Here is a 104,789-nt window from a genome sequence, read left to right as displayed (position 1 = left end):
TAATTGTGAAAATGATGGTGTCCCAAATTCCTGGTGAATTGGATTTTTTAATAATTCTCCCAGGGAAAACAACCCCCAACTTGCCAGGGAGACCAGACCTGCTGTGATAACAGAATTACCAGCCTGGTGGCCTTGTCTTTCCTGAGTTCACATCATCTCCCTCATCCCAAATGACCAAGAAGAATTCTAGGCAGATTTAGGAATTCCTGTGCTTGCTGTCCCCAGCTGCTTCCCACACAGCTTTTTACAGTCCTAATACAGAATTTGAAGTAATTCTAGGGGGAAAAAAAAGAAAAAAACCAACAATTTGCTTTTGCTGTATACTCCAGTGGTCTTTCCACTGAGATTTTTCTGTCTCTCCCTGTTTTTTGAAGAAAGTCAAACCCATCTGCAGGCAGAATGTGAGAGGCTGGCACTGAGCAGTTCTAATGTCTCCTGTTCTCTCATACTGGAAACACAGGAGAGCAAGGAGCACGGCTGGTCTTGTGGAATGGAGGGATTGGCTCAGGTTTTAGCTGATGTTGGAAGCCTCACGCTGCATTTTTAATTACTAGAGCCATGAAGTCACTGTTTACCAGCTTATTATGGACTCCTTTATTCACCCCAGAAATGGAACCAAGGCATTACTCATGGGAAGAGCTCCGGAAAAACTGGTGTTTGTAAGGAATCCCAACTGTGGGATTACTTTACACTTACAAATTCTTGAGAATGGCTTTTTTTGTCTGCCTATCAACAGAACTTTCCTACAGTAAGCAGATTGATCAACAGGGGATGGAATTCCTGCCTCCTAAATCCCAGGTTCCTGCCTGTATGTGAGGCTGGGGCATGGTCCTGCACACATCCAGAGGTTTGCTCTTCTTAGATCCAGCTTTGCTCACATTTTGTCCATATTTTTGTTGTAAAAAAAATGTTTCCTTACAAAGTCTAATATATAAATCATTCATCAGTGGCCTTCAGCACATGTGTGTCCTTTGTCCTCAGATGTCAAAGTGCTGTTCCATGGACATCAGTCCACGTAGGATAACCTTGGCAGGGAGACTCAGTGAATTAATTTTTAATCACAGAACTCCAGAATGGGTCAGGCTGAAGGGCTCCTCTGCAGTCACCTCCCTGCTCCAGCAGGGACATCCCAGAGCACAGGTTTGTGTCCCAATTGTTCTGGAATATCCCCAGAGAGGAGAGTCCACAGCCTCTGTGCTCAATCTGCTCAGGGCTGGAGTAGAAGCTCTGCCTCCTGTGCCGGGGGAATTGCTGGGCTCAGTCCCTGCCCGTGGCTCTGGGGCCATTGCTGGGTCTGGAGCGGAGCCCTCTGACCTCTGTACACAGGGACACCCAGGGACACCCAGGGATAGACAGGGCCACCCAGGGCTGAGGCCCCTCTCCCTGGGGCTCCTCTCCAGGCTGAGCAGCCCCAGCTCCCTCAGCCTTTCCTGGGCACCGAGATGCTCCAGGCCCTTGCTCAGCTCCAGGAGCTCCTGGCCCTGCTGTGCTGAGGAGCCAGAGCTGGGCACAGCACCCAGAGGTGTCCCCAGGGCTGGGCACAGCACCCAGAGGTGTCCCCAGGGCTGGGCACAGGGGCAGGATCCCCCCTGACCTGCTGGGATTGATTGTGGTACCCCAGGATCCCTGGCACCGCTGCGGGCCCACCGTTGTCCTCAGGATCCACGGGCCCGCTGGCGGACAGATCATGTCTCAGATCCACTGGCACTGTGGCGGGAAACGTGTCCTCAGGATCCCATGGCACCTGCCGGGCCACTCGTTGTCCCTCAGAATCCAGATCTTCCCACAGCTCCAGCCGGTCCCCCGACCCGTGCCGCGCTGGAGCTATTCCCGGTGCTGAGGTACTGCAGGCAGCGCTGCCGGGCAGTCAGCACGCTGCTGCCCTGTGGATCATTCCCGTGCTGTCAGATTATTCCCGGTTCCTCCCGGGAAAGGCGCCCCTGGATCCCGACAAGGCTCCCGGGAAAGGCGCCCCTGGATCCCGGCAAGGCTCCCGGGAGCGGCCCCTCAGCGCGCAGCGCGTGGCGCCCCCCAGCGGGCGGGCGCTGCCCGTGCAGGGCGGGCCCCGCCCCACCGGCAGCCAATGGGAGGGCGCGAGGGCCCCTCCCCGCCTGCTCCGCAGCCAATGAGGAGCCCCCACCCCGCCGAGCCCCCGGAGCGCTGAGGGCCGGTCCCACACAGACGCGGCCATGGCAGGCAAGGGGACGGAGGGGTTCTTGCCGCCCTTCAAGCACTTCGCCACCCAGGCCATCCATGCCGGCCAGGAGCCCGAGCAATGGCGCTCCGGGGCCATGGTGCCGCCCATCTCGCTCTCCACCACCTTCAAGCAGCGGGCTCCCGGCGACCACGCGGTGAGTGTGGCCGCCACCGGGGCGCTGAGTCATCCACAGGGACACCGAGCCCCCTTCCGGGCTTGGGCACACGCGGGAGGCCGCGAGCATCCGGCGTGTCCCGGCCGGGAGAACGGGAGGCGGCAGGGCCTGGGCAGGGCAGGGAGCTCCCGGTGCCGATGTTTCCCCCGTGGCAGCTCCTGGGCAGACGCGAGCATCTCGCTGGGCCGGGAGCGGGGCTGCTCACGGGGCCCTTGCAGAGCCGCCCGGCCGCGATGCCGTTCCTGTGCTCCGGGACGGCCCCGCTGAGCGGCGGTGGCACCGGAGGAGCCGCTGTGGTCCCTTGCAGCCGGAGCCAGCCCGGGGCTCGCTGTTCCCGCTGCGGGCGGCGATCCGGAGCGGTTGGGATGAGACTGGGATGAGGTTGGGATGATTCCCGTGGGAAAGGCGGGGGAAGGGGAGCAGGGAGCACGCGGTGCCCCCGGGCTCGCAGGGACGCTGCTCCGGGGGCTGCCCGGAGCCGGAAACACGGGCGGCTCTCCCGGCCCTGCCCCCGCTCCAGGGCCCGGGCAGAATCCCTGTTCCACTACACACGCTTTGTGTAAGAGCCTCCTTCGGTCTTCCTTCCAAACCGAGGGAATATTTCTTAAGGAGTTGGTGGATGCCCTGTAGAAAGTGCTAGAAAGGTTTGACGGGACGTGGCACAAAGCTGCCACTCCTCAATCAGCACCTGCTCCAAACTCGCCTTGTGCTGGTGGCGCAGGAGGAATTTGCCTTGTGATTCCTCATTCCACACAGAATCCCAGCTGTGCTGAGGAGGCCCTCAGGAGGAGTCACGCTGCTGTATCCACATCCTGATGACAGGATCCATGCTCTTGCCGGGAGCTCTGCCAGAGCGATCTGCAGAATTCCTGACTATGAGGAAGTTGACATTAAAGAGAAATCCTAAAAGCAGGCAAATCCCAGGGTGCTCAGCAGGTTCTCTTGGTAACAACTGCATCTGTGCGTGCATGAGTCTTATTTTCCTCATTGAATTTGCCCAGAATTTGCATAAAAGCTGTGACAATTGGAAACGTGTGGGTTGTCGAGCTGATGAGGGGAGTTGTCCGGTGCCTGTGGGTGTGATGGAGGTGGACACATGTTTTTCCTGAGAATTCCCTTCAGAGAGGCTGAGGAGTCTCCCTCACTGGAGATACCCACAGCTGTCTAGACATGATCCTGTGCCCTGTGCTCTGCTGGGCAGGGAGTGGGACCAGAGCACCTGCATGGTCCCAGCCAGAGCCAGCCTGGCATTCTCAGGGTGGTTGGACTGTGCAGCCCAAGCCCTTTCTCCCACAGTGGCCACAGATGGATGTCTGAGGAGAAGCAGGAGAATGTGGCTCCTTGTCCCAGTGCACCCCAGGCCCTTTCTCTGGCAGGGATGCCCCACTGCATGTTGTGCCAGGACAGAATCCTGCTGCTCTGCGAGGACCTGCATGCCCTCAGCCAGCGCTCTTTAAGGAACCTAGAACTGCTTTTTTCCCAGGCTTTCCCAGTGCTCTCTCTGATGTTTGTTTCTTATTTCCACCCCAGGGTTATGACTACATCCGGTCTGGGAACCCCACTCGGGATTGCCTGGAAAAGGCTGTGGCCGCCCTCGATGGAGCCAAATACAGTGAGCACCTCATGGGTTGGACAGGGCTTGGAGCAGCCTGGGACAGGGGGTGGCACTGGGTGGGCTTTGGGGTCCCTCCATCCCAAACCATTCCATGATTCCCTCACCACGGCTCTGGCTGTTGGCTGTGGGCAGGAGCAGCTCCAAGGTGGGGAAGAGCCCAACACTTCTGGTTCAGCAAAGTCCAGCTCCATGCCTGGGTTTGTCTGCTGCTCCCTCACTGTGGCTGAGGCCTGGGCTGAGCTGGATCCATCCTTGTGCAGCAGCACTGGAGGCAGTGGGAGCAGGCAGCCCCTGGCCCCAGTCCATTCCCAGTGTGTCCCAGTCCATTCCCAGTGTGTCCCAGTCCATTCCCAGTGTGTCCCAGTCCATTCCCAGTGTATCCCAGTGTCCATCCTGGTTCCATGCTGTCCACATCCATCCCCTGCTGTCACTGGCTCCACGTTCCCAGTGAGGCAGTGACAGAACAGGTTCTTTGCAGAGGCCAAGGCAAGTCTGACTTGTTGTGTCACATCAAACACTGATGATCCTTTCTCCTCAGGCTTGGCTTATTCCTCTGGCTTAGCAGCTCTTTTGAACATCTGTCACCTGCTGAAGTCAGGGGACTCAGTTATCTGCATGGATGATGTCTATGGAGGTGGGTACAGCACCCTGTGTCTTCAGCCTTCTTTGTGCAGGGGCTCAAACCTGTCTGTGGCTCTCAGGAACTCTGAATTTCCCCTGCGGGACCCCACTGTTCTTTGAAGCCTGTTTTTATCAATCCCTCTCCCTCACAGCTCCCCAGTGCACCCAGCTCTGCCAGAGTCCCTCTCTGAGCAGGGTGAGCTCACTCCAGTTCCTGGGAGCTTTCCCCTCTCCTTGGAGCCTCAGCCTGGTTTCTGCAGGGCTGAATTTCATTGCTCCTCCTCTGGCTTGGTTTGTTCCAAAGAAAGGGTTTCTCACAACAGAACCTCCCAAACATCACTCAGATGTTCCCTTCAGCTCCCAGAATCCGCCTCCATGTCCCATCCCTTCCTGCTCAGATGGAAAACTGAGTCCCTGGGGATCACCTTGGCAAAAGGACCCAAGCAATGAATTTTTAATGCAGGCAGTGTTTCTGGTAGTGAGTGCTGCACATCCATTGATCACCTGCTGGATTCTTTTAATCTTCCCAGGGAAAGGCTTCAAAGACAGGAAGGAATCATTTTTATTGGAGTGATGGGAAACAGTAGCTGGAGTGTTCCCCTTGGTTGTTCTTCTCTGTTTAATTTCCTGATCATAAACCCCACATTGATTTCAAGTACTTCCCAAATCACTCTGATCCCATATTTATTTATTACTATTTCATGATCACTCAATCTGCAACAATCTTTAAACGTGGTTAAGTTTTAACAGTGATGCCCTTCACTCTTTTGAATGTGCTGATACCAGGTGCAAAGTGCCTCCCTGGACTGCTGCCTTTAGCACCTGTTCTATAAAGAAAATATAAATGTGCCATGGATGGTGTGCAGCATCAATCTGTGCCCTCCTGACTGTCCCTGCATGATGCAGGAGGCTGCAGAGCAGGCAATGAAAGTTAAGGAAGTTTTTCATTTTGTGATTTTTGGGTTTTTTAAGGCACAAACAGATACTTCCAGGAAGTAGCCTCAGAAAATAATTTGAAAGTAACTTTTGTTGACTGCACAAAGCCAAAATGCCTGGAAGCTGCAATTACACCAGAGACCAAGGTAGGGGAGAGGGAAGTGGCTTTTAAAGGGACGTTAAATTGTTTTATCCTCGCTCCTGTTGGGGTTGGGGCTGTGTTGAGCTGAGGGGGCAGCCTGGGGCACAGCTGCATCCACCCTATCCCCCTGTGCCCCTCATGGGCACATCCTGAGAAGGGCAGAGCCCTGCAGAGAGGAGGGAACAGGACAGAGGTGAGGAGGAGCAGGGGGGGCTCCGTGGCGCTGCTGGCTGATCCCTGCCCCAGGGGAAGGGAGCTGTGCTGGGCAAGGCTCTGGGAAAGGCTCTGTCCTGCTGCTGGGCCCTTCTCCAGCTGGGATGGCACAAGCCCGGCTGCAGGGAAAGCTCCCTGGGCTCGGAGGAGCCGCTGGAGCCTCCCCTGGCTCTGGCAGGGCCACTGCCCGTCCCCAGGGCCCAAAGCCACGGGGAGCTGCCAGCACTGGGCACCCAGAGCCCCTGGGACTCAGCCCAGCGCTGGGAGCTCTCTGACCTGGAGTTGTTTTGGGTTTGTGCAGCTGGTTTGGCTGGAGAGCCCCACGAACCCCACGCTGAAGGTGATCGACATCAAAGCCTGCGCAGAGGTGGCGCACAGGCACCCGGGGGTGCTGGTGGCCGTGGACAACAGCTTCATGTCTCCATATTTCCAGGTGTGTCACCTGCCCCAGGTCAGGGGGATTGGGATGGGGTGGGAAAGGGATTGTGTCAGATCTGTTTCCCAGGAGACCAAGCTGAGCCCTGGTGTTGTAGGTTTGAAGTCACCGTTTTTGCAGAGTGCAAAGTGCCTGCTGGGTATGGTGATCTTGCTGAATTAAGAGAACTTGGCAGAAAATGTTGCAGCTCTGCAGTTGGCCTGGGACATGCCAGAGGCTTGGGGATTTGCCCTGCAATGTCTTGTTCACTTCAGAATTCCCAATTTCCTCCAGAAAGGGCTGTGTGGAAGAGCACAGGGTGCTGGTTAATGTGTCTGGAGCAGCCCAGTGTGGAGGGAAAGCCAGCGCTAATGATTAATTGGTGGGAGCAGTAGGTGAGGTACCACACTGGGCTAAGAGAAGGAGAATTTCACAGTCATCTGTCCATCAATGTTGAGTGTAAAAGTCCTTTTCCATTATGGTTCTGGCTGGGCATCTCCACATTCCCTGGGTGAGAGTCTGCATTTAGTGTGGCAGCAGCAGTTTTGGCAACTGCCTGCTTTGTTAAGTTTTAACAGTGATGCCCTTCACTCTTTAGAATGTTCTGATACCAGGTGCAAAGTGCCTTAATTAGTGACTGATTAAAAATCTGGCACTGCTCAGCCCCTCTTGCCCATCCAGCTCCTGGTTTGTCTCCCCTCAGGAGGCTCCTGGGCAGAGCACTGGCACTGAGGGGAGAGAGAGCTGCCAGAGGAAGCTCCTTTGCTCTTGCTCTCAGCTCCTCCAGGGCAGGATCTGCAACAGCTGGAAAGCAAAGCAATTCTTTTGCTGTGCAGCTGGAGCCCCTCATTTCCCATGGAAATGCCCTTTGTGGGCTCCATGCCATGGTGTGTCCCTGCCCCAGCTCAGCTGCAGAACTGTTTTCCCAGCTCTGCACTGTGTGTTGGATGTGCTCAATCTCTTCTCTCCCTGGAGCCTGTGGCAGTGGGAGCAGTGCTCTTGAATCACATTTTCTTGTGCTTCCCTTGAGTTCAGAGTGCCTCCCTGTACTGCTGCCTTTAGCACATGTTCTGTTGTCATGCTCAGGTTTTTGTGTTTGTTTCTCCCCTTGTTTATCCTGTGTGAGCTCAGAGCCCTTGGAATGGCTGGGGATGAACCCAAACTGGAATGATGATGTTATTTTCCTTTCCTTTCAGCGTCCTTTGGCCCTGGGGGCTGATATTTGTATGTCTTCTGCAACCAAATACATGAATGGTGAGTGTGAGAGTTCAGCTCATCCTTAGGGCAGGGATGGAGGGAGGCTGGGAGGGTGGGGAGGCCCCTGGATCCCTGGCAGTGCCCAAGGCCAGGTTGGACCCTGGGGCTGGAGCAGCCTGGGGTGGTGGGAGGTGTCCCAGGGGTTTTATTTACACCTGGGGCTGATCCCATTCTTGTCCCCTGTCATTTGCAGGGCACAGCGATGTCCTCATGGGCCTGGTCTCTGTAAACAGGGAAGATCTCTACAAGAGGCTGAAAGTCCTGCAGTACTGTAAGTCCAGACAGGGAATTCCTGACAGGAATCCTGTTCACATCCACAGCTCTGCTGGGGAGGGTGGGCATGCACACAAGTGGGAAATCAGCCTGGAATGTAAATTAACAGAGCTGGGCAAGCTCAATAAAACAGTCCCATAAACTGAGAGACTTTATCTCCCCTTCCTGAGCACTCCAGGAGAGCACTGGGGCCCATCCTGAAAGCACTGAGGTGCCACCTGCAGCCTGGGGGGTTTGCAACTCCCTCAGCCATCAGGGTGTGCCCAATGCAGAATTTTCCTGCCCTGGATGATTCCAGCAATTTTCCGGCCTCTTCTTTGTCAGGAATAAATTCCTGTGCAGATTTTGCCCTCTGCACTGAGGGTGCACTGTGCCCAATAAATAATGTAATCCTTGAGGCCTGAGCCTGTTAATTGGCCTCATTAATTGGCTGCCCAATGTGGGAGATGAGGAACAGAGATTGCCTTGGCTGTCTTCCCACTTGTGCCAAGGTCAGCAATGCTGGAGGTGAGGATGTGTTTGGCTGTGCTGAATGCAGAACACCAGTGTTACTTTGTGATTCTGTGGGATTCTCTGGAACTCTGTGTGATTCTGTGGGATTCTGTTCCCATTCCCACAGCCCTGGGAGCTGTCCCCTCTCCCTTTGACTGCTTCCTCTGCAACCGTGGGCTCAAGACTCTGCACATCAGGATGAAGCTGCACTTCCACAACGGCCTGGCTGTGGCCAAATTCCTGGAATCCCATCCCAGTGTGGAGAAAGTCATTTACCCAGGTGGGTGAGCAGGGACTGGGGAGCTGTGGTGCCCCGTGATGGGCTGGGTGAGGCTGAGCTGCCCCAGCTCTGCACTGGAATTCACTGGGAATTCTCCCAACTCTCTCCATTCCAGGGCTGCCTTCCCACCCTCAGTATGAGGTGATGAAGAAGCAGTGTGCAGGCTGTCCTGGGATGGTCACCATGTACATCAAAGGGAAAAAAGAAAATGCCTGTGCCTTTCTCAGGAACTTGAAGGTAAAATAAAGACAATAAAATCACCCTCAGAGGGAGCTGAATCTGCCCTGCTGACAGCAGGGTGGGGTGGCTTTTCTTGCCAATCCTTTGGGTGTGTCCCATAAATCCCACTATAAAACAGGGATAATTTGTCCTTGGGGTGAATGAGAGGGAACAAAGGAACCCCTCACTCATCCCCCTGGGAGTGTTTGTTTGTTTGCTCCCGGGGTGAGGGTGTCCAGCTCAGCTGCTGCTGGCAAAGGCCTTTCTGCAGGGCTGGGCAGCTGGGGCTGGTGCAGCTCTGCTGGAACATTGCAGAGTGCCCTCAGGGGGAAAGGCACTGAGGGAGCCCCTGGCTCTGGGAATGCTTGGCTGGGTCCTTGGCCCAGCCTGTGCTGGTGTTTGGCCAGGTGTGCACTCTGCCTGTGCCCATGTTTGTGTGCTGAGCCCACTCCTGTAACGACTCCTCTCCCTTTCTGCCGTAGGTGTTTAGCTTGGCTGAGAGTCTGGGCGGCTTCGAGAGCCTGGCCGAGCATCCGTGAGTCCATCCTCCCATCCTCAGAGCCCCAAAAAGCTGCAGAGCACCACGAAGTTCCCACAATTTCCCAGCCCTGTTTTTGCTGTTCTCCCTTTAGCTAAACTCAGGAACTGCTGTGCAGCACAGAGCCAGGGGAGACTCCAGAGGGAGGGAATCCTGTGGGAAGGCAGAGATTGAGGAATTTCACCTGGAGGGCTGAGGCACAGTTGGTGTCCATGAAGACAATCCCAGCAGCTGCAGAGTGCTGGGATGAGGAGCAGCTGGGATGGAGCAATGCCCTGCTCCCTGCTCACACGAGGGGCACGGTCACTGTGTGCCCCCAGCTGCCTCTGGGCCCTGGCAGGGCCTCCTGGGCCTTTTAAACTGCTCAAAACAGCATCTTCGTGGAATTGCATCATTTCACTCCAAGCCAGCTTGCTTTTGGAAAAGGTCCATGGAAATGAATGACTGTATTTAAATGTTAAATCGTTTCACTTACTGATTTCACAGCAAACCTTGAACCCCTCCAGCAGCTGAAAGGAGCTGGTGCCAGTGACAGCACCAGGGAAATCCCTTCTTGCCTGTGTCCTGTGTAGCTGGAGAGAATAAACCCTCCAGAGCCCTTTGGGGCACTTTGAGAAGGGATCTGAGAAACCAGGAATGAAACCAGGAGATTTTATTCTGGAGGTTGCACATTCCCCATGTGCAGAGCCTACAGAGCTTCTGTAGAATGAAAGAGCAGCTCTGGAAGGAAGAGCAGTTGGAGTTTCTCCTTTGTCAGGTCCAGATTTTTAAATATCCACTTCTTGTCAATCATTTGTATCCTGCAAATACGAGCTGGAGATGCAATTCCCTGGCTTGTCAGCATTCCCAGCATTTCCAGGAGCTGCTGCCAGGGGCTCTCTGCATCTGTGGGGTCACACAGGTGGCACAGAGGGGGTGTCAGATCCTGCTGCATTTCAGGGCTGCTGGCAGGGAACCAGCTGGGCTGGTTTTACCAATCCAAGTCCCAAATTCTTGGGATAAAGATATTTTTGTCCTTTCAGGGCCATCATGACCCACGCCTCAGTGCCTGAGGCGGAAAGGAAAACTCTGGGAATCAGTGACACCTTGATCCGCCTGTCGGTGGGGCTGGAGGATGAGGAGGATCTGCTGGCAGACCTGGACCAGGCCCTGAAGGCTGCGGTGAGTGGAGAGTTCCTCTCCAAAAATCATCCCCAGGCAGCCTTTCCCAGGGGCTGAGCCCTCAGCTCCTCCCTGATGGGCCCTGGGCTGGGGAGGGAAAGTTTCCCTGTGTGCAGCCCTGCTCAGCACAGCTCCCCATGCATTCAGGAGAATCAAATGCTAAATGTGACTTTAATTTATGAAAAGGAGATAAAAATGTGTGGTTGATAGAGGGGCAGAGCACACTGACCCCTCCCTTTCCTTCCTGCAGTTTGCATAAACCTTGAGGGTCAAAAAGGACCTTGGAACTGGACATGGCTGTGGACGAGGACACGGAAAACCAAACCCCTCTTGCTTTGCCTCTGGGAATTCCAGCCTGGGTTCCTGGGTCTCTCCCTGGCTGTGCAGGGTGTGCTGGGCACAGCCTGGGCTCTGCCTGGAGCCAGGAGCTGTGTGGGAGCAGCCGTGGGCACCCCGGCAATGTGATCCCAGTTCTCCCAGCAGAGCTCAGTGCTCCTCCTGCTCCTGCAGGGCTGGGGGCACAGGGGCTGCTGCCTCTTGCTGCTCTCGGGTCATTCTCTGCTCACCCACCAGCTCAGCTCAAAAACTTGATGGCGCTCAGATTTATTTTAATTAAGTTAGAAATCTGCCTAAGAGCTTTTTCTTCTCTTGATGTTTTATTGAAAATGAAGTGAAATCAAATACCTGGTAAATAATAACTTTCTAAAGAATAGTCTTAGTCTCTTTTAAGAAAAAACCATGTGCTGTGGAAATGATTGGAATAATTTTAATTAAAACACACTTTTCCTTTCCTTGCTTATATTCCCGTGTGCACGTGCTCTTTGTGTTCAAAATCAGGGGATGGAGTGACCCTGGAGCTGTTGGGATTTTCCTGTGGGAAGGCAGGAGGGGAATGGAGCTGAGGGGAGAGAGGGGATGGAGCTGAGGGGAGAGAGGGAATGGAGCTGAGGAGGGGCTGGAGCTGAGGGGAGAGAGGGAATGGAGCTGAGGGGAGGCTGGAGCTGAGGGGAGAGGGATGGAGCTGAGGGGAGAGAGGGAATGGAGCTGAGGGGAGAGAGGGAATGGAGCTGAGGAGGGGCTGGAGCTGAGGGGAGAGAGGGGAATGGAGCTGAGGAGGGGCTGGAGCTGAGGCTGGACCATTCTGTACTGGCCACAGCCAGAATAACCTTCATTGCACAGAGGGATTAAATCCTGATTAACCCAAGTGAAGGTGTTCCCACCCAGCCCTCCTCATCCCACAGCATCCCAGACTGGGCTGGGTTGGAATGGACCTCAGAGCCCCTGCAGTGCCACCCCTACACCTCAGGAGCAGCTGTGACATGCGGCGGGGCCAGCTGTCCCAGCACGTTAATGACTGTTAGGTAACGAAATGAGGTCCATGAATTTCTGTAATCACTGTTAATCACAGCAGGGTAATTAACGCCGGTGAAAGTGCTCGGGCCGGGATCCGAACCCGCGGCCTCAGCGTCCCCTCAGCCCGGCCCGCCCAGTGACGTCACGTGCCGCGTGCGCCCGTCTCGGCCAATCAGCGGCCGCCGGCGGATTCGAACGGCGGGGTGGCGGCGGCGGCCGTTGCGCGCGCGGCGGGGCCGGCGGGGGGCGCTGCGCTCCCCGCCTGAGGGGCCGCCATGGCCGTGCCGGGGCCGGGACCCGGACCGGGGCCGTACCGCGCCACGAGGCTGGTGAGCACCGAGCGGGGCTGGGCGGAACCGGGCCGGGCGGGAGCCGGGGGCGCGGCTGCTGCGGGTGGAGCGGGGTGCCCGTGGCACCCGTGCGAGAGCCGCGGGGCGGGAGGTGGCTCTGCCCCTCGGGCCTGCTGTCACGACAGAGGGGCTTGGGGATGCGCCGTGCCCGCTGCCGCGACACCTGGGTGCCCTGGAACCCCCTTCCTGCTGTCGTGACGGTGCTCAGGGACACCCTCTGCTCGCTGTCGCGACACGTGGCTGCCTGGCGCCTTCTGCCCCGGGTCCGTTTTCTCGGTGTGCGGGTGCGCGGGGCCGCCACACGGGGGCGCCCTGGGACATCCCATAGGACGGTGTGAGGGTGCCCTGGGCGCCCCTCGCGCTCTGTGGCGACATTGGGTGCGCAGGGACACCCTGTAGGACGATATGTGGGTGCCCTGGCACCCCCCTGCGGTTTGTCGCGACATTGGCTGCGCAGGGACACCCTGTAGGACGATATGTGGGTGCTGTGGCGCCCCTCTGCGGTTTGTCGCGACATTGGGTGCGCAGGGACACCCTGTAGGACGATATGTGGGTGCCCTGGCACCCCCCGCGCTCTGTGGCGACATTGGGTGCGCAGGGACACCCTGTAGGACGATATGTGGGTGCCCTGGCACCCCCCGCGCTCTGTGGCGACATTGGGTGCGCAGGGACACCCTGTAGGACGATATGTGGGTGCCCTGGCACCCCCCTGCGGTTTGTCGCGACATTGGGTGCGCAGGGACACCCTGTAGGACGATATGTGGGTGCCCTGGCACCCCCCTGCGGTTTGTCGCGACATTGGGTGCGCAGGGACACCCTGTAGGACGATATGTGGGTGCCCTGGCACCCCCCCTGCGGTTTGTCGCGACATTGGGTGCGCAGGGACACCCTGTAGGACGATATGTGGGTGCCCTGGCACCCCCCGCGGTTTGTCGCGACATTGGGTGCGCAGGGACAGGCCGTGCCACGATATGTGGGTGCTGTGGCGCCCCTCTGCTCTCTGTCGCGCTGTGGGTGCCCTGGCATCCCCCTGCCCTCTGTCGCGATATTGGGTGCGCACGGACATCCCTACCCTCGCCACATGGGGGTGCCTGGAGACCTCCCCCGCCCAGCCCTCTGTCACATAAAGCTGACGCCCCGCTGTCGCGACATGCCGTGGTCGGCGGGGGCTGCAAGTGGCGGTGCCGCTCGGTGTCCCCGCAGTGGAACGAGGTGACGCGCTGCTTCCGGGCCGGCATGCCCGTGCGGCGGCACCGGCAGCGGCTCCGCTCGCACGGCAGCTGCTTCACGGCGGCCGAGGCCGCGGACTGGCTGCACCAGGTGCTCCGCAGCAACAGCAGCTTCGGGCCCGACGTCACCCGGCAGCAGACGGTGCAGCTCCTGCGGAAATTCCTCAAAAACCACGTCATCGAGGACATCAAGGGCCGCTGGGGCGCTGAGAACCTGGAGGATAACGGGGCCCTGTACAGGTACTGAGTCAGAGTTATCCCCCGCTGCCGCAGGTTGGGAGTTTTAGTTTTGTGACAAACGCCAGTCACTTGTTTTTTTAAAGTTTTAACAATTTAATAGTAATAAAATGGTTATAAAAGTAGTAATACAGAGTCATGATAATTTGGATTAGGACAATATGAGACAATAGAGACGAAGAGTTACAGACAGTCCAGGTACCTTTTCTGAGCAGCACGAGCCCCAAAAATGGACCCACGTTAGCAGAGGATTAACCCTTAAAAGCAACAGCCTGTTGCATATTCATACCCCTCATCCATGATGCATAAATTCCATTCAAACACAGGATTCTGTCTGGTCATCATCAGCTTCTTCCTCTGAATCCTCACAGCGCCTTTGAGGCAGAAAAAGTTCATTTCTTCTGATAATGGGGCAATAAATTGTCTTTCTCTGAAAGACTGAAGTGTCCTGTGGCTGCTATCTCACTGCAAGTCCTTTCTTTTAAAAAGTATCCTATGTAGCATAGTTTCTATTTTAACATTGTTATAACCTAAAACTCTATGTAACACACATTACTTTCTAACACAACACATATAACATTCATTTTAATATTTGCAAAAAGCCAATCATAAAATACATGCATTTTTCACAATTTAAAATGCTTAGATTTGCAAAAAGAGCTTTGTTTGGGTTAAACACCCTAGGTAACAAGTTAATTAGCAGCACAGTTTTTCTCCTCTGAGTGTTTTGCTTCCCTCCTGTGTGTGTCCCTGCTTTTGTCCATCCCAGGTTTTTGCTGGAATTCAAACTGCACTCCAGTGCTTTGGAGTGAAGCCAGGGTGCTTTGTAGGAGCTGCCTGCTGGGTTTGCTTCTCTTGGGCCTTTTACACAAAGCCTGAGTGGGAAGCAGAGCCAAGCACTCTGAAACCAAAGGTATTCATGGCCCCTCTCACGTTCTGGGCTCAGGCTGTGCCAACACCTTCAGCTGGACTTTGGCATCAGGAAAAACAGCCTAAAGCTAATTTATCATATGATAAATTATAATAATCATTTAAATTATTTAAATTATATAATTTAAATAATATAATAATTTAAATTATATAATCATTTTTATCATATGATAAATTTAAAAAAATATTTCCTAACAGAGTCACACTGCTATGGACTCAGAGGTTTTGTTTTGTCAAGTCATTTATTTGATTGCAGATCAATTCTGGATGTATTTAACATCTCTCCCGTTCATTACAGATTCCCTCCAACCTCTCCAGTCAAACCTCTACCAAGCCCACCAAGGGAGAACTTGGAAAACTTCTCTGGAGACAAAGGAAAACTTTTTAAACTGCCCAGCTCATCCAAAAGGGGTTTGAAGAAACAGGAGTTGCTGCAGTCTGTGGTAATAACTTCTGTTCCTCACAGCAGTGTGGTTGGCTTGCATTGTCTTTAGTCTTTAAAATTTAGTGACACTGCTCTGTTGTGGCATCTTCCCTTAAGAAAGAATAATTTAGACTTAAGGAATTTGGAAATAGTAAGAAATAAATTTTTATGAGAGGGATTTTTACTTTGTTTTGGGTTTTCTTTGTTTTGTCCCAGTGCAGAATTATCCCTGCTAAGGGATTTTAAAGTACTGGGAGGGTTGAAAGGTGAAGTCCTAGAAATGATCTGCACAGTGTGGCCTTGTTGAAATTTAATTTATTGCTGGGGGACAACTAAAAGGCACAAATAATTTAATTGGTCATCTTTCAGGAGAAGATGGAATGTGTGTCTGGCCCGTGATTCAGCTGAGATTGGCATGCATAAATTCTGAATTTAGGTTCCAGTCCTAAAGGAGAATAATTCACATATTAATACATTGGAATTTGAGGTGTTTTTAGCTTTTAAATTGCTGGGTTTGGATTGATCAGGAGTTTTTCCCCATTTCTTTTTAGTTTTGTGCTCCATTTCAGTGCTGAGGCTGCAGGTTACCCCCTGGCTCATGTGGTATTTAATGTTCCACAGAGTGCCCTGTTCTTCTAATTCCAATTTTCTGTAATTTTTAATTGCCTTCAGAAGCTCGTTTGTCTTACAGTATAAACCACTGATTTTCAGGAAAACTTAGCAAGACCAAAAGCTGATGTAGCAGAAGAAAAGAAGGAAGGCACACAGCAAAGGAGGGAAATAACACAGGAATATGTGCAAGAAACATGGAGAAATATCATCCAGATACAGTGAGTGAGGAATTACACACAGCACCTTCTCCACCATTTGTTTTTAATTGTTAAAACTATGTTTAAAATTTAATTTGAATTTTTGAAGGGTTTAATTTTTTTCCTGTTGTTTACACAGGTTTTCCAATCTGTTTATTAACTTTGGGTTGCTGCATTTAAGGAATTTGTGATCAGGTGCTGAAATCTATTTTAAACACCTCAGGTGCTCTTCCTTGCTGAGTGTTGCTGTTTGTCCCAGGCAAAAGTGTCCCCAGTTGTCCTGGAAGGGAGAAGTTACCACACAGCACCTTAGCTCACCAGAGTTTGGAATAGTGTGGAAAGAACTTGTTTTCCTTCATCCCTTGCAAATCTTTGCTCTCTCCCTGCCCAGTCTGCAGAGCATTTTGGGACTGCCCTCGCTGGAGGAGGTTCTGCAGCCAGCCCAGATCGTCCCTGAGTTTGTCATGTACAACATGAGCAACACCAGCAAACACGGCGTGGTCGTCCTGCAGGACAAAGCAGGTGACATTTATTTCCCTAGATTTGCTTAACAATTATTTGTTTATAAATAATAATTCATCTGTTTCACAGTCTGTTGTTTCCACTTTTTCCCCAGCCACAGCACAGCTCAGGGACCTTCAATCCCATCCCATTCCATGGCAGGGCCACCTTCCCCTGGCCCTGGGCACTGCCAGGGGCAGCCAAAATTCCATCCCAGCCAAAAATTCCTTCCCAATATCCCACCTAACCCTGCCCACCTTCACTTGAAATTACTCCCCTTTATTCTCTCAAAATTGCATGTGGAGCAGGATTTAAAATCAGTTTTAAATTTAATCTTTTGTGCTGTGGGTGTTATTTAATAGGTGTGAGCCATTATTAGTTGTTAATTATTTGGGCTCATGTCTAAATGATGCTTTTCTGTTTGGATTTCAGAAGACCTCCCTCACTGGGTGCTGTCAGCCATGAAGTGCTTGGCCTACTGTAAGTCACTGAAGAGCTTTCGAGTTCCAGAAACCTCTTTTGAGGGTTGAAAGGGAAATATTTGTGTGTGTGAAATCAGCTGTGATGTTTCAGTTCAGAAACCTGGGGGTGGTTTCCTCTGGTGCAATTTTTCAGGAGTGAAAGGGACTTTGCTTTTCCAGTCCTTGGCTTTTAGCTGGACCAAAACATTTCCTACACTTCATATTAAACTGGGGAGATCCATTTTCTTTGCTTTGTAAACAATCAACTCTCAATTAATTAGATGAGTGCCTCTCAAATGAGACCAGAGATAATGAGCTTTTTTATCCATGTGCTGAGCTTCCTTTTGCTCAGGGAGCTTGAACTCCCTGTGGGAGAAGTGGGATCACTGTGCTTTGGAAATGAAGGCACACACTAAGAGTGGGTTAGAATTTTGCTGGGGAACCTATGAAGAGCACAGATGAATTTTGCTTTATTTATTTTCTTGGTGTGGAACAGAACTGAGCACAGCTCTCTAGTGGCTGCCTGGAATCTCTTACACTGCTTTTGCTTACACATTGTGCCAAATACAATATTTGTGGATTGCTGATAGCATTCTTTGCTTGTGGAAGAAGAATAAATTTAGGCTGATCTTCAGAAATTTCTTTTCTAGTGGGACTGCGGATTTTTGGTGTGAATTTCCTTTCTTCCCCTCTTTTCAGGGCCCAGGAACAAGGACATGAGCCAGGACACCTACAGTGGCTTTGAGCGGGACGTGTTCAGAACAGTTGCTGATTATTTTCTCAGTCTTCCTGAGCCATTGCTTACTTTTGAATACTATGAGCTCTTTGTTAATATCTTAGGTATGTATGAGTTTAGAAACCATCAGGGGAGCTCTGAGCTCAGATCAGCTGGGGACAAATGTGATTCAAAGCAGAGCTCGGCCTCCTGGTGTGTGTGGGAGCTCCAGTCTGAGGAGGATCATCACTGCTCCATTCTGAATTAGTGTTAATTAAAGTGGACTTCTGCCTCATGATTTCCCATTTAAATTGCTGTTTCAGCTCACATTCTAAATATTCAATAACAAGAACTTCAGAAGGTGTGCTTGTTCTGCCTGCTCCTCACTGTTGCAGTGTTACCTGTCTTTGTTCTTGCATGTTGGATGCAACTGCCTTGTTAAATTGCTTTGGGACTGAACTAAAGTCTTCTTAATTAATATCTTAATTAATATCTTGACTTTGTTGTCTGTCTGCCCAGTTAGCAGCTCTCTGAACTGGTTCATTTTCACACCACTTGCACCTTTAACATCTCTTTCATTCCCTGATAGTTTTGTGTGGCTACATCCAAATTCCTGATCTGGGCAGTGGAAATCGTTCTGTCCAAGAGGAGAAATGTGACCCTCAGCCTTCAAAACCTCCTCCCTTGAACTCTTTCAAGTCCACTGAGTGTCTTCTCCTAAGCCTGCTCCTCAAAGAGTCTGACAAGAAGGAGGAAGGAGAAGCTTCCAGGAGGTTTTCCTCAGAGGAGCTGAGAGCCCAAAAGCAGCACGGGAAGAAATGGCAGCAGCACAAACTGCAAGGGAGTGCTGGGAGCCTGATAGGAGGGAGCTGCCAGAATCTTGCAGGACCCAGGAATGCCCAGGAGCCACCTGGAGCGTTTAGGACAAGGTGTTACTCCTTGGAGAGAATTGGATGTGATAAAGGAGGACGTGCCCCCCTCAGGGCAGGGGTGAGCGCCAGCTCGAGCAGTGCAGAGCTGCTGCAGGAGCACGGAGGGAGCTCGGTGCTGCAGCCGGGCTGGGGCAGCTCAGGGACAGAGCCTGGCCCGTGTCCCTGGGCCGGGGACAGCCAGGGGCCGGCGCTGAGCCTGCTGGGCAGGAGGAGCTGCCGGAGCTGCAGCGCCATCAACAGGCCCAGCGCCGAGATCACGGTGCGGCCCCGGGGCACCGGCGGCTCCCCCGCGGCCATCAGCGTCCCGAGGAGGCTCTGCCGGAGCAGCACCGAGCTGGCAGCACGCTCGGGGCCCCCCTCCCCTCGGCTGCTGCCTGCTGCAAGTAAGGGCTCTGTGCAGCGTGCTGTGCTGCCTTGTGTGGCCTCACTAACCCTGCTTCCTCACCTCTGCCACTCTGCTAGCACAGGCACTGAGCATGCATCTGCGGGTTCTAAAGGAAATCTGCTGGCATTACTGTTTAGGCTGCTGTAGCTCTGCTAACTGTGTGTAGTATCTTTGGAGTATGAGCTCAGTCTGTCAGGGATTGGCCTTTCTGCTCAGGTGAGTGATGGGGACAGGGAACCTGCACACACCTGCCTGTTGGAAATGTCTTCTTCTGTTCTGTAAATCTGTATTTTCTGGCAATAATTAGTGTCAGTCCTTAGTTGTATTGTGGTCCTAATTGCACCACAATGGAGGAAGTTGAAGATGACCACACAAACAAAGGCCTGTACATTCTCCTCTGTGTTACAGCTGATTTCTCTGGAACATAAATAATCACACAGAAAAATAAGAAATCTGTGATACTGAGGCAGAAACATGCCGGAAGCTGGTTCAGATCTTAATGCCAGCTGTGTTTGTGGTTGGCTTGCAGACCTGCTGCAGCCTCACCTGGAGAGGGTTGCAGTGGAGGCCCTGCAGATCTGCTGCCTGCTGCTGCCCCCGCCGAGGCGCAGGAAGCTGCAGCTGCTGCTCAGGATGATGCACAGGATCAGCGGCAACGTCGACATGCCACGGCTGCACGATGCCATGGGCACCAGGTCCCTGGTAAGGGCAGGAAAACTCTTCCTAGAGGAATGCAGGGATTCCTCAGCCTGATTTCCCACCCTGCTGCTCTTTGGAATCCTCAGCCTGATTTCCCACCCTGCTGCTCTTTGGAATCCCAGACTGGTTTGGGTTGGGAGGGACCTTAAAGCCCATCTCATTCCAGTTTAATCCTGGTGTGCATTAGGTTGGCCCTGCAGGATAATCACCTCACTCGTCTCCTCCAATTGAGAATTTAGGTTTGGGTTAGAAGTAGGAGGAAATTCTTTATTCAGAGGGTGGGCAGGCCCTGGCACAGGTGCCCAGATTTGCTGTGGCTGCCCCTGGATCCCTGGCAGTGCCCAGGGCCAGGCTGGACACTGGGACTGGAGCACCTGGGACAGTGGGAGGTGTCCCTGCTCCAACCCAAACCATTCCAGGGATTCATTCTACAGTCCTGTGAAAATGTTCAGTTTTCTATAGGTTAAGCCTTTCTCTGCTACCACCTTTTACAATATGTATTTTTAATTGAAAGTGCTGTTCAATTCCAAAGAAATGACTTTAATTCAGCTGAGGGAACAATGATGACTTTTCCTCCTTGTGTGACCGTACTTGGAGGTTGTTCTGGGGGGATTTGAGCCAGTGTACAGTGCAGAGGAGGGAAGTCAATCCCGCAGCTTTCTGCACTGCAGCTGTGCTGAACTCTTGCAGCTGATCCAGACGTTCTCGCGCTGTGTCCTGCGCTGTGCCCAGGAGGAGGACCTGGACGAGCTGCTCTCCACACGCCTGCTGGCCTTCCTGATGGACCACCAGCAGGAAATCCTGCAGGTGCCAGCTTACCTGCAGGCTGCTGTGCAGGATCACCTCGAGTGCGTGAGGAAGGCTCAGGTTGGTGCCGTGAGAGCAGTGCAGATTCATTTGTTAATTGCTTCTTCTGAAGTTGGGAAAATGCAAATAACCCCATTGATTATTTGCATTTTGAATGTGTAGGTATTAATTACAACGTCTTGCAGCTTGTGAGTGGCTGTGGGTGTTTATTAGGTACTTAATCCAACAGTACAGAATCAGTTGAGTGCATGCAGAGCCCTTTTTTCTTCCAGTGCAAACAGGAAAAAGAAGAAATTTGTGCCATCTTGCCAACGTATTCCTACTGCAAACAAATCACTCCTCAGGAGTTTGAAGAACAAAAGGTCTCCACCTCCCAGGCTGCAGTGGCAGAGCTCCTGGAGAACATCATCAAGGATAAAAACCTCTCTGTGAAGGAGAAAAAGAAAAAGTTGAAACAGGTGAGGTTATTTCATCTGCTTGTGCAGTGCCTTTGTGGGGCTCAGGCACCAGAGCCTGGGGCAGGAGAGGAGCAGGATGTGCTGAGAAATGTTTGTGCTCCAGAGCTGTGAGTGCTTCGTGTGCTCTGCTTGGGATTTTAAAGATGGTTTTTAATGCTGCATCCTCTGGAGCCAGGCTGGGAGAGCTGGGAATGCCCAGCCTGGAGAGGAGAAGGATCCAGGGAGAGCTCAGAGCCCTGGCAGGGCCTGCAGGGGCTCCAGGAGAGCTGAGAGGGGCTGGGGACAGGGATGGAGGGACAGACACAGGGAATGGCTCCCAGGGATGGATGGGACATTGGGAATTGTTCCTGGCAGGGTGGGCAGGCCCTGGCACGGGGTGCCCACCCTGGATCCCTGGCACTGCCCAAGGCCAGGCTGGACACTGGGGCTGGAGCACCTGGGACAGTGGGAGCTGTCCCTGCCCGTGGCCCTGGATGGGATTTCAGGTCCCTTCCAATCCAAACCACTCCACAATAATGCAGCCTTTGACTGGCAGCAGCGTTCAAACCATGATGGAAAACCAGGACAAATGTTCTGCTGGAGCTCCTGCTCTCCATTCAGTGATTCCTGATGGAATTGCAGCCTGGATTCCTGTGCTGCACTGGCCATCCAAGTCACCATTAACATGCCAGAGGTGGGGTTAAATTCAATAGGGATTAAAAGCAATGACTTTTGGCTTTAAGAGACCAAACTCTCTCTGTTGAGAGTCCTGAAACATTCTTTTGGTGGCCTTGGCTGTGTGTTTTGTAACATTTACAGTGCTCAAGATTATCTTGCACTTCTCTGGCCTACCAACAACTTGCCTAATAGTAAGGCTAAAGCACAGCAGTTCTGGCAGGATTTAATCCTGGAGGGTTTTTCTTTCTTTTGGCAAGTCTTCCTGCCCAATGGAATAGTTTTGTACTTGTCCTGGAATCTCCTAAGCGAGTCTTGTGACTCCCCTTTGAACAAGCAGCTTTTCAGGACAGCCACACTTGGCTTTGGTGCCCCTCCTGCAGCTCTGACTTCATGTGTGTTGTGGAGACTTTGTGGGCCTCTAAAAGTGAGTCTGGTTTGGTTCATCAAAACTTGTGAATCTAAAGCAGAATGGTGAATTCTAGTTGATAAATGGTGCCAGTGCTGGAGGTGCCTCAGCAGTGCCAGCACAGGGATGGGCACTGCCCTGGGCCTGCTGGACACGTTCTGCCTGATGGGAAGTGTTGGGAATTCTTGGGAAGAGCCAAATCCGTGGCACTTTCTAGAGAGGCAGTTCCCGATTGCCTCAACAGCAGAAGTTACAAAAGTGGTTTGGATCCATCCCTGGGAAGGTTTGGCTCATGTCCAGATGTATTTACAGTTTTTCATCCCTCCCTGAGGCCTAGCAAGGGAAACAGGCGCAGTGTCCAAACCACTGCTCTGATTCCAGGTGCTTTCATTTCCATGGGATCAGTGCTAAGCTTTCCTGGGAGAAGCCTTGGCTCCCTGTTGGCTAAGGGAGTTTATCCAGGGCGTTCCTGGAAGGCAGCTCTGCAGGCCCAGAGTGTGCTGTGGCACAGCTGGAGCTGTTGTGGGATTTCCTCTGGGGTTGCTGATCGTGGCTGCTGTGTGTGTGTGCTGCAGTTCCAGAAGGAATATCCCCACATCTACGGGAGCAGGTTCCCGAGGACGGAGTCGGAAGCGCAGCTCCTGGAGAACAAACCCACCCTCAAGCAGCCCATGCTGAGCCTCAGGAAACCCAAATTCCGCAGCCTCAGGTACTGATTTCCCCCTCCTGAGCCTCCTCTCCCTGCCTGAAGCCTGAGGGAGTCACCAAAGGAGTTGCTGCAGGAGTTTGGTGCTGCCTGTGCTGTGGAAGGAGGAAATGTTTACATGGACACTGTGCTGGAAGGTGCCAAAATACCTTTTTTGGTGCAAATCCTTTGGGATAACTTCTAAAAGAAAAATATTTATCTGTTTACAAATTATTACAATATATCGGAGTAGGAAAATGTAAAAATACACATAAAGCTGTTGTTAACCAAAAATTTATATATTTTTTAATGGGAAACTAATGACGTGCCTCTTGTTATAACCTTTAAATGTCTGTCAGGAATTTGTGCCATTTATTGTAGTTTTTACATGTGTGTGTTGTGACTAAGTGCCTTTTCTATTCTCAAAATGTTTGTCTTTAAACAAAGGAGCTTCTATGAGTTCAGAGCCAGGAGAGCCAGTTCACCATAAATAAATGATTATCTCACTCCATAAATGCTTCTGTTCATATCATCTGTAAAACCCTCATCAGCTTTTTGATATTTATTTATATTAAAAGACTTGGAATGTATTTCTGCATTTTCATGGAAAAGTCATTTTGGATCTGTTAGTGTGATTCTCAGAATAGGAGTGATGGATGATCCATGAAGTAAGAGCAGAATATACTAATTTTCCCTATTTTTCCCAGAGGTAGGGATTTACTTAATAATTATGATAAGATAAAGGTTCCCCTGCAGGAGTTGAAATCTGCAGGAATATTTTTGGGAAAGTATAATTAATAATAATTAATCTACTGCCTGGCTCTGAGATCCCAGACTGGTTTGGGTTGGGAGGGACCTTAAATCCCACCAGTGCCAGCCCTGCCATGGCAGGGACACTCCCACTGTGCCAGTGTCCAGCCTGGCCTTGGGCACTGCCAGGGATGCAGGGGCAGCCACAGCAAATCTGGGCACCTGTGCCAGGGCTGCCCACCCTCACAGCCAGAATTCCTTGGTACATCTGTGATCCTGAGCCTGTCACTTCTCTCCCCAAAAATACCATTTTTCTCTTTTTTTTGGGAAGATTTTGTAAAAGAGAAACCCGAACGAGTCTCATTTTACCCTGTATTAATGATGCCTCATGTCCTGAGGGTAACTTTGTGCTTTCAGGGCAGGGGCAGCTTGTTGGAGGTTTTTTCAGGGATGGCCTAGAAGGCAGCTGTAAGGAGCAGATTCTCACAGCCTGCTTCTGTGAACAGCAGAGGTTCTCAGGTTATTTTTAATTACAGGTAAAGGTGACAAACATGAAGGCCTTGAGAGCCTTTCACATCAGAGTTCTCAGGCAGCTTTCTCATAACAAGTGGATGTTCTATCTTTGGCTGTTTTGGGAAAGCAAGAATAATTTTGAGAACCCAAATCTTGGTATTGGAAACATAAGGAGGAGTTGGTGTGTAATCTCTGACCTGTTGTGAGCTCAGATTTTGCAATATGCATGAAGTGAATGAACACTGTTATAAAAGGTGCCTGATTGTGAATAAAGTGGAGTTGATGCTGATCAATGCAAGGTGGGTCTCTCCCTCTGACTTCAATAGCAGCTGTTCCTCCCCTGGAACATCTGTACCCAACTCCAGCACTCAGCACTGCCCCAACTTGCTTCCAGGGCTTCCCACCCCATGCCATGTTGCATAAATGCTTTGTTTATGTCGTGTTCCAGTTAAGTAACTTATTGGGTGAGAAGCTCACATTTCCAGGATTTGGCTTTCAAAGGCCTGCCCTCATTACTCCCAGTTCTTGATCCAGGTTATTTAATGTTCCCTTCTAAGGTTTTGACGGAACTTAGCCAAAATGGGAATAAAAAGAGAAATTATAATTATGGTTCTTGAATGGAAAGGGTTAATGGGAGGCCTTAATCACGATCTCAGTGCAGTATCCTGGTTTTTCTGTGAGAAGCCTTAAATGAGCCCTTGTCCAAGTGGAAACGCTGCCTTGAGAGAGGGAACAAGCAAAACCCCAGGGAAAGAGCCAATTGTGGCAATGTTTAATGTCTCCTTCTGTCCCTTCACCCCAGTTTGGGTCCCTGGAGCTGTTTCTATATGGAAGCAGCACCTGAATGTATGTGGTGATAAAACACCTTCATCCTCTGCCTGTGGGGGGACAGCAGGAAACTGGGGCCTTGTTAATCTTTGAAATTGCTCTTTACAGCGCTGTTGTTTTCATAAATGTTGTTTTCATAAATATTTTAATAAATGAATTTAAAAATAAACCATTCTTACAAGAGGTGGTTCCTAATGATGAGTCTGGAGGAGCCTGAGGGAGAGCTCCAGGGGCTGAGGGACAGCTCCAATCTCTGCTCCCTGTGACAGGACCCAGGGAACGGCTGGAGCTGGGCCAGGGGAGGTTTAGGTTGGATTTTGGGAATGTTCCTCATCCAGAGGGTGCTGGCGCTGCCCAGGCTCCCCAGGGAATGGGCACGGCCCGAGGCTGCCAGAGCAGCTCCAGGAGGGCTCAGACAGCGCTCAGATGGGATTGTTGGGGTGTCTGTGCAGGGTCACTGATTTGCCCCTGGCGCTCTCTCCTGCCCGCTGTCTGTGGTGTCCCACACTCACACACTCCGGGCAGGCTCTGCGGCAGCGGGATGGTCCCTGCAGGGCCAGGGTCACCGATCCCTGCGGGTCCCTCCAGCTCAGGGGATCCCTCGATGTTTGCCCCTGGCGCTCTCTCCTGCCCCGGTGTCTGTGGTGTCCCCCGCTCCGGGCAGGCTCTGCAGCAGCGGGATGGTCCCTGCAGGGCCGGGCATCGCTGCCAGCGCCCGGCACGGCTCCAGCGCCCCGGCCCACTCCTCCCTGGGCTTTTCTTCTTTGTAATCACTTCTGCTTGGGAAGAATTTAGGTCTCAGGAAAACACTGAAAGCCCCTTTTTGTGTGAACAGCAGGACAAAAGCTCCCAAAGCCCGGGGAGGATTTTGGAGCTGAAAGCCGGCTCTGTTCCCGGGGTGCTCTCATTGGTGGGGGCTGTTTTGGGATGGGGCTGCCCTGGGCAGGGCTCAGCACCCCATAAATACCCAGCACAGCTCTGGCTCCCTGCTTGGCTCCGGAGGCTCGGGCCCTGCACCAGGGAGGATGTACAGCCAGTGAGTATCCCTGAGGCTCCTCTCTGTGGGAGCACATCCCATGTGGAGCTTGGCTGGGGCTGGGGCAGCGGGGTTTGGAGGGGAGGAGAGGTGGGGAGGCCTCCATGTCTCCATCTCACATCCCATGCCAAGGTGTGGTCCTGGTCTGAGGGAACAGGCTCACCTCCAGGTTCCAGAAGAGTTACCAGAATTTGGAGTAGGATAATGGAATCCTAGAATGGTTTGGGTTGGAAGGACCTTAAAGGCCACCCAGTGCCACTCCAAGCATGGGCAGAGCCACCTTCCACTGTTCCAGGTGCTCCAAGCCTTGTCCAGCCTGGCCTTGGCACTGCCAGGGATCCAGGGCAGCCACAGCTGCTCTGGGCAGAGTTCACCAGCCTGTGCCTGGTGTGTCTTCATGGGCTTTGCAGCAGATAAAATTGGAACCCAACAAATAATTCTTTGCTTCAAAAAAAAAAAAGGCAAAAAAAGAAAAAGGAAAAAATTTTAAAAAGGCTTTTCCAAGAGCTGAGAGATACAAACTGGATTTTGCTTTCTGGTGATTTGGGTGTCCTGGTTTGTTGGGCTGCAGTGTGGGCTGTCCCCTCGGTGTCCCTGTCCCTCCTCACGCTCAGGACAGTTCCCAGCAGCTGTTTGGAGCCTCAGAGCCTTTCCCCATGGAAAGGTGCTTCTCCTTCCTTCCTCCCCCAAGTTCTTGGCAAGCCCTGGATCATCCAGTGCAGAAAGATCCATCCCTCCCTGGGGGGGCTCCCAGCTGTGCCCCTGCTCCGGGCTCACCCAGCTGTGCCCTTCCAGGGTGGAGCATCCTGCTGGAGGCTACAAGAAGCTCTTTGAGACAGTGGAGGAGCTGTCCTCTCCAGTGACTGCCCACGTCACAGGTTGGTCTGGGGCCTCCTCTCCTGCTCCCCTTTGCTCCCACAGCTCTGGGGCTGCCAGGGCTTTACAAGGCTGGATGTGAGGGAGCTCACAGGGCTGGTGATTCGGGGTAGAGAAAGGTCAGATTGGGTGGGGAGCTCTTTAGACAATACTGAATGTCTTGGTCCACAGCAGGTGTGAAGAAATCAGAGCTTGCAGAGCTCATGTGTGTTTAAACCCTAGGTTTAACTAGAAAATGAAGTTTTGATTGTCTCACTGTCACAATAAAAATTCCTTGGTCTGATTTGCCGTGCCCATCCCAACGCTGGGTCTCCCACAGGCAGGATTCCCACCTGGCTGCGAGGAAGCCTCCTGAGATGTGGTCCTGGCTTGTTTGAGGTGGGCTCAGAGCCCTTCTACCACCTCTTTGATGGCCAGGCACTGCTGCACAAGTTCGACTTCAAGGAGGGGCACGTCACCTACCACCGAAGGTACGAGCCAGTTTTCCAAGCAAAAGGAATAAATAAGGAAGCATTTGCTTGGCTGAAGTTCTGGGAACAGGCTGTGCCTGTGGGAGATCCTGGTTATTTCGAGTCCATGTGGTCACTGGAAGAGCTCTAGCAGTGATATCATTAACCCAGCTCCAGCTGCAATGAGAGGTTGTGGAGAGCTCCAGGTGCAATGAGAGGTTGTGGAGAGCTCCAGGTGCAATGAGAGGTTGTGGAGAGCTCAGCTGCAATGTGAGGATGTGGAGAGCTCCAGGTGCAATGAGAAGTTGTGGAGAGCTCCAGGTGCAGTGAGAGGTTGTGGAGAGCTCCAGGTGCACTGAGAGGTTGTGGAGAGCTCCAGGAGCACTAAGAGGTTGTGGAGAGCTCCAGGTGCAATGAGAGGTTGTGGAGAGCTCCAGCTGCAATGAGAGGTCATGGAGAGCTCCAGCTGCAATGAGAGGTTGTGGAGAGCTCCAGGTGCAGTGAGAGGTTGTGGAGAGCTCCAGGTGCAATGAGAGGTTGTGGAGAGCTCCAGGTGCAATGAGAGGTTGTGGAGAGCTCCAGGTGCAATGAGAGGTTGTGGGGAGCTCCAGGTGCAATGAGAGGTCGTGGAGAGCTCCAGGTGCAATGAGAGGTTGTGGAGAGCTCCAGCTGCAATGAGAAGTTGTGGGGAGCTCCAGGTGCAATGAGAGGTTGTGGAGAGCTCCAGGTGCAATGAGAGGTTGTGGAGAGCTCAGCTGCAGTGAGCAGCTCCAGGTGCAATGAGAGGCTGTGCCAGAGCTCTCCCGGGGTTCACCAAAGGAATGTTTGCATTAATTGCACAGCCTGGTGTCCCGTGTAACAGAGTTTCCCTCCTGGCCCAGGTTCGTCCGGACCGACGCCTACGTGCGAGCCATGACGGAGAAGAGGATCGTGATAACGGAGTTTGGCACCTACGCCTACCCAGACCCCTGCAAGAACATCTTCTCCAGGTCCCTCGGGTGGTGCACACACTGCTGGCATGTGCTATGGAGTTTCTGCTTCCCAGGAGCCCCTGACTGCCTGTTGGTTTTCTCTGCTCAGGTTTTTCTCCTACTTCAAAGGTGTGGAGGTGACGGATAACGCCCTGGTGAATGTCTACCCTGTGGGGGAGGATTACTATGCCTGCACTGAGACCAACTTCATCACCAGGATTAACCCAGACACCCTGGAGACCATCAAGCAGGTGGGTCTTTGTCCTGGCAGGACAGAGGTGTGGAGAGGGAAAACTAAAATGAAAATGATGGAGTCACAGAATGGGTTGGGTTGGCAGGGATCTTAAAGCCCATCCAGTGCCACCAGGAACATCTTCCACTGTCCCCAAGTGTCCAGCCTGGCCTGGGCACTGCCAGGGATCCAGGGGCAGCCACAGCTGCTCTGGGCACCTGTGCCAGGGCCTGCCCACCCTCACAGATATTCTTCCCAATATCCACCTAACTCTGCCCTCCTGTCCCTCCATCCTTGTCCCCAGTCCCTCCCCAGCTCTCCTGGAGCCCCTTCAGGCACTGGAAGGGTCCCCCCTGAACCTTCTCCTCTCCAGGCTGAACACCCCCAGCTCTCCCATGGCAGAGGGGCTCCAGTCCCTGCAGCATCTTCAAGTTGTGGCTGGAGTTTGCAAATCAGAGCTCAGTTGCAGACTTTGAGAGGAATTCCCCACATGCAGAGCAAGGATGCATTGACTCCCAACACCTTGCAGAGCTTGTGCCTTCCCACCTCACTCCTGACTCTGTCCCTGCTGTTCTCCAGGTGGATCTCTGTAAATATGTGTCTGTCAATGGGGCAACAGCTCATCCCCACATTGAGAATGATGGCACTGTTTACAACATTGGCAATTGCTTTGGGAAAAACTTTGCCCTGGCCTACAACATCATCCGGATTCCTCCTCTGCAGGCAGGTCAGTCAAGGCCTCCTCGGAGCCAGCTGGGAAACTTTTCCCTTATGAATCATTTCTTTGTCCTTTAAATGAACTTTGTTATCCAGTTAAGCTTTTTCTAAGCTCCTTTAACTTTTATTTTTTTAATGCTGTATTTAAGTCACTTCCAGGTGGCATTTAAATGATGAATTTTGTGTTAAAGGCAGGAATTTGCTGGGTAGAGGCTGTAAGTGCAGCCTCCATAACCTCTCACCTGTCCCATTCCAGACAAGGAAGACCCCATGAACAAGTCGGAGGTGGTGGTGCAGTTCCCCTGCAGTGACAGGTTCAAGCCCTCCTATGTCCACAGGTAACATTCCATGGGGTCAGCTGGAAGCAGGGACTAGTTTTCACATGTAATCAGCAATGAAAATTAGGCGACTGACCAAAATCAGGGTCATTTTGAGTGATGATCCATGTGTTTAAGATAAGCAGCTCCATGGTTTTTGTCCAAACTGACCCCAGTGAGCCTCATGTGCTCCCCTGCCTTTCCCAACAGCTTTGGGCTGACCCCAAACTACATTGTGTTTGTGGAGACACCAGTGAAAATCAACCTGCTCAAGTTCCTCTCCTCCTGGAGCCTCTGGGGAGCCAACTACATGGACTGCTTCGAGTCCAACGAGACCATGGGGGTAAGCACGGGCTCAGCCCAAACTGGGCTGCACTGGGCAGCCAGACCTGGCTCGGGGGGTCCCTTGGCTTCACCTCCATTTCCCTGAGCCTCAGCCCAGCTGCTGTGTGCTTGGCAGGTGTGGCTTCACGTGGCAGAGAAGAAGAAAGGCAGGCTCCTCAACCTCAAGTACCGCACCTCGGCCTTCAACCTCTTCCACCACATCAACACCTACGAGGACAACGGGTTCCTGATCGTGGACCTGTGCACCTGGAAGGGGTGAGGCCGAGGCTCCCTGGGCACCAGCACTGCCCCTTGCACCACACCCCCCTCCCTGCCCTGGCACAGCCCTGGCACTTCCACCAACCCACTGAACATCTAACACGTGCTGACATGTAGACTATACAGCACTGAGCTCTCCAGAGGTGCAGGGAGCCTGCTTGACACTCATTTTCCAGGAAAAAAAATACTTTTATCTGTTATTTACTTTTATCTTTAAGAAATGTTAGTGACTGGTGAAGGGTTGATGCTATTCTGGCTCCTGGGGCTGCAATGAGCAGGGTGTGTGTGAGGCTTGAATGCTGCTCTTCATGTAAACACAGAAATGTGGCACTGAAATGATGAAGCTCAGCCCTGTGTTGGCTGCATACCCAGGACACCCTGAGCTGAGCTGATGCTGGCACAGAATCATAGAATTCCAGACTGCTTTGGGTTGGAAGGGACCATAAACTCATCTTGTTCCACCCCCTGGCATGAGCAAGGTTGCTCCAAGCCCCTTCCCGTGCCTGTGCTGAACAGCAGCAGTTGCTGGGTTTTCCTGACAGGGGCTGTGGTGCACACACAGCTCAGCTCTGCTGAGGAGCTGGACTGTCACTCTGTTTTGCCCCATCCCTGGCAGTGTCCAAGGCCAGGCTGGACAGGGCTTGGAGCACCCTGGGACAGTGGAAGGTGTCCCTGTCCATGGCAGGGGATGGGACGAGATAAACATTAAGAACCCTCCAACCCAAACCATTCTAGGCTTCTATGAATTTTTGGCAAAACACACCTACACTTCCCCTGCAGCTGCAAAGGCCAGCTGTGTTTGTCTCTGTGGTGCTGTTTGGTGCAGGTTTGAGTTTGTCTACAACTACCTGTACCTGGCCAACCTCCGGGCCAACTGGGACGAGGTGAAGCGGCAGGCGGAGAAGGCGCCGCAGCCCGAGGCCCGCAGATACGTCCTGCCCCTGAGCATCGACAAGGTACTGCAGCTGCTCCTCTCCCTGCCAGGCTCCTGCCCCACTTGCTTCAAATTCAACCTTTTCATCAAGAGAGAAAACCTGAAGTATGGGCCTTCAGACAAACTTTGTATTTCCTTTAGCTGATTGATGTTTTTCTGGTTTATTTATATGGCTGCCAAGAGAGGTTGTTGCTGCTCCATCCCCTGGAAGTGTCCAAGGTTGGGCTGGGTGGAGCTCTGAGTAACTGGTCTAGTGGAAGGTGTCCCTGCCCATAGCAAGGAAAATGAGCTGAGCTTTAAGGTCCCTTCCAACCCCAACTCTTTGATGACTCCATGTGTTACTGTTCATGGCAGCAGTTAATAGTGGATCTGCTCAAAGCACAGAAGGGAGCAGCCACAGCCCAAGCACGTGTGGTTAAATCCTCCAGCCCTTGGTGTGAGGTCCCTGGAGCTGCCAGCCTGGCACAGACAGAGCTCTCTGGCTGGCAGCTGCTGGGTTCCTTTCCATGACCCTGCTGGTGGTGGCTGCTGGGTGGGCCAAGGGCTGCAGGGGACCGGTCAGCAGAGCCTCTCACGGAGCTCACTGGGCTGTGGATCAAGTGAGAAGTTCCAGCCCACGTGGCAGTGCTTAATGAAACCCCTGAATGCCTCCAGCAGGGAGGGGAGCTGTGTTTGGGCTGAGGATCAGGACAGTTCTTGCAGCACTGCCAAGCACACGGCAGCAGTCGCCTCCTGCCACACGTCACTGCCCTCCCTGCTCAGTGCTGTTTGCTACAGCTCTGTGCAAATAATCCAAAGCTTTTCTGCAATCTCTTGGGTATTTATTTCTCTTTGTCACAGGCTGACACAGGGAAGAACCTGGTCACCCTGCCCTACACGACGGCCACAGCGACGCTGCGCAGTGACGAGACCATCTGGCTGGAGCCAGAGGTGATTTTCTCAGGGCCACGGCACGGTACGATGCCAGCCCGGCTCCCCCAGGCCACAGCAGCCAGTGCTGCCTGCACACCGTGTCCCCCTAACCCTCAGCATTCATGCACATTTACTCCTCCTTGTAGCCTTTGAGTTCCCCCAGATCAACTACAGGAAGTACGGAGGGAAGCCGTACACGTACACCTACGGGCTGGGGCTCAACCACTTTGTCCCAGACAGGGTAAATATCAGCCAACAGGGGATGGCTTCAATCTGGGGACAACAAGGACTATTTCTGAGCTCTGTGGTTGTGTGCTGTCCCCACCTTTAGCTGTGCAAGCTGAACGTGAAAACCAAGGAGACCTGGGTGTGGCAGGAGCCGGATGCGTACCCGTCGGAGCCAATCTTCGTTTCCCACCCGGATGCGCTGGAGGAAGATGATGGTAATGCTGGGGGTGGTGGCACTGGGATTGGGACTGGGATTGGGACTGGGATTGGGATTGGGAATGGGACTGGGATTGGGACTGGGACTGGGATTGGGACTGGGATAAGGATTGGGACTGGGATTGGGACTGGGATTGGGATCGGGAATGGGATTGGGACTGGGACTGGGATTGGGACTGGAACTGGGATTGGGACTGGGATTGGGATCGGATGGGATTGGGACGGATGCCTGGACTGGACGATGGACTGGACGGAGGATGAATGGATGGATCGGAAGGATGGACTGATGATTGGATGGATGGGATGGACTGGGATGGAGCGTGCCAGCTGGCTGCAGGGTAGCAGGACAGGTGCGAACACTGGTGGGAAGTTTCTGAGGAAACACGAGAAAACTAAAACTAAAATAATAAAATTTTGGGGTTGGGAGGGACGTTAAAAACTCATCCTGTGCCACCTCCTGCCATGGGCATGGACACATTCCACTGTCCCAGGTTGCTCCAGGCCTTGAACCTGGCCTTGGGCACTTGCAGGGGCAGCCACAGCTTCCCTGGGCAGCCTGTGCTGTGTCGCTGTCCCTCAGCACGGATGACTCTCCCGGGATTTCTGGTGCCCCGAGTGCCAGGGCTGCTCTCGCCTTGCCCAGCCGGGGTCAGACACAGCCCACACCTGCCTGGGCCGCACCCAGCGCGTTCTCACCTTGCAGGGGTGGTGCTGAGCATCGTCATCAGCCCGGGGGCGGGGCCCAAGCCCGCCTTCCTCCTCATCCTCAACGCCAAAGACATGAGCGAGGTGGCCAGGGCCGAGGTGGAGGTGAACATTCCTGTGACATTCCATGGGCTCTTCAAGAGAGCGTGAGCACAAACAGCGACACCTGGCCCGGGCTTCTTCCAGCTCCCAAAGGTGCAGCCTCCGTTTACAGGTGACCCAAACTCCTTCCACAGCCCTTTGCATTTGTGGGGCTGCTTAACTCAGATCAAGCAGTTCAGTCTTGTCAATGATTCTTCCAAATGGTTAATCAGGTATTTTTTAAATGCACCCTTTGCTACCATTTCCAGTTAAACCACATGTTGGGGGTGGTGGAGAGGTTCTGTTTATGCAAAATTAAACTTTGTAGCTGCCGCAGAGTGAAAGAAGCGGAAAGAGCAGAGAGTAACCTCAACACTTTTACCTGTGGTAACACTGTGTACAACTGGCTGTGCTCTGTTACATGGCTGAGAATTTTTAGCCTAAACTGAACGATTCTGGATGAAACACCATCCTGGTCATTGCTGTGGGACCCTCAGAGCAATCCCAGCGCAGTTTTCCACAGCTGCTTTGGGAATCCCAAGAGGGTGGCAGGCAGAGTTTTGTTCTTCACCCAGGCTGCAAACTGCACACCTTCCCTTGTGTGTTTGCTCCTTTCCCTTTCTTTTGTCCAAGTGTCCTCGATTTCTGGATTTCATGTAAAAACATGGACATGAAAAAATCAAGCAATTGTTACCCCTTGGGCTGACTTTGCTTCCTTAGAGTGCTACAGATGTTCAGCTTAATCCTTCCTTCTCCCAAAAGAAACTTTCTGCTGATGTTAAAGAGGCTATTGTTGAGAATAAAAACTTCCTGCCAGCAGATTTAAAATCGGGGATTCTTGTTTGTCTTCAATTGTTCAACACTTTTATTAATGGTATCAAAGCATTAGAAAACCTTTATACTCAGAGTTCTGGTTTGAGGGGGCTGCAGTTACATCCTGATGATGGGATGGGGATGGGGAGACACAGCCTGGTACTTCTTCTGTTCCATGATCTCCAAGCACTGGGCAATCACCTAATTAAAAACAAAAAGCAATATAAACAATGAGCCTCAAACAAAACAAAACCCAACCAGTACAACTCATTAGTTCTGCACTTATTTATTTGTTCCTTTAGTTTGTGAAACACTGAACAAGGTAAAATTAACAGTTCAACTCTTATTTTCATGTGAGGCTCATAAAGTGGGAATTTCAGGGCTACAGGACTAAAGAAACTTCTTGCTGCTCTCTGTTATCAAAGTTCCCAAAAACTCCATGAAAATATTTACCATCCACATAGTTCCATAAATAGGCACCATATTTAGAAGGGTTGTGTTGTGATTTAACCCCAGCTGAAACCAGGACAGATTGAGATCTTCAAGTAAACAAACTTCAGAAGTGCATAGAAGATTTTTATTCCTAATAAAGAATCTTACAATAAAAAATAAAAGAACAAAGGCAGCAGCTTTCAGAAAGAACCTAATGGAGGGAGGGATGTCTGCCAATTTCCAATCAATAAAAAGGCAGGGGAGCATCCCAAATGTACACAGCAAATTTAAAGCAGGAAGAGAAAATTGCAAAAAACAACATCCCAGGATAAAAGAATGTTCTGGAAACAAAAAGAATTCTGAGGAGCCTGAACTCCAAAGAGTGAAGATATAGGTAATTATATGGAAAAAAGGGATTCAGATGCAGATTCAAATTATGGTAATTCAAAGGAGAAGGCTCAGTGAGGAAATGCTGTGGTCAAGTAACCAGAATTGAAGATTTTTGATAAACTAATGAGGAAGAGAGAGAATGAGAGTTACAGAGAGAAATTCCATGGAGTGAGAAGTGGGAGCCCCAGGTCTGGATTCAGCACATTGCCAACCCTGAGTGAGTCATGCTCACCCACTGTGAGACTGGAGAATAAAATGGCCTGAAAGGAAAACCCACCTTCCTGGTGTCTTGAGGTAGGATGATCCCATCATCCCAGAGCCTGGCCGAGGAGTAAAAGGCACTGCTTTCTTCCTCTAGCCTGGAGAGGGCAGAGAACAGGCTCAAAAGCACAGCAAAAACACCAGAGCAGTGAAAAATTACAGGTGAAACAGGCAAATCCATCCATCTGAAAACGGGCAGCACTGCTGTTAAAATGAGTCAGAAAGCAGCAAATACCAGAGCTGACCATTCTGCAGTCATGGGAAGTCCCTAACAGAAAGACATTAAACTGTGTGGAAATTGAAATATTTTTGCAGTAGATCCATGTTTGTTTCATTTGTCGGGATGTGTTGCTCTGTAAGATGAACAAAAGTAGATAATTGAACAATGAAATCCCTGTCAGGTTGATATTGAATGTCTTACTTTGCCTTCAGCTGTTTTAGCTCCAGTTCCTCTCCTGTCCAGTCCCCAGCTGGTGGAACTGTGGGGAAATTCTGAGAATCCACAAGAGCAACCCTTGCATTGGGCCACAGGAACAGAAAGTTTGGGCTGAACGATCTCCCACACTGCAAGGGAAAACCAAAGAACAGAACAAACCCACTGAGATGAATCATAAAAATTGTCTGTGGGATGAAACCACCAAGGGCAAGGCAGGATGGAGCACAGGTGGATTTGTATGAGGACAGACACCCTGTGCTAGGAACCACCACCTCCCCACTGCCTTCAATATTTCTATTTTAATATTTCATTTTGAATTCCAAGCACTTCCATGCTTGATTCTTCCATGGTTGCTTCTCAGCAATCGCATGCATTGTTGCATTTCTTACTTAAATGTGAGCTCAGAGCTCAGTTCCCCTGCTGTGTTTTAGAAATGCAGTGACACTTGAGCAGTGTGGCAGCTGTGTCCCCAAGCCCTGGGCTGTGCCACCCGTACCATGGCGTAGCTGTCACTCCCAAAACAGCCTCCAAAGACAATGGTGATTTTGGGAACAGCAGCACAGGCAACTGCAGCCATCATGGAGGCCTGGGCCTTCAGCCTGTTGGAATGAGCCTCTGCCTGGAATAAAAATAGATATTTTAAATCCTTTAAGAGTTTATTCCAGATTCCCTCCACTCCCAACAAACTTGTATTTCTAAATTGTTTATTTATTTATTTACAATTCTGCAGAAACAGATCTGGGATCTGATGGAGATTTTACTTTCCTTGGCCCAGGACAAATCCTACTGGGTTTTAATGCCTTCACTTTCAAAAGAGAAACAGCCAATTTTCTGGAGTGCAGAGTTAGCAGAGGAATCAATAACCTGTATTTCAATGTCAAAAAGCACTGCAAATCCCAAACTTTCCAGCTTGCCTTGCTAACTGAACAGTATCATTTTATACCAGCATCCAGGCCTGCTTAAAATTCAAGTGAGAATGTTCTTAAATCTTTCTGTTAGCAAAGTCATTACAAAGCTTCATCAAGAGTGGTTAAAGAAACAGTTTTCCTAACAGTTAATAATTCTGAAAATGTAACTTTAGGCCCAAGAAGAACTCAGAGTTGTTGGAAATGCATTGAAGCAAACAGGCCTTACCTGTGAGATGCTTGCAGGCCCTGCTGGCTGTGGAGCAGTGTTTTGGAGGAAGAGGATGGGAATTCTCCTCTGGCCACAGAGCTGGACAAAGTGGCTGCCCTTGAGAGCAGCATCGTGAGCCAGCTCCCCATTGCTGGCCACTATCCCCACCAAGTGCCTACAGAACAAACATGGACAGTTGGACTCCATGGTCTGAGAGGTCCTTTCCAACCTCAGCAATTCCATGATTCTCCCTCTTGAGCCCCAGGAATGGCTGGAGTGCTGTGGGACCTGCTGAGGCCACAAAAGCTGTTGAGAAATGCACGTGCAGCCATTGGGATGGGGAATGTTCCCAGCCATACCCTTGCACGTGGCCAAATCCTGTCACCAATGTTGTCCCATAGGCAGCCTTGAATTCCTGGAATCTGCTTCCATCCAGCAGCCGGCTCAGGATCTGCAAACAAATACACAGACTTGACTTTACTACAGAATTTGAGGTGAAAATAGGAGAGTTCTGCTAAAAGAAATGCTCTGTTCAAACAGCAGCAGACCTGAGTTCAGCAAGATGAGCACAGAGGGTCTTTGGGTGACTTGCTAAATGCTCAATATGCACAAACCATCCAATTTGTGTTTAGTTTAATTACCAACTGTGTATTTTAAGACAAAGGCCAACTCCAAAATTATTTTAGTTTTACAAAGCACAGCTGTTCCTGTGCATAAAAATGTAAAAAAGCAAAAACCAACCCCCAGTGTGTGCAGTTTCAGATTTTGTGCGTAAGAAATGTTTGGCTGATATTGCTCATGCTTTTCTCCAACACAGTTAAAAGCTGCCTTCAAAGCCTTTTACAGTCAATTCCCTCAAGTGCAGGGATTTACCACTGGAAAAGGCACTGCATTCACATCCTTGGAGACAAAATCTCATGTAGAACACAATGGAAACAGCGTGGGCAGCTCTGCATGTCTCTGCTTCAGCTTTAGTTCCATCCCAACCTCAAACAAGGGTGACTTGAGCTGTGTTGTTTTTTCAGTCAGTAATTTCACCATTTCTTTTACATTATTTGAATGCTTGGGGGGAAGAAACAAAAAGGTAGGGGAAGGGAAACACAGACATGAAAGGGGTGTATGTTCTCAAGGCAGCCAACACAGTGCAAGACATAAAGCAAGCATCCCAACAGTGCATGGAATCAGCTGGGCAACACTGGCACAATCTGGATTATTTTATCTCCAACAGGATTTCAGGTATTTAAATGTTTTTATCATAAATATTTAAATATTTTCTATAATAAATAAAATTATTTATTATAAATATTTTATTAATAAATTTAATTTTTTTTCTAGAATCCCACAGAGCCGTTGCCATCCTGCTTTATTTCAGGCTTAAGACAGGCTGGCAACAGATGAGGTAATAATTCAGAATAACACCTGGAGCTGTGGGGCAGAGCAGAGTGAAGGATGCAGGGATGAAATGCCCGCTCCCTTACCAGTTTGACAGGAAGGGTGCAGCTGTAAGCCCGTGGTGCCAGGCCCAGGAGCTCCTCAGGGCTGTACAAGGGACTGTCAGGCTCCCTGTGCTGCTCTGGCACTGGCTCACAGTTTAAGGTAGAGACAATATTACGAATGCACTCATAGGCCTCCTTTTCTGAGGGTGCAAAATGGTCACTGCAGCCACTGACTCTAGGAGAGAGAGACGTTAATTAGCATTGAATTAATGAGTTCTATATCCTGAGAGAAACCCCAAACTCTAGGAAAAAAGCTGAGACTCTCCAAATGCCCTGTGGAAATACTGTGTGATTTGCTTCTGTATGAATGAGCTGAAAGCAGTCACCCAGTGGAATTTCTGTGCAGTCCAATCCCAAATTAAATTCACAGTAAGGAGCTGATCTTCCCTATGACTTTTGTGTTTATCTGGATTAAGGAAAGACCTTGGGATTTATTCTTTGTGATGCTGTTGTTGCAGACAATATCAAAAAGGGAAAAGAGGAAAGCAAACTTCAGGAATTATTTCAAACTAAGTGGTTGCAGCCAAGATATAAGGACAGGAATGTATTCCATGTAGCATAATTGGGTTAAATATGTGTATTCTGGAAAACACTTGGAAAAGAGGAGATAGCATCCCTCTTCTATAGCTGCTCCCTGTGAGGCACAGAGGAAATTACTTGCCTGAAGTTGTCCAAGAAGTATGTGGAACAACAGAGATCCAAATCCAACCTGTCCAGTCCCTGCCTCACCCCATCAATAACCTCATTTTACTTCCATTTGGCTGATTTAACCCAAACCCCTGAACCTGAGAAGGCAAGCCAGTGTAAGCACAGGTTCCACTCTGATCCTTTCTCTGAAATGCCAATTCACATTCTGTTGGAGATTTTTTCAGAGATGGCTTAGAAGGCAGCTGTGAGGAGCAGATTCTCACAGCCTGTTTCTGTGAACAGCAGAGGTTCTCAGGTTATTTTTAATTACAGGTAAAAGTGGCAAACATGAAGGCCTTGAGAGCCTTGCACATCAGAGTTCTCAGGCAGCTTTCTCATAACAAGTGGATGTTCTATCTTTGGCTGTTTTGGGAAAGCAAAAATAATTTTGAGAACCCAAATCTTGGTATTGGAAACATAAGGAGGAGTTGGTGTGTTATCTCTGACCTATGGTGAGCTCAGATTTTGCTATATGGATGAAATGAATGAACACTGTTATAAAAAAGTGATTGATGGATCAATAAAGGGAGTCGATGGCTGACCAACGCAGGGTGGGTCGTCTCCCCTCCAACTTCAATAACATTCCTTTCAGGCTGAGCGTGCTGGATTCCCTGCTTTTGGGGAATCTCCACCTACTGTGAGTGCAGCCTGGCTCCTCCAAGCTCCTCAGGAGAGACATCTTCTCCCGTGGCAGCTTTCACCAGGGGCGGCCCAGCGAGGAACAGCATCCCAATCTTATCAATGATCACGGATTCCTCGGCCATGGTGGGCACGTAGGCACCTCCAGCCACGCAGGAGCCACACACCACGGCCACCTGAGGGGACAGGGACACAGCAGGGCTGGACAGGGGACAGCAAAGGCAAAGCCCAGCCCAAAGTTGTCTCAGGAATGCACAAAGTGCTAAATCACAAACAAACCAGAAATTTTACTACCCATTTACACGTTCCCTACACCCCCTTGCACTCCCCATGCCACTGTACCTGAGGGATCCCCATGGCAGACATGATTGCCTCGTTGTAGAAAACCCTGCCACCGTGCAGCTTGTCAGGAAACAGCTCTGACTGAGGGGCAGGGAAAAGAAAAAGGGATTTTTAATGGTAACTACAAAACTTGATGCTTCCTCTTCACTCCATTCATTCCCAAACACGCCAAAACTGACACTGGGAAGGTCCCCATTAATAATCACTCCTGATTAATATTTCATATATTTCATATACAGCATTCATTATGGTATTTATTCCTTTATACGTTGTCAAATACCCCAAAAATACCTATCTGCTTTGAAAGCACAGGTTAAGTTTTGTGATTTTTTTCTGAAATCAATATATTCTACACAAACTGACTGTAAATGTGGAGAAGGGAAGGGTGGTAGTTCTACTTCATCTGTGAAATCCCTTTGGCAGTTTCCTTTTTTTGCTTAGTTTTGGATACAATTCCAGGTTAACTTCCAGGTAACTTTTAAAATTTAATAACTTTAATTAACTTTAAAATTCCAGGTAACTTCTCCTGTGTGCTTGCCCTCCGCTGGAGAGAGAACAACTACAGTCTCTAGGACAGGATGATCTCTGCATTTCACAGAAGAACCCGTTCACATTGTTATTTTGCAGTCAGAATTGCAAAAACTCCACGCTGAAAGGCCACAGAGCTTAGTGCACCACTGGCACAAACAGGACAATAAAATACAGAACACTTGAGAGACTCTGGAGTGAAAACAGACACCTCCCAGTTTATCAGCCACAAAAGCAGCTCAGCACGCTCACTGGAGTTTCTAAGCTCTGTCAGGTGGGAGGGCAGGGCTAGCCTGTCGGATCTCAGATCTCAGTCCTGAGGTGCGGCCACCGAGACCACCTTGGGGGTCTCGGGAGTCCTGGAATGTTCCAGAAGTGTCTGGTAGCTGGACTTTAACCCTACACAGGAGACGACAAGGATGAGGGCTTCACAGGGTGAATGGCGAAGGGATTGGTTAATTAGAGAGTGAAACACAGGGTTTAGGATTTCTGTACAGGGGGGTTTAGAGAAGTAAGATGGAGGAATTGGGGCGTGTCCTGTCCTTCTTCTTCCTCTTCTCCTCCATCTTCTTTGGCCACGGTGGCATTTTTGGATTAGTTATTACTGAGAGTGCACCGAGTTATAAGAATAAATGGTATTGGGGAAAAATGATAAATATTGTACACGTAACCATAGAGTATAAAGATACGTAGCTGCCCGAGAAGGCAGACAGTGTGCTCATGGCTGACTGCTGAGCAGAGCTCTGTTCGGCCTGAAAGAACATCTTTTAGATAAACAATTAAAAAAAATAAATACCGAAAGAAGAACTGAAGCCTCTTCTCGTCCTTCGATACGCGGCCTGCCCCAAGGCCACCCCGGGCCTTTCCAGGCCCCTCAAACAGCCGAGATAACCAGACACTAGCCCAGGGGCTGAAATAAACGCTGATATTTTGTGCTCTGCAGAGTGGCAGCAGTACCTGCAGGGGCAGGAAGGCTCCCCCACTGTCCACCAGGTGCACAGACAGCAGCCTGTTCTCCATGGCAATTTCCTGGGCCCTCAGCTGCTTTTTCACTCCAATTGGGTAAATGGTTCCTCCTTTCACAGTGGCATCAGCCGCAAAGAAGACACACCAGATCCCACAGATCCTGCCAATTCCTGCAAGCAGTACCACAGATTTTTATCAGGGCTCTCTAAAGCAACAGGCAAAGCAAGGGGGGAAACCTTTTAACTTTATCAGGCGTTTTTCTCAGTAATGCTACATCAAGGAGCTCCAAATTAATATGAAAATACCACACAGAGAAGAAATCTACACTATTCTCTGGAATGACAGTATTTAAAAAATAATCCAAATGACAGAAAAACCTCAAATAAATTTACTTACTTCTGGTGACAATGTAACAGAAAGAAATACACTGTAACTATCCCTTGAGATAAAAGGGAAGGCAATTAAAAATTACCCCTATAAAACTGAAAAGTGTAACAATCTGGGATGAAAAAAAGGGTTTTCATACTGTACTTCTAGCTACTTTTTGAACTGGAACCACTCTTCAAAAGGCAATTTCGCTGATATTGAATGAAATTGAATTTCACTGAATTTCAATGAAATTTCATTTTGAGAGCTGTTCCAGTTTAAAGAGACAATGTCTGCATAGAAAAGCAATTGTCTGTGATTTGAAAAACACTTCCAAACGTATGTTACAGCTCCTGTCTCTCACATAACTCTGTCCTCTCTTTAAGAGGAGCTGATTTGACACATCACCCTACATCTTTTGAGACAAAAATTAGCGAGTGGTAAGTGGAATTACTAAATCTAGAAGGAATTAAAAACTGTTCTTTCAAAAGTTTCTCCCATTACTATAAAACAGCAGTGGCTGAACTCCTCCCTGCTGGGAATAAGAACTGGACAAAACCAGTGTTCACTTTTCCTAGGAAAGCACTTCAGATGCCAAAACACCCCATAACCTTCATTGCATGCATCCTTTCCCGCCCGTTTCCCTCTCCCAGTGTCGGATCTCAGGATTTGAGTCCTGGGATGCCGGGCCCCCGAGACCACCCTTGGGGGGCCCGGGAGTCCTGGAATGTTCCAGAAGTGTCTGGTGGCTGGACTTTGACCCTACACGGGAGACGACACCTTTATGAAGATAAGAGGGCCTCACCGGGGTGAAGGGTGGAAAGATTAGCTAATTAGAGGGTGAGAACAGGGTTTAGGATTTATGTACAGGGGGGTTTAGAGGAGTAAGATGGAGGAATTGGGGTGTGTCCTACCCTCCTTCTTCTTCCTCCTCTCCTCCATCTTCTTTGGCCACGGTGGCACCTTTGGATTGGTTATTACTAAGAGTACACCGAGTTATAACAATAGATGGTATTGGGGAAAAATGATAAATATTGTATACGTAGCAAGGGGTATAAAGATACGTGGCGGTCAGGGGGACGGCACAGTGTGCCCATGGCTGACTGCTGAGCAGATCTTTGTTCGGCTGAAAGAACATCTTTTAGATAAACAATTAATAAACATAAAACCAGAAAGAAGAACTGAAGCCTCTTCTCGTCTTTCGATATGCGGGCTGCCCCAAGGCCACTCTGGGCCCTTCCAGGCCCCTCAAACAGCCGAGATAAACCGGACATCCCAGAGCCGCAGCACGCCGTTACCCGTGAGGCAGCCGGCAGCAGGGACATTCCCGTAGGGCAGGTGCAGCCCTGCCAGCGGGGACAGCTCCAGGAAATCCGCATCGTCCAGCAGCAGCCGCAGGCGCTCCCGCACGAACAGCTTCTTGTTGCGCTGCGTGTGCCGCAGCACGGCGTCCGCTCCCCCTCCTGCCTTCACCCGCTCCAGCAGCTCCGAGTACCTGATGGGGAAAATCCACTTTCGTTCATGGGAACGAAGGTGCGGTCACACTGTGGAGGGAAGGGTGGACTCCAGAGGGACACGGCCAGGGGACAGCTGGGGCTGGAGGAGCCTCAGGAGCTCGACACGGCCCAGTGCGGGTCCTGCCCTGCGCCGGGAAAATCGCAAACACAAACATGGGCTGTGGGAGAAGGGATGGACAGGAGACCGGGAGGATTTGGGGTGTTGGTGGATGAGAAGCTCATCCTGCCCTGTCCAGAGGAAGCCCTGGAGCTGCTGCAGGGCTGGAGCCCCTCTGGAGCCAGGCTGGGACACCTGGGGGTGCTCACCTGGAGAGGAGAAGGATCCAGGGAGAGCTCAGAGCCCTGGCAGGGCCTGCAGGGGCTCCAGGAGAGCTGAGAGGGGCTGGGGACAGGCATGGAGGGACAGCACACAGGGAATGGCTCCCAGGGATGGATGGGAGATTGGGAATTGGGAATTGTTTCCTGTGAGGGTGGGCAGGCCCTGGAATAGAATTCCCAGATTTGCTGTGGCTGCCCCTGGATCCCAGGCAGTGCCCAAATCCAGGGTTCAGAGCACCTGGGACAGTGGGAGGTGTCCCTGCCATAGCAGGGGTGGCACTGGGTGGGCTTTGAGGGCCCTCCTGACCCAACCATTTTCCTTACAAGTTACCTTTTAGCAGATTGAGCTTAAACATATTGCACAGTTTTCACACAAATGGCATGAAAATGAAGATAAATTCACATTTTCAGATTATTGTTTTTCCAAGGTGTAGTAAAAAGCAAAGGTCTATTATTTAAAGCAAACATTTCACTTTTGTTATCCAAAAAACTGTTTAATAAAGCTAATAATATAATATATAATAATGAGGCTATCATAATGTGCCTGTCCTAATTCAGCATGAACCTCCATGTTCCACCTGCTCTTGGGAATAATCCAGCCAAGAGTTTCCTCCATCAGGTCCTGCAACAAGTTTGTCTGACAAAAATCAGTAACTGGGAATAAAATACTAAATCTGGAAGGTATACTAAAAGCAGGGAACATTGCAGTGTCACAGGGAGGAAGTGATTACCCAATGGTATTGCCAGGGCAGCACCATGTATAGGTAAAAATCTGAATAAACTATAAACAAACGTGCTATCTCAACTTTGGTCTTAAATAAACCAAGCTCTTCCTTTATTTCAAACACATTTTTCCCTAGATGCATCACCTTTAACTGTAAATGCTGTTTGACACAAAGTCTCACACAGCACGTTTGGTGTGACTCTGTGATCTGGGTGAGCTCCCTGCACACGATGGAGGCTGAAAAAACTTCGGAGGAAAAGGATTTTACTCATGTCCTCAATGCCACCACAGGAGGGCACAGTGTGTTTTCCAAAGCTTTGCTTCCAGCTCGTGGATCACTCCCCTAAACAAAGGCCTTTGCAATTTTGCCATGTGATCTTTCGGGACAAACGCATAAAGCACATTTTGTCGTTTTATCTGTAAATGATGATGGACAGCAGCACCCATCCCCTACTCTGTCAGGAGTGTGTGAGTCACCATTTACGTCTTTTGCATTCAAAATGCAACACACAACAAATGTTACGTAGGTCTGGAAAAAGTATTTCTTGGCAATATACGCAAAACAACACATGGCACTGTTTCAAATAGTTTGCACCTTGGGTATTTCAGTCAACATTTCATGGACTGGTTTGTGTCGTAAGGGACTTCAAAGCTTATCCAGGAACACCACGCTGCTCCAAGTCCCGTCCAAGCTGGCCTTCCAGGGATTGAGCAGCTACATTGCTCCATGGGGCGAGTATTGTACCATGTTAAAAATCCCTGAAGTGCCCGTGAGTGACTCTTACACCGTGTCACAAATAGCAATGCTCTAAAAACCCCACAAAACCGCTTTATTACCTTTTAATCACAGCCTCGCTGTTCCTTAAATTCTCTTGGAACACGTGTTGGTACACGGCGGGGACACGTCCGTCTAGAACTGGGAACGTTTTGGGATAGCGCCTGGATTTGGGTTTATTACTTAAAAACCGGCGGGGAGGCAGGTGCTGTGTCCTTCCCCAGCGCTGCCCCGGCAGCGGCAGCTCCCGATATTCCCTCTGGAGCAGGCAGAAAGGGGTTTTCTCCCTATATTCCCTCCGGAGCAGGCAGATGGGGGTTTTCTCCTGATATTCCCTCTGGAGCAGGCAGATCGGGGATTGCTCCTGATACTCCCCCTGGAGCAGGCGGATCGGAGTTTTCTCCCGATATTCCCTCTGGAGCAGGCGGATCGGGGGTTGTTCCTGATACTCCCCCTGGAGCAGGCGGATCGGGGTTTTCTCCCCATATTCACTCTGGAGCAGGCGGATCGGGGTTTTCTCCCGATAGTCACTCTGGAGCAGGCGGATCTGGGTTTTCTCCCCATATTCGCTCTGGCGTAGGTGGATCGGGGTTTTCTCCCGATATTCCCCTTGGAGCAGGCAGGTCAGGGGCCGCAGCGGCACGGAGGGCCCGGGGCGCCGCCGGCCCAGGGCGCACAGCAGGCCCGGGCTCCACATCGCCCCGAGAACTGAGGGAAAACGAGTGACAGGAATTAAAGAGCAGGTTCCTCCTGCTGGGTGGCAGCGCGGCCCCTTCGCCTCGGGCGCGGGTCATGAGGAGACGCCCTTACTCCATTCCGCCATGAGAGGGCACCGCCAGTGCCTGCCCTGTCCCGGGGACCGTGAGGGGACACCCCGGTTCCTGCAGGGGACATGAGGGGACGCCCTGACTCCATTCTGCCGTGAGGGGACACCCCAGTTCCCGCAGGGGACATGAGGGGACGCCCTGACTCCAGCCCTGCATCGAGGGTGGAGAGGCGATAGTCCCGACTCCCGTCTTCCCGCAGGAGTCGTGAGGGGACACCACTGGTTCTCCCTTTGATACGGGGGTCATGAGGAGCCACTTTGGCTCCAGTCGGTCGTGAGGGGACACTCCTGTTCCTGCGAGGGCCGTGAGGGGACACCCTTGTGCCCGCGGGGGCCATGAGGGGACACATCCGGTCCCTGTGGGGGCCGTGAGGGGACACCCCTGTACCCGCGGGGGCCATGAGGGGACACCCTTGTGCCCGCGGGGGCCATGAGGGGACACATCCGGTCCCTGTGGGGGCCGTGAGGGGACATCCCTGCACCCGCGGGGGCCGTGAGGGGACACCCCTGTACCCGCGGGGGCCGTGAGGGGACACCTCCGGTCCCTGCGGGGACTGTGAAGGGACACCCCTGTACCCGCGGGGGCCGTGAGGGGACACCCCGGTTCCCGCGCGGTTCGTGAGGGGACGCCCCTGTACCCACGGGGGCCATAAGGGGACACATCCGGTCCCTGTGAGGGCCGTGAGGGGACACCCCTGTACCCGCGGGGGCCGTGAGGGGACAGCCCCGGTCCCTGCCGTGCCACGGCCGCCGCGAGGGGACAGCCCCGCTCCGCGCCGGGCCGGGCGGGCCCAGCCGGGCCTGCGGAACGCGGCGGGGCCGGCACCGAGGCCGCCCGGGCCGGGTAAGGAGCGCGGGCCCGCGGCCTCTCGGCCGGAGCTCCCCGGCCCCCGCGGGCCCCACTCCCCGCCCGCCCCGCGCCCGCCGCGGCGCCATCGACCCTGCCGCCACCGCCCCTTCCTTACCCCGTCCGGTCCCCGCCCGCCTGTCGGGGCGGCTCCGCAGGGCGGCCCGCCCCCGGTGTCCTGTGCCCTCGGTGTCCTCTGTCCCCGGTGTCCTCTGCCCCGAGTGTTCAATGCCATGTACATCCTTTGTCCCTGCCGCCCCATGCCCCGGGTGTCCTGTGCCCCGAGTGTCCTCTTCCTTGTGTGCCCTGTGCCCCAGGTGTCTTCTCTGAAATTCAGTTTATCATTAGAATTTTAAAACGCATTTGATTTTTCTCCTTCCACACCTCATCCCATCTCTGGGCTGCTTTGGTTTGCTACTGTCAACCATGGCACAACCTTCTAGAAATTACTGTGTGTTGCCTTTCAGTGCCTTCATTAAAATGCATCCCTGCCAGGGAGCTCTTTATCTGTATTATACATATTAATAAGGATGAGTAGCAATAATTAAGGGATGACTAATATGTTCGTGAGTGAAAGTATCCAGCATGGGCTGGAATTCATAGGTAAATACATTATATATGTTATTAAAAATCTTGAAGGTAATAATTAAAATTTCCTGAGATATAATAATTTAAAATAATATTTGCTGTCCTTTTACAGTTATAGCAGACAGGACACTTTTCAATGCTGTGCTCCCTTGTGGCAAGAAGCTCAGTTCAGGTGGAGCTGTGGGAGGAGGTGCCGCTGCCCTGGGTGGCTTCAGCTGTCCCGGGGGATGTGCCCGAGTCCCTGTGACTGTCCCAAACCCTGTGACAGGGAGAAGGTCGGTGCTGGACCAGGGACACCCCCGGGAGCAGCGGGCAGAGATGCTCTGCCTGATCAAAGGCAGCACTCAGGGGCAGCACAGACACTGCAGAGTCACCACTGCCAGGGCCTGCCAGCCCTCCAAAGGAACAATTCCCAATTCCCAATGTCCCATCCATCCCTGCCCTCTGGCACTGGGAGCCATTCCCTGTGTGCTGTCCCTCCATCCCTGTCCCCAGCCCCTCTCAGCTCTCCTGGAGCCCCTGCAGGCCCTGCCAGGGCTCTGAGCTCTCCCTGGATCCTTCTCCTCTCCAGGTGAGCACCCCCAGGTGTCCCAGCCTGGCTCCAGCCCTGCAGCTGCCTCCTCTGGACTGAGCCATGACATTTAACAAAACCACTGATGCAGACATGTTATGGGGGCTGACACAGCCACAAGAGGTTCCTGATGGAGCCCATGCATTAATCCAGCAGCTGCTGCACCATTCAGGCTGCTTTGGGGCATTTCTGGGGATGGCTGTTGCTCACTTCAGTTCTCCCCTCCTTCCCTGGCGTAGCCAGAGCTCTTTTCTCCCAACACTTTGAGAAACTTGTGAAGAGCTGAGGAGGAGACAGAGTCACTGTGCAGCTTTACAGAGATCTTTTGCATTTCCTGTGGGATATCATGTGAATTTTTGTGCTCTCTGTGGTGCAGGTGATAAGAGGGAAGGAAGGAGTGGTGACAGAAATCCATGTAAAGCAGAATACATTTGAAGTCTGGATTTCAGATGGTTGGTGGTGGTGCTCAGCTTTCTGGAGGAGGAATTGCAGATGCAAACACTTTGGATATGTGTTTGAAGTGAGATTTGGGCTCCCTGGTGTTTCTGGGCTCCTTTTAAACTTGACCCATATAATTTCCCTGGATTCATGAGATTTTTGAGTTCTCTGTTCTGTGAATGTATCAGTGACTCTTGTCCAATTATATTTTCATGCTTATTTCATTTTCCATAATTGTTAGGCTTCCATAGGAGACATCATCTCTGAATCACTGGTGTTGCATAGCAATTTCATTATATGTGATTTTAATGTGCAGATTTTCTATAAATACCATTTGCTGTTAGTTTCTTGGCCTATATTGTGGTGGCTTTGGCAGTGCTGGTTTAACAGTTGGGCTTGATGACCTCAAAGCTCTTTTCCAGCCTAAATGATTCACTGATTCTTTATTATTTTGCAGGTTTTCCAGTAGATAGAATCAGTGTCACAGGCAGAACTTGCTGTATGTAACAACAGGCGTTTTCACTCAGGCTTAGAAGAGTAATTTAATTTCATTCTCATGAAAGTTAAATGCTGTTTGCTCAGATTAAAGGAGAAAGAAACAGCCCCCACATCTCTGAGTGCCTGTTTATCCCAGAGAGAAGGCGTCAGCCACCAGTTTGTACCGGGAGGCAGCCTGGGATAAATAACAAATCCTCTAATTAAGAGCCAACAGATCCTAATTGACTTATGTTAGTCCTCCAGCTGGGCTCAGCCTTGCTGTCCTGTCATGGCATGGAGCATCCTTTGTTTCAGGCACCCTGAGGAAGGCAAACCCAGCCCCTGTGAGAGGCTGCAGCCTTGGGTAGTGTTTGAAGTTGTTATTTCAGGAGCTTATTTTAGCCACTCCTGAGCTGAGCATTGAGACTATATAGAGCAGCATTTAGGGAAAACGTTCATGTGGTGGTGGCTTCCTTTACCATGAGCTGCAGCCCTGCCAGCCAAGCTGAGCTGTGCCATTTAAGGAACACTGAAGCTTTGAGAGAAGCTTAAACTTAGAAACTTTGCTGGAGTGCACCGGATGCTGGGGGAAACCAGAACACACTTTTTGGATTGTCACACCAAAGGCAGGAGGGTTCCCACAGAGCCCTCCTCCTTGTGGAGCTTCTGTTTCATATTTAGATTTTATTTTTTAGTGCCCAAAGAGCTTTTAGTTGGGTTCTGACCATGGTGGCCTGGAAATTGGGCTAAATTAAAGCAGGGTTTTTTGTTTACTTAGAAGTTCTAACAGACTTGGACAGTCCTGCAGCGTTTTTCAGGACTTACATCATTCTAAAATAGATTTGACTCAAAACAAACTTGATAAGAAAGTAATTCTATCTTGATGTGTGTGAGAATCTCACTTGTTTGCATCTACCCCAAAGGAAGAGCTGAGCCTGGGCGGGTGTGCTGAGGGAGAGTCTGGATTTGATATGAAATATTAAGAAGTTTATTTCTTTTAGTTGCTGGAAGATCCAAGAGAACACAAGGAGTTAAATGAAGTAGTTGGAAGATACAGGAGAAGGTGGGAGCCTGACCCTCAGTAAGTAAATGCCATTCCCACTGAGGGTTTTATCAGATGCTCCCACACTACTCAGCTTCTTATTTTGGGTGGTTTGAGGTTTTATGAATCCCCAGATAGAGATCCAGGGATGTCTTCCCCAGCTGTGCCAAAAGATGAGGGTGATCCATTGAGTCATGGAAGTTTCGTGCACTATTTGTTCATCACAGCTGTATGAGACAGCAGCTGTATTACAACACCTCTCAAAAATTATGTATTAGCATCAAACCCTTAGCCACAGTTATTTTCCACATCATTTACCAGTATCACAGTATTTTAAACTCCAGTTTAGCCTTCTCTGCTTCTCAGCTTGCTGCCACAAAGAGCTGACAATCCCAAGAATAATCCCATAATAACTCCAATTGTGGAACCACAGCTGATTTGGAGAAGACAAACAATGTGTCCTCTTGCTTCCATCCCTGAGAAATGTGAGTTTCTGGTTTGCCTTACTCCTGCAAAAAGTGCACAGAGCAAAAAGAGAAGAATTATCTTAGGGGAACAGAATTATCTTCTGATTAAAGCATAATTAATAACGTGTACATAACTAACAGTGTGTACAGAATTAATAGGGTGTACAATTCCCTGTTGCAGGGCCAGTCTGTCCTAAATTGCACTGGTGAGAACTGTAAAGAACAGAATTTTATTCTGAGAATGCAGGTAAGTGGTGATGATAGCCAAATTAGAAGAAAAGTTACTTTCATGGGCCCAGACCTGTTGGTTTCAGCTGCCAGGTATGTGAAACCTCTGAGCAGCTGCTCTTGTACAGTTTGAAATGCAACAACTGTGTGAAGATCTGCTGCTCCCTGCTTCAAAGGCCTGACCAAGAGTGTTCTGAGGTAATCCAAAGCTCTTTGTGGCTGAGAGGAGCTGCAGATTCAGTTGCAAACTCCAGGAAAGCGCTGATGGATTTATTCCCCTGTGCAAACCCCTGGCACCGAGCGCTGACACCAAAGCCTCAGGCTGTGCCCGAGCGTTTGGAGTGCCTTGCCCATGGGTTTGTAAGGCCATCCCCAGCTAGTAATTGGTGACTGGATGTGGTCAGGGCAGGCAGATAAACACTGCAGGAAGGGGCTGAATCACTCAGGAAATATCCTATCGGTGCTGTAGGAGCTGCTGTTACTCACAGCACCTTTGGGGGGACGTGACGCGTTTGTTTCCAGGAAAACATTACTTGAAAGAAGAATTGAGGTTAGATGTGTTCCAAATCTGCAGCTCCACACCTTCCTCATGCATCTCTTGTCTCCTTCAGAGCAGTTTAACATCCCCCTCCTTCCTTCCCATCCCCTTGGAGCTGATCCCCCACTCTGAGGTCACGGCAGAGAAGTTTTCATTCTGGAAATGCCAGCGTAGTTGCATCATTAAAAGCCCCCAAAGCAGATGGTCTGGGTTAAAGCAAAAAGGTTTTTTTTTTTTTTTTTTGCCAGTGAAGCAGCATTATAGTGATTAGAGCAGCCTGTTGGCAGTTTCTGTCAGCAATTTTTGCAAGCATGTAATATATAAAAGGATAAAAATACCATTTACTGTGATTTGCTCACCACAGGAAGAGGCCAGAGCGATACAGTACCAAAATCAGGGGGAAAAGCCCTGCAAGTAGTTTTCTGTTCCCTCTTCTGCACTTTTCCAGGATCCTGGAGGATAAATAAGTTTGCCTGAAGAGTCTGACCCTCCTTGTGTGTGCTGGGCCACCCCATTAGCCAGCAGCCCCACTCTGTGTCAGCAAAGTCCTCAGCAAAGCTGGAGAGTTTTGAAATCATGGAGCACATTTTTGAAAACAAAAACCTCATTTCTGAGCTTTGAACTCCATGAAATTTGCCATGATTTGTAAAATATCTCTGCCTTGAATTATGGTGCAAATTTTAAGCAATAAAACTGAGTATTAAGGAACAATACATAGAAAAGCACAGACAAGATGCTGCAGTGATACCAGAAAATCCTCCTCCAGTTCCTGTTTTCCTGATCCACTTGGCATGAAATGTTTTCTTGACTTCTACTTACTATTCTCATAAAAACCACAGGGGTTTCTTCTCACTGCTACTTGTTTTGTCCAAGATCCAGTAATTGGTACCATGTGAATTCACATCTTGCAGTGACAGAACAGAAATGGGGTTCCAAAATTCACTTCAGCATCTCAGCCTCCGGCAAGCATCAGGGCTACAACCCCCAGTCTCTAAGAACCCATGGATTTACACATCAAGTAGTTTATTTTACTCCTGCTGGTAACCCCTATGTGAATATTTACAGCTCAAATGGAAACATGATTAAAAATTAATAGATTTTTGTGAAAATTCTCTGGCCTCTTCAGGCTGGAATTGTTTTACCCTTGGTTTGCACGTACTCCCTTGGTATATTAATAATAATTTTAGTTATTGGTAACATATTTTGCTGTATTGGTAATATTGGTAACATTTTTGTGCACTAAAAATTATGTCTGTGGTATGAACCAGTGAAGCCAGAAAAAGAGGGGAAAATGAAAATCAGAGCTAGAGCAGCCTGTGAAGTTTAAGGTGCATTTGAAAGGCTTGGTGGGAGGGTTTGGCTTCTGCAGCCCCCCCTGGGTTCCCTCTCCTCTCCAGGGCACTTGGATCATCTTCCCCCTGAGAGCCTTGGTTTCACTGAGCTGAGTGTGAGAAACACTGGCTCGGCAGGGAGCCCTTCAGCTGGGCTGCAGAGGGAGTAAATGAGCCTTGCTTGGTCTTATCCTATGCCAGCTGTTCCAGCTCCAGAGCTCAGCCCCAAGGGCACTGGGTGCCAGAAGCCAGCTCGCTCTCAGACCAAGGCCGCGGGTCAGCCCCCAGCAAGCAGGGAATATTCAGCTCTTAGTGATCAGGCAGCTCTTGTGATTTCAGCTTTGCTTGCTGGGTAGCTTTTCCCTTGGCCTAAGGCTCCAGCAGACGGCAGAGAGAGGAGAAGCAGCAGACGCTGGCTGTTCCACGAGTGTGGCTTTATTGTAGGGTCTGTGAAGGGTCTCAGCTCTTCTTCTTCCCAGTTAGTAGGGGTACAGTGTGCTACTGTTATACCCTTGGCCTGGATCCAATCCTGACCAATGGCAAAGGTGTCAGAGTGACCATAAGTGACCAATGGTAGGGTTTAACACAATATTGCCTTCCATGGCTATAGGGATAAGGTACAAGGCGGATGTCCCTGGAGACAGGAAACTTCTTTGCTGCTGTGTCAGCATTCTGTTCTCCAAGGGGCCCTGGCTAAACCTGAGGGGTTTACTACAAGGGAGGGCTGGGATTCTCAAGGAAAAAGCTTCCTTGGAACCCCTAAGGCACGGGAAAGTTCCTTTGATTCAGAATCTTTTTGAGCTGGGCTCACCTGCTGCAGCTCTCAGCCTTGTTGGTGCATAAAAGAGCCCTTCAAATTTCCCCCAGTTTGTTTGACCAGATCCTTTTTCCAGCATTCAGCACTGATGGCCACAGCTGAATCATTTCAGGTGACAAAACCCCTAACAGTGGGCTCTCCATTCTGATGGGGACATTTTTAGCTGGTATCGTTAGAAAAGAAGTTTAAAAAATGAACACAGGCTTTCAAACTGGAAGCACAGCAGTACCTCTAAGGAGCTGTTCTGGATAACTAAAGAAATGGAAGCAAATGTCAATGTCCTGGCAAGTGACTTTAATGCAGTAAAATCAGGACTGTGAGAGCAGGAGCTGGATGTGGAAATTCACTGGTTCCAGCCCTGGCCCATCACTTGATTACCTTGTCCTGGTGTTGGATGAGGAATTTCTGTGAATAAGGCAGAACATACCCACAGGATGGGGAAAAGGGATGGAGAAACAGTTCTGCTGCTGCCAGGGGTCACTGAGAGCTTCCTGTGGCACATGGAACTGGTGCTTTGCATGTGCAGCTCCCTTTGCCCCCCCTAAATCCAGTCCTGATCACCCAGGCAACAAACAGGGAACTCTGCAATATTCACAGAGAGGATGCTACAGAAATTCCAGACACCATGGTGGGACGAGCAGTCAGCAGAGGGAACTTTTCCACAAAAACCTCCAGGAGATTTCCAGCTGTAACATTTTAAACGTTGAAAATATAACCAAATTTTTCATTTTTAGGTCTCTCTATCTTTTGGTCTCAGCAGAAGAGCAGTGGTGTAATTAGCAGCTTCATTAATGCCAGAGTAATTATGAACTGCAGGAATGGCTGTTGCATCAGGAATTCTTCTTGTAGAACTGCAGCAGCTTTTTGATTCTTCAGAACTCAGGAGAAACATAAAGGTAAAAGAAATAGTGGATGATATTATTGAATCTAAATCTATTTAATTTAAATCTATTTAATCTAAATTTATTTAGTCTATTATTAAATCTATTTAATCTGAATCTACAAATACCAATATGTTAAAAAAGAGGAAATGTTGCAAGTTGCAGGTGGATTACACAGTGTCTGCACATAGATTTCAATTATAACAATGTTTAAAATGATTAATTTTCATTTATTTCCTTGTTACAGTACGATCAAAATGTGTCTGCTGTGAAGTTTTTCAGTGCAAAATTCAGAATTGTGCTTCATATTTATAATTGGTCAAATAATCCAGATGCCAGTTGCTGTTTGCTCTGTTTATTGCATTTATACTTATGGATGTGTTATGTAAATATTCTCAGAGTCACCACACTAGATTTCAGAACGAAAACCTTCCCAGAATCATGGAATAGAATCCTGGGGTGGTTTGGGTGGGAAAGGACCTTAAAGCTCATCCAGTTCCAAGGGCAGGGACCCTTCCATAGATCAGGCTGGAAGTCCAAGCTGGCCTTGAATAATCAGAGTAAGAATTTCCATGCATGTTTGCACACTGTACTGAGGTACCTGGTCAATCAGATTCCTGAGAGACTTCCAAAGTCTGGGATCAGTTTTTGGAAGTTTAACACCTCCAGAACTTTCCCACCACTCCTACATTTGCTCTCATTTTAAAAAGAGGGCTACAATTTGATATTTAATTATTGTCCAGCCTGGAAAGGAGGGAGCTGGGGAGAAGGGTTTGGGGCAGCTGCTGAGGAGTTGGAGCCTGCAATTTCCCTGTTCCTCTGGAGCCCACCTGGGAGAAGGAGCGATGCCTTGTGCAGGCTGCCCTGGAGCAGAGACTAGATGGAGGTACAGAATAAAGCAGGGATTTATTCAAAGCATCTCCTCCATGGATCCACCCTGGGCAGCACCAGAGCCCAGCCAGGGCTGCACCCAAGATGAACCAAAATGGCCCCAAAATGCACGAGGGGCACGGGCTCTGTCCCTGGGATCAGCTCTGCTCCATTTGCACCTTGCAGTTCATTGTCCCATCCCAGCTTCAGCCCAGGCAGTCCCACCCTGCTTGTTTTTCTCTCTGCAGCCCACGGGGTTTGTGCTCTGGGCTGAGATTTGGGTCATTTGTCCTTGGTGCCCAGCTGGAGCAGGAATTGTTTTGTCTCCTGCTCTGTGCACAGAGCTCAGCATCCCTGATGTGAGCCCAGCCCCACACACTAAAGCAGCACAGAGTGTGAAAATAGAGAACCCAAACCTGGGGTATGAGGGGCTCTGTACCCCCGCCCTCCTTTGCTCTCTGTGTCGCTTCTCCCCAGCAGCTCAGAGGAATGAGCAGCTCTCCCTCCCCAGCAGAGCTCCGAATGCAGGCCGGCCCATGGAGGCGCAGCGGGACCGCGGCACTAATCCGAGCGGGAATGTGCGAATTCCTGCCTGCTCTTCCTGTGCCGGGCGCGCCTGGTGCTGGGACCCGGCCAGGGCAGGGCAGGGCTGGCAGCTCCCGGCATTCCCGGACATGGATTGGCCCCAGAGGGTCGCTCAGGTGCTGCTCCCTCTGCCAGGCTGGGCACAGGAGCAATCCAAGTTCAATGCACCTCCCTCTTGCAGCTTTTGGGTGATTTTTTGGAGTTATCAAATTCTCCTAGGCAAAATGAGAATGGAGATGTTTTGGAATGCTGGGCCTCGGCATCACAGAAAGCAGGGCTGGGAGAATTCACTGACAGCCCATTGTCTTGCACTTGGGAGTTGCTCTTTTCCTGATCTTAAGGAGATTACCATGGGGAATTCTGTTTTCTTTAGATTGTTTTCTTACTGCGAGCCTGGCACAGGATGCCCAGGGAAGCTGTGGCTGCCCTGGATCCCTGGCAGTGCCCAAGGCCAGGCTGGAGCAGCCTGGGACAGTGGAAGGTGTCCCTGCCATGGCAGGGCTGGCACTGGATGAGCTTTAAGGTCCATTCCAACCCAAACCACTCCATGGTTCCATGAGAACTGCTGCTCATGCAGCAAGAAGCAAGAATTGCTGATGAACCAGACTCCACCTGATAGCAAAGTCACAGACATAAAGGCTCCTTCTTGTGCAATGACATTTCCAATGAATTTGGCTTTTCTCTCCAGGTATATTCACCACTGAATGGTTCAGCACAGTGTCCACCACAGTTAGGTCACTAAATCCTAAACTCAGCACTAATCTTTAACCCAAATCTCTCGGGTTTTGCCATACTTGGTGTGTGCAAAAGTAACAGGAATAGGGAAATTTATTTATTTACAAAGAGTTTGAAAGCTTATGATAATTAGTTCTGAAGGCTTCATCTGGGTTTTATCAATACCTCTCTCAGTCAGAAGGAAGAAGGAAAATGAATTTTTACAGTGGACATTCATCATCTTTAAAATAGAACTGTCACTAAGGCAGATCCCTGCCAAGATAGTCCATTAAATGCACTCAAGATTCATCAAACTTTCACAAGGAAAGAGATCTAATAAGCCCAAGGAGAAATCGGAGCTCTTGGTCCATTTCTACCCCCAGCTGAGTTTCTGGGTTTGTTTTAACTTGCTGGTCTCTCTGGGAGTTTGAAAGGCTGTTCAGTTTTAATTAACCTGTTGCCTGTTCAAATTTGGAACAAGGTGGGAGGTTCAGGGTGAAGTTACAGAGATGGAGCAACCTGATCTGATAGATCCTTACTGGGGGAGGAGCTGTTCCTCCTCCTCCCTGCATTCCTGCAGTTTATCATGTGCTGGCTCTGCTTGGGCAAACCAAGCAGAAAACACAGCTGAGAGCTGCTTGCCAGACAGGAAAATTTATCAGCTCACCAAAATCTCTAATGAGTGCCATCCTTGGAATATCAGAGGGGAGGCAGAGCCACACCGGGGCACACTGCAGCACAGGACACTGCAGGGCTTCCCACATAGCTCTGCTCCCGGAACAAGGAATTCAGGATGGGCACAAATCCCTGCTGTGAGATCTGCAGGGCTGGGAAAGCTCCTGGGACAATTGGTGTTCCCCAGGGGTGGCTCCCACCCAGTGCAAAGCAGCTGGTTGTTATTGCAGGGCGCTTTGTTTGTGCCAGAGGTCTCCTCCATCCCTCTGCCTCAGGAAGGGGAGCTGAGCACACCAGGCTGGGACATCCCCGGGCCCTCAGGCATCAAACAGTGCTGAGCAGGGAAAAGCTCCCAGCTGGCACAACCTTTACAGCAAAGAGGAGGGGGAAAAGCACAGTAAGTGTTGCCTGTTGAACAGAGCAGGCCTTTCTGAGTGATCCCCAAAACCTGTGGGATCTCAGCACCTCAGGACTGAGGTGTCACCGAGAGCACCCTTGGGGGGCTCGGGAGTCCTGGAATGTTCCAGAAGTGTCTGGTGGCTGGACTTTGATCCCACACAGGAGAGGACACCTGTATGAGGACAGGAGGGTTTCACCGGGGTGAATGGTGAAGGGATTGGTTAATTAGAGGGTGAAACACAGGGTTTAGGATTTCTGTACAGGGGGGTTTAGAGAAGTAAGATGGAGGAATTGGGGCGTGTCCTGTCCTTCTTCTTCTTCTTCTCCTCCATCTTCTGTGGTGATGGTGGCACTTTGGGATTGGTCATTACTAAAAGTGCACCGGGCAATAAGAATAAAAAGGATTGGGGAAAAATGATAAATATTGTACACGTAACCATGGGTATAAAGATAGGTGACTGTCCGGAGGGCAGCACAGTGTGCTCATGGCTGGCTGCTGAGCAGAGCTCTGTCGGGCCGAGAGAAAATCTTTTAGATAAACAATTAATAAACATAAAGACCGAAAGAAGAACTGAAGCCTCTTCTCGTCCTTTGATACGCGGGCTGCCCCAAGGCCACCCCGGGCCCTTCCAGGCCCCTCAAACAGCCGAAAACTGGACAAAAACCCTCCCCAAAGAGCCCCCACAGCTCCTGCCAAGGGCTGCCAGGGTGATGGGACAGCCGCTGCCTGAGCAGCCAAACCAGCCTGCTCTGCATCTTTTCCACCATTTCTTATCAAAACACTGCCCTGATACAGGCAGGCTCTTACAAAACATAATAAAGCCTGCTGCTGCCAAGGAATGATTGCTGCTAGCATTTATTTTTCCACAATTATTTTCAGGGCTGTCCTTTCGAGGCAGACCAGATCAAGGAGTGGTGCGTGCAGTACCTCATCCCAGGATAAATCCAGGGAGGCTCTATGACTCAGGAATGACTCACTGCTCCTCCTCTGTTCCTTCCAGACTCTTGGGGGTGTGCTAATTTATTGTCAGTCTGTATCTGCAGTCAGTTATTCCCCCAGCTCAGCTCCCCTGTGCAGAAGGAATTCAGGCACGTTCTGCCCATTGCTCACCTCTCCAGAGGGGCAAACAGGTGAGCAGACAGTGTCACCTTCACTCTGGCCTCCAGAGAAAAGGGGGAGGGATTTTCCCTTCCTTGAATAACTTGTCCAGGTTAATGATTTGGAACTGGAGTGTTCCTACCAAACCCCCCAAATCCCAATTACTAAACTAAGACTGACCTTTCAGGGAGTTATTTCGAAAAACTTGGATAAAATAAGGTGGGTATGACTCAAGCAACAGGAGGAAAGTGTCTGCCTCACAGCTGAGGCCCACAAATTGCTTTCACTGTCAGAATCAAGCATTCAGAATAAAAACACAAAACAAGAATGATTAATCTCTTTTTTCTCTTTTGCAAGACAGATTGAAGCATCCCAGTGGAGCTGCAGGGGAAGTGTTTAAACAATGCCTGCTTAGTGTCCAGCAAGTCCTCACTGGTAGGAATATAAGAAAAAAACCTCTGAAATACGAGATTTTTACATATGCATGTACAAGATACATAAGCCCAGAGAATCACAGAAGCATGAAAATTACTGACTACAAACAGGCCTTTTCAGCTCTTCCCAGCCAAATTGTGTGAGCCTGAGGACACGACAGATACAGCAGAAATGCATAAAAAATATTTTTCCAGTGGAAATGCTGATTTAAAAATCCCTTCCTCCATGTCATTCAGCTCACCCACATCTGATTTTTTTACCTCCCTCCTCCCAGGTTGTTTTGTGAGACATTTTTCAGTAAAAATACAGCACCTTTACCTCTTCCAACTGCTTATCCCCAACCTTGTGTTGTCCTGGCACGAGGGGCTGTGTGGTAAATGCTTGTTCTGCACAGACTGGAGCTGAAGTGGTCTTGAACTGGCCTTGCAAATGAAAGAGAGATTGAAAACAAAGCTGCAGAATGGCAAAATAGCAATGAAATATAATTTTGGAATTATATACTTTAAAATGTAAACAAATCCCCATATCCTAAATTCATGGAATTGGTATTCCTGGAATGGTTTGGGCTGGAAGGGACTTTAATGATCTTGTCCCAGCCTTCTGCCAAACACCTCTCATTAAATGTTCTAATCAGCCAAACCTTCTGAGGCAGTGACAAGCTCTCAGAAATGATCCCACACGATGCTGCAACTTGACATTATTATATATTCAAATAATTTTATTAAGCACAGTGTGGGAAGCTTGGCTGTTTTTCAAAATATCTGCATCCAAAAGAAGTCCCTACACCTACAAAAATAGCAGTTGCAGACAGACTCCAGATCAGAGTGTTATTCACAACATCAGACTTGTGATCAATAGCTGGGAGAGTGTTGCCAGAAATAGTCCTGCTCTGGAAACGCTTCCTGCAGCCTCAGAACAGGTTGTGCTCCTGTCCTTCTGCAGTTTCTCCTGCATTTCATCTCCAAGTACACAGAGAGGAAGCAAAGCTGCCTGGCTGGTGTAGCTGTGCTGTGAACCAGGCCAGAAGCACCAAAATCACCAAGAGCCAGCACTGCCTGTGTATTTCTGACAGGGATGAATCCCTCATCCCATTCCCCCACTTGCACAAGAATTCACACAGCCTCTTGATGAACCGGATGGGAAATGGATCCAGCTGGAAAAGCAAAGATCCACATCCCCTTTCCAACACAAAAAAGGCTCTCCCAGCCAGACTGCTGCTCAGTCTGTGCTGTGTGCACACAGGACAAAGTGCTGAGTTCTGCCTGAAGCAACCCAGCCTGGGAACGCGACACAGTCTGAGGCTCCACCTGGAAACAATTTCCCCCATCCCTTTTCCCTCCCTCTCTCCCCTGCAGCACCACAAACAGCCTCACCAGCACGGAGCAGGGACCCCTCCTGTGCCCAGGGCTGCTGCCAAGGAAAAGCCTTTGCAACTGTGCCAGCTCATCAGGTAACTGCTTCCAGCCTGCCCAGGCCAAGCCACGGCCTTTGCTATTCTCCAAATATTTATGTCTTTGTGAAACACATAAACATTTCATCAGAGGGCTCTTATTCCCAGCATTTCATGTGAAGTTGTTGTTTCCATGCTCCTAAACCCCCTTCAATATGACTAATTCACACTGGGGGAGTTCTTGACTTGCCTCACCAGAGTCACAGAACCCCAGAACCCAATCCAGAGATCCAAAGCCCCAGAATCCAATTCCCAGACCCACATCCAGGCAGGGAAAGGCTGGGAAGTGGTGACAGAAGTTTCTGCACTGTTGTATGTTCCCTACCTGCAGCTGAAGATTCTTATTCTTCTTTTTCCTTCCTTTTTTCCCCCCTCCCTCCATCAAAAATTGTTTGCCTCTGAACTTTCCAAAAGGAACAAAAACACAGGAGGAGTCTGGGAAGTTCATGTAAATCAGCTGGTGAATGTAAATTTAGCCATTCACTTGATGTAAATCCAGCTGGTAAAAGGCAGTTTGGTGTTTCCTCTACTATTTACGAAGAATTTACACACTTAGTAAATCTCATCTTAAAATTCTGAGCTCCCCACTGATCTACCAGCAAACACATCAGAATCTTCCCAGTTAGGATGAGTAATTGAGGAGCTGAATTATTCAGCATTGTGTGGTCTGTGGCAGCCAGAAGATAAAATTCCCAAGTCTCTGTTACTTCATTTACTTTCTGCAAAAAGCCTTCCCTTGGTAATTTTAGAGCTCAGAGCATGGCAGCACATAGCAAGTTCCAGCTAAATAGCACACTCCCCAAAAGTTTGCTGTTTTCTTAATGTTCATGAATATTTCAGGACCTCTGCTGAGAGGTTTCGGTGCATTCCAGGACAGGGATTCTGGGTTTCTCTTCTGCCTGCGCAGGAAACGTGGCTGGACTGTGCCACACTCTGCATTATTCTTTTAGCCAGCATTTCTTGCTATAACAGAATCAGATCCCCTGAAAATATATGAAAATATAATCCTTGACGTGAGATGGGCACAGTTTGTGGCTGTTGTGAGAGCAGAGTTGTCTCTAGAAATTCATTCATTTCCTTAAACCATGAGCAGTGCTGGAGTTAAGAAATAGAGTTTGCTTTTCTTACCCTTTCAGCTCATTTTTTTCCATTGCTTGAACTGGTAAAAACACTTGGACAAAAATTTGAAATAACAGCAACACACAAGATCAGCAAATCAGGCTTTTCCAGCTGAAATTGGATTTACTGTAAAAAAACTACAGAGATTTGCATCAGCATGTGGTATAATTTGGGAAATACTCAATTGTGGTACAAGTGAATTTAAGTATTGAAATGTATTGTTTCATTTATCTTCTTTTGCTTATATTGGTGCATTTTAAATATACCATAAGAATTATTAAAAATAATGTCCTGCTTAACAAAGAGATTTGCAGGTCTGTGTTCTGAGAAAGCTGAATGAGCATTTAAATAACACAAAAAAATTCGTGTCAGGGTTTACAACATGTGCTTATCCTGAGTGCTTTGCCTTTAAAGAAATGCTGACAGCAAACCAAGGAAATTATTCGAATTTTAAAAACCCAGAATGAGAGAGAAGCCAATAATAAAAATCATCTGGGTCGTTTCCTTCTGCAGTTGGAGCAGAGAGCTCACAGAACCTGAGCTCTGCTGAATCCCCACCTGGGACTGTGATCTTATGGGTGGCTCTGCACAAACCCATGGAATTTTTGGGCTGCAAAGACCCCAAATAGGGAGCTGGGAGTTGAGTGCAGAGGGAGCAGCGAGGCCGAGGGCTCTGCAAGCACCCAGACTGCTGGCTGAGAGCAGGAATCCCTGATTATCCCCCCTGAAGTGTTTGTATTCCCTCTGCCTCATCAGCTGCCTCAGCCTGGCTGTGGGATCTCAGCCCCTCAGCACTGAGGTGTCACCGAGAGCACCCTTGGGGGGCTCGGGAGTCCTGGAATGTTCCAGAAGTGTCTGGTGGCTGGACTTTGATCCCACACAGGAGACGACACCTGTATGAGGATAGGAGGGTTTCACCGGGGTGAATGGTGAAGGGATTGGTTAATTAGAGGTGAACACAGGGTTTAGGATTTCTGTACAGGGGGGTTTAGAGAAGTAAGATGGAGGAATTGGGGCGTGTCCTGTCCTTCCTTCTTCTTCTTCTTCTCCTCCATCTTCTGTGGTGATGGTGGCACTTTGGGATTGGTCATTACTGAAAGTGCGCTGGTTAATAAGGTGAAAGGTATTGGGAAAAATGATAAATATTGTACACGTAACTTTGGGTATAAAGATAGGTGACTGTCCGGAGGGCAGCAGTGTGCTCATGGTTGGCTGCTGAGCAGAGCTCTGTCGGGCCAGAGAAAATCTTTTAGATAAACAATTAATAAACACCGAGACCGAGACAAGAACTGAAGCCTCTTCTCGTCCTTTGAAACGCGGCTGCCCCAAGGCCACCCCGGGCCTTTCCAGGCCATCCAAACAGCCAAAAATCGGACACCTGGGTAAAACGAGGATGGCAGGACCCTGAAATGCTCAGCCCTCAGTGTTTGTGGCGCAGGGACAGCAATTTACTGCTCCTCTTCCAAGGGCTTCCCTGCCCAGGGACACGGAGCTGGCACTCCTGATCACAGGGGATTCCTCTGTGCCAGCTGCGCTCTGCTGCTGCCAGGGATGCCCCTCGAGGCTGGGATGTGCCTGTGCCTCCTGCACTCTGAAAGCTGAATCCAGGCCCTGTGCTGGCTGGGGGAGCAGGAGCTTCCCTGCCCGGGATGTGACTCCAGGGATGGAGAGCTCCAAGGAGCACAGCTCAGTAACTGCTTCAGCCACCCCACCTCCAACCAGCTGCTCTTGCAGTACAAGCCCACACTTGGGCTCAGATGGAAAATGTCTAATAAGAAAACAATTTTTCTTTCTAAATTCTTTCCTGTTTAATGCACACACTTTTATTGAAGAGGGAAAAAGCCCTGACTTGCTAATTTTAATTGAGCCCCCAGTCTGTGGGGCAGCTTGCCTTGATTACATTGTACTAAATTACTCATCCTGGACAGATCCTTCTCTTTATTTTCTCCTTCGAGAGCCAAAATATGATATTGCTTGGCAAGAGCAATGTGCATCTAAAATGTCAAATTACAGCTCGTAACTATTACCGGATAGTTTTGGCCATAGCCCTTTCTGACTGTTCCAAAAGACATTTCTCTTTCTAGGAGATCCTAAAACCTAATCCATGCTTCATGTTTGGGTTTAGGTGGCACTTGGGCATGTGTGGCTTTGGTTGAACTTGAAATTTCTAATTTCTGCAGACTTCCAAAGGTTGAGATTGCATGAACTGATAACTCTGTACACACAGTGCAGACATTGAGAACTGCAGATCATTTCTTCCCAATTCCAAAATAGCCACCTACAAAATGCACATTATTTAACATCACAGAAGAATACAATGAGGTTCATATTGGTCAGCTTTATCATCTGAAGACAGCACAGGAAGTTGGTTAAATCTCTGCCATTAATTAAAATGAAATTCAGTCTTTGTATTCTGAACACGGATAGGAGTGATGGAACTATGGAGATTTTGCTATAAATGTTTGTGCAATTCAGATTTCACTTTTGCTGTGCTAAGACAGGATGCTGGACATCCTTTTAAATGTTAACATGTCCATATCTGTTAGCAGTACAAGTTTCATTGCTCTCTTTCGAGGAGGTCACGCTGCAGGGAAAGGCAGATTCCAGCCTGGAGGGGAGCCTGAAGCCATCCTGATATCCCATGTTCCTGCCTGTGGGGCCTGCTGGGAGACCTGGCTGCTCATAAATGGATTTTGTGGAGGTGAGAGGCACTGATGGGTGGAGGGGGGAGTGCTAGGAGTGGTTTTGATGAGACAAAACTTACGGGCCTCCAGATGATTGCTCAATCAAACTGAAGGATTCGAGCAGAGCTGCTCCTACTGCCAGATGATCATTATGTTATGGACGAGGTTTGGATGGAAGAACTTGGGAATTCAGTGATAGAGTGATGATGAATCCTCCCCAGACTTGTCAGATATCCCATGGCAGGAACTCTGCCTGTTTGCTGATAATTGAAAAAGACACTTTGGCAGACCCAAATCAAAGACTTCCACAGCTTTGGAGGGCTTGAGCCTTTTAACCACATGGTAATTATGAAGACTATAAATAACACTGAAAAATCCAGTTCAAACAGTCCTCAATAAATTATTTTAATGTGCTGTTATTGGCCCCCTCCTTCAGGATCTCACAAGTCTGCACTGTCAGTGTGACAGGCTGAAATGTGCTCTGTCAAATCAACAGCTCAGCTCTGTCTTACAGCCTGAGGGAAGCCTTGATTCCCTGTTTGTGGATGTGGCATTTTGGGACATGGGGCAGTTCTGGGGGAACAGCTGCACTCGATGGTCTCAGAGATTTTCCATCCTAAACCATTCTGGGATTCCACTGAAGCTTCACCCAGTGTGAGGAAAGTTTTGTCACCTGAAAGGATATTGGGGCAGAGCCATCAGTAGAGGTGTCTGGACTGTTCTCCCCATGTTTGTCAGATGCAAATGACTCCAGGAACCCAAGAATTGTGGTTTTCTTGCCCAGTTCCTTGCTGAGGGAGCCCAGGACAGCTGAGTGCAGACAGTGGCTCTGTCCCTGAGCTGGGCAGTGTCACCCACCCACTCTGGTGGTCACAGCTTGCACTCAGTGCTCTTGGAGGTGTTTTCCAGCCTCAATTCATCTGGGATTCTGTGAAACATTATGTCTAACTCTGAGTTCCCAGATGTAGGAACAGTGGCAAAATTCAGCTTTCCTGCCTCCTAATCAGTGATGAATGTTTGCCTTGGAAACCTCTGCAAGTATTTACACTCTGGAGCAGGGCTGCTTCAGCTGGAACATGCAGGCCTGGGGATTTTCTTCCTACTCCCAGCTGCTGTGGTCATTACCAGGTGTAAATCTCTGCCTGCTCACCAAACTCAGCCCTCCATGCTCGTTTTGACGTGTGCCACATTTGAGTATCTTTCCAAACCACGGAAAAGGTTTGTCCATTTTCCAAACAGAAAATGTGCCCCACTATCTGTGTGCTGGAAATGACAAAACCACTCTTTTCCTGTCCAGTGAGAAAATGTTCCATGTTATTAGTATTTGCAAGAGAACAGAACTAAGAATTTACCTTTCAGAGCAGTCCATACTGAGAAGTAAGCAGGGCTTTTGAACCCTTTTCATTATCTTTAAACTGCACACTGGAGCATCTTTGTAATGTTTTAGGTGTACAAAACAAACAAGAACTTGCATCAGGCAACACTAATACCCACCCTGAAACCAGAGCTCACAGCCCCAAAACTTAGGAGCGTGTGGAAACCTTGCTGAGCACTTACTGCACCTTCAGGCAGCAAAATCCCTTTGAAAATCTGGGCTTTAGGCCCAAGCTGCCAAGAGTTCTCTGTGGAAAGCTCCTCCTCCTGCCTGGGGCTGACCCTGGCACAGCTCTTATGAAGGCTCAGCTTCCCAAACAGCCTAAAGCAGGCAGGAGAAAATCGTGTCAGAAGTGGCAAATGGATGAGTTCCCAGATGATTGATCCAGATCCTTTCAGAGACAGGAATTCTGATTTGTGAGCAGCTGGAAAGCACAGCTGGCTCCTCTCTGGTGCCAGTCTGTGTGTGGTCACTGTGGAATGTGCTCCATATGCCCTTTGGACACGTGTCAAAAGTCACATGTCATTAATTTCTCCAAACTTTGCAGTATTAAAGGTGTAGGAAGGTCATGGAAATGGAAAGTGCCTTATTAATGTGAAGAATTGTTTCCTGTGGTTTCGTTATTTTACTTTTTTCAGTCCAGATTTTTTTCCTGATGGAATGATTTGAGCTCTACCTCTGAGATTCTTGTCCCAGAAATAAATGGCTTGGAACAAAAGGCACATTTAACAGAAGATTGCACCGTGTAACTTTTGTAGAGTCATTCAAGGCAGATTGGATTTAGTGACACTCGTGGCTCCAGAGATGCTGCCCAGCATACCTGGAATGCCCAAGGCCAGGCTGGACAGGGCTTGGAGCACCCTGGGACAGTGGGAGGTGTCCCTGCCATGGCAGGGGTGGAATTAAGGTCCATTCCACCCCAAACCATTCCAGGATTCTGCTTGGTCACAGGTCCCTGCATTTGGATAAGCAGGACCTCAAAGAGTGGCTGGGACTTGTCTGGCTCTGCTCTTCAGCAGTGCTTACAGACCATGAGGGAACAAACACAATTCCAAGGCTTGTTCCATTCCCAACAGAGAAAAGAGCAAAAATCATCACTCAGAATCAACACTGTGTCAGACAGACATCCCAAAAATTATTATTAGATATTTCAAAAGAAGCATTTTTAATAGCAATTGTTCTATGCGGGATTTTTTTCTTTTTTTAATTTCAGTATGAACTATTTGGTATTTGAAGTCTTTAATTGTGCTGGCCAAAAGCCACTTAGAGGCTTTGATTTTTGGAAGCAAATCCATGTGACTGATCCGAGTGGGATCATGATGGCTGCAAGGACCCGTCCATTAGGAGCTATTTTTAACAGTGAAGTCAGAACTGGAATGTGAAAGTAAAGCTAAGATTAAACTACAGAAAGGCAAAACTCACAATATTCTTAAAGATTAAAGTGTCCTGCAGTGACAAAATAGCTAAAGTTGTTCCTGGTGCCCATATCCCAACCTATATTATCCCAAGTTATATTAGTCCTAAACATCTACCAACAAAGCTCCAAGTATGGACAACCATTCTGCTCCTATACTGAATGGTCAAGGAGTGTTGGAGTCCTTCCCAACTTTTTTCCTGACACTTTCTGCTTTAGTTCATTGTTGGTTTGTGCTTCTACATCTTTGACCTGTCCTTCATTTTGTTCCTGTCTGTATTTTTGTTAAGAGTTGTCTCCTTTCATGGTTTATTTGTCCTCAAGTGTTTTTGGCAACTCCCTGCCTAGTTTCAGTCATACAGGATGATGTTCTTCATCCATCACTCCATGTGCAACAGGGAGCAGAACAGAGATCCTCATGGTATCCAGTAAACAAAAACAAGAGATAGAATCCTGGACTAGAATTTGGGAGCGATCTTAAAGCCCATCCTGCCATGGGGGGACACCTTCCACCATCCCAGGGTGCTCCAATCCCCCTCCAGCCTGGCCTTGGGCGCTGCCAGGGATCCAGGGGAAGCCACAGCTGCTCTGGGCACCCTGTGTAAAAGTCTGCCTAATATCTGATCTAAATCTGCCCACCCTTCAGTTTAAATCCATTTCCCCTTGTCCTGCTGCTAAAGGTGATGGCAGGGGGTGATGAGCTGGTTCTGGGCCATGCAAAGGACTCTGTGAGCACACGGAGCTCAGAGCAGGAGGAGCAGGAGGCCAGCAGCTTCCAGAGGGTGGGATGGGTACACAGCATCCTCCTCTGGGAAATGGGGAGAGATGGAGGGAGCAGAACTGGGAAAATGCTCAGTGTGAGCAACTGGGGTGCATCAAAGTAGGGCTGGGGGAAGGACAAAGCATTGCCCAGAGCCATGGGGATGGGAGAGCAGCGGGGAAAGCATGATGGTGAGTTCAGGCTGGAGAGGAGAAGGTTCCAGGGAGAGCTCAGAGCCCCTTGCAAGGCATAAAGGGGCTCCAGGAGAGCTGCAGAGGGACTGGGGACAGGGATGGAGGGACAGCACACAGGGAATGGCTGGAAGCTGAAAGTGGGTACATTTGGGTGGATATTGGGAAGGAATTCTGGCTGTGAGGGTGGGCAGCCCTGGCACAGGTGCCCAGAGCAGCCGGGGCTGCCCCTGGATCCCTGGCAGTGCCCAGGGCCGGCTTGGAGCAGCCTGGCACGGCGGAAGGTGTCCACGGCCGGGCCGGTGCCGGGCTGCGGTGAGCGCACGGCGGTGCCGGTGCCGGTGCCGGTGCCGGTGCCGGTGCCGGTGCCAGCGCCGCTCCCATCCCCGCTGCCGGCGCTGTGGCGGCCCGGGCGGGGCGCGGGGAGGGAGGGAGGGGCGGCGGTCACGTGTGGCCGCCCGGTTAAAGCGGCCGCGGGCGGCGGGAGCGGCACAATCACGGCTGGGGCGGCGAGCGGGGCCCGCCCGCTGCCCGCCCGCGGCCCCCGCTCCGTCCGCAGCGCCCCGGCCCGCGCGGCCCGGCCCGCGCCGCCCCGCCAGCATGGCCGGGGCCATCATCGAGAACATGAGCACCCGCAAGCTCTGCATCGTCGGGGGCATCCTGCTCGTGCTCCAAGTCATCGCCTTCCTGGTGGGAGGGCTCATCGGTGAGTGCCGGGGGCCGCTGCCTTCCTCCTCCTCCTCCTCCTCCTCCTCCTCCCGCCGCTGCCCGCTTGTTTAGTGCTGGTTACAGTATCGCTGACTCGCTCCCATGATCTCATTATCCGCTTTTGTAGCCGAGCGATCCCGGCTCCGGGCCCTTTGTGCCCGTCCCGCGGCTGCTGCGGGGGGAGCCGGCCAAGGAAAAGTTTTTGTGTTGGTTTCTCTCCTTTTTTTTTTTTTTTTTTTTTTTTGGCCTGGTTTCAGCCTGGACTTAAAGAAAGAGGGAAGTGGGAAAGCTTCAGTATGGCGACGGAACGCGCAGGGAGCCTCGCGTTTCAAAGTTGGCTTAGAAAATAATAATAATTTATTTTTTTAAAAGGATTTTTCCTCCCTTCTTGGCGCTGCACCTCCCCGTGCCTCGGCCTCCGAATCGGCCGCGAGACGAAACCTTTCCCCTTGCCAGAATGAGAACAAAAAAAATATTAATAAAAAATCTAGGGAGGAAAAAAAAGGAAGGAAAGAAAAAGGGGAACGAGTGGTGGGAGGGGGGGTCCCGGTCTGGGGTTTTTTGGGACTCGCGCTTTGTCCGGGCTCGTTTCTGCGGGGGATCCCCGCACTCCCTCCCGATCCCGTTCCAGGGGGGTCCCCTCCTCTCCCCGACCTCGGTCAGGACGGGTCCCATCCCGAGCCCCCTCCGTTCCACCTCCCGCTCCCGCTGCAGGAGCCTCCCCCGTTCCCCGGCCCTTCCCAGGAGAAGCTCCAGCCCGCGGGGGCTCGGCCTGGCTTCGTTCCTGCCCGTGGAAAACCCTCGTGGCCGCCCGGGAGGGGTTTCACCCCCGGCTCCCCAGCTCCGCACCGGGCACTCTGAAGCCCAGATTGTGTTTGTTTATCCCGGAGCGTTCCCAAAGGCAGGGAGATGGGAACTGGGACACAGCCCTGCGGCGAGCAGAGTTTTCCCTGGGGGATGGAAGGAGGAAGATGGAGGAGAGCGAGTTTGGGGCAGTCCTGGGAGTTTTTTAATTTTTTTTTTTTTACTAGAAAGCAGCTGAGTTGTGCGCCGGCTCCTTGCAATGATGGGCGCATGGATGTGGCTCTTTGGCCATTTCCAGGGTGGGAATGTCGCCTTTGTGTCCGGGCAGGGCTGTCCGGCCCTGCGGGGCATCCCCCGGGCAGGATCCCTGCGGGTTTCAGGGAGAATCGGGCTCAAATTCACTCCGAAGCTTTGTTGCGCTTGTTGGGAGAATGGAGCCGGGCTGTTCCTTGTTTGAGAGGGATCGAGGGAATGGCTCCGGCCGTTCCTCAGGAGCAGACTGTGCTCTGCCTTCCTGGCCTTGAATTATCAGCCTCTAATAACCATGACATTCCACTAAATAGAACTTTGGAAAACTTCAGTTTCCCTCATTCTCTTTCTTCCTCACCTCCAACACAAGGGAGTCACTGGCACATATTGACTAAAACTCATTTCTCCTGCTCTTGCAGGCCTGAAACCACATGGAGTTTATCAGGATTAGCTTTTTTCCTTCCTTTTTTTTTCTCTTTAAGAGCTTGGTTCAAGAGCAGGCTACTGAACCCACTGCTGATTCCTGAGATAAAATGTCTTGGCCTGTGCTCTGCAGAGATGCCAGATTTCATCTTAAAGGGGTTTTTCTAGCAGTTTCTCGCTGCTAAATTGAAGTAGTTGGTATTTCCAAAGGCTGGTGTGGCACAGAAAGCCTTGTTTGTGCTGGCATCTGGGGACAGATGTAACAAACAGATGTTTATGGCTGGCTTTACAGGGAAAAGACAAGTGTTTCTGCTCAGTTTTGAAGGGATTCAGAGATTAAAGAATTTAAATTATGTTAGTTCAGTTTTCCAGCTGGTTTGTGCCCTGCTTTATTGGCTGGTGCTGCTGCTGGGCATCCACCTTGTGCCCTCCCATGCAGGATGGGTCCCCCAGGTGGGGCTGGAAGCTGCCTGGACAGGGTGGATGGGCTGGGGCTGAGTTCAGTGCCCTGCATGAGTTCAGTCACTCCATCCTGCTGGGGTAAATGCAGCTTCTCTCTGTGGTCAGGTCCTAGGGGGTGCTGCCCCCAAAGTTCTTTAATTCCTGGATTCCCTCAGACCAAACTGCTCTGACCAATCATCCAAACTGTTCTTTCCTCTGCAGCACTTACCCCTTCTGGTGCATTTAAGGAGCTCAGAGGCTCATTCCTGGGAGCTGCAAACCCAGGGATGTCTGGTGCTTGTGAAACACCAAGTTCCATGTGTAACCTAGGTGTGGTCCCCAACGCCTGGCAGGGTGACACACGGCCTGGGAGGCTGAGCAGCTCTTCCCAGGAGCCTGCCCTGTATCCCTGGAAACTGATCCAGGGCTCGGGCCTGAGCCCTTGAGCGATTCCCAAGGTGTGGTGTTTCCCACAAGGAGCCTCCTCACACTGAGCAGCAGGTCGGTGGCCGGCCATCCAAAGGGATCAGAGCGGTGCCAGCAGAGCTGCCAGTGCCACCCCACAGGGGAGCCACCAGGTGGGCTGGGAGCAGAGGTGGCACTGACACGGTGGCCCCGCTCTGGTTGGATGCAGCGCACCCAACAGACACCAAAATCCGGTTATTTTGGTGTGCCCAGGTCTAGACAACCCAAAATACGTACTCGAGTGGGACAGGGCTGCTCAGCCCAGCCAGCCTTTCCCCTCACAGGCACTTAGGTCATGTTTCAAAACAATGACTAAGTGCTCTATTTTAACAGATCCCTCGTGCCAGTCCAAAATACCCAGATGCAGCACGTTGGTACTGATACAGCCACCACAAAGCTGGTTTTCCTCACATCAGGGGGCTTCTGCCACTGCTGGTTCCCAGCTCTGTTTTGGGCAGTCAGTGTGTGATGCCAGAGTTTTAATGCAGCTTCCACATTTCCAACAGCTCTTTTATTTAGCAGCAGGAACCTTATCAGCTCTCAGGTGGGATTTGCTCAGAGCTGTCTGTTGGCAAAGCACGAGATGCACACGGAGGGAGAAATTCCTGAGGCAGGAGGAAGCTCCTGTGCCAACAACTCCTGACAGGAGCATGCAGCCAGGTGGGGTCAGGCCCTGCTCCCAGGGAACAAGGGGCAGGATGAGGGGAAACAGCCTCAGGCTGTGCCAGGGAGCTTAAGGTTGGATATTTGGGAAAATTTCCTAATGGAAAAGGTTGTCCAGCCCTGCTGCAGGCTCTCCAGGGCAGTGGTGGAGTCCCCATGTGTGGTGGGAGTTTTGCAAAGCTTGAAAGGGAGCAAACACCCCCAAAAAAGAATTGTATTGGGCTGTTTCTCTGCTGTGCTTTTAATGAACTGTTGGCTCCAGAACGTGGGGCTGTCACTACTTGAAGCCCCACAGGATTCCTGGTGTCTGCTCCCCTCGTGGAGAACATCTTGTTTAAAGGTCACGCTTCTGGGCTGTGTGTGATGTGTTCAGTTGGGATGCAGCAGTGGGAGATAGAACATGATCCACAAAATGAATCCTAATGCAGCCTTGTCTCCACTATCCTGCTGTAAATGATGGCACGTGTGGATTACAGGAGACTGGGATCACCAGGAATGGTTTCTGTTATCGTTTGTGAGCAGTGGGGCTGATGATAATTTACAGGCACGCCGGCGTTCCCAGGAGCCCCTGCCTGCTCTGCCTTCCCTGGATCCAGAGTGGCTGTCCTGGGATGCCACCAGGCTTGGGACAGCCCTGGGCAGGGCCTGAGGACAAACCTTGCACCTCCAGTGCCGGGGCAGTGCTGGGTTCCTCTGCACAAGAGACTCCGAGGGGCTGCAGTGTGTCCAGGGCAGGGGAGGGTCTGGGGAACCAGGAAAGGCTGAGGGAGCTGGGCAGGGGCTGCAGAATCCCTGAGGGAGCTGGGCAGGGGCTGCAGAATCCCTGAGGGAGCCGGGCAGGGGCTGCAGAATCCCTGAGGAGCTGGGCAGGGGCTGCAGAATCCCTGAGGAGCTGGGCAGGGGCTGCAGAATCCCTGAGGGAGCTGGGCAGGGGCTGCAGAATCCCTGAGGAGCTGGAAGGGGCTGCAGAATCCCTGAGGAGCTGGAAGGGGCTGCAGAATCCCTGAGGAGCCGGCAGGGCTGCAGAATCCCTGAGGAGCCAGGCAGGGGCTGCAGAATCCCTGAGGAGCTGGAAGGGGCTGCAGAATCCCTGAGGGAGCTGGAAGGGGCTGCAGAATCCCTGAGGGAGCGGGAAGGGGCTGCAGAATCCCTGAGGAGCTGGGCAGGGCTCAGCCTGGAGCAAAGGAGGCTCAGGGGCCCTTTGGCTCTGCACAGCTCCTGCCAGGAGGGGTTTGGGATCTGCTCCCAGGAACAGGGACAGGAGCAGAGGGAACGGCCCCAGGCTGGGCCAGGGGAGCTCAGGGTGGATTTTGGGAATATTCCTTCATGGAAAAGTTCTCCAGCCCTGGCACAGCTGCCCAGGACAGTGCTGAGTGCCCATCCCTGGAGGAGTTTAACATCCCTGTGGATGTGGCACTTGGGGACATGGGGCAGTGCTGGGAACAGTTCAATTCCTGGCCTAAAAGGGCTTTTCCAACCTAAACAATTCCATCATTCCACAGCTGGACCAGCTGCAGGTTCCACCTGGCTGTGCTGCTGCTGGGAGTTGTGGCTGGGATGTTCCAGTGGAGATCACAACTGCTGCAGGCCAAAGCTGAGCTGGGACACACCAGTGTCCTCCTGGCAGCTGCCAGGGTGGAAGCTGTGTGTGCAGAATCTGACTGGATTTATGTGGGTTTGATGCCTCTTGGTTGTTTGGAAAGCAAAGCTTTTGATTACAAATTATCTTTTTCTGTAGGAAGCTGTTGGTGTCCCATTTCTAGTTGCTTTTTCATCTTGGAATTTATATATATATATAAAGTTATTTTCTATATACATAAAGGAAAAAAAACAACCCAGATCTCTGTGCAGCTTTGAAAACTTTTTGAAAGGGAATTTTTAATGAATTATTTTATTTTATATGAGTTACTTTAAAGGTCCCTTCCAACCTGAACCTCCATGATTCCAAGGGTGCCTTGTCCCAAATCTCAGCTCCTTGGTTCAGACAAGCACAGGGGATGCAGAACTCTCTGTGGTCCAGGCAAAGCCAGAGCAGGCTCACACCCAGGAGGTGCTGCCAGCCCAGTGCCCACCCGTACGCTGTACAAATTTAACTGATTGGAAAAGTGGAGGGATTTATTTAGCACATGAGTCCTCTGGGCTGAGGGGATGGATTAAGGAGGTGCAGGTTCACTGCTCCCTTCCCTGGCTTAGGCTGGAAAAAACAGAATTGTTGTGACTGGAGGAGCTCAAACTTCCTTGTGTGTCTGGCCCGGAGAGATAATGAGTCATGTGTGGCCATGGCTGAGCAGCTCTCCACAATCCCAGCTCATTATCTAAATGTCTGATTTGGCTCCTGAGCCCCCTGTTTCCAGGATTTCATTTTCTTTCCTGGGATTTCATTACCTTCCTCGGGCTGAGCTGATCTTTTGACAAGGAAAGCGCTCGGATTTCCAAGGTATGGATAGGAAAGAGTGTTTCAGGCTGGGGATAAAGAACATTTTTGTGTGCCTGACTTCCTTTCATGCAGGGCCTCTCCAGGAGCTGGTCGGTGCTCCGTGGCCATGAATGCCAATGGATCCTGTGTATAGACACATTCCTGCAGTGCTGCAGCCTTGGCAGAGGCGCTGGGAGCCAGGAGAAAGCAGACACGAAAGGTCATGTCTGTTTAGTTAGGTCTGCTCAATTCTTCTTTTGAGGAGCTGTAACTGTAGCTGAATGGGCAAAAGTGCCAGAAATGGAGAGTTCCCAGGCAGGAATGGCAGTGCTGGGGCCTCAGGAGCTGGCAATCCTCGGAGCTGCTGGGTTTTCTCTTTTCACAGCTGCATCACTTCCAAACCCAAACCTGGGAGAGCTCGGGTCGGTCCTGCTGCTGCTCCCCCTCTGTTGGTTTAAAGTGACCTGAACACTTCCCGAGCAGTGCTGCTGCTGCCTCCCTGCCCTTTGAGAGGGAAAAGCTCCACACAGGAAGCCTTTTCCTTGGTAAATAACCCTGGTGGCCTTTGAAGTCCCTGATAGCCTGGGAAAGCCTTTGAAGGCTCAAGGTGTCCAGCGGGGAAGGGCCCGGCCCATTCACATGGAGATGGAATTCCTCACATATCTGAGCACGGGCAGCTTCCAAGCTATCTTATCTGGGGGAGTGCCAGGCTCAGGAGAAAAGCTCAATAACAACAGCTCTTCCTGCTCCTTGGGGTCTGAGTGCAGGATTTCATACCTTGGCTGGGAGTTGCAGGAAATGCATCTCATCCCACTGGAAAACTGACTTGGAGGAAGATCAGGCTCTCTGTGGCAATTAGTAAATCAGTCTTACCTTTTTTTTTTCCTCTTTCTTCTTTTAAATATGTTTGAATATCCATTTCTGCATTTAGGGAGCTCTACTCATGCTCACCTCATTTGTATTCGTTGCTGCTGTTGAATATGGATGTGAATCATGCAGATCATTCATTCAGTTCTCCCTGCAAGTTGTGCCTGGTGAGATTTCCCTGCTGTGTGACTTGCCTGGGGCTGAGGGAATAATTCCTTATCTCTGTTCCCCAGGAGCCCTTTGGCTGCTTATCAGGGAGCTGGGAATCCCCTGCTCCCTCAGTTCTAAGGGCTGTGGGCAGGGACCGATTTATTGGGAAAAACCTTCAGTTTGTGCTGCTCTGAAGAGGCTTTGCTGGTGGCAAGGCTGCAAAAGGAGCACTGGAGAACAAACCTTGAGGAAAAACACAACCCCTGGGACATGAGAGTACCCAGCAATATGTGACTGGATTGTAGAGTCACAGAATCCCAGGGTGGTTTGTGTTGGATGGACCTTCAATCCCATTTTTATCCCACCCCTGCCATGGCAGGGACACTTCCACTGTCTCAGGCTGCTCCCAGCCTGTCCCTGTTCCAGAGATCCTTTGTGGGGCAGCCACAAAGTTTCTGTTCTGATCCAGCAAACTTGGCTTTGATGCTTTGCACAGGTTCATTTTCGTGGTCTGAAAAAAAAAAAAAAAGACAGAGAATCCTGTAGTACTGATAAAATGCCTCTGAAACAACAGAAATGTGGGTGTTCAGCTGCAACAGGATATCTGGAAACTCCCACTGTAAATCAGGATGGAATTGGTGCCCTGCGGCTTTAAAGCATTTTAGTCTGGATAAAGCTTGAACTCAAATATAAAAATGAAAAACCTTTCCCAAGGGGAGTGGGCTTCTAGTAGGCAGTGGGGTTATTTAAATATACAATTATTCTGCTTATAAAAGCTGCTGCGATGTTCCAAAAAGCTTTGTGAAATAAGAACTATCGAGGAAGTAGTAATTAAAAGTCTCTGTGTCACTCAAATTTATTAAACTGGTGCCATCGAGGTCAGGGAAGAGGGAGGCAGAAAAAAATCACGCTGCAATAAACACGTATTTATAATCCTGAGTGCATGCATGGTGTTATCCAGGCTGTGGCTGTTGCAGTTGGAAAAGCTGGGTCTGTCCATGATAAATTAGCTTGTTTATTCCTACCCTGCAGTCGCTTAGGGTAATGAAGCAGAAGCCCTTTGTGTGTGCTCGCTGGGAAGTGCTGGCTGGCTCCGGAGGGGGTAATTGAGTAGAAAAGCAGAATGCTCCCGGTGCCGGGAGAAGTTAAATCCCCCCGAGGTCAGGGGGATTCAGCCTTTAATCAGTGTGGACACAATGCAATTGAGAGTTTGCAAAGGGCTTGTTTATGGTGCTGGAGCAAGGGTCGGTGGTTAATGGCAGTGCTGGGATGAGAAGGTGCAGGGTGTGATTGCCAAGGTGAGCTCAGAGGGAGTGGGAATCCTGGAGCCTGAGGGCAGGACAAAGGAGGTGTTTGAGGCTCCATCACAGGAGCTTTTTGAAGATCTGCTGAATTTATTGAAATTAAAATACTGAGTGATGGTGGCTCCTACCCAAGCCTAGGTGTATGTAATATACACCCCCAAAAATGCTAAAAAATTGAGTTTGCTTGTCTCAGTAATTTTTTTTTACCCAGATTTAAGTCTAAATCCAGAGAAGCAGTGTGGTTTTCTTTCTTTGAGGACTAGCTCTTGAGGGAAACCCCTTGGACCTTGTTTTCTGCTGTCCTGGTGGGATCAGGCCCTGAGCACCCTGCCCTGACCTCCTGGTGAATGGGAAGGATGAAATTCTGTGCAGGATTGTTTCAGGCAGTGAGACACAGCTGAGGTGGCCCTGGCAGTCCATGGGAAGCCCTCCCTGGGCAGTGGTGGCCACACTGGGGAAGGTGTCCAGCTCTCCAAGTGTTTGCTGGCTAAAACCATCACAGGGAGCAGCAGGATCTGCTCTGCCCCTGCAATTTGGGATTTCTGCAGTGAGCTGGGCACCTTTGCAGGCCCAGCTGGAGGAGATGCAGAGGCAGAAGTCTAGGGGAAATTTGGATAAATAGATACAGGGAAGGAATTGTTCCTTGTGAGGGTGGGCAGGCCCTGGATCCCTGGCAGTGCCCAGGCCAGGCTGGACACTGGGGTTGGAGCACCTGGGACAGTGGGAGGTGTCCCTGCCATGGCAGGGCTTTGGAATGAGACAAACTTTAAGGTCTCTGTCACTCTGTGATGCTGTGGCAGTGCTGGCAGCTCCAGCACCTCCTGCCCATGGCTTTTGGCACTGCTGGTGCCCCCTGGCACGAGGGCTCTGTGCCCCACGGCTGCCCTGGGGCTCCTGGCTGGGCTGGCTCCCAGAGAGCTGCACTGCCCTGCTCCTGCCCAGCCTCCCCTGGGAGCTCTGCTCCCCTCCTGCTCCAAGTGGGACCTGCGTTCCTGCTCTCTCATGGCAGGCAGCAGCACCAGGCTGCTGCACCGTGCTGTGCACACAGAGCTGCTCAATCACTCCATTATTTACAGAGATCCTGGATCCGTGGGGCTGCTGCACCCCCGGGCTGGGGGCAGAGGGGCTGGGGCAGCCCTTGGCACCGCAGCACAGCCCAAATCCCTGGGTGAGAGCTTTGTTTTGCATAGCACTTTGTAATGCTCTTGGCTGGGTTGGCTGCAGCTCCACAAAGCGTTTTTTTTCCACTTGGTTCAACGCTCACTTGGATTGAGTGGGCCAGGAGCCAGATCAGTAATGGAAGCCAAGTGGCGGCGTTTGTTTGGTGCGCGATTCCCGACGAGGAATATGTATAGTAATTGTCTCATGCTCCTCAAAGCTGGAACTTTGGCAGAGGGGAGGCTGCAGGGAGCGTGCCAAGTGTTTAAAATCATAATCAGGCAGTGATGAAAACATGTATTTATGGCTATAATGAGTTGCATCAAAGCAAGAAACGTTCGGCTTCTCTGTAGAGGGAACGCTGTCTCTTAATTCAGAAATGCCTTCGAAATCACCCAGAATGTGTCAGAGTTAAAGAGCTCAGAGATCTCAGCTGAAATGCCTGGCTTACTTCACAGCAATATTCCTGATACTCCCTTGCAGCTGCAGCTCTAGCTGTGGTTCCTGGGCTCTGCATGGAGGCACGGCAGAGGAATCAGCATTTATTGCAGTGTTTTATGCACTGTGGGCACGTCATGAGAGTTCTGTAACCCTGGGCTTGCAGCTTCATTTGTGTTTGTTTGTGGAGTGCTTTGTTTTATTCTACTTTGCTGTTTCTTGATGCAGTATTTAGGGTGGATATTGTGAAAAGTTCTTCCCCAGAGGGTGCTGGCACTGCCCAGATCCCCAGGGAATGGGCACGGCCCTGAGGCTGCCAGAGCAGCTCCAGGGGAGTTTGGATAGCTCTGCCAGGATGCCCAGGGTGGGATTTGGGGTGTCTGTGCAGGGCCAGGGGCTGGATCAATGATCCTTGTGAGTTGCAGTTCAGGATATGTCCTGATTCTGATATCATTAACTTGTTTGGTTTTGGGGTTGTCTGAGTGTTGTGTGATTCCTGCATAAAGCAAGGGTTTGGAATGCAGCAGTGCAACAGTGCATCCCAGGAGCTGGGATCCATCAGGGAGTTCTCCTGAATCCTTTCAGTGGGAAAAGCCCTCTAAGGTCAGCGAGTCCAACCATTAACCCACCTGGAGCCCACCCTTATCCCAGCATCCCTGTGCCTCTGGAGCTGGAAGAAACTCAGTGCTGTGAAAAAATGGAAAAAATGCAGTTGATAAACATTTGGCTTTTGAGTAACTTCCTCCTGCCTGGCGTTGAGTCACCGCTGGCTGCCCGTGGGAAGCCGTGTGGATGTCACCCTGTGCCGAGGTGGCACGCTGGCCAAGGTGCTCCACAGGGCTCCTGGCTGCCATCCCAAACGGCTCCAGAGCTGCTGGGATGATCCTGCTGTGCCCAAATTACAAGGGAGCCACGGCTGAATCATCTGGGTGTAGCAGTGTGGGGCTGGGGGCAGCCAGGAGCCCTGGCTGGGAGGTGAAGCTCACTCTGGGGTTGTTTTCCTCCTTGCAATATTGGGAGTTTGTAGGGTGGTGTTACTGCTGCTGGAGTTTTGGGGGGAGCTGTGATCTGTAAGGGAAGTCCTGGATGATCAGAATGAGGATGGTGCCAACATGAAAATCACCTTCTGCAGAGTCTCACTTCCCATGCCACTCACTGCCTGGGGGGAAATCTTCCTGCCCGAGGAGATGTGTGGCCTTGCATGGTGCAAATCCCCGTGGTAAATCTTCCTGCCCTGCAGGACCACGAGGTCTGGAATTAGTTTATCCATCCAGGTTTCTCTGGGCACATGCTTTCTGTGTGGATTTGCTTGGGTGAGCACAGAGAAAGGAGAAGAGTTCAGTAAATCAGGCTGATTTTGTGTGACCGAGGTATCTGAGACTGAACCAGCAGATCCCAGCCCTTCAATTAATCCTAATTTGATCCCACTACAAAGTCAGTAATACATCTGTGGATGTAATAAACTTAATTACTTGACTGTGAGATCAAAGAGCTGTGAAGGAGCAGCACTGGGTGCATTTGTTTTAAATTGCCTTCAAAGAGGCGAGCGGGGAGCTGCGAGTTTGGGTGGGGAAGCCGCCGTGTCAGATGTCTGCAGATGCTACAAGTGTGGTTCTCTTGCATTGCCAGCCCCCAGCCCCACGACAGCTGTTCCCTACATGTCAGTGAAGTGCATTGACGTGAGGAAGAACCACCACAAAGCCAAGTGGCTGATGCCCTGGGGACCCAACCACTGCAAGAAGCTGAAGGACTTCGACGAGGCCGTGAGCCGGCAGATCGAGGCCAACGACATCGTGTTCGCCGTGCACATCCCGCTGCCCAGCAAGGAGATGAGCCCCTGGTTCCAGTTCATGCTCTTCATCATGCAGCTGGACATCGCCTTCAAGATGGACAACGACCTCAGTAAGTGCCTGGCACAGGGAGCTTGGCTCTCATTGCCCAGAGGGCCTCCCCTAGAGGGGTTTTTACCTCGTGTGTGAGTTGTGGTGGTGCCACACAGTGAGGTGGTGCTGCAGCACTTCCTGAATCTGGCAATTGGTGATCCTGGAATGGTTTGGGTTGGGAGGGACCTCAAAGTCCATCCAGTGCCACCCCTGCCATGGCAGGGACCCCTCCCACTGTCCCAGGGTGTCCAGCCTGGCCTTGGGCACTGCCAGGGATCCAGGGGCAGCCACAGCCAATCTGGGAATTCTCTTCCCACCCTGCCAGGGAACAATTCCCAATTCCCAATGTCCCATCCAGCCCTGCCCTCTGGCAATGGGAGCCTTCCCCTGTGTTAAAAATCCCTATTTAAAAATCATCCTTTTCCACCCCTGCCATGGCAGGGACACCTCCCACTGTCCCAGGCTGCTCCAACCCAGCCTTGGGCACTGCCCCAGCTGCTCTGGGCACCTGTGCCAGGGCCTGCCCACCCTCACAGCCAGGAATCCCTTCCCAATATCTAACTTTAATTCCCCTCCTCTCCATTTGAAGCTATTACATAAATACTAAGTAAATATATAACACCCTCCCTGACACACAAAACACACAACTCCCCCCCCAAAGTCAGAAATAATCCTGCACTAAAACCTGCAAAATTATGTTGAGAGCAGCAAGGGCAAGACTGCACTGGCCCTCCCTGGAAGGGAAGCTGTCCATGTGTTTGCATGTTTTAAAGTGTTTGGGGAAATCCCTCTCTAACTATAAGGCACAGTGAATAAACAATTTGCTTTCCAGACTGGTTGGGCTGGCTGTGTGGAGCTGCTGCCCTGGCTCCAGCCTGGCTGTGGGGCTGGCTCCACGCTCAGGGATCCGTGGGGTGGAATCAGGGAGTTAGTGGGGGTTAGAAGATTTGTAGCTATCTTTGTGTCCTTGACCCCTTCCTGCTCAGCGTGGAACTGTTCCTCCAGCTATTTATCCCAAAATCCCAGACTGGTTTGGGTTGGGAAGGACCTCAGAGCTCCAGTCCCACCTCCCACACCTTCCACTATCCCAGGCTGCTCCAGCCCTGTCTCACTTTCAGCACTTGCAGAGATGGGGCAGGGATGATTTAACACATTATCATTAAGATAAGTTGGAAATGAGATTGTACAAAGCTTTCACCTGTGTTCTTATCCCTGTAATTATCTCTGAAATACAGAGAGAGCAGCTTTGTGCCTTTATTAAGGCCTCACCTCCTTCCACTTGGACAGATGATTGCATTAGGGAAACAGCTCTTCATTCCAAGGATTTTCAAGCTGAACCACCGTGCTGGAGTCAGGAGCTGGCCGAGCCCTTGGAGCAGCTGCTGGAATGCTGACCCAGCCTCTGGCAGCAGTTCTGCTGCAAGAGCAGAGCCTTTGCTTGGGCTTTGAGCCCTTCAGTGACCGAGTCCTGCACTGCTGGGGGGCTTCTTGGAGATCTCAAAGCAGATCAGCTCATCTAGGGCTGCCCCCTGCGTAATAAAAAGGAGGTTTGGGGATTGTCCAACACTTTGTACCAAGCTGCAAGCAGGTGTAAATTAAATGTAGAATCTCAGGAACAAGTAGCACATTTCTTGCTTGCTTGATTGTGTTGTAACAGCTCTTACAGAAATAAACAGCAGGCTTGTTAAGCTGAATTAATTGCACCTGTGTGTCTGCCCCTGCTGTTAAATGAAAGGGCCCCATTGATCAGGTGATTGGGCTGAGCTCCTCGAAAGGGACAGCAATAAGGATGTGAAATAACCTCAGTTCTTCCTCTAAAGCAACAATTCAATTTCTTCTCTCTGGGGCTCTGAGCCCTCCAGGCCTCCTCCTGCTGTGGCTGATGCCAGCAGGGGCTGGTGCCAAACCAGGGCCACTCCTGGAAGGCACCACAGCTGCTGAGGCCTCTGCTCACTGTCCTGAAACACTTCTGGGAGCTGCCTCAGACCATCCAGGAGAGCAGCACTGCTGGGAGCTGCACAGCATTCATCCTCCTGAGGAAGCTGCTGCCTGGGGCATGTCCTGCCCTCCTGCTCCTCTGCAGGGTCTGAAGGTGCTGAGCACAGTCCTGGGCCCTGCCAGCTCCCCTTGGCCTTCACCAGGGAGGTTTCTGAGCCACTTCAAACTGTCTCCTGCTTTTTTCCTCCAAGGCCCTTCATTGTCCTCTTCCCCTGCAATTCCTAAGCAATGCCAAGGCACAGAGTAAACCTGCATTTGGTTTTTTCAGGGTGCTGGGTGCCAAAACCCTCCTGGGGCAGGGGCAGCTGGGCTGTGCCTCTTGGGAAATGTTGGTAACTCATGGCTGACTCCTCATCCACAGAGAGTCAGACCTGTGTCAGCTCTCCCCATCCAGGACCTGTGTCAGCTCTCCTCTTCCAGGACCTGTCAGCTCTCCTCTTCCAGCCAGAAAGGGTTTTTCAGGGACACAGGGGAAGGGCAGCCCTGGTAAGGTGCCCTGAGAGAGCCTGGCAGGGGCTGAGCCTCCTGGAACACCCCATGGGATCTCTCCTTTCAGAGGAGCAACCAGCCCTGATCACCTCACCTTGGGTGAGGAACTCCCTCTGGACTTCCAGTGGTTTTGAAACAGAGTTTTTTGGAATGCAGATGTTTAGAAGCTGAGTTTATCCTTCCCAGAAAGCTGGGAGAGAATCAGGCTGTTCCTCTGAGGAAGAGGCAATTTCTATTTCTGTGCTGTCCCTTTCCTTTCTTGATGCATTGTGCACTCAATTATTAAAACCCCTTCCCAGAACTGGGAAGGAAGGAGATGGAGTTTCTTTGCAGCTGGAAAGCAACTGTGTACAGCGAGAGGGCAGAGTGCTGCAGCCTCCTTTTCTAATTCATCCAGCCTTGGGCTTTTTGGTAGGTTTTGTAATTTTAGCGAGCTGCTGAAGCATGGAAGTGTAATGGAAATAATTCCAGCTTTTCTGCTTGCCTGCCATAGGCTTCTCCCCAGCCAGCTGTGTTAGTGTGCAGCTGGCACAGAGCCCCCTCCTGAAACTGCTCCACTATTTTTAGGCCATTGTAATGTGAGTGAAGATATCCTGGGCAAGTATTGTCCTACAAAGTGATTCATGGAAAAGATCCTGGGCAGTGAAATGCCAGTGGGAAAAATGACACTGGTGGTGTTTGGAGCATGAGCAGGGAGTCCCTCACTGGGAGGAGCACACATCTCAGGGCTGGAAAACCTCCAGGAGCGTGTCTTGTCCTCATTTGGGTTGGAAGGACCTCAGAGCTCATCCAGTGCCACCCCTGCCATGGCAGGGACACTTCCACTGTCCCAGGCTGCTCCAGCCTGGCCCTGGGCACTGCCAGGGATCCAGGGGCAGCCACTGCCACCCTGTGCCAGGGAAGGATTTATCCCTGATCAATCTGGTCCTGCTCCCTCTCAGTTGAATGCTGTGCAGGAAAAGGACACCCTCCCCTCCCCTCCCCAGAAAATTGTCTATTCACCATCTGATTAATGGGAATAAGGCACGAATCTCCTGAAGATTTGGTTCTCTGTCACTGTCCTCGTTTGTTGCTCAGCACAATGGCAGTTGCTGATGGAAGGCTGGCGTAGGATTCTCATGGAATCATTTAGGTTGGAAAAGACCTCTAAGATGGAATCCAACCACTAACACAGCTCTGCCGTCAGTCTGCTGTGCTGAAATATATGGATATATGGATATATCTGTATTTTATGTTGACAGCCCTGAAGGGTCTTTGCACAAAACTCATTTCCAAGGGGAGGTGCCACCCCAGCAGAGAGACTGATGGAATTCCAGAGGGAGCCTCTAATCCATTGGCCTGGAAAGGCACGCAGCAGTTCATCTTCTGCCTTCTGGTTTTCATACTCCATGGCAGCAGCAACATTTGGACTGCAAAGATGAAATACTGAAAGCTGTTTTTCTTGGATTAAATCCCAAGCATTCCAGTTGGTTTTATGGCTTCTGAAATGGAGTTCATGGTTCTTTTTAGCCTGGCCAAGTTCAACCTTATGTTCCCATTTATCTGTTTTGCTGGTCTCCTAAACAGCGGATCTGAGATGGCAAATTCGTGTTTCATGGAAACCCAACTGCTGGCAGCTCTGGAAAGGGACTGCATGTGGATCTGGATGGTGCAGATCACGTGCACCAGAAAACGCTCAGAAAAATCCTGAGGTGTCCACATCAGATGCACAACCCAGCCACCTCTGAAGGGCGTAAAAATAGAACTGCCAACCACAGATCCCATCCACACCCCTTCCCATCCGGTGGGATGAGTGTGCCACCACCTATTTCCAACAAAAATATAGCTGAAAAGATGGGTTCTGGGGCCATCTCCCAGTGCTTCTCCATGGCGGATGGTTCTGGGGCCATCTCCCAGTGCTTCTCCAAGGTGGATGGTTCTGGAGCCATCTCCCAATGCTTCTCCATGGCAGATGGTTCTGGGCCCATCTCCCAATGCTTCTCCATGGCAGATGGTTCTGGGGCCATCTCCCAATGCTTCTCCATGGCAGATGGTTCTGGGGCCATCTCCCAGTGCTTCTCCAAGGTGGATGGTTCTGGAGCCATCTCCCAGTGCTTCTCCAAGGTGGATGGTTCTGGAGCCATCTCCCAGTGCTTCTCCATGGCAGATGGTTCTGGAGCCATCTCCCAATGCTTCTCCAAGGTGGATGGTTCTGGAGCCATCTCCCAGTGCTTCTCCAAGGTGGATGGTTCTGGAGCCATCTCCCAGTGCTTCTCCATGGCAGATGGTTCTGGAGCCATCTCCCAGTGCTTCTCCATGGCAGATGGTTCTGGAGCCATCTCCCAGTGCTTCTCCATGGCAGATGGTTCTGGGGCCATCTCCCAGTGCTTCTCCATGGCAGATGGTTCTGGGGCCATCTCCCAATGCTTCTCCATGGCGGATGGTTCTGGAGCCATCTCCCAGTGCTTCTCCACAGTGGATGGTTCTGGAGCCATCTCCCAGTGCTTCTCCAAGGTGGATGGTTCTGGAGCCATCTCCCAACATTTTTCCATGGCAGATGGTTCTGGAGCCATCTCCCAACATTTCTCCATGGCAGATGGCTCTGGAGCCATGTCCCAATGCTTCTCCATGGCAGATGGTTCTGGGCCATCTCCCAGTGCTCCTCCACAGTGATGGTTCTGGAGCCATCTCCCAGTGCTTCTCCACAGTGGATGGTTCTGGAGCCATCTCCCAGTGCTTCTCCAAGGTGGATGGTTCTGGAGCCATCTCCCAGTGCTTCTCCATGGCAGATGGTTCTGGAGCCATCTCCCAGTGCTTCTCCATGGCAGATGGTTCTGGGGCCATCTCCCAATGCTTCTCCAAGGTGGATGGTTCTGGAGCCATCTCCCAGTGCTTCTCCAAGGTGGATGGTTCTGGGGCCATCTCCCAATGCTTCTCCATGGCAGATGGTTCTGGGGCCATCTCCCAATGCTTCTCCATGGCAGATGGTTCTGGAGCCATCTCCCAGTGCTTCTCCATGGCAGATGGTTCTGGGGCCATCTCCCAGTGCTTCTCCATGGCAGATGGTTCTGGAGCCATCTCCCAATGCTTCTCCATGGCAGATGGTTCTGGAGCCATCTCCCAATGCTTCTCCAAGGTGGATGGTTCTGGAGCCATCTCCCAGTGCTTCTCCATGGCAGATGGTTCTGGAGCCATCTCCCAGTGCTTCTCCATGGCAGATGGTTCTGGAGCCATCTCCCAGTGCTTCTCCAAGGTGGATGGTTCTGGGGCCATCTCCCAGTGCTTCTCCATGGCAGATGGTTCTGGAGCCATCTCCCAGTGCTTCTCCACAGTGGATGGTTCTGGGGCCATCTCCCAGTGCTTCTCCATGGCAGATGGTTCTGGAGCCATCTCCCAGTGCTTCTCCATGGCAGATGGTTCTGGAGCCATCTCCCAGTGCTTCCCCATGGCAGATGGTTCTGGAGCCATCTCCCAATGCTTCTCCAAGGTGGATGGTTCTGGAGCCATCTCCCAGTGCTTCTCCATGGCAGATGGTTCTGGAGCCATCTCCCAACACTTCTCCAAGGTGGATGGTTCTGGAGCCATCTCCCAGTGCTTCTCCATGGCAGATGGTTCTGGAGCCATCTCCCAGTGCTTCTCCATGGCAGATGGTTCTGGGGCCATCTCCCAACACTTCTCCAAGCTGGATGGTTCTGGGGCTTTTCCAGCAGCTGTGGTTGTTAAGGGTTTGGTGCCCTACAAAAGGAGGCTGGGCTGTAACATGCACATGCTCATTTTGGAGCGTGTTCCTCGTTCAGAGCCTTCCCTGGGATCTGTGCCTGGTAAACAGGAGGATTTTCCAGCTGGTGGAGCTGGTACAGACTTGCCTCAAGTTTTTAAACGTGTTGATGCTCCTTGGCAGCCTCAGCTGCTGCTCCAGTGCACGAACTCGCTCAGTTGTGGCTCCTCAGTGAGCCTGTTCCAGCCTGAATGAGCCTGATCCAGCCTCAGTCCCCCTGGCAGTGCCCTGCCAGCAGCACCTTTCCCAGCAGCTGTGTCCCAGCCTGTCACTGTGCACACGTCCAGGAGGGGATGAGCTGCTGCTCCCACAGGGCTGTGTGACCTGGCCGGGCCATGACTCCATGTGTGTGTCACTGGTGTGCGAGCTGGGCCATCTGCAGAGGCAGGAACAAGTCAGGGCAGGTGTGGAGGAGCAGGGGAGGGCTCTGAAATGTTCTGTAGGTGAGGAAGGGAGAGCTCCAAACCCTTCTGTAGAACAACTGAAGATAAACAAGGCAGACAGAAAACATCAACACTGTTATGTGTGGCGGGTTCTGAGTTTTTCCTGGCTAGGCCAGCGTAGCTCAGCTTCAGTTCATTAATTATCTTCATAAAGGAACTTTGTGTCATGTTTTTTAATTACTCTGGGACCCTTCTGAGCCTCCTGTCCCCTTGCTGTTGCAGAGGAAAACGCAGAGATCACCCTGGATGTGTCGCTGGCCTATCGTGACGACATGTTCGATGAGTGGGAGGAAATAGCACATGCCATAGAGATCAGGAAGCTGAAGTGCACCTTTGGCTCTCCAAAAGTAAGGAATTTGAATGACACTGGTGGTGGGGATGAGTGAGAATTGTCCTCTTCCAATCACAGAACCATAGGATCACCCTTTCCATGAAAAAATTTTCCCCAATATCCAACCTAAACCTCCCCTGGCACGACCTGAGACCGTTTTCTCTTTATCCTGTCACTTTTTTTGGGAGACATGGCCAATCCCCACCTGGCTCCTACCTCCTGTTAGGGAGCTGTGTGGGGTTTATCTAGGAAGGCTCCCATTGAAGAACCTGTCTGGGGTCAAACCTTACCTGCTCAGTGACCCACACAATCCAGAACACGAGGAGAGGTGTCCCTCACACACAGGCTCCCAGTGCTCCCAGCTGGAGGGCTGTGTGCCGTGCTGGCCCCGGGGCTGAGGGCCGTGCGTGTGCTGCTGCCCTTTGCAGACGGTGGAGTCCGAGGGCCGTCACTACGACTGCGACTTCCTGCCCTTCATGGAGATCGGCAGCGTGGCACACAAGTACTACCTCATCAACATCCGCCTGCCCGTCAACGACAGGAAGGGCATCAACGTGGGCATCGGCGAGATCAAGGACATCCGCCTCGTGGTGAGCGTCCTGCCCTCCCCTGGCACCCAGAGCTCCTGCCCCAGCTCCTGTGCCTCCAGCGGGACTGTCCTGCTCCCTGGGAACGCCCTGCTCTTCTCAGGAGCCCTCCCCAAGCCTCCTCCTCTTCCCAAGGCTCCGCGCTCGCTGTGTCCTCTGCTTCCCACCGCAGTCTGCCTGCGATGCAGAGTCCTTCCTACAGACAGGAGCTAAGGAGGGTTCAGAGGGGGCCTGGTCTGCCTGCAGTTGGCTGTGGCCATGTGTGGGAAGGCTGTCAGTGATCCTTGCCCTCGAGGCTGGGTGAGCAGGGATGCTTTTCCCAGCTGGAGCCCTCCCACCGCGGCTGCGGTGGCTGCAGACAGCGGTGGGAGGACGCGTGGCTGCAGAAACACGTTAATGAGCCAATGCTCTTCCCACCAGGGGTGACTTGGCTCCACGAGGCTCTGGTTACTTGTCTGGGAGGGATTCTGCCAGCTTTTTCCATGCTGTGTCAGAATTCCCCCTCTCCCTCACCATGGAAGCTGTGTCTGCTGGCATTTGTTCTCAGACGTTCTGGAACCTGCCCAGGTGGCCTGGGGGCTCAGTGGGCCCCTGTTCTCTGTCCATCATTGGCCAAACCATCATTGGATGCACTCCCACATGTGTGCCCCTCCTGACACTCCATGAGGAGAAGCACAGGGTGATGATGTCAAACCCTGTACCCTGCTTTTCCTCAGGGCATCCACCAAAACGGGGGCTTCACCAAGGTGTGGTTTGCCATGAAGACCTTCCTGACGCCCAGCATTCTGATCATCATGGTGTGGTACTGGAGGAGGATCACGCTGATGACACGGGCCCCCGTCCTGCTGGAGAAGTGAGTAGGGGCCCGTGGTGGCCCAGGGGACCCACTGAGGTGGGCATTGCTCCCAGGCAGAGCCCATGGTTGGGAGATAGGAATTGTCTCTTCTCCATCCCCTCCCTCCACCCAGGCACCCTGGGAGCTGGAGACCTCCACAGCTTCTCTTTTCTTTCCTGTTAAACCCCTGGAGAAAAAGGAGCTGCTCTGAGGAGCTCAGTCCTAAGGGGTTTGGTGGCAGGAAGTGACACTTCCCAAAAAGTGCTGGCTTTCCTTCTGTTGCTCTCCACACACAGCTTTGGCTTTTGGGGCTCTGTCCTTCCCTCACACACTGGGATGTGCAGAGATGGTGTTTGTGCCTCTCCAGGGTCATCTTCGCTCTGGGAATTTCCATGACGTTCATTAACATCCCCGTGGAGTGGTTTTCCATCGGATTTGACTGGACTTGGATGCTGCTCTTCGGAGACATTCGACAGGGCATCTTCTACGCCATGCTGCTCTCGTTTTGGATCATCTTCTGTGGGGAGCACATGATGGTGGGTACCACCCCCATGGGAAGGTGGTTTCCAGCCCCACTTCCAGGAAAACCTGGCAGCTGATGGTTGGAAATGATGCTGGGGGGACTTGCACCAGCTGAGGGGATTTCAGGCTAACTTGCTTTTCCTTTTTCTGCTCCTCCCCACCTGGTGCCCAGGACCAGAACGAGCGGAACCGGCTCTCGGGCTACTGGAAGCAGGTTGGACCCATCGCTGTGGGCTCCTTCTGCCTCTTCATCTTTGACATGTGTGAGAGGTGGGTGCAGCTGCACTGCCCAGGCCCGGCCGTCCCAGAGCCAGGGGAGGCTCCTGGCCCCCTCCTGCAGCAGGGACCAGCTGGGTCCCCATGTGTAGTAAACCCCTCAGGTTTAGCCAGGGCCCCTTGGAGAACAGAATGCTGACACAGCTCAAAGAAGTTTCCTGTCTCCAGGGACATCTGCCTTGTACCTTATCCCTATAGCCATGTAAGGCAATATTGTGTTAAACCCTACCATTGGTCACTTATGGTCACTCTAACACCTTTGCCATTGGTCAGGATTGGATCCAGGCCAAGGGTATAACAGTAGCACACTGTACCCCTACTAACTCGGAAGAAGAAGAGCTGAGACCCTTCACGGACCCTCCAATAAAGCCATACTCGTGGAACAGCCAGTGTCTTCTGCTTCTCCTCTCTCTACCCTCTGCTGGAGCCTTAGGCCAAGGGAAAAGCTACCTAGCAAGCAAAGCTGAAATCACAAGAGCTGCCTGATCACTGAGAGCTGAATATTCCCTGCTTGCTAGGGCTGACCCGCGGCCTTGGTCTGAGAGCGAGCTGGCTTCTGGCACCCAGTGCCCTTGGGGACTGAGCTCTGGAGCTGGAACAGCTTGCATAAGATAAGACCAAGCAAAGCTCATTTACCCATGGCTGGGTGCACAGCCCATCTCCCAGAGCCAGGGGAGGCTCCTGCGGGTGCTCCAGGTGTGCTGGCCATGGAAACCATTCCCACCTCACCTTCTCCTGACCCACATGGCAAAGCAGCACTGCTGGCTTTTCCTCTGCAGAGCCTTGGGAAAAGGTTCTTCCCCCAGAGGGTGCTGGCACTGCACAGATCCCCAGGGAATGGGCACGGCCCCAAGGCTGCCAGAGCTCCAGGAGCACTGGGACAATGCTGTCAGCCACAGGGTGGGATTGTTGGGGTGTCAATGCAGGGCAGGAGCTGGATCAGTGATTCCTGTGGGTCCTTCCAGCTCAGGATGTTCCCTGAGTCTGTGATTCCCAGGCTGCAGAGTGGGCAAGGGGCCCTCTGAGCCCTCTGACAGTTGGTGTTTTCTCTCCTCTCTGCAGGGGAGTGCAGCTCAAGAACCCCTTCTACAGCATCTGGACCACCGAGGTGGGCACGGAGCTGGCTGTATCCTCTCCCTGCTTGTGGGATACATGTGGGACAGGGGAGGTTCTCCCTCCTGCCAGGTCCCTGGGAGCTGTGGGCAAACTCCCTGCTTTTGGGGGGCAGGGGCTGGCCAGGCACTGCAGGAGATCACTGGGGAGCTGAATATGGGTAAGGTTTTCTAGGATTTCCTGTTCGTTTGTACCATTTTCCCTGGGTAATGTTTTCTAGGATTTCCTGTTCGTTTGTACCATTTTCCCTGGGTAATGTTTTCTAGGATTTCCTGTTAGTTTGTACCATTTTCCCTGGGTAATGTTTTCTAGGATTTCCTGTTCGTTTGTGCCATTTTCCCTGGGTAATGTCTTCTAGGATTTCCTGTTCGTTTGTGCCATTTTCCCTGGGTAATGTCTTCTAGGATTTCCTGTTCGTTTGTACCATTTTCCCTGGGTAATGTTTTCTAGGATTTCCTGTTCGTTTGTACCATTTTCCCTGGGTAATGTTTTCTAGGATTTCCTGTGAGTTTGTACCATTTTCCCTGGGTAATGTTTTCTAGGATTTCCTGTGAGTTTGTACCATTTTCCCTGGGTAATGCTTTCTAGGATTTCCTGTTAGTTTTGTACCATTTTCCCTTAACTTCCTCTGCACAGATGGCCTTTATTATAGTTGCAGGGATCTGCCTGTGCCTCTATTTTCTCTTCCTGTGTTTCATGGTCTTCCAAGTGTTCAGAAACATCAGTGGGAAGCAGTCGAGCCTCCCTGCCATGAGCAAGGCTCGCCGCCTTCACTACGAGGTAAGGGTCCTCCTTGGGGCACAGATTCCTTGTTTTTAAAAGACATTTTGGACTCACAGTCTGTTCTGCGACCCCCTTTATCCATAACATCCTCATACTTCCATTTCTCCTCCTTTAATATTAACTTTTGTGCTTAATGGGAGGTCTTGCTAAGACCATCTGGTTTTTCACGGTATAAATTTGGATTTTTGGGGTCGTCATTTCCTTATGAAGTTGCTGGAGGGTCAAACCACAACATACTCCCCCCATGATCCCCATTTTTAGCCTATGATTTTGTATGTTTTTCTGTCCTACCTGATTTGCTGGCTGCCAAACCCAACTGCTTAACCTGCTTCTGCAGGGGTGCAAATATTTTTCCCCAAAGCCATTCTGTTAAATTATGGTCACTTCTTCTTTAAACAAGTCGTTATCATCCATCAAGAATGCACATTAAAAATTCAGAAAGCTGGACTTGAAAGAATTTGAAGCAGATACTGAGTGTTTTTCCCTCTAGCAGGAGGCACAGGGCTTCAGCTTGTGGTGCAGAGCTGCTGCTGCCACACTCCACATCCAAACATCAGGGGAGCAGGGATCTGGTGTGGAATGGTTAAATTAATAGTCCTTTGTTGTCGTGGTGTGGCAGGGTAATTACGCAGACACTGACATTTCCACCTAAATTCCAGAACCAGGTTAAAAAAACCCACGCACTCACCCAAAACCAGAAGAATTTGTAAGTAAAAATGTAGGACCAGTGAAAGCAGGGGCGGTGGGCAGTGGGATTGCCAGCCAAGGAGTTTGTCTCAGAATCTCCATTCTGTGTACCCAGCCAGGTTTTCCCGACACTGGAATCGCTGCAGCTCCCTCCCAGCCGGGCTGGGGGTGAGGATGAGTGTGGTGAGAGCCCGAGCCCGCGCTGGGGCGCCGACCCCACCTGGTGTTTGTTTTACAAGGGCCGTGAGCTGTCGGGCCGTGCCCCCTGCAGCCCGGCGTGCCCCCTCTTCCCCTGAATTAACTGCTGCTCAATCACTCACTGGGCAAATGTCATGGAAAGGCAGTGCTGTCCAGACGTGCCCACCCCGCGCGGAGCTTCCGGCAGACGTGTGGGGAGCGGAGGATATGGGCTGTGCTGAGCACGGCACACGAGTGGGTGGAGGTTGTTTTGCTTTGGGGTTTCGTGGGTTGGACCCTTGTTTTATTTTTTATTTTTTATCCTCGTGTCTTGTCTATCCCAAAACCAAAAATGGGTTTTGTGGATTCCGTTAATGTGACCAGTGACATTTCTCTCTAAACAGGGGCTGATTTTTAGGTTCAAGTTCATGATGCTCATCACCCTGGCCTGTGCAGCCATGACCGTCATCTTCTTCATCGTGAGCCAGGTGAGGGGCGGCTCTGGGCTCCCGGCAGAGCCTCAGTGCGTCACTGGTCAGACTGGCCTGGCCTGTTCTGAGCACGTTTGATAACAAGTTGCTTTTGAAGAAGTCGTGTTGGTTTATTTGAAGCTCTGCCATGCAGTTGCTGAGGCTGGAGCCGGCACAAAGGCCCTTGGCTCCCGGGGAGCGTTGGGGCCGCGCTGTGCGGAAATCGGCCAACAGGCTTTCGTCATTTCTGAGAACTCAGCGAGAGGAAAATGTTCTGTTCACACTGAAACACTGGGGTGGCTTTGTGTGCCCATGGAGATGTGACAGCATCCAACCTTCCCTGGGCTGGCTGCAGCCTGCTGTGCCCAGCAGCAGCTGTACCTGTTTGTCCTGAGCTCCCATGTCACCTCTGTACGAATGAGCTTTTACCAGTGCTGGAATCATGGAATCACAGACTGGCTTGGGCTGGAAGGGACACTAAAGCCCATCTCATGGCAGGGACACCTTCCACTGTCCCAGGCTGCTCCTCGTCCCATCCAACCTGGCCTTGGGCACTGCCAGGGATCCAGGGGCAGCCACAGCTGCTCTGGGCACCTGTGCCAGGGCCTGCCCACCCTCCCAGGGAACAGTTCCTTTCAATCTCCCATCCATCCCTGCTCTCTGGCAGTGGAAGCCATTCCCTGTGTGCTGTCCCTCCAGTCCCTCTCCAGCTCTCCTTGAGCCCTTTTAGGCCCTGGAAGGGCTCTGAGCTCTCCCTGGATCTTTTGCTTCTCCAGGTGAGCACCCCCAGCTCTCCCAGCCTGGCTCCATGGCAGAGGGGCTCCAGCCTCAGAGCATCTTCATGGATCTCTTTTTAAGCTACTGTAGTTTTCTTCTTGGCCTTTATGCTGTTCTTTAACAGAAAGCAACACTGCAGCCTGAGCAGTCTGTGTGCCTTCAAGGAATATTAATATTGATGATATTTGCATGGATGTTGACAGGCCTCAGCGTGTGGCAGGTTGGTGCTGTCAGCCTGGCCCCTCCTCAGCCAGCCGTGCTCAGCACATCAATTCCCCCATTGCTCACGCTGGTTTTCCTGCTATAAAAGGTCTATTTTTAGCAGGTGGATGTTCAGGGATGTCAGTGGTGTCCCCAGGTAGTGCCCTTTGTGTGTCAGTCTGTGCTGAGCACACGCTTGTGGCAGGGGTATCGCAGAGCGCAGCGGTTCGGTCACAGTAAATGAGACATCAGAGCTGAAGGAGTCCCGAGGGATTCACTTTGTCAGGAGCATTTTGTCCCTGCAGACCGAGCCTGAAGAGGAGAATCCCAGCCTGACTTCTGCCTCACTGAACCTTTTACACTCCATTTCCTCTGTCCTGTTGAATTGATGCTGTTCTCACTGATGTACTCCAAGGCTGTGTCTTTATGGACTTTGCTCTTCCTGATGGCCTGTCCGTGTCTGTTTTCCCTGGACAGGTGACAGAAGGCCACTGGAAGTGGGGGGACATCACGATCCAGGTGAACAGTGCCTTCTTCACCGGCATCTACGGGATGTGGAATCTCTACGTGTTCGCCCTCATGTTCCTGTACGCGCCATCCCACAAGAACTACGGCGAAGACCAGTCCAATGGTAAATGTCCCCAAATGACCTGAGGGCTCTCGAGGGGACAAAGGGGTACAAATCAGGGTGTGCCTTCTGTGCCCTTTTTTTGGTCTGTGGAAGAAGGGCTGGAGGAAAAGGGCCATGGATCCGTGGAAATGTTGTACAAGCAAAGCCCATGTTAACTCAGCATACATGTTAACTGAGCAGGTTAGCATAAGTGAGCTGTACCTAGCATAACCAGGCCACACACCAGGATAGGAAGGTGCTGCATCCTGCCTGCTGACAAGGTCGAGAGGGCAAGGACAGCGATGAGAACAGAAACATAAAGTATGCATAACCACAAAGTAGGAGGAATAGGTAGATGTAATCTCTTGCTTTAAACCAATACGTTCACGACGTGTATAAGCAATTAAACCAATAAACTAACAACAAGTATGTATAATTACTGGAAAACAATATAAAACTACCGGCGTAGTCAAAATAAACCGAAGGTTACTTTACCAATCATATTGATTGATTGCTTGGCTTCCCTCACCGCCCTCAATGGTGACCCCGACGTGATCAATAACCAGGAGACCCTACCTTCTGATCCTGACTTCAGCGGTGGCGAGACATCGGCAAAGCACCGGTAGGCAGCGACCGGGGGGCAGAAGATCGGCAGACACTGGCGTGGGATGCCCGATCCGTGCCTGGACTGAGCTGAGCAGAGGGATCCGCTGTCCGACTGGGCTACCCAAGAGAAAAGGCTGCACTAACAACATTGACAGGGACAGTTGCCGGCTGGCTAAAATGGAGAGTGAGGTAGCCCTTGATTTTTTTACACACTTTTTAGGAAACCAGGTAGAAAAGGATATTGACCTTAAGAAAGATTTAGCAGGGTTGATTGCTTTTGGCAAGGTGTGAGGTTGTTTTACCAACCCAGGGACGTTATTCAAGGTTAGTCAGTGGCAGAAATACGAGGATGTATTATGGGATTTGGCTATAGATAAGAACAAAACTGGTAAGAAACTGATGAAGCCGTGGCGAGCAGTAATTAACTGTTTACAAAAGTATCACGCTGAGAAAAAGATAGCGGCTGTAGTGTCAGCTCATTTGGAAGGCAAACCTGCAGAAGCAGGGAAGTTCCAGTTGGGAATTGATTATGTGTCTACTCCCCCAATAGAGTGCTCGGTGCCGGTGAAAACCCGGCAGGAAATTGAGTCAGTGCAGCCAACTGCCCCACCACTTCAGGAGAATTAAAGGTGGGGTAGAGTCAGAGAAAGTTGCTCCATGGCTCAAGGAGGAACATGAGGAGAATGGGAGTAATGAGTTAACAGAGAGTGAGGAGGAGGAACTAGGCAGAGCAGCTGTAAGTGATCATGATTGGAATGCCAAAGTCTCTTGTAAAAGGAGAGGGAGGAAAAAGGAAAAGATACAGAATGTAGATAGAGAGTCTCAGAATAGAGTTTCACGGATAGATTGACAAGCGATTTCAAAGGAAGCAATAGATCATCAGGATAGTTACATTGCCAGGGGATGCTACTGTGGAAGAAATGCTAGACAGAATGAGTCGGGTGCCAGTAGGCCCGCAGGCTATGTTAGTGGAGGCAGTAAAAGAGTTAGGGAAAGATTTGGTGCAAGCTCAACAGCCAGCCTTTGCCGCCCTTGCTCCACTGCGAGTGGAAGGACTTCAGAACAATACCACTACCTGCAGGGAACTCTTTACAGACACTGGAATTATCCACGGTGGTTTGGACCTTGAAGCAGTGGCCCCACGATAAGCTGAATGTGGTAACGGACTCACTATATGTGGCTGGGATTGTTCAGAGAATTGAAAATGCACGCGTTAAGGAAATACAACATTCCCGGCTTTTTGAACTGTTACAACAATTGCAGGCAGCAATACTCCTAAGAGGGGAAGCATATGCAGTATTGCACATCAGGAGCCACAAATGGACTGAGGGACTGGGCGAAGGCAACGCTCGTGCAGGTTGGTTGGTTTTGTTGATGGCACCAGTGAGTGAGTTGGCAAAAACCCAAGAAGCCCATGCCACATTTCATCAGAATGCCCGAGGACTGCACAAACAGTTCAGCATCACTATGGAAGAAGCCAGAGGGATAATAAGAGCATGTCCTACCTGCAGCCATCATGGAAAAGGGCCATGGATCCGTGGAAATGTTGTACAAGCAAAGCCCATGTTAACTTAGCATACATGTTCACTTAGCAGCTTAGCATAAGTGAGCCATACCTAGCATAACCAGGCCACACGCCAGGATAGGAAGATGCTGCATCCTGCCTGCTGACAAGGTCAAAAGGGCAAGGACAGAGACGAGAATAGAAACCATAAAGTATGCATAACCACAAAGTAGGAGGAATATGTAAATGTAATCTCTTGCTTTAAACCAATAAACTCAGGACATGTATAAGCAGTTAAACCAATGAACTAACGACAAGTATGCATAGTTACTGGAAAACAATATAAAAGTACTGGTGTACTCAAAATAAACCGAAGCTTGCTTTGCCAATCATATTAATTGATTGCTTGGCTTCCCTCACTGCCCTCATTGGTCCAAATGCACACTCGGCGCCTTGAAAAGCTTTGCAAATGATGGTTTGGGTTTCCAAGCAGGCATTTGAATTAATGGCTGGGTTAGATAGGTCTGACTTTTAGCCAAGGCTGGCTGGAACCTTCAGGGTGGTTTCTGTGCCTTTTAGCATTGCCCAGATGGAACTGTGCAGCTCAGATGGAGGGATGAGGAGTGGAGAAAATAGCCCCTCCTGTCAGGGAGTTGAGGAGAGCCGGATGGTTCTGCCTGAGCCTCCTTTTCTCCAGGCCGAGCCCCCTTCCCATCTCCCTCAGCCACTCCTGGTGCTCCAGCCCCTTCCCCAGCTCCGTTCCCTTCTCTGGACGTGCTATGGCCCCTCAATGTGTTTCTTGTGCTTCCATTTAAATAGCTGTAAATAAAACAATTTACATGAAAGTTGCTGGTCTGTGGCTTAGGCAGCTGAGCGGCTGGAGGGAATAAAGTGATCTTTTCCTTTGGAATAGTCCCATATTGTACTGTGAGACCGCACTGACGGAACACCTTTGTTTCTCAGGTGACCTGGGGGTGAACAGCGGGGAGGAGCTGCAGCTCACCACCACCATCACCCACGTGGACGGGCCCACGGAGGTGTACAAGCTGGCTCGGAAGGAGGCTCAGGAGTGACACGGAGGTGCCTCAGCAGGGACCGGCCTGGCGTGGGGAGCAGAGGACACACGAGTCCCTCTGGCTGGAGACCCCTCCAGCTGCATCCGCTCCTCGAGCACCCCGTCCCTGGTGCATCCACAGGGCAGCGACAGCGAGCAGAACATTTGTAACTCTTTACTATGGTGTAGTTATTCCTGGGGGGAGGGCTGTGTATATTGTGTTACACTCGGGCACGTAAAACCCTGCTGGAAGGGCACTGAGGTTGCAAAGTCGCAGGTGCGGATGTGGGGCCGGGGCAGAGCTGCCGTGGGGCTGGTTTGATTTTGCTGGGCGTGCTGGTGCATAAAGCTGCTGCAGGGAGCTCAGCCAGGAGCACGTGCTCACTACTCTGGGTTTGCTCCTGTGTGCAGCTTACACAAGGCGTTGGTTGCAGGGGGGAGCCTTGCTGTAAAAGCCTTTAATTCCACTGCCGTGGCTGTACCGACCCTTGTCTGAGTCTTTGGGGCAGCCACCCTCTGTGGCTGGATGAAGCACAGCTGGGAGAGGAGTAGGCTGTTAGTAAGGCTTTAGTAGAAGCAGCGACTGCTTTCTCAGCAGGTTTTGCAGCTGTTTGCTGGATACAGGGAATGGCCAGCCTGGATGCTGAGCTGAGTTGCAGGAGAACAGAGCACTCCTGACCCAAGTTCCCAGCTGGCTGATCCCACAGCCAGCTCCTCCCTTCTCAGTCCCTTTGGCTTCCCCGTGCTTTTGTAGCTTCCTCCACCTTCCCTTTTGTTACAGTGCATCCCTGGGAGCTGGGCAGTCTCGCTCTGTGCGCTGGCAGGCTGGAGCAGAGCTGGATTCTTCCAGGGATTAAGGACTTGAAAGGATCCGCTGGTCACGCACTAATGTGGGTCTTTGCTTTCCCAGAGCAGACACAGGCACCGGGCTCGCTCAGCCCCGTGCTGGGAGGCCTTTGGCAAAGAGAGGGGAGTGGGAACTGATCCGGGCTGGAGGCTGGAGCTGAACCCTGCTGGGCCCAGCTCAGAGAAGTGAACGGTGGGGAAGGGTCTGTGCTGCTCAGGGCACACCTTCCATGGCCTGGAGCATCCAGAGAGCAGGCAGGAGCAAACGTCTGTGCTAACTGCTGGTAACATGCACCTCACCCTCCCAGTTCCGGCCCTACAAGATAACAATCTGCTGCTGCTGCGTGTTGCTGAAGCGTTATAGGGGAGGCACAGAGGAGAAACTCATTCCTGTCAGCCCAGGTACCACCACGATTCCCGGTACCATAACAATTCCCACCCCAGAATTTATCCATTTACCCTCATCCATGTATTAAAGCTCAATACTATGAAAAAAAGAGAGGGTGGCACCACAAGACCACCTTGCGTGGGTTTGATTGCTGGGCACCATCGCATGGGGCTCCTCCAGCCAGGAGGTGTTACACCAGGCAGAGCCCTCTGCCAAAGGCCTGCTCCCTGAGTATTCATTGCAGCTCCTGCTGGATTTTCTTACAGCAATTCTGTTTGTTGTGTTTGCCCTCCCCGGGATGCCCAGCTTCCCCTGCCCCTGGAGGCCAAGCAGGTCCAAGCAGTGTTCCTACTGTAGTAGCTACTCCGTTAGAAGTGAATTAAATCAACGCACATCCCTGCAACCCCGGAACGTTCCCAGCTGAACACTCGACTTTGCAACTTTGCCGTCCCTTTTCCCTTGGGTTCTTACGTGATATTTATGTTGTTCCCATAGCTGTGTCCGTGGGTTCCTTTCCAGCTTAGACTATAGCATTGCGTTTTGTAAAGGCTGCCCACGAACGGGGAGCTGCAGCTTTCGAACCAAATTCTGTGTCAAACACTAACAGTTTGTTTACGGGGCGCGTGTGCGTGCGTGTGTGGGTTTTTTATTTCTTCATTCCTCAGCCCAACTCCTATGTCTTGGAAATAGTCCCTGGGTCTTATTAAAATATATCCTTTTTTTGTTGTTGTTTAGGTTGAGTTCAGTTTTTACAGAATGCTTTAAGCAACCTGGAAAACATGTAGTTTTGTTAATTTAAATAAAATATACAATATTGTGGATTTCTTGTTGGAATTTCTGCTCGTCTCCAATCTCCTCTGGCAGTGGGAAGCCATTTCCCCTTGTCCTGTCCTTCCAGACCCTCATCCAAAGTCCCTCTCCAGCTCTCCTGGAGCCCCTATAATTATGGGAAGGGGCTCTTAAGGTCTCCCGGAGCCTTCTGTTCCCCAGGCTGAACAACCCTGCAGGGTTTTCTCTCCTGTCCCTGCCTGCCAGCCCTGGAGTTGTCACAGCTGTGCTGTGACCTTTGTGTGTTGGCCGTCGCCCCACTGCAGCGTTGATTTGGGCAGTACCCTCCCTCTGCTGCCATATTTCAAGGTGCTGCTGCCCACTGCTTGGAGCCTGCTCTCCCCATGTTGCCTTGCTGTCTGTAATCCAGGGAAAATAAATTTTTAAAAAGTGTTGGTGTCTTCTCCCAGGGAACAAGTGACAGGACAACAGGAAACAGCCTCAGGTTGTGCCAGGGGAAGTTTAGATCGGATATTTGGGAAAATTTTTTCATGGAAAGAGTTGTCCAGCCCTGGCACAGCTGCCCAGGGCAGGGGTGGAGTCCCCATCCCTGGAGAGATTTGAAGGGCGTGTGGATGTGGCAGCTGGGGACACGGGGCAGCGGTGGCCTTGGCAGTGTTGGGGGAATGACTGCACTCAGTGGTCTGAGAGGGCTTTTCCAACCTAAATAATGCTATAATTCTTTGACTTGCACTCAGGGAGTAGTGGAAAATTTGATGAAAACAGACGAAGTTCAGCATGCAGAGCCTGAAGGCCCGGGTGTGAGCTTTAGGCAGAGCCCGTGGCTCCATTCTCGCTGCAGCCTGTGCTAGCTCCAGCCAGCCACAGGCAGTGCAGCTCTTTGGGACCTAAGGAGTGTCAAAAGAGCGAATAAATGAGATTTCAGTGCCTGTAGCACCACCACCCCCTCGCACACGCTCCTTTCCCGGGCGCATCCTGCCCTGGCAGGGCTCTGCTGCCACCTGCTGCCACCAGAGCCCGGCTCCGGCCGGACTGAGCGATCCCTCGGCAGTGAAATGTGGGAATTTGGGGATGTTGGGGAGCCACAATTGCCTGCACGGTGCTGCTCGGGGTCCGGGCTGTCCTGCAGCTTGGTGCGTCCGGTGGCTGTGCAGGGACACAATGAGAACAGGCAGGGATGGGAAAAGCCACCTGAGCCTGCCAGCACTGAGCAGAGGCAGCTGCCGGGGTTTAAACCCACTTCCAGCAGCCCCAAACAATTCGTGTGTTGTGGGACACTGAAAGGCGTTCCCTGTCCCACCACAAACCCTGCAGCCCAAAGCTGTTTCTGGGATTTTGTCAGGATGGCGGTGAAGGATGGGGTGCACTGCTGGGGACAGAATGGCAGGAGATGGAGCTGCAGGAGAGGAGCTCCAGTTCTGGTTATAATGACAGTCACCTGCTCTTGACAACAGGACAGCGTCAGAGCACTTTTTGGGGTAAAATAAGCAATGAGCAGCGACAGATTTATTTCTGGAAGGTTTTGATCTGTGGTGGGCACATGGACGTGTCACGGGTCTGCTTCCCACTTAGCACCTGACACCACACTGTGCAAGAGCTCTCAGAGTTCTTCCCTTGTCACAGCCTATTATAGGAAATCAATCCCATCTTCAGGCTTTAGATCTGGAGGTTTAAATAAAACACCTCTTAGAAAGAACCATTGGAAAGCTTGGAAAATGGGATAACTGAGCAAAAGCGGCTAGCACAGAGAGTGAATTAGCTACTCATTTCTAGCCAGCATTTCATTGTGGCTAATAAATACCTCATAAACACCCGAAATGAAGGTTTAGAAACACCCCATAAACACCAGAAATGACGGTTTGCAAATCTGCTCTGAAAACCCCCAACAATGATGGGATTCAGGCAAAGTGAATGGCTTGCAGGTTGAGTCTTGCCACAGTCATCCTGCCTGGAGAGACAGGAACCGTAAAAGCAAATGTAAGATGAACAGGAATTTTTTACAGCAAAAGGAAGGTGAAGGATGATCCCTGATCCCCACTAATGTTGATTAGTGGACTTTCACAGTTCTGCGTTATTCTCCTGTTTTCATCATTATCATAATTAATTCAGACAGTACCTTTCAAAGCATCTCAGTACAAATGGGCACCTGGTTTTAGAGAGGCCATTTCTTTTTTAAGGTCTCAGGTTAGTTCCCCTTGCATGGGGATGGATTTGGTCCAAGTTCTACCCCAGGTATTTCGGCCTCATGTCAAGACTGAAACTCCTCTGAGGTTTTCTTTTGTGTCAGACAAAAAAACATTATGAAATAGATCTACTTTTTGTTGTTCTGGGATAGAAGCATAACAAGGCTGATAGAAGTGGATTTATAATAAGAGAATACCACAGCGTTAGGAATGCAACAAGGATCAGAGAAATAAGAAATGATAACCCGGAAAACCACAAATGGTTTGAGAAGAATGAGTTTGGGGAAGGACTGGGAAGTCTTCCTCCACAAGTGCTGATTTCAGCACAGTTACTGAGTTGTTTTTATGAATTTCTTCCTCATCTTGGGAGTTCTGCCAGATGTCTTTGTGGTCCATAAATCCTGCATTCCCTGTGCCCACTATCAATGGTTCATCCTTCTTCCCAAGCTTTGTTCAACTCCCCCAGGTCTGAGAGCAGAGAAACGTGTCCAGCCCTAACCTTAACAACTCTACCAACAATTCAGTTCTTTTTTTAATACATGGCCATCACTTAGAGCTTGTTGGCTGTTGTTTCACAGATTCAATCTCACTTTTTGTCGACTAGGCTTGCAAGTATGCAAAGATCAAACACCAAAAAACCATAATTTCTTAAGAAAATTTTACATATCCCACATTTTGCAACGTAGGTGACCCACAAACAGAAACACTTCATAAAAATGCATTGATTTCCGACCGATCCCCTCAGAGGCCGACGGCCATTTTGGGGCGTGAGGGCGGGCGGTGCCTGGGCGGGAACGCGAGGGCGGGAAGGGGCGGGAAGGGGCCGTGAGGGCAGAGCTGGGACCGGGGCGGGAAGGGACCATGAGGGGGGAGCTGAGCCCAGGGCGGGAAGGGGCCGTGAGGGGAGAGCCCAGCCCGTGGCGGGACCCCACAGGCAGGAAGGGGCCGTGAGGGGAGAGCCGAGCCCGGGGCGGCGGCCGAGAAGAGCCGGGGGTAGCTCTCCTCCCCGGCCGTGCAGGAGGTGGAACAGCGCGGACACACGGCCGTCTGCCCCTGTCAGGCAGCGGGATGGTGCGAGCTCCGGTGTCCCCGCATGAGGGCGTTTGGAGAGACTGCGTTGGGGGAAATTCCTAATAAACGAAGAGAAACACGGGTTGTGATTGTGATAAACAACTACTCTTATTTCATCCCGCGGTGTGAGAGAGGCAAACCAAACAGTGGAATCACAGAATATCCTGAGTTGGAAGGGAATACACGGAGAAGGTCCTGAGTGGACCTTGCTGGCCATGGCCTCAGGGCTCGGTGGTTTACTCGGGGAGGGCTGAGAAGCTGCTCAGGGCATCCCTGCCCCGCTTAATGCCAATGGGGACGAAAATCTGACCCGGATTTGAAGTTTTTTTAAATTAAATCAGCCCTAAATTAAAGCTGGGAGATGCACAGGGTGGATGAAAGACGGCAGAGCCCGGCAGTTCCTGGGGGTCTGCGGTGCGGGGGGCTGAAGGAGGGCGAGACTCGCCTTTGTGCGCGGAGTGAGGGATGGAGCAGCAGAGCTCGGCTGCAGCGGCTTTAATTCGGGCGGTCGTGTTGATTATTTATTTATTTTCACGGGGCCGTTGAGTGGAAGGCTGGGTTTACGAAGGCTCGGAGCCTCCCCTCCCCTGCCGCGGCGGCGGCGGCGCTCCGGGCGAGGGAGGGTGGTGCCGCTTCCCGGGGGCTGGAACACGCCTTCCCGGGGGCTGAGCGCGGCTTTCCCGGGGCTGAGCACGGCTTCCCTGCAGCCGGAACGCCTCTTCCCCGCGGCTGCCAGGCGGTTTCAGCCCCTTTTCGCTGCTCGGTGGAGCTGATGGCTGCAGGTGAATTCTTATTCTCGTCTCGTAGCGTTAAACGTGCATGGGCTGCATGGCTGGGGTAGGGAGGAGCAGTGGTTTATTTCGCGGCAAAAGGATGGGAGTGATTTATTAATTGCTGATTTCAATAACGCACCCTTTCCCCCTGCCTCTCCGCAGCCCACCTCTGCATAGGGGTGTGTAAACTTGGTGGAACTCGGGCTTTTTGTGTGAAAACCTCCCCTCGCGTCTCGGCGCAGCGAACATGCCTGAGCAGAGCAATGATTACAGGGTGGTGGTGTTCGGAGCAGCGGGGGTCGGCAAGAGCTCCCTGGTCCTGCGCTTTGTGAGGGGCACTTTCAGGGAAACCTACATCCCCACCATCGAGGACACGTACCGGCAGGTGATCAGCTGTGACAAGAGCATCTGCACCCTGCAGATCACGGACACCACGGGCAGCCATCAGTTCCCTGCCATGCAGCGGCTCTCCATATCCAAAGGGCATGCCTTCATCTTGGTGTACTCCGTCACCAGCAGGCAGTCCATGGAAGATCTTCACCCCATCTTCGATGAGATCTGTCAGATCAAAGGCGACATCCAGAAAATCCCGATAATGTTGGTGGGGAACAAAAGTGACGACGCGCAGAGGGAGCTGGATGCCAGCGAGGGGCAGGCGCTGGCCAGCAAGTGGAAGTGTGCCTTCATGGAGACGTCAGCCAAAATGAACTACAACGTGCAGGAGCTCTTCCAGGAGCTCTTGAATCTGGAGCAGAGGAGAACTATCAGTCTCCAGGTGGATGGAAAGAAATCCAAACAGCAGAAAAAGAAAGATAAACTGCAAGGCAAATGCTCTGTAATGTGATTGCCTTTGGCTGGACTCGCTGCACGGCACAGCTGGAGCGTGGACTCCCACAGAAAATACATTTCTGCTGGAGATTTTGGAGGAATTCACGCCTTGCAGGGTTGTTGCTTTCCTCTAAAATCCCCGCTGGGTAATTGTATGTGTTGTTTTTAAGGAGGATGGCTTCTGCATGTTTATTTTTTTAAACCAATAAATGTTCCATGTTAGCAATTACCTATGGCTAGAAGTTTTTAATGTAAGAAGTTTTCCAGAGGAAAAAAACGTCTCTCAGAACAATCCTCTCTATTCATGCCAGTTTTTAAATATCTCCAGCCTGTTAACTCAGAGGAAATAATCTATAATGTGTAGAGTTAAATTGTTTTCAGGAATCTGTTGACCAGAGCAAATCTCTAACAAAGTGAGGCATTTGCTCTAAAAACGAACATGTGTGTGGCTCTGCGTGCCTAAATTTTTGATTGACAGACTGGCTTGCCCACCCAAGCTGCAGTTTTGCATGGCAGAAGCGAAGTTTTCCTGTGTGCTGTTCAATTCCCAAGACTTGTGCAGTTCTGGGAGTGATTACAGCTGTACAAAATCAGGCTTTCGTTCCTGCTTTACTTTTTCATTCCCAACTTCCTCTGTTCACTGAGGCAGGATTTTCCACGTGCTCTCCCTCCCAGTCCAGGAGTGATCCTTGGTGTCCTTGAGCAGGAGCTGCCTCCTGGTGAAGGTAACTGGGAGGTTCTGAGTGCCCATTGATGTAGAAGCTGGTTATCTTCTCCTTGCCCAGCCATCACCGTGGTTGTGCTGTCTGAAGCTCCTTTTCCCAGCCTTCCTGCAATTCTATCAGATATTTTCCCCCCTCCATCCAAGTTTCCCAGGGTTTAGTTGAGACCTGGGATGAGTCAGTTCAGACAACACTGCCTGGGGAAGGAGCAGCCTCACCTGGAAGCAAACCCCTCTCTGATGAGAACTTTTGGCAGACACTTCATGTGAATGGAGGGACTGGAGGGATTTAAAAGCTTTGGGGATGTGGGTCAGTGCTGGGGAGCAGTCAAACTCCACGGTCTTAGAGGGCTTTTCAAAGCTAAATAATGCCATGATTCTGTCTCCTATTTTGGGTGTGTTTCAGCCCAAGCAGCAGACGGCAAGGCCTCAGT

General features: G+C 51.0%; 6 protein-coding genes across 8 annotated transcripts; 5 read left to right on the top strand and 1 right to left on the bottom strand.

The window, feature by feature from the left end:
• The first annotated feature begins 2,144 nt into the window (after positions 1-2,144).
• On the top strand, positions 2,145-11,335 carry LOC135450901 (cystathionine gamma-lyase-like). The gene is made up of 12 exons (XM_064719537.1): positions 2,145-2,351; positions 3,903-3,984; positions 4,526-4,621; positions 5,581-5,690; positions 6,201-6,332; positions 7,511-7,568; positions 7,765-7,842; positions 8,464-8,616; positions 8,732-8,853; positions 9,318-9,370; positions 10,396-10,534; positions 10,785-11,335. The coding sequence occupies exons 1-12, from the start codon at positions 2,190-2,192 to the stop codon at positions 10,791-10,793; spliced, it is 1,194 nt and encodes a 397-aa protein (XP_064575607.1). The 5' UTR covers positions 2,145-2,189; the 3' UTR covers positions 10,794-11,335.
• Positions 11,336-12,099: 764 nt separating this feature from the next.
• On the top strand, positions 12,100-23,863 carry DEPDC1 (DEP domain containing 1). 3 transcript variants are annotated; one of them, XM_064719265.1, is made up of 12 exons: positions 12,100-12,216; positions 13,441-13,706; positions 14,932-15,076; positions 15,769-15,887; positions 16,258-16,388; positions 16,803-16,847; positions 17,528-17,668; positions 18,133-18,858; positions 19,390-19,562; positions 20,250-20,426; positions 20,639-20,824; positions 22,463-23,863. In XM_064719265.1, the coding sequence occupies exons 1-12, from the start codon at positions 12,163-12,165 to the stop codon at positions 22,601-22,603; spliced, it is 2,304 nt and encodes a 767-aa protein (XP_064575335.1). In that variant the 5' UTR covers positions 12,100-12,162; the 3' UTR covers positions 22,604-23,863. The 3 variants fall into 3 exon arrangements, with proteins under 3 accessions (XP_064575335.1, XP_064575334.1, XP_064575337.1); XM_064719264.1 differs by having other exon boundaries at positions 16,800-16,847; XM_064719267.1 differs by lacking the exon at positions 18,133-18,858 and having other exon boundaries at positions 16,800-16,847.
• A 1,760-nt stretch (positions 23,864-25,623) lies between these two features.
• RPE65 (retinoid isomerohydrolase RPE65) lies at positions 25,624-33,768 on the top strand. Its single transcript, XM_064719269.1, has 14 exons — positions 25,624-25,699; positions 26,495-26,577; positions 26,895-27,045; positions 27,906-28,013; positions 28,105-28,246; positions 28,807-28,954; positions 29,201-29,282; positions 29,472-29,604; positions 29,722-29,861; positions 30,691-30,820; positions 31,639-31,753; positions 31,857-31,951; positions 32,042-32,153; positions 32,858-33,768. Exons 1-14 carry the CDS (start codon positions 25,689-25,691, stop codon positions 33,007-33,009), a joined length of 1,602 nt encoding a protein of 533 aa, XP_064575339.1. The 5' UTR covers positions 25,624-25,688; the 3' UTR covers positions 33,010-33,768.
• On the bottom strand, positions 33,754-46,749 carry LOC135450790 (biotin-dependent 3-methylcrotonyl-coenzyme A carboxylase beta1 subunit-like). Its single transcript, XM_064719268.1, has 13 exons — positions 46,538-46,749; positions 44,809-45,454; positions 42,711-42,907; positions 41,038-41,216; positions 39,553-39,633; positions 39,208-39,386; positions 37,867-38,059; positions 36,748-36,839; positions 36,407-36,563; positions 35,769-35,891; positions 35,258-35,400; positions 34,853-34,934; positions 33,754-33,954 (listed from the first exon to the last, which is right to left on the bottom strand). Exons 2-13 carry the CDS (start codon positions 45,441-45,443, stop codon positions 33,871-33,873), a joined length of 2,145 nt encoding a protein of 714 aa, XP_064575338.1. The 5' UTR covers positions 45,444-45,454; positions 46,538-46,749; the 3' UTR covers positions 33,754-33,870.
• A 21,329-nt stretch (positions 46,750-68,078) lies between these two features.
• On the top strand, positions 68,079-98,811 carry WLS (Wnt ligand secretion mediator). Its single transcript, XM_064719662.1, has 12 exons — positions 68,079-68,273; positions 79,283-79,555; positions 86,446-86,570; positions 86,983-87,144; positions 87,858-87,994; positions 88,344-88,512; positions 88,671-88,768; positions 89,837-89,900; positions 90,524-90,667; positions 91,939-92,022; positions 93,460-93,613; positions 96,666-98,811. Exons 1-12 carry the CDS (start codon positions 68,168-68,170, stop codon positions 96,773-96,775), a joined length of 1,626 nt encoding a protein of 541 aa, XP_064575732.1. The 5' UTR covers positions 68,079-68,167; the 3' UTR covers positions 96,776-98,811.
• Positions 98,812-102,552: 3,741 nt separating this feature from the next.
• Positions 102,553-103,863, top strand: DIRAS3 (DIRAS family GTPase 3). Its single transcript, XM_064719701.1, has 2 exons — positions 102,553-102,815; positions 102,969-103,863. Exon 2 carries the CDS (start codon positions 103,054-103,056, stop codon positions 103,648-103,650), a length of 597 nt encoding a protein of 198 aa, XP_064575771.1. The 5' UTR covers positions 102,553-102,815; positions 102,969-103,053; the 3' UTR covers positions 103,651-103,863.
• The last annotated feature ends 926 nt before the right edge of the window (positions 103,864-104,789 follow it).

This window comes from Zonotrichia leucophrys, chromosome 8 (genome assembly GCF_028769735.1).
Source record: "Zonotrichia leucophrys gambelii isolate GWCS_2022_RI chromosome 8, RI_Zleu_2.0, whole genome shotgun sequence".
Lineage (NCBI taxonomy): Eukaryota > Metazoa > Chordata > Aves > Passeriformes > Passerellidae > Zonotrichia > Zonotrichia leucophrys.
The sequence above is the reverse complement of the archived record's forward strand: the minus strand, read 5'-3'. Positions and strand labels throughout refer to the sequence as shown.

What these genes read in the sequence shown, in the direction of transcription:
- LOC135450790 (XM_064719268.1), bottom strand. Translation starts at nt 45,443, where the DNA reads ATGTGGAGCCCGGGCCTGCTGTGCGCCCTGGGCCGGCGGCGCCCCGGG. An exon ending in AGCGAGGCTGTGATTAAAAG is followed by an intron (nt 42,908 to 44,808) that starts GTAATAAAGCGG and finishes TTTCCCCATCAG; the next exon opens with GTACTCGGAGCTGCTGGAGC. An exon ending in GCACCCTTCCTGTCAAACTG is followed by an intron (nt 36,840 to 37,866) that starts GTAAGGGAGCGG and finishes ATTTGTTTGCAG; the next exon opens with ATCCTGAGCCGGCTGCTGGA.
- WLS (XM_064719662.1), top strand. Translation starts at nt 68,168, where the DNA reads ATGGCCGGGGCCATCATCGAGAACATGAGCACCCGCAAGCTCTGCATC. An exon ending in CCTGGTGGGAGGGCTCATCG is followed by an intron (nt 68,274 to 79,282) that starts GTGAGTGCCGGG and finishes TTGCATTGCCAG; the next exon opens with CCCCCAGCCCCACGACAGCT. An exon ending in ATCTTTGACATGTGTGAGAG is followed by an intron (nt 88,769 to 89,836) that starts GTGGGTGCAGCT and finishes TCCTCTCTGCAG; the next exon opens with GGGAGTGCAGCTCAAGAACC.
- LOC135450901 (XM_064719537.1), top strand. Translation starts at nt 2,190, where the DNA reads ATGGCAGGCAAGGGGACGGAGGGGTTCTTGCCGCCCTTCAAGCACTTC. An exon ending in TGCAACCAAATACATGAATG is followed by an intron (nt 7,569 to 7,764) that starts GTGAGTGTGAGA and finishes TGTCATTTGCAG; the next exon opens with GGCACAGCGATGTCCTCATG. An exon ending in GAGAGCCTGGCCGAGCATCC is followed by an intron (nt 9,371 to 10,395) that starts GTGAGTCCATCC and finishes TTGTCCTTTCAG; the next exon opens with GGCCATCATGACCCACGCCT.
- RPE65 (XM_064719269.1), top strand. An exon ending in GATTCCTCCTCTGCAGGCAG is followed by an intron (nt 28,955 to 29,200) that starts GTCAGTCAAGGC and finishes GTCCCATTCCAG; the next exon opens with ACAAGGAAGACCCCATGAAC. An exon ending in AGTCCAACGAGACCATGGGG is followed by an intron (nt 29,605 to 29,721) that starts GTAAGCACGGGC and finishes TGTGCTTGGCAG; the next exon opens with GTGTGGCTTCACGTGGCAGA.
- DIRAS3 (XM_064719701.1), top strand. Translation starts at nt 103,054, where the DNA reads ATGCCTGAGCAGAGCAATGATTACAGGGTGGTGGTGTTCGGAGCAGCG.
- DEPDC1 (XM_064719264.1), top strand. Translation starts at nt 12,163, where the DNA reads ATGGCCGTGCCGGGGCCGGGACCCGGACCGGGGCCGTACCGCGCCACG. An exon ending in TCGGCTGCTGCCTGCTGCAA is followed by an intron (nt 18,859 to 19,389) that starts GTAAGGGCTCTG and finishes GTTGGCTTGCAG; the next exon opens with ACCTGCTGCAGCCTCACCTG. An exon ending in AGTGCGTGAGGAAGGCTCAG is followed by an intron (nt 20,427 to 20,638) that starts GTTGGTGCCGTG and finishes TTTTTCTTCCAG; the next exon opens with TGCAAACAGGAAAAAGAAGA.